Source organism: Quercus robur, chromosome 10 (assembly GCF_932294415.1).
Source record: "Quercus robur chromosome 10, dhQueRobu3.1, whole genome shotgun sequence".
NCBI classification, from domain to species: domain Eukaryota; kingdom Viridiplantae; phylum Streptophyta; class Magnoliopsida; order Fagales; family Fagaceae; genus Quercus; species Quercus robur.
This window is the reverse complement of record NC_065543.1, coordinates 18,843,583-18,987,761: the sequence shown is the minus strand read 5'-3', so window position 1 is coordinate 18,987,761 and position 144,179 is coordinate 18,843,583. Positions and strand designations below refer to the sequence as shown.

Below are 144,179 nucleotides of genomic sequence, written 5' to 3'. Positions count from 1 at the left end.
TATTTCCTTAAAGTTTGAGGAGGTTGCTTTTATTCAGGCTTTTTATGTTTGATTCTGTTTTCATATTGGCCTTTTATGTTATAAAATTTTCATTTTGGCTCTTCAAGTTTGATTTAGTTTTATATTTGACCTTTTATATTTGACTTAGTTTTCTTATTAGTTCTTCATAGAAATGAAAATTTTGAAATGTAAAAGGCCAAGCAAATAATTAATCAAACATAAAGGGCCAAAATGGAAATTTTGAAAAGTAAAGGGCCAATATGAAAATGGATCAAACACAAAGGCCAAAATGAAAATATCCCAAGCTTTAAGGACCAAAGTGTATTTTAGTAAAAAAATAAAATAAAATTGCATCCATATCTATGAGACCGGGAAACTAGTTGCTCTCAAAAGAGACTCGTGAAATCTCTTTAGAGGTTAATTATTTTGTAGAATCGCCACTTATTTTTAATTCATAAAAATAAGAAAAACTAAAATTTCATGAAAGTCCAATGTTTCACATTTAGAAAAAAAGAAAAAGAAAAAAGTGGAATATGGATCTTAAAGAGTCAAATTTCATGAAATCTAACTCTTTAAGATTGTTAAAAATCCAAATTTCTCACACTCCCAATTTGTTCCTTTCAAATCCTTTAACTTTAATTTATTATTTATTTTGTGGATTCTAATTTTTTAACTGATAAAGTTTCATGTAATAAGAGATTTAGGATTTGAGTTTCACTTATGCAAAAAAGTAACGAGTTTCTTGGCACCCCGCCTATATCAAAAATCAATTAAGGTCTGTTTGGTTGGGTGGATTTGAGGGGGGATGAAAAGGGGGGGGGGGGGGGGGGAGGAGAAAATGATTTTTTGGGGTGTTTGGTTGGGTGGATTTTAAGAGGGGAAACTGGTGGGGCTTAGGTGTTTTCATTTTATTTTTATTTTTTATAATTGGACATTATTTTTTAATAAGGGTATATGAGTAAATTTATACAAACTTTATTTTCTATACTCTCATTTTTCTCTCAACCAAATAAATTTTTTTTCATCCCTTTACTTTTCCACTTCTAACCAAACACAAATGAGAGAAACTAAAATCTCTTCTATCCTCCCACTTTTCTATCCATTCTCAATTTTTTATCCTCTCACTTTTCTATCCCCTAACCAAATGAAGACTTGTGTTTTGACCTAATGATAAAGAACAAAATCATAATGGTGGGTTTAGTTAGCTTAACTAATAAAGTTTTTTGTAGTTGAATAAGATATTCAATCTTCATTTACATAAAAAACTAATTGGTATCTGGACTTAATAATAAAAAACAATTATCATGGAGCACCATAGATTTGAAAGACTATTATATATATATATAAGATAATCATAACGGAGCAAAGGTCATAGGTTGAAAATATATTGTATTTATTAAAAAAAAAGAAATTCTCACTTTGGATCACTATCAACTGACAACGAAGATTAGTCCATGTTCCTTTTCGCTTGCAATAATTTGATCCGTACCATCAACTCACAACAAAAATTGGGGAAAAATGCCCACACTCCTAAACTTTGGACTAGTGGCCAAGACAACCCTTTAACTTTTATATTGACAAATTTACTCCCTAAACTTTAAACAGCTGCTAAACAAATACTTCAATTAGTTTACCATAAATCAACTAACAAAATGGTCACATGACTTTGTTTTTTACAAACCTACCCTAAGGTTTGTGATAATACAAATTAGGTCCAAAACATTTTAAAACATACCAATTTGGTCCTCAAAACACATCTTTGTCCCTATCGGACCAAACACTGTTTCTTTTCTGTCTCGTTCCTAAGTTCTCTCTTCTTTAAGTTCAAACTCTTTGCACTAATTACCATATTGGAGATCCTGCATAGATAGAAAGGAAATCCAAACCCTAAGTCCTAATTGATTTACTCTTTTTATCTAATCCCAATACCCAAGCCTTATTTTTTGAATAAATAAATAAATAAAAAAACGAAATCAGCAACTATGGATATGAAGGAGACTAGAGCTGGTTTGTTGATGATGTCAGAAGGGAGAAATTGATGAATTTGAGATCATTTTTAGTGGTTATAATCTAGCCAAATCACGTGGTGTTTTAGAGATGGAGTGGTATCACATTAATTTCTCAGACCCACACCATCGTAGTTCATACCCACATCGCTGCAATTCATACCCACACCGCTACATAAAAGCTAGAAAAAAACCAACAAAATTCCCAGCCAAACAACAAAGAAAATCAACAAAACCCCAACTGTAAACCTCATAAGAGAAACCAAATAACATACCATATCATAAGATTTGCTTCATTGTCTCTTGAAGAAGCACTACTCAGATCTGAAATCCAAAGGCCATACTGCAACCCATGATGTTGTCGCAAAGAGGATGAGAGAGTTCGTTGAAGGCGAGATCTAGATCGAAGCACCACCACTGCGTGGGTTCCAATCTGAGAGAGACAAGAGTCCTTGATGGTGTTGATGGCATCAATCTTGCGGTGGGAATCGGGATGAACCTTGCATGGTGGTGCTGCTGACGTTTTTGACCAAGATCATGGATTTTGTAGTGGCTGATGTTTGGTTAGAGAGAGAGTGTTCTGAGAGAGAACTTAGGCCTCATTTGGGAGGAGGGAATGGAATGGAATGAAAAAGAATTAAAATAATAATTTTAGAATATTCTTCCCTTCCCTTATTTGAGAGTTTTAATGGAGGGAATGGAAAGTCCATTCCCTTATTTGGGAGTTTAAGACCTCGTTTGGGAGGAGAGAATGGAATGGAATAGAATAGAAAGGAATGAAAAGAATCATTTTAGAATATTCTTCCCTTCCCTTGTTTAGGAGTTTTAATGGAGGGAATGGAAAGTTCATTTCCTTGTTTGGGAGTTTAAGTGAGAGGGAATGAAATGAGTAGGAGAGAACACTCATTCATTTCTATTCCCTTAAAACCTTAAATTTTCATTCCTCCCCCCCCACCCCCCCCCCCCCCCCCCCGGAAATTGGGAGGAATGAGAGGGAATGAAATTATATTAAATTTTTTTTTTTTTTTTTTACTAAAACTCTCAAAATACCCTTATATATTCAACCCTTTATTTTAAAATAGAGGTTTAATAGTAATATTATCATAAAATGATTTCATTCCATTCTCTTCACGTTGCTCCCAAACAAGATTACTTACATTTCATTCATTTTCATTCATTTCCATTCCTTTATTTTAAAACATCCAATCAAGGTTATTTAATTTCATTCCATTCCATTCATTTCCCTTATTAATACATTCCATTCCATTTCATTCCCTTATAATCATTCCATTCCATTCCATTTCCTTATAAACTGCCAAATGGAGCCTAAGTGGGAGGGAATGGAATGGGTAGGAGGGAACACTCATTCCTCTCTATTCCCTTAAAATATCAAATTTTCATTCCCCCCGAAATTGGGAGGAATAGGAGGGAATGAAATTAGATTAAATGATTTTTTTACTAAAACTTCCAAAATACCCCTATATATTTAATCCTTTATTTTAAAATAAGGGTCTAATAGTAAATTGTCATAAAATGATTCCATTCTATTCCCTCCATGTTACTCCCAAACAAGATTACTTACATTCCATTTATTTTCATTCATTTCTATTTCTTTATTTTAAAACATCTAATTAAGGTTAGTTAATTCAATTTAATTCCATTCCTTTCCCTTACTTAAATACATTTCATTCCATTCCATTCCCTTATGATAATTCCATTCCATTCTATTATGAACTCCCAAACGAAACCTCAAAGAAGATAGAAAGAAAGAAGAGAAATGGTGTTTGATCTGTTAGGGACAAAATTGTCTTTTGAGGACTAAATTGGTGGGTTTTAAAATATTTTGGACCTAGTTGGTATTATCACAAATCTCAAGGTAGGTTTGTGAAATTTACCCTTAAATTTTGTATTGACCAATTTACTCCCTAAACTTTAAACAGCTACTAAATCAATACTTCAATTAGTTTACCATTAATGAACTAACAGAATGGTCACGTGACTTTGTTTTTTAAAGTCTGCATGAGTCCCACGTGACCATTTCGTTAGTGCATTAACAACAAATTAATTAGAATATTGATTTGGCAGTCATAAAGTTTAGGCAGTAAATTGGACGATATAAAAATTCACGTGTCTTAGTCATTAGTCCAAAGTTTAGGGAGTGTACAAACATTTTCCCCCAAAATTGACTAAAAGTTGAAAATAAGAGAGACCCAAATTAATAGCTACCAAAATATAAGGACTAAAAGAAGAAGACCGAGAATAGTATTTTGGGGATTTTGTATTTTATTGGCATTATGCCATCACAAACGTTTTTTTGGGGAAATTCAGGGTTTTTTTAAAAAATAACTATAAAACACATACTATATTATAAGTTAGCCAACGCTTCAAACTTATTGCATTTCTAACAATTCGAGTGCAGTGGAGTCGATTTGCCCAGAAAGTTGGCGTTAGGAAATCGAGTTTACTGAACTTGATTTCTATACATAGAAATTGAGTTCAGTAAACTCAATTTCTATGTATAGAAACCGAGTTTAACAAACTCGGTTTGTGTACATAGAAATCGAGTTTAATAAACTCGATTTCTATGTGTAAAAACCAATCAATAAAACTAAGAATCTGCTCATCATTTCTGCTCAAAAAATCTCAACTCAATTCACATTACACCCAAAAAAAGCTCAAAAAATCTCAACTCAATTCACATTACACCCAAAAAAAAAAAAAAAAGAACATAAGAAACAGAAAAAAAAAGATTACAACATCGGAGCGGAGGGGCGACGGCATCGGAGCGGAGGGACGGCGACGGCGATGGAGTCTCAGCTTCGGTCATTCTCGCTCTGTCGCCGTCCGTCTCTCTCAGATCCGGTCATTCCCGCTCCGTCGCCGTCCGTCTCTCTCACTCTCATTCCCTCTTCTTTTGTGTAAAACGTCATCGTCTTTGGTGCCCCAGATGTTGAAACGGGAAGCTTTGATAGAAAGAAGAGAATGAGGGAGTTGGAAAGTGAGTGGCGAAGGAAGGAGAGGAGGTTGTGGGTTTGGAGGAAAGGTGGCGTTTGGCAGAGAGGAGAAAGAGAACAGAAAGGGTTTTGGGTTGAAGAAGAGAGGACCCAATGGGTTTTGATGATGAGTCTGTGAGGAGAGAAGTGGAGGTTTGAAAACTGATGATACTTGGTCGAAGAAGCTGGAGCTGATGGAGGTGATGAGCAGAAGGGTTTTTATACATAGAAATCGAGTTTATTAAACTCAATTTCTATGTATAGAAACCGAGTTTAATATAGAAATCGAGTTCAGTAAACTCGATTTCCTAACGCCAACTTTCTGGGCAAATCGACTCCACTGCACTCGAATTGTTAGAAATGCAATAAGTTTGAAACGTTGGTTAACTTATAATATAGTATGTGTTTTATAGTTATTTTTTAAAAAAACCCGGAAATTCATCACAAACGTTTTTAGCGCAACAACTGTTAAAGGGCAATATAATTACATTTAAAAAAAAAAAAAAAGATTTAAAAGGTATTATAGTGTAAGGATATGGTTAAGCGGGCAATACAAAAGAAAGAAACAGAGAGAGAGTGAAGGGAGAGGACCAAATTAATTCAAAGTGGTGAAATGGCCGCAGGCCTCTCCTCTCGCGCGCTCTTCTTATCCATTAACAACAACAACAACAACAACAACTATCATCAACACCATTGCTCCCAAACCTTTCGCTTTAGTTTCGAAGAAAGAAGAAGAAGAAGAGTAAGTCGTAGTAGTAGTAGAAGCTTCTCTTCGCTTCCACTTTCTCTCTCCACCAGCAACGGAGTCTCTTCTCCTTCTTCTCGGCCAGTTCTTTGCCAGTCCTCCTCCACCGACCTTGATGTCGCCGTCCAAGCCGGACAAGATCGTCTTCTCAAGGTAAGGTCAAACTTTTACATTTTTTGTTTTGTTTCAATAGGATTGGGAGTATTTGCTTTGCTTTGCTACTTCATTTTTGTTTTGCTTTTGAAATTGCAGGTTCCAGCGTCTAGAATAAGGAATTTCTGCATCATTGCGCATATTGACCATGGAAAATCAACTTTGGCGGATAAACTGCTTCAAATTACTGGAACTGTGCTGAAGCGAGAGATGAAGGAACAGTTTCTTGATAACATGGATTTGGAAAGAGAGAGAGGCATCACTATCAAACTACAGGTATATTGATTCATTTCTCGGTTTCTTTATTGTATTCTTTGTCAACTTTACTAATTCACTGTTACCTTAGGTTTGTTGATTAGTTCTTGAAGGTTTTGTTAGATGCGATAAATTATTGCCGATTGTCCATAAAGTTTACACTCTAACAAGTCGAGTGTTGACAAGTTTCAAACTTAGGACCACTTGTTTTAATACCATGATAAATTACTGATTGTCTCAAAAGTTCAGGCCGTTAGCAAGTTGTGAATTTAATTATTTAACCATTATTCTAACAAGTTGTAATTTGAGTTTGATCGCTGTTTTGTATAGAAAGTGTGTGAAAGGAGGGGAAAGAAAGAGATAATATATCTTTAGTGTTAGGCATGTGAGACATTGTATCATTAAATGTGGTGAGGCACATCATTCAATGATGCATTTTGAGATCTATTTATAATTGACACCTTTAGTGTTTTGTGATCTATTTTTGGTTTCTTTGATATATCTTTAGCGTTTGAGAAATTGATTTAAGTTGTTTATCTATTTGTGACAGGCAGCTCGAATGCGTTATGTGTTTAAAGGTGAACCATATTGCCTGAATCTAATTGATACTCCAGGGCATGTGGACTTCTCTTATGAGGTATGCCAATGTTGCAAACTAGTTCGTCAATATATGGTGATCTTACTCGCTTTAATATTGCAATGATTTATCTTTAAGTATTTCTTGTATATTATCCTGCTAATTTCTATTACACTTATCATTGGACATTTTACCTTTGTGCTCTGACATTTTTCTCCAATGCTTGACTTAGTAGTATAAGAATGTAATACCCCATGTTTTAGACTAAGGGCATAGACATACTAAATTCAATTCACAGAAGTCTACATTCTTGGTCTTGTAAGTACTGTGTATCAATGCCCATATGTGTCCTTATTTTACTAATCTTTAGTATCGTCCAAAGTTGTAGATCATGCTGCCTCTGGTGTATGGCCATTTTTCTTCTTGTATCTCAATTTCATTGTAGCCAGATTGTGATGTAGTGTGTCATTGTTCAGGAATCCCTTTGCTTTAACATGAAAGGAATTAAATTTTTCCTGTATTCTTTTGCTTTATCAATGATTTTTGTGCACAGTTGTTGCTTCTCTTACATCTCTTCATATTACTAATTGTCTTGCCTTTGCCTATGTTAGAGACTTACAGTTACTCATTATTATATTTATATTGACTTCTTTATCTTATATTAGCTAAAGGGTATTCTTGTAATAATGTCATATCATCCTTAACATAAATATCTGCTATGGTGAGGGACTAATCAATCAAGTGCTAAACCTATTTTCTTCAAATCTTTCTCTGCCCACTCTTCTCTCCCTCTTTCTTTGCACGTAACCTTAGTCTTGCATAATTTACAACTTAACTGCCTACTTGAGTGATGAATCAAATAATTAAGCATAGATTTTCACAGTGGTTTCGACAGTCACTCGTTATCTCCATTCTCTGATGTGTTTCAGTCAGAAATTTAGTAGCATTGCATAGAATTAAATGAATGTTTTGGATTTTTGTTTTATTCATTTATCTACATCTAGGTTTCTCGATCTCTTGCTGCATGTGAGGGAGCTCTCCTTGTTGTAGATGCTTCTCAGGTGAATCTTTATCCACTTACATTAGTTGTTTTAACTTAATCATTCATAACATTAAACATGCCACATATAATGTGGTATGATGAAACTTGAAATTAGTTATTTTTCTTCTAAAACTCTTTTGTTACTAAATCCTCCACTGCTAGCATTATTGATTATGTTTATTATGTTGTAGGGAGTTGAAGCACAAACACTTGCTAATGTTTACTTGGCCTTGGAAAACAACCTAGAGATCATCCCTGTAAGTAGGTAGTTGTTCTCACTTTTATTTTATTATTTAGTTTTTGTTGATCTTGGTGAGATTTTTTATTTTAGCAAATTTTTGTAATTTTTTTCACATTAATGAATTATAGTTGCTTTAATTGTGAGTCAGTCATAAGCAGTTGGAAAGGCTTTTAAGCTCTTTGAATGCAGTGGTGATAATTCTTGAAAGCATATTCATGGGATTGGCTTTAGTGGCACTTTTAGTTTGAGACTACTTAGAAAATATATAGAGATGAGTGAAATGTAGTTGCTTTAATTGTGAGTCATTTATAAAAAGTAGGGAAGGCTTTTAAACTCCTTGAGTGCAGTGATGATACTTCTTAAAAGCATATCATGGGATTGGCTTATGTGGAACTTTTAGTTTGACATTGCTTAGATGATTTATATATTTAATCACCCTATTTGACGTAGAACAAAAGGGTCATGGGGTTGTTTTGGGAATTAAAAAATGATTTGATGAGAGTTTTGATGGCTATTTGGTAGAAGAAAGTGTGTGGGATTTAGGGTTTCAATAGGTAAAAGAAAAGGGTTTGATTTGGGGTTGCAAGGAAGAATGAAAAAAGAAGGTTTTATGGTGTTTTGGTGGCCCATGCATTTGTAGGACCCACATGTTGTGAGAGGGGTGCTCCATGAGATTGTCTCATAAGAATTTTCAGGTGTTTAGAGGCCGTGAATAGTACCACAAGAAGAGAAGAAGAAAAGAGAGAAAAGAAAGGGAGAAAAAAATACATGTAGGCCAATATGCCTCAATGCTCAAAGCACTCAATATTTTCATTAATAAACTCCCTCTATTTATTACACTGTGTACAAATATATGTAAGGACTCTTTCTTTTACTAGTACTATTAGGACTCCTCACTTGACTAGGAAACCAAAAACCTACTAAAAGACTAATTGACTAACTTGAACTCAAAGAAAACAAAACCCAAGATACTTAGGATCTCCAAAAAATTATAGACTCAATTAAACTACTAAAATACCTTTAATTTGCAGGGATTTTTTTCCCTTGAATACAAAATTGACCATAAAATTTTAAAATAAAAACCCAGATTATTTTTTTGGATTTGTAAACAAAACTTTATTGAAAAATAAAAAATAAAGGTACAACAAAAATATTTACCTGGGTACACGTGGAGTGTGTACAAAGGAAAACAAAATTCTATACAAAACTACATAAATCTCAAAATTCCAACAAAGAAGAAAAGGAAAGAGCACTAAAAGCAGTTATCCACTCAAATAGAGATAGAATGAAACTGCACTTCAACTCAATGATAGACCGCTCCTCCCCTTCAAAAGTTCCGTTGTTCCGCTCCCTCCATATAGTCCATATAATACAATGCGGAATAGCACCCCAAATAGAAGCTGCTGAATTCCACCGAAACCCTCCATGCCAACAAGCTAGCAACTCAACCACCCGGTTAGGCATAACCCAAGGAACTCCACCAAGTTGAACACAAACGACCATAAATTATAAGCATAAGAACAATGAAAAAGTAGGTGATCTACCAATTCCCCATCACTCTTACACATACAACATCAGTTGACAATACAAATATTCCTCTTCCTTAAATTATCTAGTGTGAGGATCTTTCCCTTAGCAGTTGTCCAAGTGAAAAAAGAGACCTAAGGAGCTTTCACCTTCCACTTAAAACACAACTTTTATTTCAGTTGGACTTCACATGTGGGCTCCATTAAATAAATCTTGAATAGTGAATTTGCAAAGTAGTAACAAATTAATCTTCCATGGCTGCATCCCTATTCCTAATATTAAACTTTTTTATTTTTGCAAGAAAAAAAAAATTCAAAATATGCTGCTGGAAACATGTATGCCAGCTGCTTGTTTATTGGTTTCCTCGTATGGCCAACTGCCCCTTTACATAGATGCGCTGTTTAGATTACTAAGGTCCAATCCTAAAATACCACTTCTCTTAACTGCCTTTGGGCCTTAAAAGAGGGCATGCTCCAGCCATGTTATGGACCTTATGGCTGCTTTGGCTGCTGCATTTTTTTTTTTTGATAACGAATAGCGTTATATTAAATACCAAAAAAGAGTATACAAGGAGAAAATTTAAACTAAAGCATGAAAAAGAAACATAGAATGGGATGTAGATGTGTTGTAAGAGTGGTTATGTAAAATAAATAAAGTGGTTTTTTGTGATGCAAAATGCATTTTTTTTATGCATAAGCGGATGAATGCTCTAAAGCATAAGGATTCTAGGAACTCCATTAAAGAGTATTGTATAGGAGTAGAACAGTACGATGCCCATCCAAAGAGCGTCTTCAAAAAGAGAAACTTGAGATTTGGAAAAGATAGTTCCTTTCCCTCAAACGTGCATCGATTTTGTTCCATCCAGTTGCACCACATTAGACAAACTGGAACTGCCCTTTAGAGTTTCACACTTCTGCTGCCGCATTATAAGCCTCTGAAGAGGAGTATTGGTTGAGAATATAAATGTAAATCGAATTTATAATGCTTAAATGGGTTATTCATCAATCATCATCAAATACTTAATAGTAAAGCTCTCAATTGGCCTTTAACAGTTTGTGCTGGGCATAAATTTTGATCTAATTGGTAAATCTTCTAAATTGGTTTTGGTGGCCATTAATATCATTGTGTGCCCATACTATCAGAAATAGCCCACTGTTTAGTACTGGGGAGCAAAAGCATGGAACTATATTTGACTGTGGGGGATTGTCAGTTAGAACGTCTAATGAAATAGTACCATGCCAGTTTATCTGGTCATCTAAACTTCATCAGATTTTTTTTGGCTCTTGCATGTCACAACTCACTTGTACTGATGCCATAGATAAATTCTTCTCAGTGGCCAGTGCTAATACTCATATGACATGCCACAGAAGCTCCAAAAAAACATGTCCATGTAACTTTACATGAATTTTTAAAAGTTTGGGATTACTTGCAAACTTCTTGATATTGTTTTTTTTCTTCAGTTGTTGATGTTTGTTTCATTTCATAATCCTTGGTCATGACAATGCATAGACAGGTGAAATTATATTTTTGTGTGATATTATCATTGACAGACCATTCTGTTACAGGTTTTGAACAAAATAGATCTTCCAGGTGCTGAACCAGATCTTGTTGTTCGGGAGATTGAAGAGGTTGGTAAAATGAAAGATTCTATGTCTAACGGGTGTGTCGCATGTATTGATGCTTGTAATTTTATTGGGTGGCTGGGATGCTGGAAAAGAGAATCATATACTATATAGTTAAAGTTAGGTCTTGGAAGCTGTGCTTTTGTCAAGTGGATATCCTCCCCTTTAGCTTGGATAGTCCTCACTGAAATATAAATACGTTAAAATCATCAAGCTAATTCTACTTGAGATGAAATTCTATTATCAAATTTCAATAAGTTGAAATTACAATTTTGACCAAATTCTATTATTAAAAGTTTGAAAAAATTAACCTGTTAGGGTGCAGCCTAGTGGTGGGAAGCTTGGGATGAGCTGAAGGCCCAGACATCCTTGGTTCAAATCCCCACTAAGAGTTCTACTGATTTCCTGATACATAGTTTTGATAGGTGGTCTTATGTATCCAGGGTTGGCTCCAAATGGCCTTTGCCTTGGTGAGGTTCCAATTCATAAAAAAATTGTTTGAAATTTTTTTTATTCATTAATTTAAGTTATTTTATTCATCTACGATAATTTTTATTTCTAATAAAAAAAATAATCTTACATGATAAGCAGTAGTCATATAACTTAAGGTGATTTTTTATTTTATTGTTTATTTTCTCTAATATTTATGATCTTACTTTACATATGAATTTTAATTAATCTATGTATTGCAGGAGCATACTGCAATTTGTATAATTTTTTAGGCCTATTGTCTATAAAATTTGGCTTTACTTGTTAATTGAAGGGGAGCGAACCCTCCTAAATTGCCCATTTCGGTAGGACAAAAGGCCAAATATGAACCAAACTCAATTCCACCTCTGGCTTTTTATTTTTTATTTTTTAAACCAATGCATCTAGCATTTAGTTTTTTTTTTTATCACTAGTATGGCATCTAGATTTTGTTTTGATCAGTCATATAGCATTTAGATATATATGGAAGAGTAGTATAACCAAGACCAACTGTTCATAATGGGCTACCACTTGCAAGAACTTTATTTATTGGGTTGAGATATTTTTTTCTTCAAATATAGTTCAGGTTCTATTTAAAAAAATAAAAAATAAAAAAATTCTATATCCATCCATGAAAATTAGAATATTCTACATTTTTTTCCTTTTGTCCACTCCTGTTAAGTTTTTTGCTGAGATGTCTAATGAAAGAGACAAAAATAGAATTTGGACAATATTTTAGGGACAAAAATAGAACATAAACCATATTCTTTTCATTCGTAAAATATAGGCTAAGTGCTATATTGGTCCCTGAAAGATGCATTCTGTCAGACACACCAACAAAAAACTTAATGAAAGTGGATGAAAGAACAAAATGGGGAACATTTTAAATTTTCAGAGACTGAAATAGAAAATTTTAAAATTTAGGGAAGAAAATAGAACATGGACTTTCAGAGATGAAAAGAATATTTTTGGCTATTTATTTTCATTGGTCATTTTACCACTACACCATTCTCCACTAGAAATTCTGTTTCACTTAGAAAATACTTGCACATCACGCTGAGTAATTAGCAAAACAGGGAATTAGCATGGTTCGCAATCTTGAAAAGGTGAATAGAGTGAAAAATGTAGAGCGTTATGGCTTAAGGAAGGGGATAGGAATACAAATAAGGACCCGAAGGTTATGTAGGGAGAAGACATAGGAGGAAGAGATAGGAAGAAGCATATCTGTTCCACATAGAAAATACTTGCACATCATGGTGAGCAATTAGCACAACAGGGAATCAGCATGGTTTGCAATCTTGAAAATGGTGAATGAAGTGAAAAATCTAGAGCATTATGGCTAAGGAAAGGGATAGGAATACAAATAAGACTGAACGTTATATGGGGTGAAGACATAGGAGGAAGACTGGAAGAGATAGGAAGAGGCATAATCTTGTGGAGAGAGGGAAGCAGAGGTGGGTGAAGATAGAGATGGAGACATGGTGAGAAAAGAAGACAGATAATGCTCTGCCAAATTTTTTAACATTAATTCATATCCATGGTCTTGATTTTGTTTTGTACAAAGGAGGTTAATGCACTGGCATCTCAAAACCCAGGAAATGTTTGAACTCATGTGAAACTAGCATTTTCCTTTGAATGATCTTTGGTGTGGGGGTATCCTTTAAGGATAGTGTTTGCTAATTTTTCCAATAGAGCTAAGAATGAGAATGCAATGGTGACTGAATAATTACCCCTTTTACACTGATGAAAAGAATTGACCCTTTTTTTGTATGCTTGTCTTGTTGATGGAGTGAAATAGTTGAACTTTTGAACAAGTGGAATGTTCCACTTGTGAGCCTAAGGAAGCGTTTCTTTAATAGGTAGTTCTATCTCTTTCAATCTATTTAATATATATTGCTCCTTGGCCCGCTTAAAAAAATCAATACTAATATTCTTTAGTTTTATTGTTATTGTTGTTGTTATCATCATCATCATCATTATTATTATTATTATAAAGAAATGCTACTAGAAGTTATGTTAAAACTTTGGCCCCTCCTTAATAATAACTTGATTTTTTTTTGTTCTTTTTTGTTTCATGAATTTATTTTGTGTTTTTTATATTAAGTTTTTTTTAACATACTTCAATATACTATAGTCTCTTTTACATATCCAAATTCATTCAAAAAACAAAGAAAATCTTTCCTATTTTATAAATGTCGGGAAACACTATTTGGATGTGATCCAACGGCTATTGCCTCGGCCTATTTTAGACCACTATCCAATTCTTTTGGAGGTAGGGGGAATGGCAAGGGGGAAAAGCCCATTCAGGTTTGAGAATATGTGGTTGAAGACAGATGGGTTTGTTGATGGAATTCAATCATGGTGGAATCAGCGTTCATTCTATGGTACTCCTGGTTTTGTGTTAGCCAAGAAGTTGAAGGCGTTGAAAGAAGATACCATACTATGGAATTGTAGGGAGTTTGGGAATGTAGGCATAAATAAGAAAAAAATTGCTGGAGGAATTGAAGAGGATGGATGCTAAAGAAGGGGTGTGGGACTCTTAGACGTGGAGAAGTGCGAAAGAGAAGAATTGAGGTCCCAAGTAGTGCGACTCGTATCCTTGGAAGAGATTTCTTGGAGATAGAAAATTAGAAATCGAGGATGTTATGCATTAAGGAAGACGACTATCATATAAAGTTTTTCCACAAGATGGCAAACCTTCACAGAAGGTACAATCATTTGGGTATTTTGGAGGTGGATGGGGTGTGTATGAGGAGGAATCTGAAGTGGCCTCTCTGATAGTACAGTTTTATCGAAAACTATACCAGGAGACTGAGGTATGGTGACCTATGGTGAAGGGTTTAGATTTTGAGCAAATAGGGGAGTTGGATAGGGGATGGCTTGAAAGGCATCCCTTTGTTCGTTAGTTCTCTGCTTTTTTGTAATTAACTTCATGTTTTTAGTATTTCTTTTCTCTTTTTGTACTTTTTGGCTACTTTGTGCTATCCATGCGTTTTGTAGTATTTTCAATGTACTTTTTCTTTCCTATCAAGAAAGAAAAAAAAAAGATTGGTGAAATAGCCTAGCTATAGGCTAAAAATCATAGTTATCTTTCAAGAGTGATAAAAAAACTAATAAGACCCTAAATTCTTTGTCTCTAGGACAGGATACTAAAAATACTAAAAGTTACTGACTTATTGTTTAAGGTATATTATTTTAAGCACACACACTATCATCTCTTTTATATGCCAAATTTTATTTAAAAAAGAAAGAAAATATTTTGTATTTTATAAATGTCTTTTAAGGTTCAAAACCTATTGAAAGAATATGAAGATTAGAGAAAATAATGAAGCTAGAATTTTAATAATAGAAGGGTAAATATTATAGTTACCTTTCAAAGTGATATAAAAAAAATCTAACATGACCCTAAACTTTTGGACTTTAGGTGTCATGCGCTGACTTATCATTGGCATGATATTGTCCGCATTGTATTGTCCCTCACCAATTAGAGTCCAAGGTAGGACCTCCCCCTACCTTGCTGATGTGGGACTCAACCAAGATTTGGTTTTACCTCACCTCACCTCACCTCACTGAAGAGGTCTTTTGGCCTTTTGGATCACCACAATCCACCCCCCTTAATTGCCACATGTCCCCATGTGGGATCTACCCACCATCCTGTCCGCATAGGGGATAGCTTTGATACCATTCTGTCATGCCCTTACTCATCATTGGCATGATATTGCCTCTTTGTTGAGTGACACAGCCTTATCCCTCAGGGTTTTAAAAGGCCTCAATAGTAATTAGAGTCCAAAGCCAAAAGACCTCTTAAGTGGGGTGAGGTGAGGGAGAACCAAATCTTGGTTGAGTCCCACATCACCTAGGTAGGGGGAGGTCCTACACCTTATATGGAAGCCTTGGACTCTAATTGGTATTGAGACCTTTTAACACCTTGAGGGATGAAGCTATGTGTCACTCAACAAAGAGGAGAATATCATGCCAATGATGAGTTGGGGCATGGCAGAATGTTGAGGCCTTTTAAAACCTTGAGGGATGAGGTTGTGTCATTTCCAAAGAGGACAATGTTATGCCAATGATGAGTTGGGGTGTGACATTAGGACTCTAAAAACACTGATTGTTATCCTTCATAAGTAGAGTTTTGACTTTGAAAAAGAAAAAATAATAAAAAAATGGCTTAGTCATTCAAAAAATCCTTCACAAATTAAGAAAATATAATGAATATGTTATTATTTTGTGGGTTTTCTTACATTAAGTATTAATTAATAACCACATGTTTGTATATAACCTTTGCCCCCGTTTGTGGAATTTATTGACAGTACACTTTTGGTGGGTTTATTTATTTATTTATATTTTTTTAAGTCAGAGGAGCATCTCTCTGTATACTTCTTGTATACTTGGATGAACCCCTTCAGTATCTTTTTTCCATGAATTTACATATCAAGTTAAAAAAATGGCCAATCGTTACTGCTATAGCCTCATTGCAGTATTCCTGCCCAAAGGTTTACAATTAGAAAGACATCATTTCTAGTGGGTCAATTTCTTAAGTGGTTCTAAGTCAACACATTTTCAATGTAGGTTGTTGGGTTGGACTGTAGCAATGCCATACGCTGTTCTGCTAAGGTCAGTTTTGATAATTTTTTATTTTTGTTACACATGGCATGCATCTTTACTCATCCAAATGTATGGTAAAGAGTCTATATATATATATATTTGGTGTTCCTTCTCTTATGTAGGAGGGAATAGGTATAACTGAAATTCTCGATGCGATTGTTGAACGGATTCCCCCACCCAAGGATACTGCTGAAAGGCCATTGAGGGCTTTAATATTTGATAGGTATATATTTGACTTGACCACATAGTTTTGTTGGAAATCAACTTGATGTTTCATTATTCTCTTGTTTTTCGTTTCTTATACCCATGTTCATACTTGTCTGCATTGTTTGTGTGCCTGAATGTTCCCTGTACATTTTTCTTCCTTCACTTGTTATTATTACTTTTACACTATTTTGAATGCTGGCACAGGAATATTTTGCAAACTAATATTATACAAGTTAAAATAAGTTTTCGTTCTTGAAGTCATTGAACTTAATATGCTTGATAAACTATTTTAGTCACAGATTTTAAAACTGTAAGATCTTCCAAAGTAAGGGAAACTGTATAGAGTTACATGACAACCACACCCCCCCCTCCCCCCTCCCCACCCCCACCCAAATAGTAGTACAATACTCAAACAATAATATCAGAAAACTATTCTTGGAGGGAGCCTAATAATTGTACATTTGAGGATTTGCAGAGCTTGGGGGATCAGCTTCTACCTCTTTTGTAGGCTCTGTATTTGATTGGTCTCAAGCTTGGGGATTCACATCTAGTGATTTAAAACAACAAGTCTATCACCTGCCTAGGTATTACCGGTTACCCATAACACTCTAAAGGCTGTAAAAGCAAGAGACCACAACTCTTGAGCTGTAGGACAGTGAAGTAGCAAATGCTCAACTGTTGATGATTGTTTGGCAAAAAAACAAATATATATATATATATATATATATATTTTGTGGAGAAGCAGTTTAAGGTTTCAATTGGGTTGGGTTTCTATTGGCTATTAATTTTTGAGATAGGTGGGACCTTAGGCCTAGGCCTAGAGTTGAGCCTATCTTTGACACAAGTTTTGTCACATGGACTTTGCCAAAATTTACAACCTAACTCAATTGTTATTATTGTGTCAATTAACCACAAAGACAAAGTTGGACCAGCTGGTTTCCGTCAATTTCTATAATTTCTTCTCCATGCATGTAGTTGCCTTAAATGTTCTGAAAAAATCTTCTTCTTTTGGTCAATTAATTGCCTTTGTGGTTATAGTACTTACATATGGCATTGAACTTCATCCTAAGTCATATATTTTGCTTCCTTGAATCTATATGCAGTTACTATGATCCATATAGGGGTGTTATAGTATATTTTCGGGTCATCGATGGGACCATAAAGAAAGGTGACAGAATTTATTTTATGGCCAGTGGGAAGGTGAAATACTTGTTCTAGTCTTCTATCCCCCTATTTTTATATTGATGGGATTATCTTCTGATTTGAGACCTTTTATTCATTGTTTTGTACACTACTTGTTGCTTTAATGCCATACTTGACTCAAAGTTTATTCAAAGTAGTGCTAATTTTTATACCATTTATTCATGAAACGACAGGATTATTCTGCTGATGAAGTTGGAGTTTTGTCTCCTAATCAGTTGCAAGTTGAAGAACTGTTTGCTGGTGAGGTAAATTAATACATCTCAATAATTTGGTTATAGTATGATATGTATCTGCATGGCTTCAAGTAATTTGTTCTTGTTGCTACTGCTCTTTCTCTCTCATATCCTCGCATGAGCATGCATGTGCGTGAGAACACACACACAGAGCGACATGGAGCTGATATGGGTACTAAACTATATGAATAGGCAGTCCTATTTTGGTGTGCAAATGAAATTAGGTCAGTAGTGGAATTATATGGTTGTCCAAAGAAGTCTTCCTCTTTAGATTTTCAATTTCATATTTATAGATTAAACATGATTCTTACCTAATACACCACACCTCCTGTTTATGAAGCAGAACTTGTGATAAACAAACAGGTAAAGAAGTTTAATTTTTCTAGCTAAAAGTGTCAATTTTTATTTCGATCAAAGCCTAAGTTTCTTACTTATATTAAAAAATAAAGTAAAAATCAAATCCTAAGTTTCTTTGCGGAAAAAAACTCTGTGGGGCGGGATTGTGGAGGCATATTAGAAGTGTGCAGTTCAAAATTCCATGGTCTATTAGAATCCCCTCCTTGCCAATATGTGGCCTTTAAATCTTAATCAGAGCTAACATCACTCTCTCTCTCTCCCCCTCCCTTTTACCACTATTCTGTGGTCTTTTTCAAATTGCAGTTAAAAAACATGCTATGGTGAGTGACTCTTTGATATTAGGGATGGAGTAGTGCATTGGACCAGTCTTTGTGAGGCCAGTGCAGGATTGAGATTGGAATCTTTTAACAAGTTGTTTGACCTACATTATACTGAACAGATTCAGTTTGAGACAAAGGATAAAGCATGTTGGATTCTAAATATTGTATGTTGATAGCGCGGGCAAAACTTGGAGTGATGGTGGTTAGGGCTGCTGTGATCTCTTGTGCAACAATGATGGTGACTTAAATAGAAAACATGTTATTTTCTTTCTTTCAAAAACACAATGGAAATTTTTTTTTTTGGGGAGGTTTTGGTTGTTTGGGTACAAGTTTATGGTGGTCGAGTTGTTGTGATTGGTGGATTTTGGGAGTCAATAGGAAAACTATGTCAAATTTTGCTACGATACCAAAATTGATGCAAAATAACGAGTTCTGATACAAAAATTGATGCACATATTCTCAAAGGAACTGAGAATCAACAAAGATATACAAATAAAATAAACCTAGAACCAGCATTTAGGATTGGTTGGAAGTAGCACCAAGCAAGAGAAACAAGACCTAGGAATCAACACTTGGTTGGTTGGAGTAAGCACCAGATCATAGAAAAATTTTCAACTGAAATTTATTTATCATGAGCTTGTCTTCATAGGAGTACAGTAGCAGGTTTATATGGACTACTAGGACTAAACCCTAATCCTAATTGACTTGGGTCAAAGCCCAATTATTGAATTATGAAAATAACCTTGACTCTAGGAAATAAAATAAAATACTAATTAGCTAATAGATGTAGAGTAAAATCCAATGTACCAATAGTAAAGATACAATTGACATCTAAAATTAAATAAACTAAATTAAAATAGAATTTTCTTCGCGCTCCCTGCATCATACACTTTAACCTTGTTGTCTGGAGTTTTATCAAAGCAATAATCCTTGGTTTCACATTTTCTAATGAAAATGTTGTTGCCAATGCTGTGGAAAGACATTGATAAATCTGTATAACTATGTCTCATTCTACCTTTTCAGGTAGGCTATCTTTCAGCTTCTATAAGATCAGTTGCAGATGCTAGGGTGGGTGACACAATTACACACTACAGTAGAAAGGCGGGAAACTCACTTCCTGGATACGAGGAAGCCACTCCTATGGTGTTCTGTGGCCTGTTTCCTGTTGATGCAGACCAGTATTGATCTATTGCTTGTTCTTGTCTGTTTTCTGAATTCTAGAATGGAACTTTTGTGCCCCCTTGGCTCTGGATTCATTCTATTTCTTCCTATGTTGCCAGGTTCCCTGAGTTGCGTGATGCACTTGAGAAACTGCAACTCAACGATGCTGCGTTGAAGGTGCAGTAGTATATGACCATTGTGCTATATAAACTAAGCACCTCTTTTTTAAGTTTCCAGCCATGAAATGCATCTAATAATCATGTAAAAGCTTATGTTGAAGTTTGGTAGGCAAGATTGATGTGAAAAGACTCAAATTTCCAATACTCTTGTCTAATTTATCCTTGTTAAAAATGATTACCTACAAAAAAGAAGAAGGTTTAAGTGTTAGAATTGTGTGGTTAAATGATTAAATTTACCTTATCCCAATAGCTTAAACTTTTGGGATAATTGGTAATTTAACAATAAGCATTTCTAAAGAAATTGATTTTAATTTTGTGATTAAAAAATATACATTTTTCTTTAAGGCATTAAGTCCTTATCTTATACAAAATGAGTCTTATAAGATAAAAGATTGGCCCTAGACGCTCTAAGGGTAACTTTTGGTCCAAACATCCCTATATAAAATCAAATGTTGATACATACATATGTAAATTTGGTTGGAAACACTTGAATAGTCAGGATGATTTAAAGGACTTGACATCTTGCTTGCACACTTACTAATCAAAGTGAAGTACCCATGTTGGATATTCTAGAATGGCATTTCACTTTTACAATTTCAACAAACATTTCAATAAATGTTGGTTTTATAAATTGGGTTACGATAAAAGGGAAATTGACATTTGAGTGGAGTTTTAACATGTTCTAGTGAACAACGTGACTCATGCTTTTTCGAAGGATGTGCTCATTTGAAAAACATGGGTTTAATTGAAAAGATTGAAAATTAAGTTTCATTTTGCACTTTTTTCCCGCTTTTTCTTGCCCTCTATAAAAGAACTTAATAAAATTTTCTTAAATGTCCTCTGTCAATCTTTATGGTTAAGTCTAAGGTGGCTTATTGTTTGAAATTTAATTGATTGCTATGCCAAGGGATAAGCTTTACATGATTGTCAAACTACAAAACATAAATTCTTTATTTGCTATCTGGCTCAAGTTTCTGCAATATGACTACCCCATATATGTTAAGTTGTTATACCTCAAGTGTTTGACGTTGACAGAGAGTGAGCCGACATTGATAAACTGAATTTAAGCTGCTTTCCTTGATTCGATAACATTTATGCAGTTTGAGCCAGAGACCTCAAGTGCCATGGGTTTTGGCTTCAGATGTGGGTTCTTGGGTCTTCTCCACATGGAAATAGTTCAGGTATGCTTTCTTTTCTATGAAGCATCTGCCATTTTCCTCTAGTGATCTTTCACCAGTAATTTAAAATGTGTCTGAACCTTTCAAGTCTTGTATATGCCCTTACAAATTTTTCTGTCTTTACAGGAGAGGCTCGAGAGGGAATACAATCTGAGCCTGATCACTACAGCGCCAAGTGTTGTATATAGAGTGACTTTTGTAAATGGTGATACTGTAATTTCTTCTCGATCCTAAACTCATTGCATTTGTTTTTATTTACATATTTCAAGAATATGAGATGAATGTTTATATTTATCTATTACTAACTGCCATCTATGCGTAGGTTCCAAGCTCTTAGGGACAGGAAAACTTGAAATTTTGATTAGGACAAAGTTTGGCTTCAAATTTGTTTGAAGCCATCTTCCAATTCATTATGTAACAATTTATAAGACTATCCATGTGTATTATTTAAACAAGTGACATGACTCATTAAAAAAGTCATGTGACTAAAACTACACATGGATAGTCTCTTCAATTGCCACATTATGGGTTGAAGCAAATTAAAATTTTTCCTTTTGATTAAGTGGCAACATATTTCTTATTTTCTTATCAAAATTAACTCTGCATCAATGATTTGTAAGAATGATGCATTTTTAAGGTTTTAGTATGGTTGTCATGTTCTCACACATTAGCCTACACTAACCATAACGATATATTCATTTGGCTGGGGAATTCAAGAGCAATAGGTAAGTTTATTGGCAAACTAACTGTACAGCCAACAAATTTTCCTTTCCTTTTTCTCCATGCTAGTATGGAAAAATACCATTAGATAGGTAAGTGAGGACAATTTTAGTGGGATGCCCTTTTGGCGTAATCTTCAATTTAATATCTATATTTGGGATTTGTTACACTGTCACAAATATTTGTCTTGTGTCTTTGTTAATAAGTAATTTTCATAACATTACCGACATAGGAAAAATTGGAGAATTTTCTATGTTTGTTTGTGGTGGGTTGGATAGGAAAAATTGGAAAATTTTTCTATGTTTGCTTGTGGTGGTTTATGGTTTAGGAGGATTTATGGATCTAGGGTTTAGACTTTATAACCTTTTAAAAGAAGGGTGTTGTAGGAGAGGGCAAAGATTAGATTGAGGTATGAAAAGAGGGAAGAGGAAACAATATCAAATTTCTCCACAATATGTTAATAGTGTGGTTGTGGTGGGTTTAGGTTTTAGAAGATTTGGGCATATTGGGTTTAGAACCCCTCGAGAAGAATGGCTAGGGTTCAAAACACAATATTTAATTGATGGTTAAAAAGAGAAGTAAATGAAATAAAAAAGTTACCTATCAAAAAAGAGAAGTAAATGAAATGAAATAGAATGTTTTCTAAAATCTGTGAATGGTAATGTGAATAGTACACGGTGAGTAGTGCCACTGAACACTAATGTTAAAAGTAATTCATTTATAGTACCAATGAACAGTAACCGAAAGAAAGGTTAGAGGAAGAGAAGAAAGAAAGAAGAGAACGGGAGGAGAAAATAACCCTAATGCAACGTGCTTTAATACTCAAAACACTCAATAATTTATCAATCAACTCTCATTTGTTTGAGTACAATAAAGCACTTACATAGACTCTATTCCTAACTTCTAGGAGGACTAGGACTTCTACTTTAACTAGTAAACCAATACTATTTGAATTAAACCACAACCCATACATAAAGACCCATAAACAAAATAAGACTTACTAATAAAAGAAAACTCATGGCCCATACCCAACATTGTTAGATTACTAAAATACCCTTAACTCTAGAATAGCAAATACAATATAAAAACCTAATTAACTACCATAGACACTTATTCTTGGGCTTTTCCTTAACCTTAGGCTTCTAAAGAGGATAATTTTTCTCGAACCATGCTATGGTTGCACCATCAGGGGGCATTTGGCTATTGCTTATTTCATTGAAATTTACAGAAGAAAAAAGGTATTGAGCTTGAGGGAAACATAGGGGCTGAACTGGGACCTGATATAAAGGATTCAGGGTCTTGATCAGCAGTGGTTTCAGCAGATATTTTGCCAAGAATAATAGCTGACAACTTATCCAGTGTTTCTTTAATAGGTGATAATTATTTGAGCATTGCTTCTATGATTTCACCTTCCCACTTAATTGATTCAAAGTCTTCTTTGTTCCTTCATATTCTTGAGAAAAAGCCTTAAACACTCTAATTCCACATTAGTCATCATTATCTTTGATGAGAAAATTTGTTGAGAAGTTGGTGAAAGCAAAATTTCAACAAAGAACTTGTAGTAATATTTCAGCTCTAATACCAAATTAATGTAGGGAAAATTGGAGATGTTGTCTACATGTGCCTGTGGTCAATTATGGTTTAAGATGATTTGTGGATTTAAGGTTTAGTACCTTTTAAAAGTAGGGTTTCATAGTGAAGGGACATTATTTGATTTATGGTTGAAATGATGGAAAGAGAAATGGAAATCGAATTTGTCCACAACCTATGAACAATGTGCATGAACTGTGTGGGTGAGCAATACTCGTGAACACTTTTACAAGAGAGAGAAGAAGAAAAAGAATAAAAGAGAGAAAATAAGAGAGGAAGAAGAATAATAGGGCTAACATGCCTCAATACTCAAAACACTGGATATTTTATTAATCAACTCCTCCTAGTTTGAGTACAACAACATATTGATTTACCCTATATCTTAACTTCTCCTAGACTCCTACTTTACTAGAAAACCAAACCCTAATGGACACAAACCAAAGCTCACACATAAAATCCCAACTAAATAAGACTTAATCATAAAATAAAACCCAAGGCCATCAACTATGGCCATTGGCCTGCGCCCAACAATTGCAGAATTACTAAATACCCTTGATTCTAGAATAACCAAATATATAACATATAAAAACCTAATTAACTATAACGGACACTTACTCTTGAGTTTTGTCTTAACCTTAGGCTTCCAAAGAGGGCATTTTTTCTCTAACCACGCTTTAGTTACACCATCACCATCATCTATTACTTCACAGCAATGCTGTCATACTTTTATTTCTTTTCATTGATCTGATGTCCATATTTTCTGAATGTATATTGATGATGTTATATTCCCTATTTGCAAATAAACCTCTTTTATTTAAACTAGCTGTCATGTTGACCTCATTGCCAATTTCAATCTCAATATTCTTAAAGGTTGAATGCTCAAACCCATCTATACTTCCTGAACCTGGAAAGAGGAGGTTGATTGAGGAGCCATTTGTTAAGGTTATTTCTTGTACCTTAAGATATTTATTGCAACTTGAGATATTTATTTCTTTCGTTAGAACTATGGTTAAATGCTTAAATTCACAATTTCCTAATAGCTTAAACTTTTGGGAGAATCGGTAATTTAACATAGTATCAAAGCAAGAGATCTTAAGTTTGATTTCTGACTCTACTCTACCTCCCATTACCACATATTGGGCCCCACTACCATTTCCTAATAGCTTAAGTTTTTGGGAGAATCTGTAATTTAATAGCTTCATTTAAATGTTAAATTAATCAAAGATAAAAACGTATTCGATTTTTGGCTTGAAAAATTATGTGTTATTTCATTTTGAAGTAATACTTACAGATTGAGATGCTTACGCCAAAAGACTATATTGGTCCACTTATGGAGCTGGCTCAAGACAGAAGGGGAGAGTTTAAAGAAATGAAATATATTACTGAGAATAGAGCATCACTCACCTATGAGTTACCTCTAGCAGAGGTAATGTTTTGCATTATTGTATTCAAGTTGCCTAGATCAACTCCCTTGTAGATCTCTGTTTAGCTAATGTTTTCTTTTCTTATAGCATCTTGATCCATTTTATTCTTGTTTTACCTTATCTGTTTTGTAATCTTTATATTACAGATGGTAGGTGATTTCTTTGACCAGCTGAAGTCCAGAAGTAAGGGTTATGCCAGCATGGAATACACATTTGTTGGGTAAATGGATATAATTTTTGTCTTCTCTATTATATGGAATTGATAGTATAGATTTTTTTTTTTTTTTTTTTTTGGCGAAATGAATAAAAAATTTCATTCTAAAAAATTGAAGGTTCTCAACTTTCCCTTTTCTGACTTAATGGATGACCTATGTATTTTAACATTTTGCAAGGGAGATGCTTTTTTATCTTCTCAATAACTTATCATTTATTCTGACCTTTTGATTTACAGGTACAAGGAAAGTGAATTATTAAAACTTGACATTCAGATTAATGGTGATAGTGTGGAACCATTGGCTACTATTGTGCACAGGGATAAGGTGATTCTAGTTTTGTTTAAATCATGGTAGTTATATATAGATTCTTAGGAAAAGTGTATATATATAGTACGTACATCTTTGTGTGTGTGAGAGAGAGAGAGAGAGAGAGAGAGAGAGAGAGAGAGAGAGAGAGATATGTTACTTATATTGTTGTGTCCAACATGTATGTTCTGAGCTGGACACTCTACTACGTGTTTGTCAAAATTTAACATTGAGAAAGGTGTTATGAAATCAACTCTAGCGGCCTTTTTTCAGGCATATGCTGTGGGAAGAGCTTTGACTCAAAAGCTGAAGGAGCTTATACCTAGACAAATGTTTAAAGTACCCATCCAAGTAAGATATTCTCCTTTTTTAGTTTATGCAACATTAATTCTAAGTAGCGCAAAAGCCTCGGTGTGATAATGTTTACTGCTTTATTATTGAAACAATTGCTTAAATGCCATCCTCAAAGTGCAACATGAACTTCCCACCAAAAATGCCTTCTACATTCTTTTTCCTTTTTTGCAAACATGGATTGGAAATTTTTGATAGCAAATGAGCTCTAGCTAATGGCACTTAATTCTCTCACAACAATGGGAGGGCATTGTAACTTACCAAATTTGAATTTGTGCTTTGGAGTTTGGATTCTACTTCTCCCGTAAACATTCCCAAACCATCTAGTAAACAAAAAAAGTCAATAATAAAACTTGACCCAAATTATTGCTCGTGCAGTAGAAATTTTGCTATAGCTTATTTTGAGAAACATTGAGACTTCCAAATCTACCTCTTAACATTGTGATGGATGTCTTCTCTCACTGGATAGGGATGCATGGAAGGCATCTTGAACTACTAATAGACTTTCTTATTACTTATTTTAAAAAAAAAAAAAAAAAAAAACAAAAAACCCAATAGATCCTGAGGATCTTGAATTAAACTAAACCAGCAGCTTACTCATGAAAGAAAACCTAAAGTTAGAGTTGATATCAGCTAGACTAGGCAATCCAGCGTCTCAAGTTTGCCCCTTATCAAGCTTCTGAGACATCTTATCTTTGCTTTTTCTTGAACTTCTTGTTGGCATCTAGGCTGAGAGTAATTTAAAATTATCTTATTTGATCACTCTATTTTGCCTCCAAATAACAGATACATTTATATGTAACCACTAAATTAAAATTGAGGTATATGAGATTTATGATTTGAAAAGCATGAACTTTACTACTAGACCGATTGCCAGGAATTCACTTATGTACCATTTTTGGCTCCTAGTTTTCTACAAGTTCATGGAGAAGATTGGCTACATCTGCTTTAGCAATGAAGTTGCACCAAAACCATGATTACTTAGGGCATGTTTGGTAAATTGTAATAGACACTGTAATGTAATAATTATTTTTATGGTTTAGTTATTCTTTAGTTTGGTTATGTTTTTATTACAAGAAATAATCATTTCTTATGAATAGCTATTCTTCAAAATAAGGAATAATTATTCCTCTTTAACAGGTTGTATTAGCTATTTCTTAGTAAGTGCAATAATATTAAAACTTAATATATTTCCAAATAAACAAACTTTTTATATACATCTAACAATTATAAAAGTAAAAAATCATAAAAATTAACACATATCTCTCTTAAATTTTAAAAATAACAATTTTTAAGGAAATATAATTGTATAAGTAAGAAATTTCCTAAAATAAATGTTAAGTTTCATTCTAATGTTATAACTCACAACCAAACAAATGAACATGTTTAGTTATTATATCACAACACATTTTATTTCTAGTAATAAAGATTATAATTCCTGTCGTAATCCTCATTCAGTGTACCAAATATTCCCTTAATATATATGTATGTGTGGAGGACATACCACAATCTATAGTTGGTGTCTTTGTATTATGAAGTTTCCTACAATTGACTTGAACTGTTATAGCTCCAAATACATTTGAATTCACTCAGTACCCTGGTTGTCTTAGTGTCTTAAACCACTAAAATATTTTCTTACTTGTGTTCAATTTTTCCCCCTCACTGATATCCTATTCTAGTATCATCTATATACACAGAACACATAATTCTGGGCTTCACTTTGTTAACTCTTATTAGCCAGTAATGCTAACTTGGTTGCAACATTTATGTCCTATATCCATTACAGGCTTGCATAGGTTCAAAAGTGATTGCTAGTGAATCTTTATCAGCAATTAGGAAGGATGTTTTATCTAAATGCTATGGTAAGATGTTCTTCTTTCTTTTAAGAATGTTTGGATATATTTGAAGTCTAGTCTTCTCACTCATGTAGGATCTTCTGTGTATCTACTTTGCTCAAACATCTCTTAAGGAAGTAGATAAATGTTTATCGTAGGATATACAGCTGCCAGATTGTAATTATGAATTGAAACCTCTAGCCAGCATCTTGGGGCCATCCCCAAGGGATTTTTCCCTATAATCCGTCCCACACACACCCGTGGGAATAGTCAAATACTTGAAGAGCTTTGAACACCCTTGGTAGTAGGGGGAAAATAAGGATTGTAATTTTGGAGGAGCACAATTCCTTTCTCTTGCCTTCATCTATCAGCTTTGTATATATTCTGTAATGCAAGGACTTACAAAACCTTTTTTCTCTAATAAATAGAAAATGTTAATTTTTACTTTTTCTGAGTTAACATTTCCTTCCTTTTGTCCCTCATGTGACTGGTGTTGATAACTAAATAACATGAATGTTTTTCATTCTTGTTAATTCTTGTAGGTGGGGATATTTCAAGGAAGAAGAAACTGCTTAAAAAACAGGTGCTGCACTTGCCAAAATTTATTGGATTTGTTAACAAATTATATTTTGTATTGATGTTGCAAGGATGCAAGTACAGCAGAAAAGCATATAATCTTATTAATTGGTGGTCATTTGATGAAGTGCTAACTACGAACCTCTGCTCAGGGCTACACTTGAATAATTAATATTTTAGATTTTGGTTGAAGAGTCCATTACTCAAAGTGGGAAACCTTTTTTTAAAAGATGAAATAATATGTTCAAAGAGCCGGGTATGCTCCATGGATGTGCTTCGAATTATGTCGGCTCCTTGACCTGAAAGTACTGAAATATAAGACATAGGTATATATAAGAAAATTGGTGGCATGTTTCATTAACTATGAATCCCAATCTAGGAGGCATGTTGCATCTCCTATTGTTCCTCTAGCATTTTGCTCCAGTCTTTTCAGAACTGCTTTCTGCATGAAATCTTCATTTGCATTTCTTGTAATGCTGTTCTTTCCACAATTTCCATGGTCAGACTTTGATTGGCAACCATGATTCTGTGAGTTCTAGATCAAATTGATAGGCTTTTAATGAGTTCAGAGCTGCATCAATCTGAGATCTCAAAAGTGTCAAACAAGACAAGTAAATTGTGATTGCTATATACTTGCTGCAACAAAGAAAGAATGTAGAAAAGAAAATTTATTGAAAATTGTAGCAATATAATGGAAAAAAGTCACTTACATCCTAGAATTGCCTTCAGAATTAGCAATACAGATGTAGGGTTGAGATAGTTACCCATTGTGATGATGACGTGTATGTCTTTCATTTCTAGATTCGTCTTGTTATGTCTAGCTGAGAAGCATATATGAGGTGAAATATGCCCTATGTGGAAGGTTGATTATAGTACTAGCTTAAAGATTGGAGGTTACGCTGTTAAAAATGCTTACTTGCTTTACTTTACAGTCTCAACATTAAGTGCCAATAGGAGATGGTTATTCAAGAAATTGATCTGCTTTGTAATTGTTTCCTTATGGACATGTTCACCTTGATATTATTTTATTTATCTTTCTAGGGGTTGGTGGTGTGTAGATATGCGTACTAACACGTACTAAGACTGGTTAAACTGGTCTTGAAGACCATTGTATTTCAGAGGATTCCTATCTAGATAAATTTTGTTTGAAAGGACCATGGAATGTCGTGTTTGAAGAAAATTTAAAGAAAAATAAAAACCTAGGTGCTTTAATATGTGCAAACAAATATGTGCTTTAGGTACAACTCATCTTACATTGTCAGACAACACGGGAAGAGTTACCACTATTGGTAGTTCAATTGGTAGTTCAATATTGGAAATTTGCAATATCACTAGCATCTGTCTATGTTATTGTGGAATGGGAGGAGTATTCGTTATCTAATAGATCAGAGGAAACAAATTCTTTCAAATTTGTTAGTAAATTGTAACTGTACATATTAAATGTTTCCAATACAGTTTTATTGTTTGTATTCAACTGTAGCAAAGCGAAAGGTCTTTTAGTTTGTAGTAGTTTGTACTTGAGCTTTGTATATTTAACTGACTATTCCTATAATGTAAAATCCGTGATTTGCAGTTAGTATTGTGCATAAGTGTTTCCTTTTTTTTTTTACCAGGCTGAGGGAAAGAAAAGAATGAAGGCAATTGGTAAAGTTGATGTACCCCAAGAAGCCTTCATGGCTGTCTTAAAACTTGAAAAGGAGGTATTGTGATCATAATTCTTTGTAGCAAGAAATGATGTGAAATTATTGTGAAATTACAGTTATTGTGGGAAATATGAGAAGCTTTTGCAATATTTTCATCTTTGTTTTCGTGCTGTTAGTTTAGGTACTCATTATGATGTTTTGTTTTAACTTTTTTTTTGGGGGTAAGTATTAAGTTTTTTAATTTTAAATCCAGTTATGATGAAATGCATGTGGGAAAGAAACACTGCCCTTTTAAGAATTTTCTTCACCATTGAGACCAACGATGGCTTATCAATCTAATACTTTATATTTGTCTTGTGTGTATGGATGAGGGGTCCAATCAAGGACGTCACCGGCCATAAAACCTATATTGGTACTCCAAAATGTCCTGGATAAAATACCAGTTTATACTCTGTACTAGAGATTTTTCGGGTGTTTTGATTGGAATTGATATGTAGGCAAGTACAATAAAAAATAGTTAAAAGATATTTAAAATGTAAAAAATATAGTTATTTAAGCTAATATTTTGGCTTATTAAATATGTGGATTTTAAATCTCTCTCTCTCTCACACACTCACACACAACCTTGAAATGATACGCTAGTATTAACTAGTACTGAAATATTTCATTTCCCTATCCAAATCGAAACGATTTTTAGTACAAAATTGACTATCTTTGCGCCAATATAAATTAGGAAACAATTGGTTTAGACCAAAAATACAGGACAAATTAGAGAACATAATTAATTTCAATTTTTTTGGCCAACTCATCAATTTGTAGGCATATAAATTATGACAATTCATAGATTAACTAATGTGACCCCAAGTTAGAATCCAACATGTTAGTTAGGAGTCTCACAACTCGGTACTATTACCTCTTGTCCTTTATAAAGTGAATCAAGGTTCAGATCTCTGCTCTCTTGACTATCAAAATTAAAAAAAAAAAATATTCATATTAAAATTGTTGAAATATAATTCTGATACAACGTTAAAAAAATGTGAAACATAACTTTGATTATGTTTAAAAATGTAAGATATAAATCCTATATGTGAAACATAACTTTGATTACCTTTTTAAAGGTAAGATTTAGCTCTTATACCATGTTGTAATTGATGAAGCGTGAAATATAATGTTATAATTGTTGAACTATAGCTCTAACACTATATTAGAATTTAAGCTAAACTACACTTTACTACCTCCAAATTTGAGGTTATTCAAAACTTTCAATGTACACTATAGACTATTACTATGATATCAATATTCACCTTCTTTTATAATATGTCGTATTTTTGCCATTAACCTGGTTTAAAACAAAAGGACAGGAAAACAAAATTTGTGTCCCAAACAATGTTGTCAGGGTGGGTTGACAGTAAGATTTTAATGGATGATGAAGGGACACATTGTTATTATTGTTGTGGTACTTGAGGGTGTAAATTGTTAATTTTCAATAAGGGTGTAAATAGATTCTAGCCTAGAATCTATGTTGACATTGGAATTAAGATTTGAGAGTGAATAAGAGAGAGAGAGAGAAAGTAGAAGCACAAAGTGATCAATATGGTATAACTTGATAGCCTACGTCAATAGTAGATAACCTTAGTTGCTATCATCTTTAATGTTTTGAATTGTTTGTGATAATGAACCCATTGAAAGGTAAATAATAGACTAAACTATGAACTAAACATAGGATTACTTTATTTGTATTACAAGTAAAGTAATTGCAAGTAGGATTATAATTGACTAATAGATGTCCCGCACATATATCCATATATAAGTAACCATAATTAATTAAACCCTAAAAATGCCATTACATGCATGTGCCTATTTTTTTTTATCAAGTGTATATGTATATTTGGTTTTTATATTTGACGTTTTCAATATAAAAATTCTTATTATTATTATTATTATTTTTTTATAAAGAAAACACATGAACTTTTGAAGGCTGAACATTTAAGTTTTAAGGTTTATAATTTTTAATTTGCAAAACTAAATATACATATCAAGAGATTAAAAATATAACAAAAATTGAATAGAAAAATATAAATTATACTATCTCATATCCTAAGTTTAATTTTAGATACATATGAGTATCCTAGTCACTTACAAAGATGAAGCACTTCCCAAAAATATAAATAAAAACAAATAACATGTATAAATGCTCTATGTCTTCCATAAATATACCTTATTATTATTATTATTATTATTATTTTTTAGGATTAATTTTTTTTTTTATAAAGAAAACACATGAACTTTTGAAGGTTGAATATTTAAGATTTAAGGTTTATAATTTTTAATTTGCAAATCTAAATATACATATCAAGAGATTAAAAATATAACAACAATTGAATAGAAAAATATAAATTATACTATTTCGTATCCTAAGTTTAATTTTAGATACATATAAGTATCCCAGTCACTTACAAAGATTAATCACTTCCCAAAAATATAAATAAAAACAAATAACATGTATAAATGCTTTATGTCTTCCATAAACATACGTTTTAGAAACCCTAAATGTCGCTGAAGTACTGTATCAAGCTTTGATAGTGTTGTTGATAGGTTTAAATTATATGCACCTAAAACGAAAGTCAATGTCATACTCTTCTTGGGATTGATTCTCTCTCTCTCTCTCTCCTACTTTTCTTTTGGCCCTTCAATATTTTGTGAATTTGGAATATATAAAATAGCAGGTGTTATAACATGAAAAACTAACATTGAATGGATTAATGAAATTTAAAGTGGAAGAGTTCAAGAAGTTGGAAAAGGGGGTAGAACCAAATCTCTTAATTTTCTGCATTTGTGGTTTAATCTAGTCATTGATAAGAAGATGGGTTGAAGTGGAAGACTAAATGAAATACTACTCATACAACGAGCCACATGGCAGAACTTCATGCTTTCTCGCATGAGATCTCTGTTTATATATATATATATATATATATATATATATATAGAGAGAGAGAGAGAGAGAGAGAGAGAGAGAGAGAGAGAGAGAGAGAGAGAGAGAGAGAGATTGATTTACTTGTAATAAAAGTAGTAAAAAAGAGTAACTGTATTATTGGTGTGGGGGGACGAGGATCCAAACAACTGATGAAATTCTTGAGGAGGTAAACCTCGGGAAACATTGGAGGGTTGTCCTCGAAAAGTATACACTTAACTCATACTTAAGTTGAAGAACCGTAATTGGCGAGGGTGCCGAAGACATTTGCCTAACCTGAGAAGGTTGAGGGTCAGAGTTGAAGGGAGCACGACGCAATCCAAGGGGGGACAAAGATAATTTGGCATTGAACAAGGAAGAGAAGAAAAAGGAAGGACAAAGTGGCCATCTCCTCCGCATTAAATGCACTGCAACCACTTAGTTGGCCACATTAATCAGAAAATGACCATGAATAGTGTTCCCACAGCTCATACCTTAGTGTAAAAACCTTCTAGCAAGATCTTGATGGGACAAGTATTAGGAAAGTCTAATCATGACCCTCCAAATGTAAGGTCCAGATGCATCTTTGCTAAGCCATATAAAGCCAAGAAGTACCTGGATTAGGAGGAGGGTTGATTTTTTAGGAGAAAAGAGAAAGAAATAATCCAATTGTAACCTCTACCTCGGACCAAACCTGAGGACAAACACTTTGCCATTTCAAGGCTATTTCCAGTTGAACATTAATCACTACACATAGTTTGATCTAACTTTCGTCCTTTGTCTTATAACAAGTACTTAAAGGTTGACCTTGCATTCCACCTCTATAAATTAATTGTGTGAGCGAATAGTAACACGATTAAAACCAACTTGATTTATCTGTTTTACTTTTTTCCTACCACAATTGGGTTTGCAAATCTTTCATTTCGCCAATTTCTTTATTTAACATATCTTTTCTTAATAGGATCTTAATTAATATTCTCAACTTTCTCAAACAATTCCATCACTTCCTCGACTTTAACTTTTTGAAAATATCATCCTCAACCTTTAATTTCATCAACCCGCTATAAAAAGTTGATCTTGTTCGCTATCTCAAATAATTTCTTTAAAATTGGCTTCTGATGGGAACTAAGTTAAAGATGTTCATTCATGATGATCGTTCACAGTCATTGCGTCCACAACTTAACCACGTCCTGGAAACCTTAAGAAGAGGATAACAAGAACATTGTACTTAGGAAACAATACAAGTCCCTTTGGAATAGGACCAGGTAGGTCGTCCACAGCACCATAAGGATGACCAAATAACACTTGGTGAAATCTACAAGAGGACTTCTCATAAACTTCCTTATGATCTGACCATGATGTACTACTCTCAAAACATGGAAGGAGTTCCTCGTAATTCACCCCACATACTCCATTTACCCATTTTCTCCACTAACTACTCACATCACCCACGATGGTGATGGATTCGAACAAGTAGACCCATTTCTAATTCTCTATAAAAAGAACAAGTCCTATTCACCCAAGGTAAGTTCTAACTATTCACTACTTTCCATCCTTGTGTCCTAGAGAGAAAACTAACTTAATCATTGGAGGGTTCTTGGCCGGGTCACACTGGTCACCTTTGATAGTTCTTTCTTTCTTTTTAGGACTCACAGTCATCACCATAGCCCGAAACATTCTAGCCTACTGATTTTCGTGTATCATCAGATTCAATTTTAGAATTTTCAATTTTTGGTGAATTGATGTAGGAGTGGCAATTCGTGTTCACGTGTCAAGTTTGTGTTGTGTCAACTTATGAGTATCATACTATATGGGTCAACACTTACTCGACATATTTATTAAACGGGTAACACAACCCATTTATGAAACGGGTTAGTCGTGTCGACCTGTTTATCAAATTTTATATAAAAAAAAATTATGAAAAAACAAACAAATGAATATTTTTAATATAAAATTCAGAATTAACGAGTAACTACATCACATATAATCATTTAAAACTAAAGCATATCTCAATATTACAAATAATCAATCACAATATGTTAAAGAAAATAAATCACAACAACTAATAAGTTTATATTCCTAGTTTTGAAGGGTATATTGGTAAAATGTCATTTAATTAAACGGGTCAAACGGGTTCCATGGACTGAACACTAACTAACCCATTTATTAAACGGATCAATCGTATCAACCCGAATATGATACAAACTTATTAAGTCTCAACCTATAACCTGATATATATATATATATATATATTTTTTTTTTTTTTCTTTTCTTTTCTTATGACTATAACTTGTATAAAATAATATCTCATCATAATCACAGGGAAAGAAAAAAATGACCATCCTACTCAAAGAAATTCTAGGCTTACCCTTTTGAATGATTAAATATTACACCTTAAGTTTAACCGAAATTCATTTAAGTTCTCTAAGTTTCAAATTTATTCAATTCAGTTATTCATTCCAATTTCGTTAGATACCGAACAAAATAGAAAATGATCTTAGAAGGGATATAATGAAATTCTTTTATTGGTTCTTTCCGGAGGACCTTCTATTTTGATTAGAAGGGATATAATGAAATTCTTTTATTGGTTCTTTCTGGAGGACCTTCTATTTTGATTAATGGAGACAACAAACAAAACAATTTTATTTTATTATAATAATATTATAACAAATATAACTTATTATTACTAATATTAAATTAAATAAATTAATAAATAAATAGAGTTCTCCTATTTGAAATGCCTTGTGATCTTCAACCAAATATGTGCCTTAATTCCAATATTCAGCGGCTTGATCGAACCAAGCCTCCGCAATTTCAAAATTTTCCTATCACATGGCCTGTTCTCCCCGGTCAGAATAGGTAGGGAAATTCCTTTAGAAGTTGTGATTAAAAAAAATATTTTTCTCACATAAAAAAATCTATAAAATTAATAAAAATATTTTATAAATTTTTATGGGAGAATATTTTTCAAACATTTTTTTTTCCATTAGTTAATTGTGTACTAAATGGAAAATTTTAATGGAATTGGATGAAAATGCTTTAATTGAATAAATTTAAAACTTAGATGACTCAATTGAATAAAAGTAAAGTTAGAGAACTAAAATGAATTTCAGTCAAATTTAAAGTGTTCAATTTGCATTTTATCCTATTTTCTAATATATATTAAAAAAAATTATAGTAAATTTACTATTATGTAAAGATTCAATATTGACTAATATACTTTTAAAAACTCTCCAAAGCAAGGAAATAAAACATTAACATAGAAATTTTTAAAAATTACAAAAATTTAAAGACATTGAGGATGGTGGTTGATGAGGGAGAACTAGTGGGGGAGATGATGAGGTAAAGGGGGGAAGAGTAAGAATTGAAACTCGAGGTATGTGCCTAATTGTTTTTTATCTTAAATTGATTTTTAATTAATTTATATCGTGTGTTATAAGATATATACAAAAACTTTATTAAGTTTTTGTAAGGGGCCAACTCCCCCTCTGGCCCGTTGCACATTAAAGCTCATCACCATGATGCTAAGTGTACAAAGCCTTGAGCTTGTTAGGCCTTGGGCCTTGAGACATGGTACAAGAACGTGTGTTTTATGGGGGCCCACAACTTCGGCCTGGACGAGCCTTAGTGCCCAATCTAAGACCAAAGAGCATAATGGAGCCATTGTGACAAGGACGACGATGTTGAAATCCTACCAACCAACTTTGGCCTGGTCTGGATGGCTGCTACCTGGGAATGAGAGACCTTAAATGCCCGGTATTGCCTTGAGGAGTATCGCTACCGAACATCTCTTTTGAGGTGGGAACCAGTTCCAATGCCACTCTTACCACACCCACTCCTAACTAAACACCCACTTAAGGATTATGGCATTGGACCTCCTTTCCCACTAACAACTCAAGTAATCATAATCGCCCATTAATCTTGAGCTATAAATAGGAGAAAAGAATGAGGAAAGGGAGGGGAAAGAGAGGGGAGGCAATTCTAGAGAGAACATTGTGAAAAGAAAGCAGCCACTTTGAGAGAGAAAGGGAGCAACTCTGTGAGGCAAAGAGAAGGGTTGAGTAAACAGGAGTATATTCAGGTTATTAAGCATAGGATCACCCATAGTAGAAAACCTAAAGCCTACATCACAAATAGATTGTGAGCCCAAGTGATGACCGACCCATCAACCTCATTTTTGGCGCCCACATTTTTATAAAAAATTATAGGTATACTTAAAGAAAAGGCATATTTATCATATATTTAGAATATATTCAATATGCACTAACTTAATTATCAAATAATATATTAATATTCAATAAAACAAACTAAATTAGTTAATATAAAACATATATATTTATATTGTCCCCATTTATATCCGTCTAACTCAAAAGTAACCATTCATGATATATAAAGCCAAAATAATAATTCGTCTCATATTATTAATCATTTTGCTCAATTAATTTCATCTCTATAATCCAAGTCAATATTATCATAATTTTTCATCATCTTCTAAAATCATTTTATCATTGACATTTTTTTCATTGACTGTAACATTTATTATCTATTTCAATAACATTTTCTTTATATTTGTTGTTGGTATTTAAGTTACTCGGAATATACATGGGAGGGGGGGAGTAATTGTTTAATACATAATATATGAAATAAATTTGTAAATGTGAAAGTAAAGTGTCAAGTGGGTGATCCAAATTTTGCATGGGTGAGTAGGAAAAAAACTCATAGACATGCTATTTTAATGGCTTCATCCAAGTAATCCAATAATGATTGTCATTTTTGGACTCAAGCCCAAGTACAAATTTTAATAAATGAAAAAAAAAAAAAAAAAAAAACCCAAATTAAACCCATATGTCTATGTATCATCTAATACATACAATACGACATGAGCATGGTTGATATGTGTATATGATATAATGCTTAATAGTCACGTGAATATCCACATATAGTTTTAATTACATATCTTACTTAATAGTCATGTGATTTGCCAATAGGGAGACAACATATGTCTACTTACTAAATGAGTTATGTGTATTGCACATGATATGAACACATATCATCTTTTTATTATTGGTTGTAGCAAGTTTGTAACCAAAATTTTTTCTTTAATAAATAGGTAAAATTTTTATGAACCAATTAACCACACAATGGATTAGTGAAAAATCATCCATTCAACGATATATATATATATATATATATATATTTTTTTTTTTTACACAATCAAATCATCATTGTTGATAAAATTTGAAATTGTGTAGTAAAAAGAAGATCGATTCTGAAAATTCCTATTATCAGTATCCTAAAAAGTTTGGAAAGTATTATAATTTCATCAACCGAATTCAAATTTGGAACTCGCTTGAGTCTAATTGCCACATGTCTACATCTCAAGTCCAATGCTCCTGTGAACACTAAACCCAACCTTTGCTTATTAAATTTACAATTTTCTTCACAAAAGTCTCACCATTCAAAAAGTTTGTAGTCATTAACTCATTATTTTCCATGAAAAAATTGGAACCCATGTACTTCATGAGGTAGTTCGGAAATCTCTTGGTTTATGGAATTGATGGAATATTCCATATAAATAATATTATAAACTCCTTTTTTTTTTTTTAAGAAAAAAAGAACAAACAAACAAAACCGATTAAGTTTTCCGTTTCCTTCATTGAGTAGGAAACCTTGTAAAAAGCCTTTTAGGACTCTATTTTGTTATATATACGTGATTAACCCAAACTCACATACCAATAAACGAAACAGAAAAAAACCCTAAACCTCTCTGAATCTCAGTGTCACTACTTTACAGCATAATGGAAGAAAAGAACAAGTTTGAATTGGAGGGTCCTTCTGAGAAATACGAGCAAGTAAACTCAGGGGAAGAAACTTTGATGGAGAAAGAGAGTATGGAATTCAAGAAAGAAGGGTCTGTGATAGAGAAGAGTTTCAGGAAGGCTGAGACAAACCCATATGGTGGATTGACTAAGCTAGAACGTTTGTTGAGAGAAAAAGCACTCAAGAAGCCTATGTTAAAGTTGGTGGATAAATCCAAGAAAGAAGGTGTAAAGGGAGAAAAGTTGATGGGTTCTGCTATGAAAGGCCAAATATATTTTAGAGGAAAAAGAAGAAACAAACTACATGGAACAAAGAGTGATGAGATCGGAGAATCGAGTGTGAAATTCATAGATTATGAAAGAGAACCCAGAAGAGAAATAGAGGATTTTGGATCAAAGAAAAAGATGAATAACTCTATGGACTGGTACCTAAATAGAACCTACACATATGAAGGTGACAGTGAGTTGCCTGAAATATTCAAGGAGCTCATCGAGTTTGTTGAGGGTAAGAACACTAAATTGGTTATGCAAAAGAGATTGTCCTATGATGATTTATCCATGAGCTGTTACAAAAGCTTCTCGATCCAAGTAGAGGAGTCTTTCTTAACAAAGGAAGAGAAGGAGGCATTGAACTATGGAGAAGAGATAGAGGTGGTGTTTATCGAGCCAATCATGTCGGTGAGTCATGTAACTTTGAGGAAGCATCCAGGGATAACTTTTAGATGGGGCATGAACTGGAAGAAGTTAGCGATTGAGGATGAACTGAGAGCAGAGACAACTTATCTATTGATCTTGCAATGGAACAGGGTTGCGAGTGAGAATGATCTGAGAGTGGGAACACAAGTGCAACTATGGTCGTTCCGGATCCATGAGAAGCTATGTTTCGTGCTTGTTAAGGTCGCGATAGATGTTGAGGTTGAAGATGATGATTGGTTGGACATAGATGCTATTTAATTTTCTAGAAGAGTGGTAACATGCATGGTTTTGAGTTGTTAGTTCATCTTGAAGATTATTGACTTCATTATTTTTTTCCCCTTTCTAGAACGTAGGTACTGTTTAATTTTCTGACTCCATTTCATGCATGGAAATTAATTTCGACGAATTGTATGAATTCTTCTTTTGGTGGTAATCTAGCATTCTTGTTATAGATTCTTATAATTCGATTTTGTATAACTTGAATGAAGTGATTCTAGTTCTGATGATCAATATGCATGTTTCACAGTTTTATTTTTGAGTATGATAGTGTTTTAAACTTAAAATTTAATTAGGATATATGCTATATCTTTTAGGACTGCTCCCAATTAATAGTTACATCTATACTTTCCTACTTTACACCTCTTTAATTAGTTTCTTTTCACCTTCTTCTCAGAAAAATAAAAGTCTAATATTTTCTCGAAAAATATCTATGATTGTAAATGGAGATTAGATTCTATAAGAATTTAGACTCTTTAATAGATAATGTCGTTGGATTGCAACAAACAATATACATTTGTGGGGCCAGAGAATTTGTGACCCCGGCCCACTTTACCTTAGGGCCCAAGGCTCGCGCCGAGGAGAGACGTTGCCGAGGACATGCAGCGAAAGTCCAAATGGCCTAGAAATGCAGCCGAGGACAATCCTGTTCTCGGCATCCTAAAACCTAGAGGGGAAGAATGGCACGCCATCAAAGTCAGCCCCCAAAGCACTCCCAGAAGAAAGGACGAGTACAGTAAGACTCGCACGGGGGTACAGTATGGGTGCGGTTCAAGGAAAAGCTGTCACCTTCGCATTGAATGCACCAACAAATGTCCTGCCCACATTAATGGGAAAAGACCCCTGAACAGTGTGGTTTCGGTTATTGCAACTAATAGAAAGTGGGGGAAGACGGCTGATAAGACAAGCACTCAAGTAGTTACCTGCCTGATCAACAGATGGAAGGTTAGGATCAACTGAGAGGGGTTATATAATGTAAGAATTCGTCCACGGGAAAAAGGGGAGAAAAAAAATAAAGAGCATTATGTATCGTCTCTAAGGCCATTGTAACCTAGCGTAAAAAAGAATAAGAAGAACATTAAGCTCCTTGGACGAGGTCTAAGGACCGGAGCCACTCAGGCCGAGCCGAGGAGAAAGTCTTCTTAGATAAGTTCAGTTCACCCCTGTGCGACCATCATGAACACCATGACTAATGACTGTCCGTTCACTAAGGCCTAGCCTTTTAGCCCACTCTTTACAAATTTATTATTTGAGCCTTTAACGTTCGAACCCAATACCAATTTGGGATCGATACAAATTGAGTCCTTACAACATTCTTTCAATAGATGATGCGACTATATTATTTATTTATTTATGTTGTGAATTACAAACTCATGCTTTTGGATTATAGCAAATGACGTTGAGTTGTGATCGATCAAGTTGCTAGATCGTAGCAGCTATTGTTGTTGGATAATATTAGTGATTTTGGGGATGTTTAGTTTGGGATAGTAGAGTGGGAAAGCGAATGTCCAGGATGGCACTGTTCATGATGATAGTGGCCACTGGCCATGTACCTAGCTAAGGTCATACTTACTCCAACTTAGGCGGACCAATGGTGTGTTGAGCTTAGAGGTCTTGTAAATGATAGTCGAGTGTTCCTTGTCAATGGAGCAAGAACTTAAAGTTAGGGGGGTGACTTTGTCGTTGGTTGTGTGTTGTGGTTCTGGCCTCTAATTCTACTCCTTATCTACTAAGGGGTTTTTTATTTATTTACAAAATTAATTTGTTTGAATTTTTTTAAGGGCCAGGTTGTTTGTTTTTGAGAAAATTGATTGATTAAGCTTAATTGTTTTTAACTTTACTATTGGTAATTTTTGTTGTTGGAGTAATTTTTTGAGCTTGTATATATTGTTTTAGATTTATAAATTTTTTATGGCCTTTAAAATGAGGAAAATGTTTGAGTATATAAACTTTTTTACAAATTGCTAATGAGATGAGTGGTTATTAGTAGGTAAAAAAAGTGATGCAAGTGTCGAGACTCAAATGCAAACTAATAAGAATTTACTACCTTAACAATTTGTAAAAATATTGTATAAAAGTTTGTGACTATAACATTACTCTTAAAAGAATCAATGATATTGTTGGAGGGGAGGGGAGGGGAGGGGAGGGAGGGAGATTAATTTTGATATTAAGTGAGTTTGTGATGTTGTTTGAAACATTGTAATTTGTTTTGTGTTGTTTAGGTGAGAAAGTAGATATTGACATTGTTATTTACTTTGAGTTGTTTATACATTATATCATCTCTCTTCTCTCTTCCCTCACTACAACAAAGATGACTTTTTTCAAGGGTCAAAATTCTTGAAAAATATATTAAAAAATCTCGAGAAAAATTATTTTAAGAGTCTAATCGACCCTTGATAATCTTCGAAACTTATATCATCAAAAATGAAATTTTGAAGGCCTTCGTGGCCCTCAAAACAAGTGCTTTATCTTATTTTGAGGGTCAAGAGACCCTTAAATAACCTTATTTACCAAGGGTTAAAAGATTTACATGTACAACTCTTGATAAATAAGGTTATTTAAGAGTCTCTTGACCCTCAAAATAAGATTTTCTTTTATTAAAAAAAAAAAAAAAACCACAATCATGCACAAAAACCACATACTACAACCAAATACATCAAAAGTCCAATGCATACAACCAAATACATAAAGTCCAATGTATTATAACCAAATACAAATATAGAAGATAAATCCATTTAGTTGAAAAACTGAATTAACAATTTTCTAAGCCACAATTTACTATCCTTATTATAAACACAAGATATTGCCCTAAGTGCTTTGGTTTGACCCAAGTGCTTTGGTTCGAACAGTCACATCAGGGTCTGAAGTAAAATTAGAAAGGAGAGGTTCTAAACCATTTGCTTCCATGACTAGTTGTTGACTATAGGGATTGTTCTAGACAATAGTTGTTACAACTTCTGCAGCCTTTGCCCGAAGATTTGAGTGGGAGTATTAGCCAAGTACACAATCTGTCATTTTGGTTGTTGCTGTTTTTGCTGTCATAACTTCAAGCAATCCAGGCAATTTGAGAAGCTTTCTCAAAGAGTAGAGACACTAGGGTGGACGTATTGAGGGATGGACAGAACCTACATATTTCAATGCACTTGTTGGTATTGTCACTACCTGTTACTCTACTTTGGCTTATTTTATGAAGTGCATGATGGTTGATTATGTGTGGCTAGTCACAATTTGGGTCAGACATAACGATTTGCATTGACAAAACAGGCACCCTTACATTAAATGAGCTTCTCAAAATACTCTTTTGCTAGTATTTTGGACACAATTACCCAAGTACAAAAGAAAGGGATTCACCTCATTAGAATGAATGTATGCTATATTGCTATCTACATCTGCTTCATGTCAATTGGAATTAGGACTGAAAGAGAAGATCCACATCCACTCCAAATGACACGACCGTACTGTACTACATACAATACAGCAACAAATATTACCATTCTGCCCTTCCAATCTTTCTTTGTAACAATAATAGTCACATTCTCCGTCTCTTCAATTCGCTCTATTATCTTTTTGGGGTCGTGGAACAAAACCGATGATAAGTCAAATCATGACTTGCCATTCGAATCCTCAACCTCATCCTCCTTGAAGTCAAAAACGTCATCGTTTACCAACTTGATTTCTTTACTAAACCAAGCAAGGATCTCGAACAATCTCGTCGATGGTGATTTGCGTATAGGGGTTCGTGTCTAGCAATCACAAGATGAATTAGCGGAGATCCATTTCGAGCACCGAAATTCGCCTTTGTAAATTTTCTGATACATGGCCATGAGAGAGATTCGAATCAAACCTGTACACCGCAGGACCAAACATCGACTTTTGCTCCGCTCTAATGCCACGCAAGCAAAGTTATTACTTGACTTGAAAGCCTACTCCACATAACATAACATAATCCAATATATTTTTTCTTATATAATTTTCTTTCTACCACAATGGGCCCCCATTGACAACATATATAATCTCAAAAAAAAAAAAAAAAAAAAATCTTTGATTTCATCAAACCTCACAATTTGGTCTTCAAAAAAAAAAAAAAAAAAAACCCCACAATTCGCCGCCTTTCTAAAATTTATAATAAATAAATTAATTAAAACTAATGCCCACTATCAGTGACCATTGGAACTTTTAGAATAAAAGTAGTCTCATTTTCTTGTACTTCATTCCTTACTTTTTCATCATAATTCCATATTTCTTCTTCTTCTTCTATTCTCTGACCTGAGCCGCCTCACTCACTCCCCATTGCTCTTGCTCTTCCTCTTCCTCTACAATTGAACCCTACCCATTACCCATTTATTCTTTCTTTTTTTCAAAGAATTCGTTTTTACCCATTGCCATGGAGGACAAGGGGATCGTGTATACGAGCATGGGGTTGCCACCGGGTTACATCTTTTTTCCTCATCAAAGGGATTTGATCAAATACTAACTTCTCAAGAAGGTCACTGGTAAACCCATGCCTTCAAATAATCTTGTGAAGGGCGTTGATGTGTACGGTGACCCCAAGATCTGGACCAAACTCTTTCAAACTACTGGAATGCAAACCCTTTATTTTTACACTAAGCTAACTAAGAAGAAGAAGGGTCAAAGGGTTGTGAGAGCAACTGAGTTTGGCATATGGAGGGCTCAAAAAGATGTCAAAGTGTTTGATCATAGTGATGAGGATGATGATGAAGAGGCACGTGATGGCTTCAACCAAAAAGAAAAGAGGCATATTTGGTCTAAGAGAACCTTCACTTTTGTTGCAAAGAAAGGGTTTGGCCCCAATGCTAGATGGACCATGCACGAGTATAGACTTGATGGGATCTATGGAAACATTACTAATAATGTAAATTGTTTTTTTGTTTTATGTTCTTAGACTTCATTCATTACCTTTTTCATCACAATTCCTTTATTTCTTCTTCTTCTAGTCTTAGAGCCAAGTCGTTGACTCACTTTTTTTTTGAATTTTGATCCTCACTCACTCCCCATTACTCTTGCTCTTACTACCACACACAAAAAAAAAAAAAAAAAAAAAAAAAAAAGCCTATAGTAGCTTTTTTTTAGTGGCGTTTTTCAAAAATGCCAGTATAGGTATCCTATATCAGCGTTTTTAGAAAACACTGCAATAGGCAAATCTATAGCAAGGTATCGTTTTAAAACACTGGGCCTATAACAACATTTTAAAAATCCCACTATAGGTTTTGGTCTTACAAGGGCCTATAGTGGCGTTTGTAAAAATACTGCTACAGTTCTTTTTTAAAAAAAAAAAAAAAGACCTATAGTAGCATTTCATAAATGGTACTATGAAACGCTACTATAGGTTCTATTCTTACAACGGCCTATAGTGGTGTTTGTAAAACACTGCTATAGTTCCTTTGAAAAAAAAAAAAAAAAAAAAGCTTACCCAAAAATACAAATTTAAAAAGACCTAAAGTAGCGTTTTATAAACGCCATAACAGGTTCTGGTCTTACAAGAGCTTATAGTGTCGTTTGTAAAACATTGTTATAACCCAACCCAAAAAAAAAAAAAAGGGACCTATAGCAGCGTTTGATAAACGCCACTATAGGCTCGTCTTACATGGGTCTATAGTGACATTTGTAAAACGTTGCTATTGCTTAGCCCTATAAAAAAAATTGAGGGTCTTATAGCAGCAGTTAACAAATGCCACTATAGACATTCTTTATTTATTTATTTTATTTTATTATAAAATTTTAATAAGGACTTATAGGAAAAAATGACCTATAGCAGCGTTTAATAAATGCCACTATAGGCCCATGTAAGACAAGGGCCTACAATGGTGTTTGTAAAACGCTGCTATAGCTTAGCCCTATAAAAAAAAATTAGGGTCCTATAGCAACGTTTTAACAAATGCCACTATAGACACTTTTTACTTCTTTTTTTCTTTTGGGTTGGGTTTTTTTTTTTTTTTTTTAATAAGGAATTATAAAATTAAAAAGACCTATAGCAACATTTAATAAATGCCACTATAAGCCCTTGTCTTACATGGGCCCATAGTGGTGTTTGTAAAATGCTGTTATAGCCCAACCCTATAAAAAAAAAAGTAAAAAAAAAAAAAAAAATTTTTGAGGGACCTATAGCAGCGTTTAATAAACGCCACTATAGGCCCTTGTCTTACATGGGCCTATAGTGGCATTTGTAAAACGCTGCTATAGCCCAATGCCAAAATATATATAGTAGAGGGACCTATAGCAGCATTTGTAAAACGCTGCTATTGTCCAACCCCAAAGAAATTTGAGGGACCTATAGCAACCTTTAACAAACGCCACTATAGACACTTTTTTATTTTGGGTTTTTTTATTTTTTTATTTTTTTTTGGGGTTGGGTTTTGTTTTTGCATCTCCTTCAAAGATAACAACATTCCAATGCTTCTGGATGGCGAGCTGCACTGCCCATTGAAGAGCTGAAGCTTCTTCCTATGATGGGGTATAGAGATGGTGTTGTTTGCGGTGTTTGTTTGTGCCCATTAAAGAGTTGAAGCTTCTGCCTGTGACAGTATTCCAATGCTTCTTGTGTTGAATTTTTGTGTTATGATCACTTTCCTTCTTCCTTGTGTACATGTGTTTGTTTGTGTTTTAAAAGCTTGAGAATTTAATGACAATGGAACCAATAAATATCTCTCTTAGAACTTATTTCTCATTAGTTGCACGAATTACTAATTCTGTTTTATTCTTTATATAATATCTATTATTTTTTTTGTTTTTCTGTCATACACCCTTGTGTCTTGCTGCAAACCAGATATTTACTAAAGTTGATTTTGTTGTAATCTTTCAGGATAAGGTTGCTTAGATTTGTTAGTTTTTAGACTCCTTAAAATCACAATCAGATTAACCTAGGTAATTAGTCAAGTGATTACTTAGTCCAAATTACAGGTCTAGGTTATCACAATCAAACAATCATATCATGCATAGCAGCGGAAAATAAATAAGACAATGATATGATCACCCAGGAAAACCAAACTGGTAAAAAACCTGGGGAGGATTTAACCTAACTATCCTCAAGGTAAAAAGCAAATCTACTAGAAAGAATCGAAGTTCATACAATAAGACTTACAAGCCCCCATGCTCGACTTCTTATTGCTATCAACCAGTAGAACTTACTAACATGACCACGTGTAAGCTCCGAATCCACAGATACCTTCTTTCTTTGGCTTTTGCAAAACACAAACACCCCCGTTTGTGACTTTGAGATCCTACTCAAAGGTTTAGCAACACAAACTCTCCTGTTTGTGAGTCCAATGCCACCCTTAAAGGTTTAGATCATCAACACCTTTGATGACAAGAGAAGGCAACAACTTCTACAATACCGGATCTTGAGATTCTTCAAGGAATAGCACCGGTAGAATACATAAGAGAGTTTTTTAGGAACAAAACCCTAAATACAAAAGAGGCACACTCTTTTCTCTCTGAAAAGCCACATAAAAACGTGCTTAGGGTTTCCTTTATATACTGAGAGAAGTAGATTAGAAACCCTAATCCTAAATGGGCTTGAACTGCTGTTTGGGTTTAATTAAAATTCTGCAGATACGACTTTCGATAGATCGAGCCTGTCTTTCAATCAATCGAACTAGACAGATTATGAAATTTTCTTCCTGCAGCTTGTATGTTCTTGAATCTTGACTTGAATCACATTGAGCATTGTCTAATAATACCTATAGACTTTAAGATTTATATCTAGACAAATTTGTGTTCACGATTTGCCAATTGTTCTAAACATTTAGAACCTAACAAGATTACATCAAACCTAATGTAAAATCTTTCATTTCATTCTGTGCACACAATTTATATCATGCTCTTTTGAGTTTCAGCTGAAATTATGCAGTGAAATATCCTATGTAGCAATTTTTGCTAGTGCTGATAAGAATTGGCCACAAGAAATTAGCTGTAGTTTGCAAATAAGTATGAAGAAGCATAGTTACTAGAAGCTAGTGGAACACAGTTTAATTTAATGCTTATATAGAAACTGTAAAATAAGAAAGAAAATCGAGAAAAAAAATACCAAACATAAAAAAATATACAAAAAGTGAATGAAGATGAAATTCTAATCAATATATATATATATATATATATATATACACACAGATGATATGACTGCAGCTTTAAAAACTAAGCCAAGTTTTCCACATTTCTTTTAGCACTATGATCAAGCTTAGCCGAATTGGTTGGTTTACTTATCATCCTAACAATTTGTACCTAGAGTGACACATTATAATACGGCTTAAAATCAAAGTAAACTCCTATGCAAATAACGAATTACACCAAGTTGCAATAGCAAATAATTCTCTAATTTTAACCTAAGGCTCGATGATAACCTTCTCTGCAACTTCATCGCAGTTTAATTGCTGGAATTCATGTAATATTGACCACCCATTACTGCAATCCCATATTATTCGAGCTGCAAGGCATTTCCAAATGGCATGATCTGAAATTTCTTTTTCCTCATTGTATCGAGCACACACCTCATCTATTGGAATCCCACAACAATGAAGATTCACACGAGTAGGGAGTGTATTTGTTATAGCTCTCCATAGAAAATGATTAACTTTTGCAGGGGCATTTATCTTCCACAGAGTCTTCCAAATTACATTAGATTCACAAAAAATGCTTAACCTTTGCTGTGACATTTATCTTCCATAGAGTTTTCCAAATTACATTAGATTCATTTTAGATGGAGTTATTGGGCTGACTAGCTTCCTCCCTTTCGATGAGTTGCCAATAAGCACTATGAACTATATAATTACCATCCTTAGTGCTTGTCCAGATTGGTTCATCTTGTGGTCTCATTTTGCTCAGTGGGATTTGTTTGATAACAATTGCTTCCTCTTCCCAAAATAATTTTTCTATTAGTTCTTCTTTCCAAGTCATAGTCTCTTCTCAAATCAATTCTTTCACCAAAGAATCCACAAGCAATGCCATGGGGGAAGGGGGGGGGGTGGGTTTGGTTGTTATAAGTAGTTGGGACAAGCATCTACTAATCCCCCCAAATCTTCACCTTTTCTCCACTTACAATTCTCCATCTACAGTACCCTATCTTAATAATATGCTTGGCTCCAAGAATACTTTGCCACGCATAGGAACCTCATGTGCATGTATTTGCACTAAAAATGTTTACATCCTTGAAGAACCTGTGCTTAAAACTTTAAAAACAAGACTCTATTTGTTTTGCATCAACCTCCAAACTTGCATGGCCAATAGAGCCTCATTGAACTTCCTGAGATTTCTAAAACTCATTCCACCACTGTATTTAGGCTTGCACGGTCGAACCCAATCTGCCCAATGGGTCTTTTTTCTATGTTCATCCCTTCCCTTCAAAACCTTCTTAGCATTCTCTCTATCTCTTTGCACAAAGTAATGGGTAGTCAGAAGCAACTCGTCATATAAGTTGGGATTGCTTTAGCAACAGCTTTGATTTGAAATTTTTTTTCTTGCTTGAGCAACAACTTTGATACCAAAAATCCAATGCAATGGCTTTGATACCAATAATACAATAGAGCACATATATATAATCAACATGCAAATCCCTCACTCAATTTTTAGCACATCAAATAAGGCAAGACTGCCAACCAACAATACAATCAAAATTGAAACCCATTATGCAATACAAAATGAGAAAGCCAAAATGGGCATCAAGGACAAGGACAAGCAACATCACAATTAAAAATTGTTAATATATAATATAGCTCTTAACATGATTAAGGATCTCAACAATGTATTCAACTCTTAACATTCACGATTCACGAAATAAAAATATTGCAGTAGTACTAGAGAGAGAGAGAGAGAGAGAGAGAGTCAAAACTAGTTATTACCCTTGTAATTTGATGTTGAAATGAAATCCCAATTGGGACTGATCATCTACTGCAAAAACAAAATCAGCCCATGGAGACTTTCTTTCAGATGACCATTCTCCAAACATAAAGCAGATTTGATCCCACGACCGCAAGAGAACGAGAACCCACACATCTAAAAGGAAACTATAACTTATAAAAATAACCCCTTTTTGTCATTACTTGAAACTTGAAAGGCTACAATACATAACATAATCCAAATCCAATATATTTTTTCTTATTTCTTTCTACCAAAGTGGGCCCCATTGACAACATATAATCTAAAAAAATAAAATAAAATAAAAAAATAAACATCTCTGATTTGATCAAATTCAAACCCCACAATTTGATTTGTACAATCTAGTATCAGTACCCCTACGCCGCCTTTTGAAAATTTATATATAAAAAAAGTAGTCTCACTTTCTTAGACTTCATTCATTACCTTTTTCATCACAATTCCTTCATTTTTCATTAAAAAAAAAAAAAAAAAAGTAGTCTCACTTTCCTTCTTCTCTGACTAAGGCTGAGCTCACTGCATGAGGGGAAACTGCAGGATAGAGGTATAGTTCCTTACCTGGTTTGGATGGACTCAACAAGGGAGTCGTTGTGAGATACGCCTTAAGTTCTTCAAACGCTTGCTGACATTCATCTATCTATTCAAATGCTTTTCTTAACACTTTAAAGAATGGCAAACATTTATTAATAGCCTTTGAGACAAACCTATTAAGAGCTACTACTCGTCCAGTGAGGCTTTAGACTTCTTTGACATTCTTTAGGGGCTCCATGCTCAGTATTGCATAAATTTTATCAGAATTTGCTTCAATTCTCCTTTGTGAAACCAAGAAACCAATGAACTTTCCTAATGAAATTAACTCTAAAGGCACATTTGCTCAAGTTCAGCTTTATGTTGTATTGTTTGAGCGTGTCAAAGGTCTCCTGGAGGTCGTCTACTTGCTGCGTCTCCTTTGTGCTTTTGACCAACATATTGTCCATGTACACTTCAACATTTCGCCCCAATTTGTGGACGAAACATGTGGTTGACTAGTCTTTGATAAGTGGCTCCTACATTTTTCAAACCAGAAGGCATTACTTTGTAACAACATAAACCCTGGCTTGTGATGAAGGATGTTTTCTCCTAGTCTGCCTCGTCCATCTTGATTTGATTGTACCCCGAGAATGCGTCTATGAAACTCAGCAACTGGTGTCCAACTATTGAGTCTACCAGCTAATTAATGCGTGGAAGGGAATAACTATTCTTAGGGCATGCTTTGTTCAAATTTGTAAAGTCCACGCACATTCTCTATTTTCTGTTACCTTTTTTGACCATCATTACATTAGCTAGTCAATCAGGGTAGTAGACTTCGCGGATGAACTCTGCTGTTACCAACTTCTATACTTCTTCTTTGATGGAATTATCTCATTCTGGGGCAAACACTCTTCTATTTTGATGGACGAGCTTATAGGACGGGGACACATTTAGATGGTGAATAATCACACTTGGGTCAATCTTCGGCTTGTCTTCGTGGCTCCAACCAAAAACATCTGTGCTCTTCTTGAGGAATTGGATGAGGTTTTGCTTTGTCTTCTTCTCCAATCTTGTTCCAATTCTAGTGAACTTCTCCGGGTTGGACTTGTCTAAAGGGACATCTTCCAATACTTCAATCGGCTTAGCAACAATTCTTCTTTCTTCAATTTTCATCGTCTGCATCTATTCGTCCATAGCTAACATAGCCAAGTAACATTCTCTAGCCGCCAGCTGGTCTCCTTGTACTTCGTTAATGCCATATTCCGTTGGGAATTTAACGGACAAGTGATAAATAGATGTTGTAACCCTCCAACTGTTTAAAGTTGGTCATCCTATAATGGCATTGTATGAGGATGAACAATCCACAATAAGGAAGTTTACTTACTTATTGATTTGTTGTGGGTAAGAACCAACCATAACTAGCAAGGAGATGGTGCTTATTGGTACAACCTTCATTCTTCTAAACCCCATCAAAGGCACATTCATTGGAGGAAGTAATTCCTTGTTATTCCTTATTTGTTGGAAGATCGGATTGTAGAGGATATCTGCTGAGCTCCCATTATCTACTAACATTCTTCTCGTTGCGTAATTTATAATCGTCAAATTGATAATAATTGCATCATCATGAGGATGATGTAGTTGCCTCGCATCTTCATCCGTGAAAGTAATAGCAAGCTCATTTACTCTGGACGTCCTTGGTGGGCGGCTAGTGAGTTGAACATTTTGAACTACCCGTAAGTAAGTCTTCTTGGCTTTGGACGAACTCCTAGTTTACATTCCTCCCACAATGACCCTTATTTCTCCAAGTGGCTGATGCATTGGTTCTTCCACTTTACCTTTCAATGGTTGCCTTTTGTCCTTGTGGTCTCGTCCAAGGAAATTCTTTAACTTTTCCTGCTTAATGAGAACTTCAATTTGTTGTTTCAAGTCATAACACTTGTTCATGTCATGCCCGTGATCTCGATGGAAACGACAGTACGTACTTGCTTTTATTCCATTTGCTAAGATCTCCTTTCTTCTTCTTTGGCCATTTCAGGGACGGGTCATCCTTGATTTGCATCAACACTTGGTCAAGCAAGGCATTCAAGGGAGTGTAGTTGGTATGTCGTCCTAAGGACAATCTCGCCTTTCTGCTGTCTCAATCTCTTTTTTCTCCCGTTTTGACCTTCTTTAGACGAGGGCCTTGCTCTGTATGGTGTACGTAACCAGCTTTCACTCATTTAGCCTTCTTCTTTTTCTTGGCAATAATTGCATCTTCAGCATTCATAAAACTTTGGGCTGAATGTATCAGCTCAGCCATCATCTGTGGCTCTTGGTCATACAACTTGTGGTTGAACAAATCCGAAGTAACTCCATTGTAAAAGGTTGCTAAGAGGATTTCATCATCCATCTCATCTACTAACTGGGCTTCACTGTTAAAGCGATTGATGAAAGTCCGAAGGCTTTCGTTTTCTCCTTGCTCTATGTTCAATAAGCTGGACGAGGAATGCTTGTGTCTTTGGCCTCCGATGAAGTTGTTGACAAACAACTTACTTAACTCCTAAAACGAAGTTATAGTGTTTGGTGGTAGCTTACCAAACCACACCTTGGCTAGGCCTTTCAATGTGGTAGGAAAGGCTCTGCACATGATTTCATCTAGAAGGCCTTGAAGATGCATGGTCATCTTGAAAGTGGCAATATGATCACAAGGATCTCGCATTCCATCATATGAGTCCAAGGTAGGCATTTTGAACTTAGAGGGCAAAGGATGACTTGTGATGGACATGGTGAAGGGAGAGTTAGTTCTCATCCACATGGTTCACTCTCCTCATAGAGTCCTTCATCTTGTCCATAACTTTCTTCATCTGGTCTATCTCTCTCTCCAAGTGTGGCACCCTTTGAGTGATGGTACCTCTAGAGTGTTCTCCTCCTTCAATGTCATTCTCTGTCCCTTCATTCTTTGAATTTCGCCCGTGCTCCTCGCTGCGTCATTGTCAACGTTGTCTATTAACTTCTTTAGTAATTTCTTGGTTTTGTTGCGTCAAGTCTACCATTACAGTTGCCATGGACTGCAACTATTGCTAGCCGAACCATGGTGGTGGTGGTGGTGCACGATTTGGATGACTGGAGGTATTTCCACTCTCTTGATGTTCTGGACTTGTGGCCATCGACCTAATCCGAACCATGCAGCCTTTTTGTCTTGGAAAGCAAGGCGGTTAACACTTAGAAACTTTGCTTACTCCTCACAGACGGTGCCAAATGATGAAGGATGAGAATCAGTAGGTTGAATGTGCTAAGCTATGGTGATGGCTTGATGACCTGAAGAGAAAAAGAGACTGTCAAGGGTGATTGGTGTGAACCGGCCAAGGACCCTCAAACGATTAAGTTAGTTTTCTCTCTAGAACACAAGGGTGGTGAATTAGTGAATAGTAGAACTTACCTTGGTCGAAGGAGACTTGATCCTTTTATAGAGAGTCAAGAGTGGGTCTACTTGTTCGAATCCACTATCATCATGGGAGATGTGTAGAGTTAATGGAGAAAATGGAGTGGATTTCGAGGAATCCTCCCTATATTATGGAATGACAGATCGCGGTCTGATTGTATAGAGTTTGTAGAAAAATCCTTCAAAATTTACTAAGTGTTATCTAGTCGTCCATGTCTTTAAGTGTCATCACTTTGGACAGTTATGACACCTGTGGACGAATCCTATCCATATCCGTGACGCTTTGTATGAGGTTCCTTTCTTGTACAATAGTGTGGACGTAGTCTGGTCATGGATGACCATCATGGACGAATTAAACTTAATTTAATCCACCATCAAAAATAAAAACAAAAAACAAATTCTTAATTTTAAAAGATAGAATAAAAAATTAAGATCATCCTCAAATTTTCTTGTATTTTCTTGCTAAGCAAACACAAAACTCAAACCTAGATCTGTTCCAAATATGATTTTCCGCTTCTCTCTTTATTTGTTTCTCTCTAAAACAATAAAACACAGATTTGATCCCTCTTCAATATTTGTTTCTCTCTCTTTTATCTCACTATCTCTAAATTCTCGCAGCAAACTCACAATCAAACCAACAACAACAAAGACACGTATTCAAATAAAGAATACCCAAAAGTCAAATTGGAAGGGAGATAATCGAACCAAAGAATAACAATAACAATATATTCTTCAAACTCTGTGCTTTCAACTTTATAGGAGAATCATTTCAGCTTAGTTTAGCTAAGTTTTCCATCCCCCCCCCCCCCCCCCCCCCCCAAAAAAAAACCATTAAAAAATAGAAGACCCATATTTCAATTGCTTTTTTTTATATTTTGTTTTGTTTCTGGACAAGCAAACAGAAAATGGTAACCCAAATATCAAATGTAAAAAGAGAAATATCAAATGTAAAAAGAGAATGGTTCCAAGGAAAGAATTGAAGGAAGGAAGGTGTCTAAGTTTGTGCAATCGTGTGCGTGTGTGTGTTATCTGTTATGGCCAACATCGTGTTTGAAGGAGTTATAGAGTCGATGGCAATGGCGGAGAGCGAAGGTAGTGAGTTTTCAAGTGACAAAGAGAGATAGTCAAATAAAGAGAGAAACAAATAGTGGCCAGGGACAAATCTGGGTTTGAGGGAGGAGAATAGTCAGATATGGTACCAATTTGGGTTTGAGTTTTGTGTTTTTATGTTTGGTTGACAAAAAAGTGAAAGGAAAATTGGGAATGATCTAAATTTTTGTTTTTCTATTTTTAAAATTGAGAAATTTTTATTATTATTTAAATGTTGTTAATTTAAATGCCGACACATTGTATTTTTTTTAATGTTTATTAACAAAATTTATTATTTTTTATTAGTCACGTCAGCTTTAAGTATACTAATAGTACACACCGTTTGTCACATAAGTATTCTGTCAGTGAGTTAATGGTATATGGACCAAATTGAATGTAATATGAAAATAAGAGGGACTAAATTGACTTCTTCTAAAATGTATGAACCAAATTCATTGTGACCTCAAAATATAGAAACCAAAATGGTGTTTTTGCGCAAAAAAAAAATGGGTACCTACCCTACAGGACTTCACAGTTGTTTCCTCGACTGGGGTGCCATGCTTAGATATGGAGTCTCCTATGACTCGTGTGGGTAGCATTCTCTACCGTGTGAAGTTCAAAGTATCAGACAATACATAATTGTTATACCTGACCTGGGGAAAAAAGTTATATATTGTTGACACAATTGTAACCTTTTTCCATATTCTGAAGAGCACAAAAATCGTAGCACATCCCCAAGTTTTCCAACTCATGTTACAAGGAAAGTGAAGGTTAAGAAAAAAGGAGGGTGAGGGGAAACAGAATGAAAAAGAAAATAGGGAGTAAAACAATACAGCAAATAAAAGTCAGAGAAAGTTATTACTTGATTAATACATTTCCAATTAAGTCATTTATGCAAGACAGGTGCATGACTCTAGTACTGGAGGTAGCCACCGCCATCAATTGTTGTTTGGACCAACTAAACTAACTTATCTCAATCACAGCTCGACCGACAATACTTCCCTGGTCAAGATCATGGAATGCTTGGACTGCCTCCTCAAATTTATATTTTCTAGAAACTGCATCAGAGATATTGAGGATACCAGTTTCTGAGTCTAACCAACTTGGGTAGATCTTGCCTTGGCTTTGCTCCGTGGGAGCTAATGACTTTGATCTGTTCCATGAGATGATCGCAAGAAAAATTGCATGTTGGAACATGCAGAACAATCCAAAATCATGCTCAACAAGCACAGGACAAAGTAAATTGTTACAGAAAAATATTCTTAGTACATATATATATATATATATATATAGTGCTATAGGTGAGGTGGTCAAACTCTCACCCATGTTCAATGTCGGCGGTTGGGGAGAGATATCTAAAAATTTACCTATGGAGATTGAAAATTTGAAATCAACTTTTAGATATTTCAAATGCAAAGGAAAATAAAGCCTTTAATAATACTTTATGAAACACAACAAAGATATCATAATAAGACACCACCAAGTATATATAGAATGTAAAAAAAACCGATAAACAACAATTAATATATATATATACACACATATATGTACACACTTACCAAAGGTATACAATAGTTGAAAATAACATCTATGGATTTATCATTTATCTAAAGTCTTATTGTTATCATTGAACTTATTGGTCCTTGCTCATAAATTAGAATGCAGTTTTGAGAAGAATAAAAAGAAAAGAAATGCATACCTATGTAGCTAGAGGAAGAGAAGTCACCTTGGGGATTTTGGGATACAAATACAATTTAGGGTAAGTTCTATTCTACCAAGAAAAAAGGATATATAAAGTTATAAACTTTGAAGATTTCCTCTAGATGTATTTTTTTTCTTTTTTTCAAAAATGCAATGAAGTTAGAATTTCTAATAAAAAAATCATTAGGTAAAAAAGGTTAATTGTTTAAAGTTGATATAAACAAATGAAAGGGGGATAAGTTTGGTTAGAAGAAAGAGATAATTAACATGCCTTTAACGATATGTGTGACAAGTGATTAAGTTGGATCCATTACCCAATGCCTTTTTTATTTATTTATTTAATTATTATTATTGCGAAGTATCTTTTAAACCCTTTTAGCTATAGGACTACCATAATTAATGAATGCTTATATGGAATCCAAACACGTAGGAGAGAGCTATTAGTTTCTCCAGATGAGCTAGTTTGGAATTCTCTTGGTTTTCCTATGAGATGGAATATTCCATATAAACAAAACCGACTTAAGTCTTCCGTTCCCTTCATTAATTGTTAGGAAACCCTAGTTAAAGACCTCTTAGGACTCTATTTATTGTACCTATATATAAGTAACCCAAAATCACATACCAATAGCTGTAACAGCAAAAACCCTAGCCTCTCTATATTTCAGCCTTAGAGGAAGAGAACAAGTTTGATGGAGGGGGTCCCAATGTTGAGCCAAATAGGTCTTTTTCTGACCTTCCAGTAGAGGCTTCACATGTTCCATCCGAGAAATTCGAGCTAGAAAACTCAGAGAAAGAAACTTCGATTGAGAAAGAGACTATGGGTTCCAAGAAAGAAAGGTTTGTGAGAGAGAAGAGTTTCAAGAAGGCTACGGCAAACCCATATGGTGGATTGTTTAAGCTAGGACGTTTGTTGAGAGAAAAAGCACTCAAGAAGCCTATGTTAAAGTCGATGGATGAATCCAAGAAAGCAGATTTCAAGGGAGAAAAGTTGATGGCTTCTGCTATAAAGGCGGAGGGGACAAGCAGAGAAGAATCAAAGCGTCTCAACAAAAAGAAAAAATACAAATATGAAACCAAGAGTGATGAAATTGGAGAATCGAGTAAATCCAGGGAGTTTGAGAATAATTCCATGGAGTTTGAAAGCAAACCCATAAGAGAAAAAAGGGGTTTTCAATCAAGAAGAAGGATGAACCGTCTCTATCGATATAATAGAAGATACATAGAAGAAACTGAAAGCGACAGTGACGAAGAACCAGGTTGGAACTCCATAAACAGGACAAAGAAAGACCAACCTTCCGACTTGCCTGAAATATTCAAGGAGACCATCGAGTTCATTAAGGGTACAAACACTAAACTGGTTATGCAAAAGCGACTGTCCCATAGAGATCATTGTATGCTGAACTATTACAACAGCTTTTTTATCGAATTTGAGGAGTCTTTCTTAACAGAAGAAGAGGAGGAGTTGTTGAACAATAGAGAAGAGATAGAGACGGTGTTTATCGAGCCAATCATATCGGTGAGTCGTCAAACTTTGAGCAAGCATGAAGGAACAGATTATGGATTGAGCATGCACTGGAACAAGGTAGCGATTGAGAATGAACTGAGAGTGGGTACAGTAGTGCAGCTATGGTCCTTCCGGATCCAGGAGATGCTGGGTTTTGTGCTTGTTAAGGTCGCGAGGGAGGTTCAAGATGATGATGGCTTGGACGGGTATGATGAGTATTGGAGAAGGAGATGAAGAGCCAGTCATAGCCACATTGGAAACATGAATGGTTTTAAGTTTAATTAAGTAATGTCTATTTCACACATTCACTTCCACACTTATGGTATACTTTAAAAAAAAAAAAAAAAAAAAAAAATTGTTTACTGTGTGTAAATGAGTGTGGAATGGACATTTAGCTTTAAGTTTTTTTAGTTAATTTATTATTATTATTATTATTTTTTTTTTTTTTGAGAACAAGTTTTTAATTAGTTAAATTCCAAGATGATAGATTTTTTTTTTTTTTTTTTTTTTTACTCTTTTTCCTTCCCACAACGTAGAAGCTGTTTAATTTTGTGAATATGTCATGGAAATTAAGTTCCACAAATTTTTGAACTTCTTCGTTTAGTGGTAATCCAGCATTCATGTTTTAGATTTTTTTTTCTTTTTTTTTTGAGTAATATGTTTTAGATTCTTATAATTAGATTTTGTAAGGAGAGGTTAAATGAAGTAACGCTAGTGTTGATGATTGTTAGAGGACATTTTTTAGACAGCAAAACAACAAGGCCAAAGCCCATAAAGTCAGTCCATTGCCTGTAGCTACAGCCACTTACCTGTGAGAATGAGAACACCTGAAATTGGGTTTGCAAAAATCTCTTGAGGTTTTTTTTTTTTTTTTTTTTTTTTTGTTGAATAAAAGGGGGGGCGGGGACAATCATTGTGACTTACCTTCTTGGGCATGACCATAGGGGCACCCCCCGCTAGAGAACGTTGGATTGAACCATAACTACTGTGGTCTAGAGTGACCACAGACTTTATTCTAACATCTTGAGAGAACTACCCAAATTCCTCCCCAGGTACTCGCCCAGGCTCGAACTAGGGACCACAAATCTAATTTACGGATCTGAACCACCAGGACACCCCTCTCGAGGCAAAAAATCTGTAAGGTTTGACTAGGACAAAAAAGCAAGATTAAATATATTCATTCTTCATTATGTGGACCAAGCCTACACAATTGAGAATGAGTCAGCAAAGGAAAAATAGAAGGAGCAATAGATTGGAGTGCAAAAGGGCCATATTTTGCATCAACTTGAGCCCACCCAAAATCGAACAAATAAGCTTGGAACATTTAAGACCATTGGAACTATGATTGATGCCATGTGTAAGTATAGGAATGTATAAAAAAACTACAGCATACAATACATGCAGTGCAAACACACTCGAAAACACTTAAAACACTCATGCATCATATATGGCACTATCAGCTACATTTAGCAAGTGTAAAAAGCATGTTTACGAGTTCTTTAACTTCACAAATAAGAGTGTCCCTTTCTCCTTCAACTCATTGCTCCCTCTTTCCCTTATTTCTTAAAGCTAACATCTATTTCTCCCAAGTTGTGGGAGTTGTTTTTACCACTTTTTCTTCCATAAGAAGAAGAAGAAGAAGAAAAAAAAAAAAAAAAAAAAAAAAAAAAAAAAAAAAACCTAAATCCTAGAAGTAGACATACGTAGGTAGGAATATGTGGTCTTTTTAGGATAGGTGCAATGTCATGCTTAATAATTTAAGGGATTATTTGGCTGTCACTTGGGCCTTCATTTAAAGTTGAGGATATGGGAAAGGTTCCTTGAATTTTTATTTATGACAAATTTCATTTGATAATTTTTAGGATGTCTTGATATACATTCTTTGTAAGACTCTATTAATTAATTCAAAGTACAAGATACAATTCCTTTAACACTAGAAAACCACAAGATAACAAAATTTTTGTTGAAATTAATATCTAAATGCTCTCTTTGTTTAGTAAAGACATCCAAGAAAAAACAATCTATGATTGAGACCCATTTTTCTTATTGCTTAAGGGTTTTTTTTACTAGCAAAATCTAGTCATGAAACTTGTTTTGCAAACACAAACAATTCAAGAAGGGACCCAATTCAATCACAAATGACACAGGCCACAAAAATAGATGGGCACCCAAAAATAAGAATATAAGACCCACAAAGTGACAAGAAAGCGATCCAATTTATGGCCCAAGCCTATCATGGCCTAACTTTGACAACTTGTTAAGGGAGGATTGGTTTGGCAACATGGGGTATGTCTTCTGTATGGCTAGATGTTTGTCATGCCTTTTGGTTATTTTGTCCTCAGGAGGGTGAATACACCAATGGGCAAAGCTCATTAATTCTACTTAAGTTAATTTATTGTATGTGAAATGTGGGCACCAGATACTACTCACGTACTTGTACTTGGGCTCTCAATTTATTTCTATATGGGCTTTCTCTCGATCCTACTAATGGGGCTCCAACCTTAGTCTAATATGCTCTTGCCAATGTCTGACCTCTTACCCTCTTCCTCACTTCCCTCTGGTTTTCCAACACTTTGCCGTTTATCTTCTTACCCTTTCTCTCTCTTTTTTCCTCCCTCTCTACTATGGTTTCGTCCTCCTTTTATAGCCCTTCGTGAGTGGTGTGACCATCATTTCTTTCCCACTCACTCACATATTCCCACGTCCCCCAAAATCCTAAGGGATCCTCACGAATTCAAAGGATCCCCTCGGAACTTGTTCCAAATGCCGGATAGTGTTCGAGAGTGGATTCCTTTTAGGATAGTTAATTCTTGCTGACCGACCTCTCAGAGGATTACACACAGACTCCCTTTGTGATCGGTTTAGACTACCGACCTCTAGGCGACCCCTCGGATGTGGTCACATTAATCCCTGATACTCAGCCAATGGTCGGGTGCGCTATGACAGATTCCGGGGTCACCTCTCTTAGGCGTACCGGACATACGTCACTCGATGGGCCTTGGGCCTAGCGTCGGACTTTCGTTTAGGTGGGCTGACCTGTTTTCTTGGGCCTAACCCACCCACATGAAAATTCACCCTCATTAAGTTTCTTTTGAAACTCTTGCTAATTAGATTTGAGCCCTGCAAATTCTCATGAAAAATAGATTTGAATTTGTTGATTTGAACATCTCTTTGCATGTTTATGCATACTAAATTTTGCATCTTTTTTACTTAAATATACATACTAGCTCAATATCTAACCTTGCTGATTTAAATATTTAATTTTGTTGAGTTTGACAAGTTGGTTTCCCTAAGTTCTTTATTGGGCAGTCCCTTCGAAATTACTTAAAGCTTCTATCAGGAGGTTTCGTGAACCAGGTTTCTAGTTTAGTTGTGCTAAATGTGCTCTTTTAAACTAAACTTCTATGACTCTAACATCTTAAACACTGATTTACAAAATAAGTTCTCAAGAGCCTATATGCCATCAAATATCTCACAAAGCGCCACTAAATGACTCAAAGTCTCAAAGTACACTGTTGAATTCTTCATTGTGGCACCACAAAATGCATCATATTGTTATTGTTATTTGCTGACTACCTTAAGAGCACTAGCAACAGTGAAGCTAAATAGTTATATAGATATTTTAGCTTCACCAAAACACAAAAAAATGCTCTCACAGTAATGTATGTAAAGCTAAAAATTTTTAGCATCAAGCTTCCGTACGAAGCTACTTTTGGCTTCGTACGGAAGGTGAAGCTAAAAGTTAGAAATATTATTTTAATTCCTACCTCTATTAAAATAATACTTTTTTTATTTATTTTTTTATTCTTTTTCTTTTTGCTCATTCTGCTCATTGTGCTCTCATTCTCACCCTCTCTCCTCAGATCATCAAACTCTCAAACTATCGATTCTATACCAATCTGACTCGGCCATTCCAGAACCTTAAACTGACATAGATGAATCGAAAGACGAAATTTCGGATCCGGGACATGACCGTTTAGTACGGAGGAGCAAGTTCGACAAGGTTGGTGGTGTCGTGGTTTGTCACCGATCTTCATCTTCACGCGGATCTTCATCTTCATCGCCAATCTGTTCTGGGTTTGGTGGTGGTTTGATTTTTTTTTTTCTTGCCGGGGGTTGTGGTTGTCACATAGAGGTTGTTGTTGGTGGAGTGGTGGTGGAGGTGGATGTGACTAGCTGAAAGGTTTTGTGGGTAGTTGTTCTTGGTTGGCAGTGGCTGTGGATTGTGCATTGATCGGTTTGTTGTGTTTTTTTAGTGGGATGTATTATTTTATTGTAGTAGATATATTATTTTGTTGTAATATTTATATTATTTTATTGTGTTGAAAGCTAAAATAGATCTACTCCTGCTGGATGTTTGGTAAAATGAGTAGGTAAAATAGATAAAGTAGCTTTTTGTGATACCAAATAACTAAAAAAATAGCTCCACTGCTGTGGATGCTCTAAGGTGTCACTGCTAAAATACCTTCCAACACAACAAAATATCTTAACATTTCAATGATATCCACCATTATTGGGTATCTCATGCTTGTAATATCATTTATGTTGGGTATGTGGCACACGTGGGTTCCAGCCCACACTTGATGGAATAACTCATTTAATGAGCTTGTCTCTGAAGTGTTTGTGCCAACCATGTCTCTTAATGAGACTTGACATTAAGCATGTGGGACACGTTGAAGGAAGAAGAAAAATTGGCTAAAGAAAACACAAGGACATTCGGCCAAGTGAAGAAAAGAATTGAATTCATCCTATTTTGTCTAATATCATGTACAAAAGTCAAGGCTTGTGTGCTTGCATTTAATGTGACTAGATGTGAAGAGTTTGGAAGGAAGAAAAGAAGAAAAATGTGAAGAAATAAAAGGAAAGGCCATTCAGCCATTTGGTGGAGAAGAAGAGAAGAGTGAAAAGAAGTCCTAGTGAGTGAAACAGAGGACAGTGTAGTCTTGGAGAACTGGGTGAGTGAGAGCAAGCAAAAGAGAAGAGAAAAATATAGAGAGCAAGAGAAAATTGTGAGAGATACACAGTGAGGAAAAGAGCAGTAAGTGGAAAGAAAAGGAGAGTTTTTTGCTCAAGTTGTATCTTTAAGTGTTGTAATCTCTATTTAATATAGTGAAATTATTTGGAGTTTGTCCCATGGGTTTTTCCTTCAAGAAGAAAGGGTTTTCGCGTAAATCTTTGTGTTCTTGTGTGGCTGTGCTTTTACTATGCTTGCTAAAATTTATTCACAGTTATATAGAATTTTTCCCAACAAGTGGTATCAGAGCGTAGGTTCGATTGGGAGCAATGGCTGGAGAAGAAGGAAAGACGTCAGGAATTAAGAAGTTTGACGGCACAGACTTTGGCTATTGGAAGATGCAAATCGAAGATTACCTATATGGGAAGAAATTACACCTTCCTCTTTTGGGGAAAAAACCAAAAAGTATGGAAGAAGAAGAATGGAGTGTTCTTGATAGACAGGTGTTAGGAGTTATACAATTAACTCTAACAAGATCAAATGCACACGACATTGTGAAGGAAAAGACCACAACAGATTTGATGAAGGCTTTGTCTAGCATGTATGAAAAGCTTTCGGCTAACAATAAGGTGCATTTGATGAAAAAGTTGTTTAATCTAAAGATGGTGGAAGGTACTCCTGTGGCTCACCATCTGAATGAGTTTAACACCATCACAAGTCAATTGTCCTCTATGGAGATTGATTTTGATGATGAGATATGTGCATTAATTGTTTTGGCTTCTTTGCCAAACAGTTGGGAGGCCATGCGAATGGCAGTGAGCAATTCTGCAGGGAAGAGCAAACTCAAATAAGATAATATTCAAGATTTGATTCTAAGTGAGGAGGTTCGCAGAAGAGATGCTGGTATAAACAATGTACAAGATCAAGCTCTTGTCATGGAGAATAGGGGCAGAAATAGAAGCAAAGGGAATGATGATCGGGCTAAATTTAATGACATGTCACAATCAAAAGCTAGATCTCAGATTAAAGAGATAAGAGAATGCTTCCATTGTGGAAAAAAAGGGTCACACAAAAAGAAACTGTTGGCATTGGAATAAAGAAAAAATTGAAGAGAAAGATCAAAATAATGATGATGAGAAGAATACTGCAGGAATTGTGTTTCATGAGGATGTTGTGATGCTTTCTCTTGAAGTGCAAAAAAGTGAGCATGTTGCTAAGAATGATGTTGAGTGGGTTGTTGATTTAGCAGCCTCCCACCATGTTATCCCCACAAAAGGGTTGTTCACCACATATAAAGCAGGCAACTTTGGTGTTGTGAAGATGGGTAACTCCAGTTATTCACAAATTGTGGGAATCGGTGATGTGTGCATCAAGATCAATGTTGGTTGCATGTTGATGTTAAAGGATGTGCGACATGTTCCGGATTTAAGGATGAATGTGTTTTCTACACTGGCTATGGATCGAGCAGGTTATAGTAAGCATCTTGGCAATGGAAGATGGAAACTTTCTAAAGGATTATTAGTTGTTGCTAGAGGGCATGCTTGTTGCGGTATGTATAGGACTCATGTGAGGGCTTGTAAGAAGAAGTTTAATGCAGTCGAAAGTTTTTGAGAAAACTATATAGTTGAGAGTTGATATTAATGGTGTTGCAACCAAGAGAGTAAAATGCTCTCTACCTGATAATAATTTAAATGAGGAAGTGATATTTGATGAAAAATATCATGATGCTAGGAAGAATGATCAAGTGAAAGATCACGAAGGTCTTGAGTAGGGGGAGCAATATCCTCCACTAGAGATTGTTGAACCTTTTGAAAGGAGGTGTACTAAAGAACATTGTGAAGTTAACTTCGAGAATATTTGGGCTTCTGATGAGGGGGAGCCAAGAAATTGGATTAAGGATATCCAAAGTGAAATAAATTCTTTAAGAACGAAAAGTATTAATTTTAATGAAATTTTCACAGTGTTAGTGAATATAATGAAGAAAGTTGATTTTGGTGTTGGCTTGGTCGGAATGAATTCTAACTAAAGAGTTGGATCGAAGATCTCCTCCGTAGTGGGATGGAGGGGGAGATTGTTGGGTGTGTAGCACACATGGGTTTTAGCCCACACTTGATGGAATAGCTTATTTAATGAACTTGTCTCTAAAGTGTTCATGCCAACCATGTCTCTTAATGAGACTTGAAATTATGCGTGTGGGATATGTTGAAGGAAGGAGAAAAATTGGCTAAAGAAAACACAAGGACATTCAGCCAAGTGAAGAGAAGAATTGAATTCATCCTTTTTTGTCTAATATCATGTACAAAAGTCAAGGCCTGTGTGCTTGCATTTATTGTGATTTGATGTGAAGAGTTTGGAAGGAAGAAAAGAAGAAAAAGGTGAAGAAATAAAAGGAAAGGCCATTTGGCCATTTGGTGGAGAAGAAGAGAAGAGTGAAGAGAAGTCCTAGTGAGCGAAATAGAGGACAGTGCAGTCTTGGAGAACTGCGTGAGTGAGAGCAAGCAAAAGAGAAGAGAAAAATATAGAGAGCAAGAGAAAATTGTGAGAGATACATAGTGAGAAAGAGAGCAGTGAGTGAAAAGAAAAAAGAGAGTTTTTTTGCTCAAGTTGTATCTCTAAGTGTTGTAATCTCTATTTAATATAGTGAAATTATTCGGAGTTTGTCCTATGGTTTTTCCCTTCAAGGAGAAAGGCTTTCCATGTAAATCTTTATGTTCTTGTGTGGTTGTGCTTTTGTTGTGCTTGCTAAAATTTATTCATAGTTATATAGAATTTTTCCCAACAAGTGTCATCAAAGCATAGGTTCGATTAGGAGTAATGGATGGAGAAGAAGGAAAGACGTCAAGAATTGTGAAGTTTAACGGCACAGACTTTGGCTATTGGAAGATATAGATCAAAGATTACCTGTATGGGAAGAAATTACACCTTTCTCTTTTGGGGAAAAAAACTAGAAAGTATGGAAGAAGAAGAATGGAGTGTTCTTGATAGACAGGTGCAAGGAGTTATATGATTAACTCTAATAAGATCAAATGCACACGACGTTGTGAAGGAAAAGACCATAGCAGATCTGATGAAGGCTTTGTCTAGCATGTATGAAAAGCCTTCGGCTAACAATAAGGTGCATTTGATGAAGAAGTTGTTTAATCTGAAGATGGTGGAAGGTACTCCTATGGCTCAGCATCTAAATGAGTTTAACACCATCACAAGTCAATTGTCCTCTGTGGAGATTGATTTTGATGATGAGATTCGTGCATTAATTGTTTTGGCTTCTTTGGCAAACAGTTGGGAGGCCATGAGAATGACAGTGAGCAATTCTGCAGGGAAGAGCAAACTTAAATATAATGATATTCAAGATTTGATTCTAAGTGAGGAGGTTCGCAGAAAAGATGCTGGTATAAACAATGTACAAGATCAAGCTCTTGTCATGGAGAACAGTGGTAGAAATAGAAGTAAAAGGCCTGATGATCAAGCGAAATTTAATGACAAGTGACGATCATAAGCTAGATCTCAGATTAAAGAGATAAGAGAATGCTTCCATTGTGGGAAAATGAGTCACATAAAAAGAAACTATTGGCATTGGAATAAAGAACAAACTGAAGAGAAATATGAAAATAATGATGATGAGAAGAATACTGTAGCAATTGTGTTTCATGAGGATGTTGTGATGCTCTCTCTTGAAGAGCAAAAATGTGAGCATGTTGCTAAGAATGATGTTGAGTGAGTTATTGATTTAGCAGCCTCCCACCATGTTATCCCCACAAAAGGGTTGTTCACCACATACAGAGCAGACGACTTTGGTGTTGTGAAGACGGGTAACTCCAGTTATTCAAAAATTGTGAGAATTGGTGATGTGTGCATCAAGACCAATGTTGGTTGCATGTTGATGTTAAAGGATGTGCGATATGTTCCGGATTTAAGGATGAATGTATTTTCTACACTGGCTATGGATTGAGCGGGTTATAGTAACCATCTTGGCAGTGGAAGATGGAAACTTTCTTAAGGATTATTAGTTGTTGCTAGAGGGTGTGCTTGTTGTGGTATGTACAAGACTCATGTGAGGGCTTGTAAGAAGTTCAATGCAGTCAAAGTTTTTGAGAAAACTCCACAATTGAGAGTTGATATTAATGGTGTTACAGCCAAGAGAGTAAAATTCTCTCTACCTGATAGTGATTTAAATGAGGAAGTGATATTTGATGAAAAATATCATGATGCTAAGAAAAATAATAAAGTGAAAGATTGCGAAGGTCTTAAGCAGGGGGAACAATATCCTCCACTAGAGATTGTTGAACCTCTTGAAAGGAGGTGTACTGAAGAACATCATGCAGTTAACTTCGAGAATATTTGGGCTTCTGATGAGGGGAAGCCAAGAAATTGGATTAAGGATATCCAAAGTGAAATAAATTCTTTGAGAACAAAAGGTATTAATTTTGATGAAATTTTCTTTGTGTTAGTGAAGATAATGAAGAAGGTTGAGTCTGGTGTTAGCTTGGCCAGAATGAATTCTAACTAAAGAGTTGGATCGAAGATCTCCTCCATAGTGGGTTGGAGGGGGAGATTGTTGAGTATGTGGCACACGTGGGTTCCAACCCACACTTGATGGAATAGCTCATTTAATGAGCTTGTCTCTAAAGTGTTCATGCCAACCATGTCTCTTAATGAGACTTGACATTAAGCGTGTGGGACACGCTGAAGGAAGAAGAAAAATTGACTAAAGAAAACACAAGGACATTGGACCAAGTGAAGAGAAGAATTGAATTCATCCTTTTTTGTCTAATATCATCAAGGCTTGTGTGCTTGCTTTTATTGTGAATTGATGTGAAGAGTGTGGAAGGAAGAAAAGAAGAAAAAGGTGAAGAAATAAAAGGAAAGGTCATTTGGCCATTTGGTGGAGAAGAAGTGAAAAGTGAAGAGAAGTCCTAGTGAGTGAGACTGAGGATAGTGCAGTCTTGGAGAATTGCGTGAGTGAGAGCAAGCAAAAGAGAAGAGAAAAATATACAAAGCAAGAGAAAATTGTGAGAGATACACAGTGAAGAAGAGAGTAGTGAGTGAAAAGAAAAAAAGAGTTTTTTTGCTCAAGTTGTATCTCTAGTTGTTGTAATCTTTATTTAATATAGTGAAATTATTCGGAATTTGTCTCATGGTTTTTTCCTTCGAGGAGAAAGGGTTCCACGTAAATATTTGTGTTCTTGTGTGGTTGTGCTTTCGCAGTACTTGCTAAAATTTATTTACAGTTATATAGAATTTCCCCAACAATTTACACCAAAGATGACACGACTTGTTTCAATATCATGCAACCCAAAAAGACTAAAAGATAAGTCTTGTGCAATATTACTTCTACTTTCTTTTATATTTCGAACATTATTTTTGTTATATAGAACATATAAATTCCGAACTTATTTCCACACCATTTATTAATTATCTCATTTCAGAAGTCATTATGTTATTTCAATTGGCTAATCAAATAACATGACTTGATTATCCCAACAATTCTAAGTCCAACTGATTACATATCAAAATGCGACACGCGTATCTATATAGAAAAAATTGAACAATTATCTCATAGTTTATCACAATAAAGCCACCCCCCAAAAAAAAAAAAAAAAAAATCCTTATTTGACTAAGCTAATTGTGTGATTCTAGTCAGCCCATTTTATCATCATCTTTGTTAACTAGTAAGCAAAGTAGAAAATAAAAATAAAAATAAAAAGTCACTAAGCATCGTCATAACTCATTAAAGTACCAATCAGTTGTAAAAGTTGAGACCTTTTCTATGAATAATTTCTTAAGGAACTTCTCTTATTTCCAATGCAATATATATCTCAATGAATATATCTGCTATACATGAAGCAAGAAGCCAGGTATTCTTTTATCACTAAGTTTACTCCAAAAAAAAAAAAAAAAAAAAAACTTTTAAGATCCTTTATAATTCATTATAGACTAATGAAAATACATGGAAATGGTTGAAGATGTAATTTAGGGCATTATACTACTTTTCTAAACCAACTTTACCAGTACTTTTCTATTCATAGAATTTCATACTTGCAAAGTTCTCTCTCCAAACTTTCTACTCTTTCTTCCTTCTCTCTCTCCGTCAATCCACCTCTTTTTCTTTCCCCCCCTTTTTTCTTTATAAAAGGCCTCTTAATTGGCATTCAACATTGTTATTGTAAAAAGAAACCAATGTAGCTCGAACAATATGCTTATCAAGAGCTAAAGGAAAAGTACTTGACCAACATATGATATAATAATGGTTATTTTTTTATACAAAGTTGATGCAATCCTGTGTCAGACAAGACATTTTCTAGTATGGGATTAATTATTCCATTCGATGAAGGAAAGAAAACAAAACAAAAAGAAAGAAAACAAAACAAAAAGAGAACCACAATAATAAAAGGCGGCCCATAAAATAATAATGGCACTGAGTTTCATGACTTTCATCAGGTTTGTAAGAACGAATTGTATCGGAAGGTACAGTATTTCACATGATCCAGTAACAATAGTGATTAGTGAGAATAGGGATGGATTATTATATGCAATATATTTATTTATATGGTGATTAATTTTCTCAAAGAGATTTCATGACTATACTCACTATAGTCTACAGTAACGATTAACTAGTATTTTTTTGGGGGTCTTTCTTAAGGAATTCTTTCCATAATTGCCATTGAGACAGGGACTACACACTCAAGAATAGTAAAGTACTCTAAGAATTTGGATAGCCACATTAACAATTTTTTTTTTTTTTTAAAAAAACCTCTTTATAATAATTTAATAATTGAGGGAGGATAGATTTGAATCTTAGGTATTTCCGTTAGAAATACTGAAAAATGTCAATTGAGTTATAACTCTTAATAATTATTTTTTAAAAATTACATAAAAAGCAAAACTCTTAAAATAAATCTACTATATACTTTAAAATAAAATTAATTCTAATATAAAATTTAAAGAATTTTATTTACAAGGGGCCTAAGGGCACAAAGTAATATGCATTTAATACTTTATTATATATTTTTTTTTTTGGGTTTTGTTGCACTTTTCCTCTAGACTATGAGTATGAGGTCAGCCTCAATTCTTCTCTTAAACTATGAAATTGAGCAATATCTCCCATAATTAATTGATAATATACAAATTGTCATTTATCCTTAATAAGTTCCATTCACTTAAAATTTTTAACGAAATATCTTTTTTTTTTCTTCGAAATACATGCCACCAAACCTTGCACAATTACATTTCGTAAATCAAATGAGAAAGATCCAATGATCCATATTCAAAAAAAAATAATAATAATTCTTTTGAACTTACATCCTTCAAAGAAAACGGAATTTAAGGTTTAAGTTAACTCAAAATTTGAAATTAATGACAAAAAATATGCATAAAGTTTTGGATTTCATTCGAAATATATTCACAAATTAACTGAAAAAGTGCACAATGTTGTGGAGTGAGATAATGACAATATTGGGGGAGTCCCACATTGCCAACATATCGAAGCACGACCTCTTCAAACCGTAACATACATTTTTATTTGTTGAAATATTTCTATAAAGTATTTTATTGAAAATGTTTAATACTTATTTCATTTTTTTAATATTAAAAAAATATTTTCTAAACTATTTTTATTCTATACAATTGAATTTTTTAATGTACATATATTTTATAATTCTATAGTTACAATAATAAGAGATGGGGTATTCTATTTTTTTTTTTTTTGGTAATGTGAGGTATTCAACATAGTTCTTTCTTGCATTGAACTACAATACTTCTTACAAACATAATTATAACATTCCATTCCATACATGAGGTGACATCAAGCGAAAAAATATTTGATATTATATAATATCATGTCTTATTAAAATATAATAATTGAGAAATATGTGTGCAAAATAATCAGATAAGCATTCTACCACTAGTCTAACACGTGCAAATAAGTAGTTATTTTTACGTTGTGATTTTCGGAAGCCAAAAGTTAGAAAAAATCATAAAAATTAGAAAAAAAGCCCGAAATGCCAACTCAATTGTTGGAAACCCTCCCTATGATTTTAGGAACATAAATTGGGTGAGGGGATGCAGAGTACACGTAGTCATGCTCAAATAACCTCATTTAGGCATATTGGCATGCCTATGGAAGCCCTAAGTACACATTGCCTAGTCTGTGGCACGTCCTCATGCATGCTTAGATAACCTACTTTGGGCATGCCCCATGACAACCCAATATGCATGCCTGTGTGCACACTGACATGCCTAAATAGTCTTCTTTATTCAGGCATGATGCATACTCATGATGATTCCGCATCTTTCATTTATTGAATTTTGAAAGAGGGTAATGTGCCGGTATCATTTCATACCCGATCAGGTGACATAATTTAGATCTTGGACCCATACATCGATGGGGCCCACACCCACACCCACACCCACACCCAAAATCTCGAAGAGGAGCGGGTTCCTAAGATATCTATGGCCATATAGGACCCAACAAGAGTCTTTTTTACCCGAATTATTTGGAAATAACATTTCATCCAATTTCTCAAAATAATTGTCAAAGTGTATGTGGTCAGTAATCAGTATCAAATTATCAATACATAACTGTGAAGTGTAAAACTGTAAAGTGGATTAGTACGGTTGATAAAAACACATAGAAGGAACAGAACAGTAAACTCTAGTACCTAAATTAAAGTATAAAGTGAGTGTATGCTTTTATCAGAATGAATAATAGTATGTGTCACGGACACACTTTACGTATTCTTTTGTGTGTGGTGTGATGTGAGTGACATCCACTGGAAGACTCTAAGACCAAAAGGAGAGAGAGAGAGAGAGAGCGAGCTGGTTGCTTCGGTTTTGGTTTTTATGTTGGTGAACGATCTGAAGGGTATCTTATGCCATTTTATTCTTTCAAGCCAAGTGGGTAGTGAGAGAGGTTTGTTCTCTTTCAATTTGGTTGAGAATTGATTTTTTACTTCATTTCTTTGGTTTCTGGTTCTGGGTTTTGGTATGGGTTTCCTTACAATTGTGATTCCTTACCTATTTTTTAAGATAAAAAATAAAAATTGCTGCTTGCCCATTTGAGTTGAGTAATTGTATTTCCTGAATTTTGAGGCATTTGATTATGTTGATTGATTATGCTGTAATGGTATGCAACACAAACTGCAAGTATTGTTTTCTGAGGCTTTGTAATGAGATTGTTTGTGTGTGTGTGTGTGTGTGTGTGTTTGTTTTTTTCTTGTGATTGTGCCTGTGTTTGGTAAAGTCCGATTGGTAAACAGTAGGAATTCTTGGTCCTTAGACTGGAATGGGGATTTTTTGAAGAGTGTGAATCTGGTTTGAGACTTTAGTGGGTTGTATACTCCAATTTAAGTGTTTAAATTTAGTTGCTAAGATTTGTATATCTTGTCTGAATTTGTTCAATAGTTTAAGTGAAATGATGCTTCCGGAATTTGCAGACAAATTAGACTTTTAGCAAGATATAATTTGGTATTTCTGAGATCTTTTTGAGTTATATTTGATTCAAAAGGTCTTATGGTTTACCAAAGGTTTTCTTACATATATGGATGTTTTATATCTGGGTCCTTTCTTTAGTGCAATTATATATATTATTGGTAAATTACAAACCCACCCAATGAATTTAAACCCACGTTATGCAGGACAGAAATTTTAGTGGGCTCTTGATACCAGTTTTGATGTATGATCTTATAAAAATCAGCACTAAATTGGGTTCTTGATGAATTCTTGAAGGGTACTTGAATGGAGTTTGATATTTAAGAAACTAAGTAGGGTTAGGTACTAAAATGATAGGATTTTGAATGAATCTTGAGGGAATTTGATGGCTGTTAACAAAGAAAGATAGATCTATGAAATCACTCCTAGTTCCCCTAAGCAATTACACTCAAAAAGGTTTAAATAAGTTGTTGGAATTTAATTAATCTCAATCTCTCCATAGTTGTTATTTGACATTGAAGCCTATTTCCAATCCTTTCCTAGAAAGATTAGGACTTCTAGATAACATTTTCCTAGGAAGACTAAAACTGCCACTAATGAAGCCAAATAGAAAAATGACTTGCAAAATAAAATAAGATGTATGGGCCTCTGATAGAGCGCATTTCAGAAAATTTGGAAATCCAATTTGCCTCTAGTTTAGTAAAGCTTTATTAAAATTGAATCAGCAACTAACCTAAAAAAACCTGATACTAAGACTCAATAATAACTAAAGTAGCTTATGAAAGGTGCAAAGAAGGTCCCACATCGAAACTAGACCATAATTCTAGAATATATTGGTATTTTATCTTGTTTTTCTTGAGCTCTTTGTTGGATGTATCACCACAATCTTATCCTCCACCTATTCTTATGGGAGGAGGATGTGCTGTTGAGCTTGTTCACCTCAATGCTTTTAGATATTAATGTGACATTGTCCAGAAATTTACTGTTAAAAACAAAATCTTATAATTGAAATAAGGAAATCAATTGATTTTTAAGCATTTGCTTATTTCAGATTGACTGCCACTGGAGTTTTAACAATGTCAATTTTGAAGATGTACCTTCCTTAGAACCCAGGGGTTGGTTATTATTTGACATGCTTTTCTTCTTGGTTAAAATGCTGTTAATGCATTTTGAGGTTTCACATTGATGCAACTTAAGTTATTCTAGTTCAAAGTAATGATCTAGGGCCAAATAGGATGATGTGAAGTCTCATTGCTAAGGTGGATATTTTTATTAAACTTCTAAATCTAATTTGTAAGGTGGATTTTCTGTTATGTGCCAAATTTTTGCATTAAACTTCTAAGCCAGCAAGCTGTTAACTAGATTGTTGCATAGTTGACTATTTTTTCTTTTTCTTTTTAATTTTTGATAGATAATACTTGCATAATTGATCTTGATTAATATTATTGTCTGAAAGCGTACCTGAGTGACAGCTTTTAACAATTAATTTGATGGGGAGTAAGAGTAACAATCCAATAATTTAACTTAATTTAGTGGAATAAGACATTCAAGACAGTAAGCATGCTCCATTCCAGTTTCAAAAAGCACTTAAATTATTAAACTACTTTATTTGTTAGGAAAAAATGTTCAGTTTTGATAACTAATAAAATATGTGTAGTTTTGATGAATATTATTCTCAAAATAAAATGATTTGCTAATTTTATATATGGTCATTTCTTAATGCTTTCATAATTAATTCCTAATGTTGACTTTGTTTCCTTGTGTTAGTGCATAAACCGGAGTTATAAATAAAGGTGCTATGAAGAGTGATGTGCCTTAAGTCACAGTAAAACGGCTTGTGATGTCATCCTACTTCTAAAACAGGAGTTTGGGGATAGAAAGTTGGTTATATCCTTCTGCTCTGTGTATTTCTTCATGTTTATCACTTACACCACAGCCTTAAGTTATGCTTATAGTCTTGAGTTTCTTTCAAAGTTGGAACAAAAGTTTTATTTACTTGTCAGCTTTATGTTGCAATAGCACTGCTTCTTGTCTTATTGATAGAAACATATGGGGACATTGGCCTCCTGAGCTTGATTAAGTAGAATTTATTAAACCAAATGGTGCAATAATCTGAAGTGCAGCTTTCATGTTTAAATCCAAAGACTTAACTAATTCAATGGGAAAGGAAGATTTCTCGGATACAATTAAGGTTGGAGTTAGCAATGAGGATTGCTTAAATATTGAGAGTGAAGAATCAGGGACTCACTCACGCCATAGTCTAGACAAGGAGGCCGGCCTGCCAAATTGTCGTGTGTGCCAATGTGTTGAATCTGATAAAAGAGGGGATGCTGCATTAGGCTTTTTGGGCATCACTCCTCCGTTACATGAAGCAAGTAAAAGCAACAGGGAGGTGAAGCCTGATAGCGAAAGTAAATTTTCTCTCAAAAGGAATGTTGGAAGAGAATCTGAACCTGTTGAGTTTATTGGCCCTAATGGAGAGGTTTTCATTTGCAATACGGATTTGGAGACGGGTACATACCACCATCAAGACACATTGGTAGAGCTTGGTTGTTCTTGCAAGAATGACCTTGCTCTAGTTCACTATGGTTGTGCTCTCAAGTGGTTTGTTAACCATGGATCCATTGTTTGTGAAATTTGTGGAAGTGTTGCAGAAAATATTAGATCTGCTGACTTCAAAAAAGTGATGGGTTCTTTAAAGGAATATGAAGCATTGAGGGAAAGGACTGCTAGTGGAGAACCCAATCCAGCACAGGTGCATACAAGTACAGGTGTAGATCCTGATGCTGTTGCTGCCATTCGAAGGCAACGACTTAGTGAGATTTCATTGTGGTTTAATCCACATAGCAATAGTAGCAATAATAATACTGCTGCTGCAGCTTCACAGGTTGTTTCTGAACAACCTTTGAATACCGTCTCTGAAGATGCCCCTGCTGAAAATCCTGCAACCAAGTGGGCTGTGGAAGGTACTGGGATTCTGCTTGCTACAGGTCTTCTTACTGTTACTCTTGCATGGCTCATTGCCCCTCGCGTTGGGAAGGTATGTCAGATTAAGTGCTTTTTAAGTTTATTAAGATACAGTGCAGACATAATTCAGTTTATAGGGTTATTAGCTCATCTTATGTGTAGAAGTAATTAACTCTATGCTCAGGATTAAAGTACATGCACAAATGTTAGGCACCTTTTACCATTCAAAATAAACATGGCAGGTGATGGAAATAATAAGAAATGGATGAAATTACCTTTAAAAAAATAAAAATAAAAACTAAAAGAAGAATCATTTGTCTATATTATCATGTCAATTCTTAATTGTGCTGGTTGGTGTTGCCATGTACTCTTGGCTCATAGAAAATCTTCTTAGTTTGTAATAAGCTAAAGGTGCCAAATATTGTTGCTTCTTTCATTACCTTATATTTTTACTTATAAAAAGAAAAAGCTAAAGGTTTCAAAAATTGTTTGCTATGTAATAGCTCATTTGACTGTTAAGTTGTCTCTCTTCTTTCTCATTTGGCAGAATTTCTAGTAACTAGGAGGTGGTCTCATCAGTATTTATCTATTAGAAACAACAATACATTAAATGCTTTTTTGGGTCAACCCTAAAGAAAAGAATGGAAAGAAGTTTTTTCCAATGTTTGGATTGTCAGAGGGACAAAAAAGAAATGAAGGTGAGGAAAATCTGTCAACATTTTTCTCAGGCCCACTAAATTCTTTTCGGACTAGGCGAGATCTGAAGAAAATGTTTGGTGTAAGGAAGAGAGAACTGTGAAATTTCCTTCTTTTTTTTTTCATTTTTTCTTTTTCACTCCAATTTCTTTCCCTGTTTTCACTATATTTTTCTCCTGTAAAATTTTCCATAATTTCTTTGTAACCACTTTTAGAAGGAAATCATGCCTAGATATGTTTCTTATGTACATAAATATATTTATGCATATGTGCAAGCATACAAAATTGTATGTATAGCATACAGACAAGCATACTGATCAACAACTCATATCTAAACTTTTTTTTACATATTAATGTACATAATTCACTATCATACATAAATAGGTATAAATTGCATGCTAGTCTGCATTATAAGCTTCAATAACTTTTTGACTATTGCTGGGTGATGTGATTTATTGAAGAGTCTAGAAGAACTAGAATAATTTCAAAATTATGAGTTGGAGAGTTCCTATTGTGGACATCAAATTGGGAAGCATCTAAAGTGTTTGGATGTATTTTGCTCCTGGCTTGATCATTTGTTACCGGTTTGTTGGTGATGAACTACTCTCTCTTAACTTTATGGGATTCGATGGTTAAAGAGTGGGTTGGGATTTATGTAATGCAGCAGCAGTTTTTTTTTCCTCTTCCATTTGATCAGCTTTTCTTCATCTTTGCAATATGGTTTATTTTCACTTGCTTGAGAAAAGAAGCTTCCTGTATGTGTGACCCATTTGCAAGACATCATGTAAAATGGGGAATGGCAATAAGAATATGACCATATAAGCTACTAATATATATATATATATATATATATATATTGGCTTGTTATTAAGATGAAAATTGCAATTCTGCATAAGTTATCAGAAACTAAACAGAATGCTAAGAAAATTCCTGCATTTAAATATTTTTTATATATTTTAAGGATATTCATTTATTTTGAGTTCATCTGTTCTTTTTGTGTTTATAATGTCTTTATTATATGCTTTATTTGATAAATACCACTCTGATGTGCAGAAAACTGCCAAAAGTGGTCTTCATATTCTCCTTGGAGGCATCTGTGCTCTAACAGTTGTGGTTTTCTTTCGCTTTGTAAGTATCTCCTTAATAGAGATCATCCAGTTACCACTCTCATCTGCATCTGGCTTAATTTTTTATTGATATATGTTTCACTAGATTATAGAAATTTGATTAGGGTTTGCAAACTTTTCTTGACAAGCAAGCGGCCATTAGAGAACATTGTTTATTGTGAATGAAGGAATAGAAGTAAAATATTTATCAAAAAAGGATAATAGAAGTAAAATAGTGGTTTGCAATCTATGTTAGATTTTGTTGATTTGTGCTCTCTTTTCATTTGTAAAGATTGGTAATTGTATTCCTTGGGAATATTTTGTATGAACTCTGTGTGCATAAAGTATCTTCTTCCTTTCAATAAAACTATTGTCACTTATAAAACAAGTATAATAAAATTGAAAAGAAGAAGAAGAATATTTTCTTCTGGTTTGGGAGTTCTAGTTGCTTTATTTTCCTTAATAGCATATATTGATATCTGCTCAAAAGCTCAACCTGTTACACGTTTATCCTATAAAGATGAGCACTTAAGGTAGTAAAAATGTGTTTCTCACTCTTGATACCACAGCAAAATAAGAAAGCTGAAGCCTTCACAAGAGTTGGTGATTTATATTATGGTTTACTGGTGAGGGTCCCATCTTCTACAAGTGTTTGGTTGACCCACAAGATACAGAACAACATTTGTGTTTCAAGTTTATGAAATTAGATATATCTGAGGAGAGAGGTTGTACAATTCCTATAGGAGGGTCAAAAAAATTCATAAATTCCAAGGGGCTGGAATCATTGAAACCCCAAAGCTCCTTTTTTTGTGGATAAGTAAAAATCTCAAGGCTTTCAAGACCCCTTCAGTTTGCCTTGGGTTTCTGCTCAACCTCCATCCCATTTTATCAATCAGTTTCCTATATCTTAGGTGTCTTAACCAGATTGAGGAAACAGTACAAACATGGAACTTCTGAGAATTTTAGCTAAAGGAAGTTTCTGAAGATTAGATGATGGGAGGGATGAGAGAAAGGAGATTAGTTAGAGAAGGGTTAGGAGCACTTTGTCACTTCCAGAAAAACTCATTTCATTCATTCTGTTCCTTCTCTTTATTGGCATTGGCTTTGGAAGAGATGTTTTGTCCAGCCATACTATTGGTGCTTCTTCACAGACGGACATGTGCATATGCTTGCACGCACATATGCAAAGTGAATATGACACCAGGCCTATGAATGTGCAACTCAGTTGGGCAATTTGTTTACTATAGGCGATGGAGAAAAGTCGTAGGAACACATAATTGGATAAACTGTATATTGTTGAAGAGACTAGCAAGAGACTTGTAAAGCTTGCAGCTGTTTAAATTATTGGTATGAAGGAAAAGAAAATAAAATATGTTATACCTTTGCTGAAAACTTGTGTTTTCCTTTGATATGTTGCCTGAAACTGAAATACAGATATATTTGTAATATTATTTCTCATTAAATTTTCTTCTTTCTTCTCCCTATAGATCACTGCCACTTTTGACGGGTTTTCTCATAGGATCAATCTTTTTAAAGTTCTTAATCTAATTTTTAGAAAATTCAAAATTTTTTTTTAACCTGTATTAGATTTCCTGCTTTGTGCGGCCTTAAATCTAATTCCAAAAGCAATTCATAAAAAATATATAACATTAACCATGTGGTGCCAATGAGCTCTAGCTTAAATGACATTTCCTTATCTTGTAAGAGTAAGGTGACGGGTGAGGTTATGAGTTCAAAACTCACTATGTGTGTGCGTGTGTGTACAATACCAATAAATCAAACATTGGCCATATGTTGTCTTTTGTCTTTATTTTTATTTTAATTTTTTTCACTGAAAGGATTCACTAGCAAACCCTTAACTCTATATAAGTTTCTTCTACATGGATTTCTGTGGATTAGTTGGGACATCCTCAGAATGTTCTAACTATTACTTAATATCTCATCGGCACAATAGTAATAATTCTTACTGAATTTCAAATTGTGTGTTCCTACTTTGGGCTTCATTCAGTATTGTGTACTGATCACTAATATAAATTTTCTTTTGAATTTTGCAGTTTGTGCTTACCAGAATCAAGTATGGACCTGCACGCTACTGGGCGATCTTGTTCGTCTTTTGGTTTCTTGTCTTTGGTATATGGGCTTCACGGACTCACAGTGCTCATTCGGCATGATTTTGTTAGCATTATTGTTTATCCTTGTTAATTGAGATTTTTGTTTTTAGAAGCCGTCTATAGAACTTCATGTCAATACCATTCATGAGTCTATTTGATAAGTATAAAATGAGCAGCTACTGGTAGACTATTTAGATTTTGTGTTCAGTGAGTGTTTAAGTCAATTGTTGTATTTTTTTTTATAAACATTGTAAATTAGCCCTTCAAATAGCAATATTATTGTTTATGTGCAAGTTTTCTCAGGTCTATGGCTTTACTCTTGCATGGTAAATTGTGGCTTTTGAGAGTAATGTGAGGGCTTATAGTATGTTAGTAACAAATCCATAAAAACACATTTTGAAGTTAGAAATGTTGGGAGTCAACCAAAAACCTTTGGGTATTGTACCTTTCGGAAATATTAAACCTATCCTGCCAGCAATAGTGATGGTCCTATTCACTGTTATTGATATGTCTTGGATGTTTTGTAAAATGTGAATGGAATTATTTGAAGTACATACAGCAACCAAGGACGCTTAAATTGTGTTGCTATGGTAAATAATTCTGTTTTATTGTTTTTGTGTACTAAACCTAATTAGTTGGCGCCACATGGTTAATGTTAGTGTGAAGGATACTTTGTTTACTTGTGGAATGCGGCAGTTCCTCCAAAGAAGGGAATGGAATGATCATAAAAGCATAAAAGAAGTGAAATGTGGCAATTCCTTCACAGAAGGGAATGGAATAGAATGAAATAATCATAAAATAATAGAAATGAAATGAAATTAATGGAATGAAATGTATTTAAGGAAAAAGAATAGAAAAAAAGAATGGAATGAAATGGAATTAAGTTATCTTGTTTGGATATTTTGAAATAAATGAATGGAAAGAAATAGAATGTAAGTAACTTTGTTTGAGAGTAACATAAAGAAAAAATAATGGAATCATTTTATGATAATATTACTATTTGATCTCTATTTTAAAATAAATTGCTAAATATATAGGGGTATTTTAGGAGTTTTAGTACAAAATTTATTAAATCTAATTTCATTCCCTTTAATTCTTACAAATTTTGAGGAGAATAAAAATTTGAGGTATTAAGGAAATAAAGAAGAATGAGTATTTTTTTATACTTATTTCATTTCCTTCCACTTAAACTTCTAAATAATGAAATGAATTTTTCATTCCTTCTATTAAAACCACCAAACAAGGGCTTAATGTGAAGCAATTGTTATAGTAGAGGTATGTCTCTGAAGTCTGAACCCGGGCACAAAGAATTGCCTCAATTTTTAGTTGGGTTCAAGAATCGGGAACCAAAATGGGCCTTTATATGTGTAACAGAATAATATTGCAATGATAGTATATTGTTCTTGAAGTTGAATTGAAGACATTCTATTCTCCCAGGAAAAAGTCATATTTTAAGAAAATTATACAATATTCTGAATCTCTGATAGTACAATAATATCATACTTTTCTTTTAGCATGAACATTGGGTAACTAATGATTTTCTTGAGAGGTTGGAAAGTCGTGGTTGTGTTATAGCTTCAACTCCAGAGAGTATATTGTACACAACTGTAAGAAAACAAACACTTGTGCAAGCATATCAGATCGGATGCTTTTTGTGACAGCATGAATAATATGCACAAAATTGGTTTTCTGTGAATTTATGAGGGGTTTCACAAGGTTCATCTTATCTAGTGACATTTTTTTTTCTCTGGCAAGACATGCCAAGGTTATACATGACTGTGTCATTTGGGGGGAGGATACTCCACCTATGATTGTAGACCAAGTGCTAAATGATGTAAACTGTATGACTTCCATTTCGGTTTAATGAAATTTTTTATGTTGAGAATCAAAAAAAAAAAAAAACTGAACACTCTTCCAAAGCTGCTGAATCTTTTCAATGGACCACATGGAATGGGGTCTTATCTTGGAAGACACTCTAAAGTGGGAATCTGGAAATGAGCCCTTTGAGTAATCAATCTATTTCAAAAGCAATTTTCAAAAGTATACTTTCGAGGCATTGCCACTGGTGATAATTTCGTAAGGGATCTGAAAACAATACCCTGAATGGCATTTCATTCCCACTCAAAGGTATCTTAAGATACTCTGATTTGGAGAGCATCTTTGTTTGCTCTAAACTAATTCTGCTTTAGTCAACTTCAACAGGTATGACGAATTCATTCCAGTGACTAGTTGTCTAGAATAATTGTATGCCAAGATTGTGAAAAGGCATATATAACAAAAGCAGTGCAAAGATGTTAAGTATGTGGGGTAGGGGGTGGTGAGAATATGATAGAACTGCATGTTCTACTAAGGTAAAAACAACAGCAGAATGTTCTTGGAATGGTTATTGGATTTCAAAGTGATATCTCATGAAACGGTCTAAGACACCACTCTCTCTCAGCATTGGGGGTGCCTGGGAGGGTCTAATGAGACTTGTCTCATAAGATAATTTTCTGTGGATTGCTGTTACTTGTAATCACTGCTTAGTCTCAATTAAGATTGCACCATCATAAATGACTAGATGAAGTGTTAGTTTAACAGCAAAAATGTGAATGATCTGCAAGGAGGCACTTGGTGGGATTACTAATTTTGCAGAAAGAACTGCTCCTAACATTATTGGTATTTCAGTTTAATCTCTCTCAAAGAGAGAGAGACAGAGAAAAGGAGAATACATAAGAAGAGCCTAACAGCCCTTAATCAAATTAAACATTTTTAGAGGAATACCTAAGAAAGATCTCATAGCTGTTTGCAAGCTTCCATTGTACAAATTACTTTTAACAGACATCTCATAATTGTATTGACAATGTGCCTCAAAAAAGTTGTACATCTTACATATTGCAATAGTCAAAAACGAGAGGGAAAAAGATTAGGAAATGACTAAAAAAAAGACATATATACATCATTCAGGTCCATAAGTTAATGTAAAGTACTGAAGCCCATCCGATTGAGAAGCATTAGATAATTAACCCCCGTCATTAACATGAAAGAAATGGGGAAAATACACCCCAAAAAAAAAAAAAAAGTGGGGGAAGAAGAAACACTGTTAGTTACTCTAGTTCAAGCTAGTACGAGGATGAAATTACTCCAAATTTCAGATAGAACCAAATTTTCTTCTCCACTTTGTCTTGTTCACTCTTCTGACATATCAAATTCCCTTGAGAATGAAACCCTGGATTGCAGATGCAGACAAGATCAATCCTTGCTATTTTTAGCAAAAGAAAACAGGGGTCATACGTTAAATAAAAATGTCACCTAAACAATGAATTCCATGAAACTATTCAAGGATTTGTCAATGACAAATACAGGGCAAGCAAAAAAAATAAAAATAAAACCGGTAAGAGTAATGCAGAAGATATCTAATACATAATAAGCATATGAATCAGACCAAGAAAATTTTAATGCAATTTTTTATTTTTATAAGTAAATTGCAGTGCAAAGTCCTTATGAGAATTCCTAAAAAGGCAGCCTTCGCTCAATAATTTCATAGTTTCAGAGCAGGCATTGGCTTATCTTCATTTAGCTGCCCAATTATAGTCCACCTTCTAGAAGTAGACATTTAATTGTAGCCACAACCAACCAAAGTTGGTGGTGGATTGCTTTCATATCAAAATGGCTCCGTCCCTTTCTGAAAGTGAAACAAGCCAGACAATATATCAATTGTAGTGCCTTTATCCTTGAAGATCTCCACTTCCCCATTGTTGGCATTTCCTAAGAATTAATAAAACTCTAGCTTGGACAAAACTTCCTCTCTTTTTTTGGGGATAAGTAATAGCTTGAACAAAACTTCTATCATCAGCAAAGCAGAAAACTCCCATGCATTGGCAAAGCAATAGAAAAGGAGTATAGATGCTGTGAAGAAGAGAAAAAAAGTGAAGGAGCCACAGCATGATGAGTACAGTAAAGATAGTGATAAGGGAAGGCCAACAGAACATACAGATATCACAATGTGAAGAAATGTGGTGAGTTGCATTGCATGGCAATAAGTATATTCCATGCTTTGGCAATTGAGGAAACTTTGTCCGTATATGAGACCAAGGAAATGGTAAAAATAGATCAGCACAGCACAGAAATAGGAGTCTGGAAGCCTACCACTAAAATTAAGGTTCACTGATGAGTGATAACAATGCCCAAATTGCATTTGGGCCTTGTCTTAAGTGACATATTGGTAGCTCAAAGCACTTGATGCACAGCATTTAAAAGCAAGGCTAAAATCAGGACCATGGTTGGCACCTACAGCCTTTTCTTGTCTTAATGGTGTGCAACACTCCTACAATTGGTTTTTGTCAAGAGTACACCTCACATTAAAGTCCTTTAAGAAATCAAACCATGTTGCACTCAATTCTAGTTCCTTTTCCTCAACAACTTCAACAAGCACTGAATCCTACTTTTTCACTTAAACTGATAGAGTAAATACAAAAGGTATTATTGAGCTTGCTTAATAGTTTTGCAGTGTAAGTTGTAGACGTTTGAGGAACTGCCTATCTGATTTAGTCAATTAATGCCTCCTTACCTTCCAAATGCAAAGCAAATCTCAAGGTTTAACTTATAATGTGAATCTTTGCTAACTCATTTCCATCTTCTAAATTCCTATAAATCATTGAAATTTATGATATATGCTTTCTACTTATGGAAGTGATAGTTTTTTTTTTTTTTTTTAAATAATGGAGATGATAAAATTATGCCCCAGACCTTTATTATTTAAACAAAATCCAGGAGTTAAAAAATAAAAAGGAACACCATATAATCTTTAATGTAGAATTCCCTATATATTAAACCAAAAACCACATTGGCAACACAGCTTCATTTGTCCAAATCTACAGCCAATGGTGTAGATTCAACGTATCAATTGCTCAGAGTATAGCAATCACTAGCAAGGGTTGCATGTTGTTCTATAATTTATGTGAGCTTGCCAAAAAAAAAAAAAAAAACCCTAAGGAAACCAAGGTAAAACCAAAGGGGGCAAAAGTTACAAAAAGAACTTGTGCTGAAATAATGCACATGTAATGATCATTGTTGTGATAAAGGAATCTGGCAAAACATATATACACACTTGGGGGATATCTGACAAAATAAATATAGATCAATAACATCAATGAATTACACAATGGTTTTCAATGTCAACAGCTATTGAGACTAATAAAATCAATTGAATCCGCAAAAGGAAATCCAAATCCTACACCAACTATTTCAAACTTCTCTTCTATCTGTCTTTATCACCCTCCACACAAAAAATCCGAACTCAATATCACAATAGCAGACTAAAGGGACAATTTTTTTTTTTTTTTTTGTTGTTGGTTTTATCCTTTGTCAAATGCTATATAAAATTACAAACCAAACAGAAAAATCTTACAAAAGTTTCTAACAGAATGATGAAAGTCATGCTCCGTATGCCAAATGCAAAGTAGAGGGGGAAAGGGATCCTTGAGACCCAAGCACCAACTGAACCCCATAAAAGCCCCTGGGCCAGCACCCGACCATAGAATGTTCAATCCAAAATCCCACCAATGTGGTAACCCCAACTCATCCCTTCATTCAACTGCATGCTTTGGACACTGATCATACCCTAAGCAGGATATTTGGATAAAGGTCCAGCTGAAGACCCTAAGGCAACACTTCCTAACTTCAACCAGTAGCTCCCTGAGCTTGAGAGTCAAGCTCCCCTAATCTTGACAAGCACACATGAGAAAAGTTGAACCCATCATGTCAGCATTTATTATTCAGACCAACCGCCAACCGTTTTGGATTAAATGCAAGGAGGCAGGCCGTCACTGTACATCACTGGGGCAAGCACCCTAGTAGGCAATCTGAGGGGATGGTGTGTCGTCAAAATCCCCCCGCTTTATAGGGAACTGATAACCAACTCCACTCAAGAAAAAACCATGAATACACCCTTCTGAGCCAAAAACAAAGGTATGATCTTTTCCTAAGCTTCACTAATCTACAATTCATTTTCAAAGATCTTTCCTCTAACTTAACCTTATTGTTTAATTTGAAGCCTGCCCGTCACCTTGCTCGGTTGGAATCTTGGTGTGGTTCCTCTTTCAAGAGACTTACCCCCTACACAAAGTACGGAGTCCTAAACGTATCTCTGTAGGGCAGCTTTCACTCAATAACTGTATGAAAATTTCATAAAATTGTTTTGTAAGAAAAGTATTTTCCTTTTCCTTTTGGCAACAGGTGTTCATCATTCCAGAAAACTCCCAAATTAGAATACAACAAAGATCAAACAAAGATCAACCAAAGACAGCCATCGACCTACATTGGCTAAAAAGGATCCACCTAAGACCATATGTTCACAAACTTTCGATCTCCAATTTAAACATTCCAATATCCACAAGCTAGGAAAAAAAAAGAAAAAAAAACCCTAAGATAGCAGAAAATCAAATGAAAAAAAAGCCATCTAAAAACCATAAATTCACCAACTTTACTCAAATTTTGCACACACCAATATACAAAAAAGGAAATCTTAGCAACAGAAAGAAAACCAAAAACCAAAAATAAATAAATACCGGTATATCATGACAGATAGAAGATATCATCAGTCATTAGAAGAATGTACTGCAAAATCCTCAAAGGGGCATTCCTAAAATCCAACGGGGGCAACCTCAACTCCCTTATTCTACATTCATTCACCCGACCCGCCCGAACCCGGTTCGACTCGACCTTCCTGAACAAAAACACCGAATTGCCACCCCAAACTCGCTTTTCCTTTAAATCCTGAGATGGGTTTTGCTTGGTCTTGAAAAGGGTCCAACCCATTCCAGCCAAAGCTCGAGAAAACGCATCCATGGTGTCTACTCGGTCACTGGTGAGCCTGGAAAACAGAGACACAGAGCAACAGTCCCAATTACTAGTGGTGTCAGCAATTGTTGCTTTGGTGGTGAAGTTGGCAAAGGCTAGTTTGAAAAGCCCTTTGGAGAGAGTAGCAAAAGAGCGGAGATGGGTGAGAGAAGCTGTGGTGAGTGAAGGAAACGGGAGAGGAACGGCATCGTTTGGCAAGAAAGATGATGAAAGTGATGAGGATGACCATGACCATGATATGGGGAATGGTGATGAAGGTGATGGTGTTGATGAAGAAGAAGAGGAAGCTGATGTTGATGGTGATGGTGAAGATGGGTACGAGAAGATGATGTGAGAGAGAGATGGGGTTGGGTGTAAGTCCATGCCCATGTCTCTGGCTATGGTGGCAAGTCTGTATGTGTCAGTGATGAGCTCTTTTGTTGGTAAGAACAACAAAAATGGAGTCTTTTTTGTTTTGCTGTTTTTGTCAGTGCTGGTTTTTCTTCTTCTTCTTCCTCTTGTTTGTTTGCGGTGAGGAATGGCATTATTGGCTTCATCATCATCATCATCATCATCGTCATCTTCATCATCATTAGTATCAACATCATTGTGGTCAAGGTGAGTGTGTTGTTGGGTTAAACAGAGAGGGTTGTTAATGGTTTCTCCTAAGACCAGAGAGCGTACCAGCTTCAATGGGAGCATCTTTGCTTTCCCTTTTTCTCTTTCCTATTGGATGGTCATGGAAGGCTTTCTTTTACTTCTTATTTAAGTCATACTTAGACATACTAGAGATCTTGAACAGTCAACCAAATCAACTTTGCTTGTTGGGAGAGAGACAGACGAATCAGTTTTACTTCATTTTTACTACAGATATTTTTATAACATTAATTATACGACCACACATTTTGCAAACATATTAGTTACATGGTCACTTATGGCCACTTTTGAAACTCGAGTATACTCGATTTTTTGCAACTATCTTATGATAGCAAATTGTTTGTTATTTTCAATTGAATTTATTTATATTTTACCACTTACCAACTATATAAGAGTTATAGGTTCTAGTTAACTTAACTGGTAAAGTCTCTAATAGTTGTATAAAATATCTGGGGTTCAATTTTTACCTACGCTAAAGACTGATTAGTGTCTAAGAGATCTGAGGTTCAATAGGAGCAGACGTTATAAATTGAAACCCTCTCAAAAAAAAAAAAAAACATTAGAGCATACAAGGGTTGTCATGATTAAAATAAAAAATATAATAAAAAAAACCTACATTAGAGCATACAAGGGTTGTCGTTATTAATTAAAAAAAACCTCCATTAGAGCATACAAGGGCTGTTGTGATACAAAAGACTGTGGTCCTAGATTTTTTTTCTTTTTTCTTTTTTCTTTTATAACATTAACATGCATTGATACTAAAAATAATAATGGTAATAAAATAAAAATAGAAATACAAACTTAAAAACATGAAATAAAAAAAAATCAATTGAATTATAAGACCCTTGAAATGTTGCAATTAATGTTATTTGAAAGTAATATTGTTAACCAAAAGTTTTATTCCTCATCTAATTAGTAGCTCATAGTGTTCTTAATGAAAATATCCACTATTCTTTTTTTTTTTTTTAATTTTTAAGAATTTAATTGTTTAAGATTCAAATTTTATTTTTTCCCTCATAGTAATTATCAATTATAGAAAAATAAAAGTGCAATATTTTGAGATTCATAAGCAATATAAAAATAAAAACTATTTTGCGAGAAAGATTGTGAAAGTAGTTTTTTTTTTTTTTTTTTGGTTGAGTCATTGTTTATTGCGGGAATAGAACCCCTGTGCTGACGGTTACATGGTGAACCGGGTATTACTTGAGTTACAAGGCCTAATAGTAGATTGTGAAAGTTTTTGTATCATTACTATTTTTTTTTTATTTTTGCCCTTGTATCATTACTATTTTGATAAATAAATAAAAATTAAATTGAATTAACATTAAATTCAACCTTACCACCGAATCGTATGATTTTGATGGTATTTTACTATTTTCCTTGTCAAATTGGGTTTGACTTTGACTGTTTGAGTATCTTTATCCAGCAACATAATAATAAGGGGAAGGAGGGAAAAAACATGAATTCAGGGTCCCATCGGTTTTAATAGCGGTCTCCTATGTGGACACTGCAATGACCAGTTTGCTATCCTCTGTCTCTCTCACTCTCTCTCAAATCAAATCTTAATACCGCTGCTTGATTTATGATTAGTCTCGAAGGGAGCTTTTTTTTCTCCAAAAAATTGAAATGGTGAATTGTGGCAAAGTTGTTTTCTTTCACTTGGCAAAAAACTTTGTTACGTACTCACCTTGTTTTGCACCTTTTTGACATAGTTAGCTGTGGGTGTCCATCTTCAGATAAAAAACTAATCGGTATTTGGTATAGGCTAACAGTGATTTTCTTAGTTAAAGTAATTAAAATCTATATTGCTTTTATTTTTTACTAATTACAATTTATCACTTCAAAAAGTTATAAAATAAGTTGTACTGGGTATTAGCATGTGCAATTTGCAATTTGTCATTTATTACATTTTTCTTGCACAAGCTATCACTTTGATTACACTTATCCTCTTGAACTCTTAAAACACACAATAGACCCCTTAATTACACTTATCACCCTGATTACATTTTTCCTACATAAGCTATCGCCTTGATTAATCTTAAAAATATATGGACAAAACTTATACAATACTTTAAGTACTGTTCTTTAAATTTTTCTCTTAAGATTTTACCATATAGTCACTTAACTAAAAAAAATACACTTCCATCTATGAGAAAAAAAGTCACATGGCAGAATCTTAATAGGAGAACCTAATGAACAATACCTAAGTACTATACCTAAGTCTTGCCCAAAATATATTGTACTTATACCCCTTGTTGTCTATTTTATGATTAACTCTAACAAAATTTAGTATTAAAAAGTAAAAATTTAGTATTAAAAAGTAAAAACTAATTTATCCCTTAGTTCAAGTTAGTTGTATGTTTTGGAAAGACCTAACACCAAAATGGACGGTAAGGGAACATTGAAAATTTGAAACAAAGTTATGACTTTAGGGAGGTCAATTGTGTAATTCAATAGTTTTAGAGATTAACTATAATCGGTATAATAGTTTATGATGAAAAATTTTAATTTCCCACAAATAAAAGTGTAATCAAGCTGGCCATATTTTTAGCCAAAAATATGACTCAAACTCACACATACCATTTTCTCAATAAAAAAAAAAAAAAAAAAAAAATCACACAAACCTTCACCACAACCTAACTTTAGAAGCTTTTTACACTAAAATAATAATAATAATAATAATAATAATCTATATATCTATCTAAAAGTTGAAACATAGTATTTATTGTTACTACGCTTTAGTTAAACCACATCAGCGTCCAAGTTATTATCTTTTTTTATTCCAATTTTCCTATGATTTTTTTTAACATTTATTTTTTTTAAATATTTACACTTCTCCAACCTTTCTCCCTCTCTTACCTTTTCATTTCTCCACTACCCTTTACATTATTATCATTTTTCCTCTTTTTCTTCATCTTCCTTTATTCTTGTCTCTTCTTATTAACACTCTCTTACTATAAATCTGTCACTATCTCTTCCATTCTATGCATAGTTTTCCATCACATAAAAATCTCTCTCTCTCTCTCTCTCTCTCTCTTAGTTAACCAACATCAGCATTCAAGTCATTATCTTTTTTCTTTCCAATTTTCCTATAATTGTTTTTAACATTTATTTTTTTTAATATTTACACTTCTCTAACCTTTCTCCCTCCCTTACCTTTTCATCTATTCACTACCCTCTACATTAATACCATTTTTCCTCTTTCCCTTCATCTTCCTTTATTTTTGTCTCTTCTTATTAACACTCTCTTACTATAAATTTGTCACTATCTCTTCTATTCTATGCATAATTTTCCATCACATAAAAAGCTCTCTCTCTCTCTCTCTCTCTCTCTCTCTCTCTCAATATTTTGGTGAATTTTATATTTTTCTTGCATCTCTGCTTTAGGTTGATTGTTTTTTATATTCTTTAAAACTCAACTTTGGGTTAATGCAATTTAGTTTTGTTTTCAATTATTTATTTATTTTTTTGGTTCTCTTTGATTGTTAAATGTTATTCTATTGCATTTAAAAAAATTAAATGTAGTATATAAAAATATAAAATTATTCTATTTACATAGCATGATTTGGATAATTTGATATTTATTGTAATTTGGTATTTATTTTATTACATAGCATGATTTTTTATAGTGGTCAATTTAGGTGTTAAACTATGAGACTTTATTAATTTTAGTTTATTTTTTAATCCTTTGTGGTGGACAAATTACTCTTAATAGTTGTATTATAAGTACTCTATAATGCCATCTATTTAGAGAAAAGCAAAGGTTAGCCAAACAAAAATAATCGGATGGGTGAAAAATTATAGGTTTTGTATTTTTATTTTTATTATTATTATTATTTTATGACAATGCATATTTAGAAATTTAATTCTTAGATTTTGCTAATAATTTTTTATTTGATAATATGTTTTGGGTGGACGAAATTACAATTTTTGCAAATAAAATATCCTTAATAGATTATCAACAACAAATTGTTTTCCTAATTATTTATCAAAAAAAAAAATTGTTTTCCTAATTGGTCCAATTAATCATTTTTATGTTTTATTAAAGTTTTTTAGTTACATTTTTTGGTGTTTTGGATTGTTGGCAGAAAAAGTCAGGTTTGAGAAAGTTTGTTTAGAACTAAAAGAATAATTTCCATATTTTATCTTCTTTTTAACGGTTCACAAAATGTTATAAATAATTTTTATTAAAAAATGAATATTTTTGTTTTTGCCTTTTGAATTTCTTAAAAAAATTAATTGTTTTCATTTTGGTACAACAAAATTTATATTTATAATTTATGATTGTTCCTATATTACATTTATGATTGTTTCTATAATAAATAAAAATATGATTATGTAATACATTACTCTTTATTAAATCAGTCTAAATTGTAAATAATCTAAAGTGAAAGAATTAAAGAAACATAGCCAACTAAGCAACAAAATAATCAAAATCTTACACCTAATTTTAAGAACCAACAGAATCGGAATGAGAAAAAAAAAAAAAAAAAATCTTGTTTGGGCTACATAATTTATGTCCCTAATTTAAATTTTACAATTTTACTTAATTTAAAATTAAAAATTGCTAGAGCCACTCATCAAGGATTTAAGGATTTTGAACATAATTGAGCTGAGATTTGTAATAATGTTCATAATAGTCTATCGAGTTTGCATAATAAATCATCAAATATAAATTGGATTGATTCAGAAACTATAACATCAAATGGGGGAGAAAAAAGAACTTCATGAGAATGAAGATAAAGTCCTCCTTCAATGTTCTAAGCCTTACAACAATTTATGAACTCAATGTACACATGTTTAACTCTCATTGCACCAATGTTGTTCAACATAGGAAGATAGAAAGACAAATGTTAAAATCAAACACATCAAAAAATTAAAATAAATATATGCAAGTAGATACAAACTATTTTTTCTTCCATATATAAGAGGTAATTTTAATTTCAAAATACAAACAGGTACAGTTTCAGATTCTTAGTGTATATGTGTAACACCGGTAGAATTAATAGACTTCAACATTCCAATGCTCTGCCTTCTTCAAGCTAGTCAATGCCTCAGAGAGAGAGAGAGATTAGCTATTTATGTTGTATTGTATACATATTTCAGGCATTTACATCATATTAAATTTTTTGCTCAGATTACCATCTTTAGCAGACAAAGACACCATTATGTCATCAATTCTTTTTCCATTTGATTAAGCACGCACATATAGACAATGGTGTTATCTTTTTTAGTATCTCCCATAGCTCCCCTGCATATTGTGCCATTCAGGTTTGGATATACATCTTCTCACCCTTGTCATTTTTTTTGTCATCTGCTCACGGCATAATCATCTCGGAAGTTATTTGGCGTTTCTTGTTCATCTTCTCAAACTCCTGTTTTCAAGCACAATCACATAAAGAAAGTCTATTCTATTATAGTCTAGCATGTGAAAGTAAGCCAAAAATTAAATCCGAAAATGAAATTTCAAAGGATATTCACCTCCTTGTACAGCAATGAGCTACCTTTTGGAACACTCAAAAAGAGCCAAGCTAATCCATTAAACTGCATTGCATATCAAATTATTAACACTCAACCACAACTTTCAGGGGACGTTTGAAGAAGTAATGCCAATGCAAAAGGTCCAATAGAGAAGAAACACATCAATTTCAGACTTGGAGTCAAAGAATATATAACCAACTTCCAAAATAGTCTATTATTATCAGTGTGTTGTGTACCCCCAAATAGTAAATTTTACAAATCCAAGTTCAGCTGACATAAGATTGGACAAAACATAACATTAAATCTATTTATTGCAACACAAGAATAGCAACTAATAGTAACTATGCTCGCATTTGTTTCAACCTAACCATGACCATTTTCTAGGAATAGTGACTAATAGCCTGTCAAGGTTGGGCCTTGGTAATGGCTTTTCTTACTTAGTTAAAGGGCCTGAACCAGCTCACAAAAAGCCTCTTGTACATATCTCTCATCAAAATATGGTATTCAATAATGTGTCTGGCAGATTCCAATGACCCAAGTGAAAATTCAAATGCCTCTCCCACTTTTATTGTAACCTTCAAATTTAATTTAAACAAAATCTAAACGAATACAAAAAGAGAGTTTCAGCTTTGAACACCTCCTCAAAAGTTCTGTAATTTGTAATGACAGGTAATTAGCTTGTTTTAGATTTATTATAAACAAATAGCTTGAAGTTCATAATTCAGAAGGGATACTTAAAACCTACAAATTGATGGCAGTGAATTAAATAGCAATGACAAACCTTGGAACTACAAACTTCAACAGCATTATTTTTCCCATGACCTGAACAAATATAGAAAAGTGATTTGTTCATATGAAATTGAGTTCTACAAAATACAAGTTTATAGTTTGCTAACTATTAACTAAACATAGATAATTATTCTCCATAACATCTAATCATCAACTTTAGAGCAGCTGAATAGTTCATATGAAAATGAGTCCTGTACATGGCATTGAGTGGTCCTTGCAGCATTTGCCACAATGTTGTTGAAATTGAGTTTTACATTTTGTGCCATGCTGACACAACAGTAAGGAAGAATGAAATCCTTTAAAATTCTGAAAATTGATATTTTGGGAATACGAAAAAAATTATCCTTAAAATATATAAGAATAAAAGTTAGAAGCAGAGACTTGTTCTTCTACCCTTCTATCTTTCTTTTGTGAAATCATGCAATCCATTCCTTCTATTATATGTCATAGATGAAGAAGTGATGGGGCACCACTTTTCAGTATTGGAAAGTTAAGAGTATCAAGTACAAGAATAAGAACTGAGGGAGTCATCCCCTCCTATTAAAAAGCTGTGAGCTAAGGAAATGAGAGATTTCTGGATTTCTAATAGAGTGAGGTTCTGAAAGCAGTGAAGCAAACAAATAAAGACCAGAAAGGAACCAACAGAAGAAGAAGAGCATTGGTATATGTATACTTAACATGAATTAAAGACAAGAAGCTTATTTGTAATTACCAGAATCGCAAATGAGGCGTTCTCAATGGTTCAAAACATCTATAATAATTGGTTAGCTTCCTTCAGTTTGAATAACCAATGGAAATCTTGCCTGAAAGTTTACAATGAAAATTTCAATGACAACTATGATTCTTGGTTTTTTTGCTTTACCAGTATATGTCATTTATGGAAATGAAGATACTATAGCATACACAAAACTAAAGAGATAAAACTTTGAAAAAGAAAAGAATATACACATCACTAATTTCTAGTAATTATATCTATCTTGCTGATGTTTTGAAAGATGAAACAGATCAAAGAAATGGACACTGACCTTGTTATATACAAGATCAAATATAAATGGTCGATTAGTTGTTTACCCTCTTAGACTGGAGTGCCTGCTTTGCTTGGTCTTTAAGTTCCCTGGGGATTATGCCACAATGCTGAGCAGACCATAAATGGACAGTGAAAAAAAAAACAGTCAGCAAATAAAATATGCCTTAAGCATTCTTCCAGATCTATCATCAGCAATGAAACTTCTAAAAATCATATACTAGTACAGAATGTTGTTTCAGTTGAAACACAGTCAGGTTAATCATCTTGCCCTACTAAAATTAACTTAAATCTAGATCGAACAGGTAGTATAATGATGCCGAAATTTCCCACATCTATCTAAAACTTGTATCTATCCTGATTGGTGTATGTTCTGGAAAATTCTGCATACTTGGCAAGATATAAATTCAGTTCTTGAGTGTTTTTTTTTTTCAATATTATACCTTGTGTTGAAGAATGTATCCTTACTAATAGTCTGGTTCATTTCATTCAATAACTGCAATAAAGGGATGAAGCACGGGTGCGGGTGCGGGTGCGGGTGCGGGTGCAAGACTTAGCAATTTTTGAAAAAGTAGGGTGTGGGTGTAGCGATTAAAAAATTATTTAAAATATTTTTATTTATATTTTCTATATATTTTTACTATTAAAATATTCTTAAAAAACACATTATATGTCCTTGGTTCACAAAACAAAGAAAGAAGAAGGCAAGAAACACAAAACAAAAAAGAGAACACAAAAGAAGCAACAAATATTCAAAATAAAATTGAGGAAGGACAGTTTTAGGATGTTTGGGCCTCATTCAAAGCCGATTTTGGCTGTTCCGGCATGATTCAAGGCCGATTTCGGCCTGTTTCGGTCAGTTTTGGCCACCGGCTAATACGATCCAATTTAGCTGATACGACTTGATTCTGGCCGAATCGGCCTGGTTTAGCGGGAATCGGTCCGAATTGACGTGAATCAAAGCCAAGTCAGCACGAATTGGAGTCGAGTTGGCACGAATCGGAGTCAAGTCGGCGCGAATCCGTAAATAAGTTAAAATTGAAGGCTCAGATGGTATAGTAGGATCTTTGATCTATGCCTAAAATATTCATCAAGTAAAAAATGATTATAAATATAAATAACATGATACTAGTAAATAAAATGAACAGGAAATTGCTTTATATACAGGGCATGTGCAAACAGAGAAGAACATTTATGAATTATGGTACAAAACCAACCTCCTTTCCTTTTGGATCTTCTTTCATAGGACCATTGTGAAATCCCTGAAAATGGATATGAGCTTTCAGATAGAGTGAAAAAAAAAAACACACACACACACTCACAATCAAATTAAACCCTTTATCCCAAAGAGTATAATTCAATCAGTGTATTGCAGTTGATCTTCATAGTTAAAATGATAAGAAACCATGACAAATTTTTTAATTATTTGAATTTACTTAATGTGAGAATATCAGGAAGGATCAAATAAATCGATGTAATTATGGGTAATTAGCTCACTTCACATCCGATGGTCAATCATAAAGCAGCTGAAATTTGAAATGAACTTGAATTATATAAAATACAAATTGAAGGTTAAAATTTCTGTGCTTTCACTGTCATGAAAAATATTGAAAGAAAAAAAAATGATGATGGTATTCTTTTTTTTTTTAATACCTATTATATAATTTTAAAGCTATGATTTCAAGCACAATGCATACTTCTATCCAAATGATTCTTAAAGCCAAGATTAATTGATGACTGAAAATCTGAAAATAATGTTTCAAAGAACAATTTTCAACAAATTGGACAAACTGGTTGCAAATCAACCACATCCCTGACTATTTTTAGTAAACCGGTAGTCTTGATAGGGCTTTTTTATATATGCAAAGCCAAAAAAAAAAAAAAAAAAAAATGCAAAACACCTACCATATGAATAAAAGACGATGCTGCCGAATTGGCAAGCTGAGCAGCATTAGTGAGAATTTGTCTAGGACTTGATGAAACCAGAGCTTAGAAAATCATGAACGCAGCGCGGAAATGTTTCCCATAACAGCTTGTATCTCCCAGCTTGGTGTTTGCCTTCCACAACAAAGAATGCAAACCTTGGAGCTACTGGTAAGTACAAATGCAGCCACCACACCATTCATAAATACATGCTACATAGAATAAGCCTGCACAAATTGTCTGAGAAAGTACAATGGATTTCTTTTGAGATAACATCCTACTGCAATTTGCTTTCCCATTCAATCTTGGCATACAAAGCTTGCATCTCACAAGCAAGTCTTTCTTTTGATATTGACTTCTACTAAGATCAGCACTTTCCACTCTCAAAAATCAACAAATCATGTCCATTTGCAAACAAGAGGTTTACAGCTCCTTTTAGAAAATGATTCCCAGCCATTATTTCTAGACAGATTGTAACCATGCTTGCAGTAGTTAAGAACTTAAGAGGCATTGACAGGCATGCCTTCAAGCATGGCAATATTCCTGCATTTCTAAATAGCTCAAAGACTGGCTGCAATAACAACAATAACAGAATAAGAAAGATCAGCATCCAAACAGCATCTCTCCACCAAAATAGAGAGCTAATTAGTAATGGAATTTGAATTCAATAAATTCAGATCTGACAGTGAGATCTTATCCAATCTAAAGGGCTCTTGCATTCTAATGAAATGGTCAAGATCATTTATTGCATTCTAAAACACAGGATTTTGTTGTATTCAGCTTTCGATATCAACAATGTAATAAGCATAATTTTTGTATAAATTCTTAAAATTAAATATTGTGAAACCAAATAATGTTGTACCTGACTGGAAGGAGTATATATGTACACTTGTGTACTTTTTCCTCTATGTTTTACACAATTATTGCTGCTCCTCCTCCACCTCATAGACAGACCTCCAATCAATCTCAACTTGAGGGATGTGGGCGATCTTGAACCACTCTCGCCCTTTGCCTTTCTTGCAGTGTTGTTTCAGTAGAGGACACTCATAAATACGAAGTTTTAGAAGCGAGGGAGGCAGGTCCTCTGGGAGGTAGGCGAGTTTAGGGCAATAGAATATCCACGGTTCTTCAAGTGCAGTGAGGTTTTGAAAGCCCTTAGAGGATAGGAATCCTATATTTGAAAATTTTGCAATCTCTAGGGTGGTGAGAGAGGTAGGCAATGTCATCATCAGCTTCCCTTCCTCATCCTCCGCAGGAAATGACTGCAACTCCGGAAATCCACCATAAATGGAGAGATCTGTAAGAGACGTGAGTCTATGCAATCCCCACTTAAATACTTGCTTACATATATTGACCCCTGTTAGAGAAAGAACCCTTAAACTGGTGGGGTAACCCTCTTCTGGAAAGGATATGATGCTTGGACATTCCCATATGCTTAATTGTTGAAGCGAGGTGAGCTTGTGCATGCAGTTGGGCAAGGCCTCAAGTTTCTCACAGTCTTCAATCAAAACCTTTCTCAGACTAGTGGGGAGCAGCCCTCCATCCGGGAAGGAAACAAGACTTGAAAAGCCACGTATGTTGATCTCATTGAGGTGGCAGAGTCTGTGTAGGCCCTCCGGTAAGGATTTAAGCTTTTTACAATACACTAATCTAAGTTGTTCAAGAGACACATTATTTTGTAACTTGTCTGCTATTGACTCCAACTTTGGACAAAAGCGTACAGAAAGGTGTTTAAGGGATGCAGGTAACTGGTCTATTGATGATAAGGATGTCAACTCTAAGCATCGCCAAATCTCAAGGTGTTTAAGCATGGTAGGTAGGTTGCCTTTTGATGATAAGCATTTTAGAGATGGACATTCCCTTATCTCTAAAAGCTCAAGATGAGATGCATTATTGTTATTGTTGCAGTTAAAATTCTCCCCATTCATCAATAAAGAAGGTGAAGAAGCCTCTCCCTCATCTACCACAAACTGCAAATTCTCACAATTATAAACATATAACCCTTTCAAAGCTGGAGGTAACTGGGCTCCTGAAATGAATGTCAAAGAATTACATTTCCGAATAGTTGCATATTTCAAACACATACAATTGGACATTGGCAGGGATTTCAAAGCACTACAACCATCAATTTTTAGTGTCCTTAACGTAGATGTCAAGCTGATGTTGTTAAGACTCGGGCACAATCTGATATCTAGTGTTACAAGGGAAATGAGTGTATCTGGACATAGAGATGTCAGCTCCTTACAATCATTTACGGTCAGATTTTTTACTTTTGTTAACCCCAGAATGAACTCTTCTGTCAAGCTTTTCAAATCTGGAATAGAAAAAACAATTGAGTGTAGCGAGCATAACTCAACCATACTTTCGTTCAACACCTCTTTGCATCCCACAATTTCTAATTCATGAAGCATTGGAAGGCTTGGAATTGAAATAACCAACTGCTCACATTTACAAACTGATAAATTTTCTAATGATGGGAGATGAAGGGGCAATTTTCCTTGCAATTTGGGGCATTCAAAGATAAAAAGCTCACGCAAGTGTGGGAATTCTTCATACTCAAGTCCACAAGGAATCCACTCGTGCCATTCTTGCATATTCTCAAAATGAAGTGTCTCTAAGGATTGAAAAGGTTTTGAGCAACCTTCCCCAAAAAACTCAGGACCAACACTCCGTACCCCAGCCATTCCAATTAGGACAAGGTCTTTCAAAGATGGTAATTGTCCGATTGCTGGCAATGATGTGCATTTTCTACAGTTCTCAATCCTTAAGAGCACCATATTCAAAAATGAAGGATGACCAAACCAAGTTGGGAATTTCACACCAACATAGCCATCAATTGAAAGTTCTTTCACCGTTGTCCAAGGTTGTAGCATATCAAGAACATCTATTGCAATTCCTGCTTCCTGTAAATCATCATGTGCAAACTCCCATTTCATTACCAATGCATCTAAATTCTTCTTACCTTTTAAATTGGCCTTTCTTGCATCCTCAACATCAAGCATGTTCTCCAAATGTGAAATGCGAAGTGTTCCATGAAGAGACTTCAAGTTCATCAAGTCTCCTATCTTGGATCCAGTATCTTTCCCCACAACAAAATCAGATAGTGTTTGTAGGTTCTTTAATTCTTTTATTCCCACCGGCATCTCTTTGATTGAATGCGTTTCTGTAATATCAAGATGTCTAAGATTTACTAGATTCCCAATTTTCTCTGGTAACTTTATGAGATGGGAACAACCTTTCAACATCAATGTTTGCAAATTGTATAAAGAACTTATTGATTCTAGTAAACTTCTTATCAAAGTATATGAAATGTTGAGATATCTTAGATGTTTCAAATGACCGATTGAACTTGGTAGCTCAATAATTTCATATCCACATAAAGATAATACCCTTAAGCATCTTAATTGTGGCAACAAACAATTAGGAACGAAATTTGTTAAGTAGCCTGAGTTCTCTATTGGTAGTGGTAGGAAGGTTCGTAAACGCTTATCTTTTGGGAAGTCTTCACATCTTGTGATGCCATCATAATAACAACGAATGTAGGAGAAATGACGTACCTTTGTAGAAATATTGAGTTGCTTATCACCACCCAATTTGTCCTCCAACCTATAACACAAGTCTCCTGCTGCCCATTGTGCTAGATCATTGATGAGGTCATGCATGACAAAGAGTGATTTATTTCGGCTTGATTGTTGAAAAAATGATCTCCTACGTAGATCACGAAAATACTCAGCACCAAGATCTTCCATTGGCTTCTGTCCTATTTCTTGAAGCAAACCTTCAGCCATCCATAACAAGACTAGTTCTTTCTCCTCAAATTCATAATCTTTTGGGAATAGTGAACAATAGGCAAAACACCTCTTTAAATTTGAAGGGAGATATAGATAGCTCAATCTAAGAGTTGGAAGAACATCATTATTCTCTGCTGACATATCCCATATCTTGCTATTTAGCACACATTTCCATTCATTACGATCAGGTATAGTGCGTAAAAGGCCTCCAAGGGCTTTTGCTGCCAAAGGTAAGCCTTTACACCTCTCTAAAACTTTTCGACCGATTTCTTGAAGTTCTGGATGTGCACTAAAACTGGTTGTCCCCAATGCATTTTGGGTAAATACAGTCAAACAAGCATCATTTGACAACTCCTTCAACTTGTAAGCTTGAGTAGTGCCCATAATTGATGATACACGATCGTTCTGAGTTGTGATTAAAATCTTACTTCCTGGAGCCCCAAATTCAAAAGGACAACGTAGTTTAGTCCAATCATTATAGTTGTCATTCCAAACATCATCCAAAATGAGCAAGAACTTCTTGCCATTCAATTTCTCCTTCAATTTGATTTGTAGTAAATTCAAATCATTAACACCACAGGTCTCAGTAGTTACAGACTGTAAAATTACTTTGGTCACCCTTACAATGTCAAAATCTTCAGAAACACAAACCCATGCTTTCAAATCAAAATAACCCATTACCTCATCGTCATTGTAGACTTGTTGGGCAAGAGTTGTTTTACCCAACCCCCCCATACCAACTATGGGAATCACAGAAAGTTGAGCATTATGCAACTCACTGCTCAGCAACAAGTCCACAATAGCCTTTTGATCTTCCTTCCTGCCATAAACAAGGCCTTCCACCAAAGAAGTTGTGGGCAGCTTTGGTCTTGATGGTATAGTCCTTCCCCCAACCCAGTCTCTCAATTGCAAATCATTCTTCTGCGTCACAATTTCTTGCAACCTTGTATTGATATCTTTGATCTTCGACCGCATATTAGCATCAAACATAACTGAACTTGGATTCAAACTCACACAACAAGCAGGGATGAGCTTTCTTACCTTATTACTTGTGCTGGATTCTGCATTCAACTTACATCGCAAAGCTTCAGTAGCAAACTCGTCCAAGATGTCCTCCACATCATAAGCCAAGTCTCTGAGCTCATCCAACCACACCTTCACGAGCTTGCTAGTCATCTGCCTCTCTTCTGCATCATCAAGAACTGCATGGATTTTCAGCAACGTTCTCTTCCACATCTTGATGTCAGCATCAACTTTCTCTTTGTGAAAGATCTTCGACAAGTCTGGAGAGGTTATCTTGTTAAATAACACCTGAAAGAGAGCAGATAGAGCAAGCTCTCCAATAACTGACATGGCTAATTTCTTTCTTTGTAAGAACTAAGAACAAAAGAAATATGGGGGAGATTGTAGGAAACTAGCATTTAAAAACTAACTATTCAGTTAGTTGGCCCCGTTTGCAAACAATTTGTAATTGTAACAACTCGAGCCTTAGAGGGTCGATTTAGGGCCTGTAAATCGAGCCTCTAAGGCTCGGTTTACCTGGTTTCCTATGCGAAAAGTCCACGTGGAGTACACGCAGAAATCGAGTGTCTGAGACTCGATTTCCACGTGTACTCCACGTAGAAATCGAGTGTCTGAGACTCGATTTCTACGTGGAGAACACGTAGAAATCGAGTCTATGAGACTCGATTTACTTAAAGTGAAATCGAGTCTCAGAGACTCGATTTTCACACAGTCAAACCAGCTCACATGTCTCGGTCGTGTCTAGTCTTGGGCGTGCAGGCGTGCAGAGAATATCTGACATGAAGTCTGTTTTTGAACTGACCAGCTACTATAGTATTATTTTTGGTCTCTTGCGTGCCATCAAGTCAGCTACTGTGTTGTATTTTTGGTCTCTTGCGTGCCATCAAGTCAGCTACTGTGTTGTATTTTTGGTCTCTTGCGTGCCATGAAGTCCATGCAGAGAATATCTGACATGAAGTCTGTTTTTGAACCTTACGCTGACCAGCTAACGTGTTGTATTTTTGGTCTCTTTTGGGTGTGCCATCAAGTCCATCAAGTCTGTGTTTTTGTGCAAAGCTGACCAGCTACTGTGTTGTATTTTTGGTCTCCTTTGGGCGTGCCATCAAGTATTTGTTTTTGAGTGGGTTATGTCATTTTGAATGTGCAAAGCTTATAAAGAAAAGTCTGACCAGCACTGTTTTGGCGTTGGTCATATCCGTGTTTTATTTTTGGGTGATTGGTCTGTAATAAAAAACTCTCACACAACCTCTCACACAACTCTCAGAAAATATTTTCACTGCCTCACACAACTCACACCTTCAGCAACTTCTCACAAAACCTCTCTCAACAACTCTCACAAAACATCATACAACTCTCATAAACTCTCATACATCAGCAGCAAAACATTGCTCCTCTCAGTCTCATACAATCTCAGCAGTATATTTGCTCATCCTCATGTCAAGTAAGGGTCTCCTCCTCACTATCTAGTTGGTTGTTTAGTGTATATAGCTGCTTTAAAAAGTGTTGCTTGCATTGAATTTGTCATGCCATTTCTTGATAAAATATTTGTTTGTATTAAATATTTATATTTGTTTCGTAATAAGATATTTGTTTGTATTAAATATGTATATTTGTTTCATAATATTAGTTTTTTTTTTTTTGAGTAACCGGCCTGGAAGCCCAAGCAGGGCTCCTTATGTATATTAGTTGGTTGTTTAAATATGTATATATATTTATATTTATACAACTATATGTTTAAATATTTATATATATATATATATATTTTTTTTTTTTTATATTTATATATTTATAGAAATATATTTATATATTTATACAACTATATATTTATATATTTATACAACTAAATGCAAATATAAATATAAATAAATATATATATATATATATTTATATAAATATATAGATTTATATTTATATATTTATATATTTATAGAAATATATTTATATATTTATACAACTAAATGCAAATATAAATATAAATATAAATATATATATATATATATATATAGTTATATATATATATATAGTTATATAAATATATAGATTTATATTTATATATTTATATATTTATATTTATATTTATATATTTATATTTATATATTTATATAAATATAAATATATGTACATATTTATAGAAATATAAATAAATGTATATATTTATACAACTATATATTTATATTTATATATTTATATTGATATATCTATACAACTATATATTTATATTTATATATTTATACAACTATATATTTATATATTTATATAAATATATAAATAATAGACACATAAGGAAAGAAAAAAGAAACAGGTTCAAAGAATTGTGCAACCTCCAACTTTTATGAAATTCCAACCATGAGAAAGACATTATTGAATACAGTAAAAGCTATGAAAATAATTGGGTCACCGGTCCAGTTGCACCTAATTAAGCAGCTAGCATTTTTCCATTTTCTGGATGACATAAAGCTGATGACATATTAGCAGATTCGAAACAAATTTACTGTCATGACGGATTTTTTATTGTATGATTTTTATGATTCAGAGTCAAAATTTGAGTTTGTATATCACATCTAGTATATTTCACTGTATATTAATGCCTTGATTTTCAAATTAGATGATATGTCTAATTTGATTGATCATGATCATATTCACATTAGTGTTTTTTTTTTTTTTTTCTTTTGTCTGATGAACCCTGCTCTATGTTATTTCATTAATAGTAGTGTAATAGGGTATGCCATTAATTTCCGTAGCACTGGAATGATGATATTTTTATTTATATTTTTGTTAGAGCTGAGTTTAAAATTTGTAATGGGGGTGAGTTTTGTTTTTAGTTTTTTTATTTGTTTGAGTACGAAATTATAATGATTGAGTGTGTTTGTATGTGATGTGGGGTGAGTATATGCAATTGTTACACTTTTAGATCCCTTGTAATTTTTGTACTTTGAGTAGATAGAAAAGGTTTTGTAATTCGAACATAAATGAAAGAGATAAAATATGTCACTAACATAAATTTCCTTGGCTTGGCTCTCTAATAGGTTCACAATCTTTGAAGAATATTGATATAAATGTATACTTCGTTGGACCCCTTCACAATCCTGAAGGGATTGACGGATTCCCATTTAGAGGGGAGGGTATCGAATGCTACTACATGATGTTACGTCGTAAGTTGAAGACGTTGAATGATTTGAAGAGGAAAATAATGGACGAATTGAAATTGAATCCTGCTTGGTATGACATCAAGATTATTTATCGTTACCCACAAGAAGTCCTTCATGAACGGATAAATTATGGGTATATGGCGATCAAAGAAGATAAACATGTAAAGATGATGTTTAATAGGATCCAGAAAATGCCCCAAGTAAATGCTGCTGAGTTGTATGTAAGTTTGGAGGCGCCTGCAGATAACACTACTGAGGTGGTGCAAGAAACAACTACGGCTTTACAATTTACAGCCCTAGATGATGGATGCACTACAATGGGAGGGTATACGATGGGAGGGTATACTGCACAAGAAACAACGATGGGAGGTTATACGCTCCCATCTCAAGATCATGTTGCTAATACTAGTGAAACCCTCTATCGTGAAGAGACACATTTAGAGGAGGAAGACGAAGACGAAGATCATGTTGCGAATGATGGTGAAAATGTTGAGGTTGTGGATGAGTACGAAGAGAGGATTGAGCAAGGCGACTTTGAGAACGATGTGGATGAACATGAAGTCGTTCCCAATTTTGAAGAGGAAAATATGGAGGACCATGATGAAGGTGATGCAAATGATGATATTGGTGTCCAGTATAATAGAAATACGACCACTGGCTACAGACCTCCTGCTGAGTCATTCTACTCAAATACTTGGGAAGATATGGTTGATCCTTCACGTCTTCAGATACCATTTGTCTCTACTTGGGAAGATGGGATGCATTTTTCTAAAGGGTTGACTTTTGCAAATAAAGATGCGGTGAAGCATGCATTGATAATATACGCAGCAAAGGATAATAGAAATTTTATAATCCGGAGGTCGACCAAATCGAAATTGTGCGCCGCATGTGTTGATGACAACTGCATGTGGTATGTTGGGGCATACATGAAGACTAAATTCAATGGTATGTGGATGGTTACGTCTTATGTGGGTCCACACACTTGTATACCCTTTGGCCTAAAAAGAGATGGTAGAATGATGGATTCGCATTTTGTTGCATCAGAAATTGTGGGAAAATTGCAAAAAAATCACACTACACGTATTGATGACCTATGGGAGATCATACGTACTAAGTATAATCATGAGCTTTCTTACTATAAAGTATGGGACGCAAAACAAAAGGCAATTGCTAAGATATTTGGGGATTGGGAGGAGTCTTACCAAAAGTTGCGAAAGTTGTTGTTGGCATACTTGGATGAGGACTCAGGTACCCAGTACAGCTATCACACCATACCTAGGCCAGACGAAGGTACTGCGGTACTACGCTATGTATATTGGGCATTCGCTCCATGCATTGCTGCATTCCAATATTGCAGGCCAGTGATTAGTATTGACGGGACTCATCTGTATGGTAAATACAAAGGGGTATTGATGATTGCAATGGCAACCGATGCTAACCAAAAGGTTTTGCCTCTCGCCTTCGCTGTTGTGAACAAGGAGTCAGGGGCTAGTTGGGGGTGGTTTTTAGAGTGTCTCAGGACTTCCATAGAGCATGTCATACCTAACGATGACATTTGTATTATTTCTGACCGACACAAAGGTATCAAATGTGCCATTCGAGAGTGGCCTAGACGTGAGGACGGAAGAGAACAGGTATATCACCGATATTGCCTTCGACATGTTGCTAGCAACTTCAACAGACACTTTGATAACCCGATTCTAAAGGCATTGGCCTTGAAAGCTGGATATGCGAGTAATGAAGCTAAATTTAAGTCCATAATGCAAACCATTAAGGAGGCCGAGATTAATTTACTGAGGGGTGTAGACCCTACTGATACGCGGATTGAACGTTATATGCCATACACATATCTAGTGAGTGAGGATGTGGAGAAATGGACCCAGTCACATGATGGTGGAAGACGTTATGGGGCAATGACAACCAATATCTCCGAGTGCTTTAATGGGGTACTTAAAGGTGCCCGCGGTTTGCCCATTGCTGCAATGGTTCATTTCACTTGGTGCAAACTTGTTGCATATTTCCACGATCGACATAAACAAATTACTTCTGATCTCTCTCGAGGTAAGGTGTGGAGTGATTATGCAATGGAGATCTATAGCAGAAATGAGCAGAAAATTGCAGGACATACTGTGAGGAATTTTAATCATGCAGAGGGTGTATATCAGGTGGTTACCCCGTACAATGACCATAGAGGTGGAGGGGGAAACCACAGTCATGAAGTGCGCATATTTGCTAGAACATGTGGTTGCAGAAAGTGGCAAAACTTGAAGATCCCTTGTTCACATGCAATTAAAGTTCTTCAAGATCTGCATCTCAATGCGACCAACTATATTGACCCATGTTACAGTTTGAACAACGCCATTCTCACATATTCACATAATTTTGTGGTACCAAAGTCAGAGTCTGAGTGGAGGGACGTTTCCGGACCACGATGGGTGCCTGACCCACTGCTGTTGCGGGGCATAGGTCGTCCTGTGAAGTCAAGAATAAGGAATGAAATGGATGGGGTACAGCGAGAACGGGGAAGCCGGAGGGAAGATCCAGACTTGAGGGAGACTCAACCGAGGCAACGATGCGGAGTGTGTCATCAAGAGGGGCATAACCGTAGAAGTTGTCCCAATTCCCGTGGGGCATCGACAAGTGGTACTGCTATAAACTAGGCAAGTGCCCTCACTGTTTTTATATAATATATTCAGAATTTCATTTTCTTATTGTTCTTTGCATTTGGAAACTAATGACCGTATTTTAATTTTTGGCAGGCAAGCGGAAACTCGATTTTGCTAAGTCACATTGTACGTGGGACTTATGGTTATCTTCTGTATGGACAAGTGCTAGGTGACTATGTAGAGTCTGTTGTATCAGTATGGAGAAGTGCTTGGTAACTATGTAGAGTATGTTGTATCAGTATGGTTTAGTATGGACAAGTGGTAGACAAATATGGAGACTATGTTGTATTTATTAGTTGTTATTTTGGTTATTGTTGAATGTTGTTGTAATTGAACTATTTGCTGTCCATTGTACTTGTTACTATAGTTGCGTTGTGCAGCTTTTGCCTATAATGCCAGCAATTATATTACTTTGCCATTAGGTGCTACTACTTTGGCAAATTCAACCACAGGGCCCTCCTTTGAAGCGATGATAGCTAGTATTGAATGTTTTTTGTCCGTTAATAGGGAACCTATAATGGGTATGAATAGTAATTGTTTGAATTCAGTTGTTTGCATATGATGTACGAGCAATTTACCAGTATCATATGCTTGTATCTACTTGTTTACCGCTGCTCATGTTATGTGTTCTGGCTCTAGTTTACTGCTGCAGTTATGAGAAACCAATTATGGTTTACTGCTGTGCCAAAAAAAAAAAAAAAAAAAAACCCCAGTACAAATCGACTCTTTGATAGTCGATTTCCCATAGAAATCGACTCTCTGAGAGTCGATTTCCTATGGAAATCGACTATAAGATGGTCGACTTCCACTGGGGGATTTTTTTTTTTTTTAATCCCAAGTTCGGAACTAATTTCAACAGGCAAGTGAATAGGATTGAAGTGGACTAAAATAGACTGAATGAACCTAATAGACCGAATTGGACTGCAGTGAACTGAATGAACCTAAATGGACGGAATGGACCTAAGCGGACCAAATTGGACCAAAATAGACCAAAAGGACCAAATAGACTGAATTGGACCGAATTAACCAAAGTGGACCTAAGTGAACCAAATTAGACCGAAATGGACCTAACACTTCATTTCGACTATAAGATGGTCGACTTCCACTGGGGGATTTTTTTTTTTTTAATCCCAAGTTGGGAACTAATTTCAACAGGCAAGTGAATAGGATTGAAGTGGACTAAAATAGACTGAATGAACCTAATAGACCGAATTGGACTGCAGTGAACCGAATGAACCTAAATGGACGGAATGGACCTAAGTGGACCGAATTGCACCGAAATTGACCAAAAGGACCAAATAGACTGAATTGGACCGAATTAACCAAAGTGGACCTAAGTGAACCAAATTAGACCGAAATGGACCAAATGGGACTTAACATAAAGTCATAACCCTTGTAGGTCTTGCATGAAATACATATGCCAGATCAAACGAGCGCTAAAGTTGATGCCAAAGTTGGCACTTGTAAATAAAGTCATAACCCATGTGTTTATAGTTTTGATGTTCATGGCGGTCAACATGAGACCTATTATTGCCCAACTATAAAATGCTCACTGCTTGTTCCGAGAAACTAAAACTGGTTTTTCAAATGGAGAAACCATCTTATAAACATAAACATCAGTCACGAATTGCTGAAAACAAAAACTGTCCCTTTTGAAACACTATTTGAAAGAATCTTAACACAAGTTGATTGGACAAGTTCACAAAATATAAGCCAAACAATCTATAGCGGAAGTTCATACATCAAAAGGCACCATGCTATTCTCTCATAACTTGACCAATCAAAGACTTAAAAATAAAACGTATTATGCAAGTCTTATATTAGTTGCTGGGAAGCATAAGCAGGTCTCCTTCCATTAACTTTACGCAGAATATGGTATCCTCAAGGCCATTCTTTGGGCAAGCCAAGGTCTTTCTGAATCTGGGTCAATGAAACGAGGCATGAGGAACTGTTCTGCTTCTTCGTCTATCAATTCTCTAGCCCATGCGACCCTCTTTGATGGGCAACTACCTGGCCCATAGCACCTGCATTTGAAAATGCGATGTTCATAATAAAGACTTATGGTCATTAAGCACAGGAATTAGCAAGCAAAGAATTTGAGAAGCATGGTGATGTGTGCTGGCAGCAGCCACACCAAATTGACTATGCTGGGATTGGACGCTTACCAAGTTAATTGAGTCATACTTTTCATCAGCATCTGTAAAACAAGAAAGGTATGTTGTAAGCACTTCACACACTAATGTAGAATGACAACAATTGAATTTAGCGGAAATTCATACAATCAATCTAGTATCAAGTAATTACATAATTTTTTAAGGTAAAATACAAGAAGCCTGGCCTGCACTGTGCTTTCTGCTGCTTTTGATGCCAGGTACAAGCAGGTTGGAGCCACAAGACGCGGATCATATTCTGTCATACTCTTTCTGAAAGCACAAAAAGAAGTTAAGCTTAGCAAGCAAAAGAGGTGATGCTATTTTTGTTTTTTGTTTTTGTTTTCTTGTTTTCACTTTCATCAGTCACTTCATCAAATTCAGAATCCTCAGTGGCATGTTCACTTTCAGAGTCACTGAACACATACCTTGTTTTCTAACTTGGTTCACATGCAGTGCAGACCTCATCTGTAACTATTGATGGTGGCTGGAACAAAACAAGAAGAAACCATTTTGGCCAACATTGATAGCAAAGGTACAAATTGGACACGAATTCGAAGTCCATCTTACCCTCTACTCTTTTAGAACTGAGTAGATGGATGAAAAGACATTAAGGTAGGCTGCTGTTCCAACATTTCCTTTGTCAGGAGGGAAACTGAAGACTGTGATTGCTAGCTTCTTCTCTGCCTGCATCAGTGCATGTATTTATCAAAACAAGCTCAGGAAAACAAAAATCTAATTGCCTTTAAGTACATTCTCTACAGAATAGAAAAGACAGAACATCAGTTAAGGAATGAAGTTTCAAATTACAAATCAAATACAGATCATGAAGTACAGTTTCTAAGCAAAACATCTAACGGTCAAGGATTTTCTACAATGTGAAACAGATGAGGTATGTTCACCCTCAGTGGCATACCTTGTTTTCACTTTCATCAGTCACTTCATCAAATTCAGAATCCTCAGTGGCATGTTCACTTTCAGAGTCACTCAACACATACCTTGTTTTCTAACTTGGTTCACCCTTTGAGGTGTTGCTCTTGCTGGTGCAACTTCAATAGTTTCTTCACTACTGGCAGAAGTAGAAGCAGAACCCGAATTTTCTTCATTTTCAGTCACTTCATTTACCTTACCAACCCTTCCCAACACAGAACCACTTTTCTTGTTGAATGGAGATGCCCTCATCTTTCTCACTTTCTTCTCCGGTGAAATCCTGGAATTTTCAGCAGGCTTTAACATGTCAGTTCAAAGCTTCTGGGCCAATGTCTGAGGCCGCTGCTTATTCGCTGCACCTCTCTTCTTTGCCGCTGCAGCAGCCCTTTTGCTAGGTTCTTTCTTCTTGGCTGGTACTTTGGGCACTTCAGTCTCCATGGCTGTCAGGCATAAAAACAAAGAGAAATTTACTGTGGGAATACTTACAGAAAAAACAGTCCAACACATTCCCAATGATCACGGTAAAAGATCATGGAAAAATTCACAAGAAACTAATTATTACTGATGCTGAATCTCAAGTGGAAATTTTAGTTGGTGCTTGTAACATGGCCTGATCGTGTGATTTGTTATGATTCTAATTTAAGTGCTAAACGTGTGAGATTAAAATCCTTAACTTTTAGGCGAGACTATAGAGCCCCATAAATTGTGGGAATTAGTCAACTAGACACACCCATATTGCGCTGAATCATATGGAAAAACATTTTTAAGATAAAATTAATATACTCTTTATGGTAGGGCTGTTATTGGGGGGTTCAATCACAAAATCAGTGATACAAAAATTTAATATGCAATGAATTCAGATCTATTTAACAGATGTTCATATTGATCATGAATTTCAGAGTATCTAGTTGGATCTGAACTCATATCATGCCATATTCACATTGAATTGACAGTCATGTAACATACTTCATTATCACATATCACATAGCTAACTGTCTAATCCTATATAAATGGTTCAACCAAAAGTGGTGGAACATACCTGCGATGATCTCAGCTGCTGCATAGCAATCTCAACAGCTTTGCTCCCGCCTAAGAAATTTGGATTTGAAGAATTTATATAATCCATCTGAATGAAATAAGTTCATATATCAGCAGAAAACAATACTGGCATTTGTGTGTCAAATTTGAGGTTATTGAAAACAAGATGTGATCAGTAGAAAGACTGCCATCACATATGAAATTCTGCTGGTACCAAAGCACAATCACTTATCATGTAAGAATCAAGAAAGCAAATGAATCAATCCCTTTCATTCCAGCAAGTGACCAAAACAACAGATTATCAAGGACATCAAAGGTGTAATGAAATTATTTGATAAAAATCATTCAAGATAGCAAACAGCATACTGTAAAATTTGTGTATTAATCAAGCACAATTGCTTCGTTTTAGTGAAAATAATTCCAACAGTATTAAGTGATCAAAGCAGGATATTTTCAAGGTGACTGAAAGCTGCAAAAGTATTGTAATTCGGTAATTCGTGATGCTTGATTTCGGGATACAAGCTTTCATATTCTGTTCTTTATGTTATTGTATAGCCAACACCATGGTTTTGTTTCTATTGATAGCAGGATATAAGTTTTTGATTTCTTATATACGACTAGTAGTAAGCAATCAAACACTTAGATAAAACCTAATTTTCAAGCCTTCATTTTCTAGTTAAAATTCCAGTCCACATTTTGAAAGATATTAGTATATGTAATATCAGATTTCAAATGAATTTTGAAACTTGGTGATTCCACTTTACCATCAATTAGCACAGATGCAATATGAAGTTCTAACTATAAATACTTTTGTGCCTACTTTGCCACCCATATATCTAATTACGTGCCATCCTAGATTTTAAGTATAATATCATTGCCCACAGCTTTTTTTTTTTTGTTATATGTAATTTTAATTTACTAAAATTGGAAAAGCACATACAAGAAGTCTACAGAAATTTAAAAAATAGAAAGAAACAAAAGAAAGCTAAAAGATTAGCGATACGAGTGCAAAGAGTCTAAAAACTCATCAGAGAAAAGAGCAAAATTTAATTGAACGGAGATATTAGATAACCTCCATCTCAATAAGATTCACTATCATTCTCTCAGCAGGCTTTACGCCATCACGCAAAAACTTTCCCATGACTTCATCCATACGCCTTCTTAAGAAGGGAAACCTTTGCAACTCAGTTGCCTCATAAGCACGGCTCATCTGCAGGGAAACAAAATATTCTACATCTTGAAATTCATCACACAATAACACAAAAGCAGAACTCATAAGAGCACAGCAAAGTAGACTTGTATATGTCACCTTCACCAGTTCATCATAAACAAATCTGAGACACTGAAGACTAGGATCTAACAACCGAGCAATTTGTCTTCTAATCAAAACTTCAAACGGAACCTGAAACACCAATGCCAGAATTCACCATCCAATCACCCATGGGAAACACAAAACAAATACATCATATGCAATCATCATGATACTCACTTCTGGCACAATCATTTGTATTTCTAAGACCAGTGGCATTTTGAATAGCCGTTCGGATATCATCATCAGATAGATCGTCACAAGGGTCCACTTCCTACAAATACTCCAGGTAGTTAGCAGGCAGCTAGTGTGATGGTTAACAGTCATTGTCACCAATAAACTTTTCAGCAGATAAATAATAGACAAAGTTTAACATCATTTACAGATAGAATCAATAGATAAAACTATCTAGTTTAAGCTTAACTCCATGGAGCATGCACATCAACTCAAATAACAGGATGAAGCAGGAGGAAGGAATATAGGTTTGAACTATAGCAATATGGCTTTAGGTTAGAACATATTAAAGAATTAAAATTAAGTATAAAAAAGAAGCAGCACTAAAGAAGATAGAATATGCTTCTGAAAATAGATTGTGCACCTCCAAGCTCTTTACAAAAATTGACTGGAAAATGTAGTGAATCCTGGCTCCACCTGACAACTCTTTAGTTGACATCTCCTGACTCCTTCCATCCACCAAGGAAGAAAATGCTGTCAATGATTAACAAGGTGCCGGAAGGGAAAATCAGTATGGCAACAAACCCATGAAAAGTAAAAAAGCAGTACTTGAACTAGTCCTACTTTTACAGATTGGTATAAAAAAAAATTTAAAGATTAGAGTCCAGAGAAGACAGACAGAAATAAACCCATATGTGAACAAGGGAAAGATAGCATCAATTCCTAAATACAAGGATGCTGCAGTTGCCCTTTATTCTAAGAAATATTACTAATTGGATTTATGGGAACTGAAGGCATATTGAACTATCACACATAGAAGTAAAAGTAGATGAATCTAAAATACTACAGTTTGACTTATATCTTGAGTTTTGGCATAGCAAAAGCAAAAAAAAGCACTTAGAAATCAATCCAAAGAAGGGGGAAAAAAATCAATATTGATAACATCCAAGAAGTACTACTAAGACTCACTCTAGATAACGAAGACGAAGAGATGTTCATTTTGTTTATATACTAAGCATCGGAATCAATTTATTGCCCAAACCAGGAAATTGGCAAGCAGTAAGTTCGGCTGACAACGTTAGGCATCAAAACATCACAGGAGTTTGTAGAAGAGAGAAGAAGAAACAAATTTAAAATATATAAAAGTTGTGGCTGGGGAAAATCAAAGATAAACTCTTGCATAAGACTAGACTAACATCAAGTTGGATTATAAGCTATTACAACCAAATACATAACTAATTAGCAAAGATAGTCAAGTTATGCTGAAGATCTACAAAATGAAGGATAATGAACCAAAAGGATTTGCACATGGGCACAATTTTGTGATAAGTAATTTCATTAAAAAGTGCAAAAAGGGAGTGCTAAGGAATATGCATTTCAGTTGCACTGTCAGTAGCTGCTTTCCTACAAAGGTGTGTCTATTCCTTTCTCCAAATGGTCCATGTTAGGCACAAAGGGATTGACTTCCAAAACACTTTACCAGTGTTGGTAAAAGCGTACTTAAGAGCAAAGCACGTAGCACCAAGTAGCGCTTATCTAAATATTATAGGAATTATATAAAAGGTTTTATTTCAATTTATATGATAATTTAATCATTTGATTGTTGTGTTTCTCATTAATAATTATTTTGAAATTTATTAGTATTATTTTTTTAATGTGTGCTTCACTTCAATTAAGTGCATGCTTGCACTTAGCACCTAGGCTCCAAGAGGCTTTACCAACACTGCTGCTTACTGAAATCCCCTTCCAACATGCTAAAAGCCTAAGAAGCACAGACACAAACACGGGTACGACACGTTGACACGAGCAATTTCTAAAAAATTATAATATAAAACAGTCAGTACGACACCAGTATGACACGGGTTCAACACCCTAAATGAAGTGTCTGTCCTTCCAAGCTAAAACCTCAATTACTAAGCCCAGCATCACCCAACTAACCCTGAAGAGGCTTAGCACCATTAAACAATCAAGAAAACAGATGGCTCACAGACTCCCCACTAGACTTACGCATGCATGGGCACACGCCCGTTTCAAAGAATACAAATAAAAGCAGTCCACACAAACTCCATAGCCCAAATATTCCCAGCCCACAACAATAGGATCAAGTTCAAAGTTGTTTTCCCATCAACAAAAAAAAAGTTTAAAGATGTTTTATACATATAAGTACAAAATTTATTAGGAACAGAAAAGGGAAAGAGAACAATAATTGTCCAAGTCCCTTTCAAAGAATACAAATATAAAATACAGAGAATCAATAAACTCAAACAAAAGACAAAAAGGTGGTTGTCTCCTAGAGCACGTATCCTGTCAAACAAAGACCAGAAAATATGCTTTTTGATTGCAAAAGTAGGACGTTCAACTCCATCAAAGACTCATCTGTAGCTTTCATACAACAGAATCCACATGACACACAAGGGCAAGGCTCACCACATGTTCGCTCCTCTGTGGCACTGAAACTCACCTTCCCAACATTCTAACAAATCAAGCACTGATTTAAGCATCACCCAAGCCAACCGAAACCAGGTGAAGGCAAATAATTTGTTGGTATATGTTGGTATATAGAGTGTCATATCCAAGTTAGCCATACAGCCTACATTATAGTCTCTGGATTTCTAAAACTAATTCCTCAGGTTCTACTGAACATTGAGATCTAATTACTCAGGAATCAAATAGCCAAGAGTTTAGAAACTCATGAGAATCGTAAATGCTCAAGAATTTTTTTTTTTATATAAAAAATCTACCAAAAAACCATGCCCTTAAGGTTGTTCATCATAGAGCACAAATAAACAGTTTCCAGCAGAATATAAATCTAAATACGGATGATCAGATTCCATGATGAAAAAATCACGGCATCATTCATGGATACAATACTTAAGATTATCTGATCTTACCAGTACTTTAATGCAATTATGGCATCATATGCCCTTATAGTTGTTCATCATAGAGCACAAATAAACAGTTTCCAGCAGAATATAAATCTAAATATACACTTATAAAAAATATATATAAATCTAAATATGGATTATCAGATTCCATGAAGAAATCATGGCATCATACATGGATACAATACTTAAGATTATCCAATCTTACTAGTACTCTAGTACAATTATGGCATCATATATGCAAATACACCAGTTCCCCCAAACTTTGCAAACTACATTTAAGCACCAAAGAAGGCTAAAAATATTCTAGCAACTCACATATTTTATACTGCGTAACTTACTTTAGATTCAATAGCTTCTCCATACATTCGCAGCTCTTTAACAATACTCATCATATGGAAATTTAACTCAGCGTTCAAACCTGGGAGAACCATTCTGATATGCTGCTCCAGAATCTGAATAGGAAACAAATAACATCAACAATGAAAAATCAAAAGAAAAAAAGAAATGAAAAATAATCAAGAGTAAGAGATCTGAATAGAAAACAAACAAAATCAACAATGACCAGTCAAAAAACAGAACAAAAAATTAATAAAGACAACAAATTGTCTAAATAAGAAAGGGAAACAGAATCACAACCATTCCATTTTCCACAGCAATCTCAATATCTAAAAAGTTTAATTAGTAAAAAGGATGAGGACTCATGCACGCTATGCATTTAGTAATTTATATGAAAAGAAAAGCACTCAGCTGTTTCCTGTCTGCATCACCAATGGGACCATTTACAATTTTCAAAAGCTAAATGAAATTAAGCTTAACATTAACCCCTAATTAATAATAATTGGCCTCTTTTTTATAAGTTTTGGCCCCAAGAGAGGGAGAAGGGAAGATTTGAACTAGTGAATACTGCCTAATGTGACATGGTCCCTAGCCGATTGTGCTACCCTTGGGGTTAATTTAATAACAAAATGCAACAATGATACCAGACAAATATAAGCTTATCTAAAAAACTTGGTACAATCATTTGTACACAGCAAATGCATTCACAAAGCGATAATTTTCAGAGTGAAGAAATGGGAGCTCTCAAAGACTCAAAAAACCCATTTTTTTCCTTTGTTTGTAGCTGTGAAATTGAAGAGATTCAAGGAAGACCCATTTGCCAAAAAACACCAATTTATGTACTTATACTCAATATTGAAAAAAACAAAACAAAAAAAAATTTAATGATAGGCTAACAAGAAAAGGCTAATGACCAAAAAGCAGAGCATAAGCCCAACTTCTGCATGAAGTACAAATTCAAGCAATAAAGATTAATTACCTGAGCCGCAGAAGTTGCACCATGCCGTTTTGAGAGCTTACTCCGATCAGGTGCAATAATTGGGTTCTCAAAGTTACTCACCAGTGCATCTTTCGGAGGATCATATGGAGGCACGTTTTCAAGTTCTGCTTTACAAGCAGCAAGAAAAAGTTAGCTTTAATGATTCTTTGTTACCGAGATTCTTCTTGCAACCTCACGTGTTCCACTTCTTTATATTTCTTTCTAATACCCCTTAGGAAAAAATATACAGAAATGGAAGACCTGAGGAAGCAAGAAGAATCTCGGGAACATAGAATAATTAAAGCTAACTTTTTCTTGCTGCTGCAGAAGCAGAACTTGAAAACATGCCTCCATATGAACCTCCAAAAGATGTACTTGTGAGTAACTTTGAGAACCCCATTATTGATTTATGCCTCAGGTCGTGGGTTATGACGTGAACCCACGACCTGAAGCTTTAAGCCCATTTTGACGAAAATACTTTTCAGTAAAAAAAGATTAGAAACCTATTAGAAATAAGTCATGCCATGGAAAACAACACACCCACGAACCATTTACAAATTTAATTATATGAAGTAACCAACCTCAGTATTAATCCTTGCTTTGGATATGGCATCATCCTTGAGCAACTTCTTCAATACCTGCACAAAGTTCACTAACCATTAGCATCACAAGTTGAAAATCTCTATACACTGCCAATAACCAAAAAACCTCAAAACATAGTCACTTGCCTTACGAAATGGAGAAACTATAAATAAACATAAGAGCTGAGGAAACAAGAAGAATATTGTCAACAAAGAAGCATTGATGCAACAAGTTTGTAGCTACTGCTGAAACAGAACATAAAGCAAGATAGTTAGTTCTTTTTAATGCATGCACAAGGAAGCGGGAATTAAACTTGTTTTCATTAATAACAAGAGAACCATAGATAACCACAAACACATGAATATGTACCTCGAAGATAACAGCAACAAGAATTGTATTATTCACAAACACATGAATATCTACCTCCAGCTAATGTCCCAACTGTACCTTTCACCTAGTTCAAATAATGTACATTAAAACCATTTTGGCCACAAATATAATTTCATGAACTTTTCAACACCAGCTTGAAATGTCCAGTTAAAGGAATAAGGTATCATTTGAGTTACCTTTTTTGAACCTTACGCTTTCTCGTATAATAAGGAGGAGGTCTTGCATGTCCTTCGTCAGATGCGTCGGGCCCAGCGTTGTGTCCATGTTTGTGCCCCCCTGTCCCACAAGGAGGTGCCTTAGATATGCGTTTTGGTCGACCTTCTGCCGCTGCAGCTAACCCAACAGGCTGAACATGTGGTGGGTCAACGGCTGAAGAAGGGCCAGTGGACGTACTGTGGGAAGGTGGGAGGGGTTGCAAGTCAGGAGGGGTTTGATCAAGACCCAGGTCAAATGATGGAATAGGTGATAGCTCAGGAAATGACCGTGGGGTGGGTGGACGAATGTCAGACCCAGGACAGGCATGTGGGGTGGGTGGAGGGATGGTGGGACCAGGGGACTCATGTGGGGTGGGTGGAGGGATGGTGGGACCAGGGGACTCATGTGGAGTGGCTAAAGGGATGGTGGGGGTAGGGGATGGATGTGAGGTGGGTGAAGGGATGGTGGGGCTAACGGATGGATGTGGGGTGGGTGAAGGGATGGTGGGGCTAAGGGATGGATGTGCGGTGGATGGAGAGGGATCGAGGGTAGGGACAACCTGAGGGGTAGCAACAGGCGAACGAGAGCAACGTCCGGCAGGAGCTGTGCTCGTGCTTGGGCTCTCAGTAGTGCTTGGCCTCTGAGTAGGCGCTGCCGCAGGAGTAGCTGCCTCCTCGTTCGGGGCCTCAGGTTCCTGAGGTCGTACACGGCCAATCTCATGCACTGCCTCCAGCACATTAATCATGTCATTGTGGGCCTCCGTGCCCACTGGGTGACGGCGCATCATACGGACATATCCTTCAATCTGCACATAGAAAAACGGAGATATTAATAATGCAATATCAAAATGAAGAAAGCCAATCAATAGTATAATAAAGGTTGGTTCCAAATTGATACGACAACTAATAATTGGAAATTATAGGGACACCAACTGTTACATTGGACTAAATTGAAATTAACTTTTGTATTAAAGATATAGTTAGCGGATATTGTGTTCTCAAAAATGCAAATTAAAAATTCAAATGAGGAAAAAAATTAAAAATAATAAAAATGGAAAGAAGAATGTATACCATAACTCTAAAGGCTGAAATAGAAGATATGACCTTAGAGCATCCCAAATTACATTTGTATATGAAAAAAGTTCTCTATAAGGTAAATCAACAAGATTGTCTATAAGCAATCTTAAGCAAATGAAATTAAAAGGGAGGTTTGATGCTAAGCAAACATTGGACCACATAAGGTGTGTTCTCTAAACAGTGGTAAACTAAGTAACAAGTACGGTAAAATGTAGAACACGTGGAGAAGTTACCAATACAATGAATCTAGCACCGGGGATATCGATAAACCTTCGAGTTATCCTTGTGAACCAATCGAAGTACTCGTGCTGTAGAGGCATATCACCAAGCACTGCTTCACAACGATGTTGAAGGCGATGACCCCACTCCGTGAGATGCATAGCATGTCTCCGCACCCAATCAACACCCATCTTCCCCCTCAAATCAATGGCATGAAGCACCGGGTCCGTGTTAACATGGCGGGGAATTTCTTGGATCATCCCAAATTGCCTCACAACACGATCCGGTGTATGTTTCTCTACTAGATGGAAACATACAAGCGGCACCATTGCCGTCCACACTGCCCTCCCTGCAACGCACCACGGCGGAAGGTTCTCGTATTCATCTTCATACGGCTGCCACACCACCTACAACAGCCCAAAAACAAATATGCAACACATTAGGCAACTATCTTTCTATTTCAAAGTTCAGCAAATATATATCTTCTTCTTGAACATGTTGAACAAAGCATAAACATAATACCTGGTTTGGCAACATTAAAGCTATTTGCTCCCGATACCTGTCCCTAAAGACCTGGGCGGGTCTATTTTTCTTGTTTGGGACCCACACCCACCTACAATCAAGAACAGGGGATCAATATCTACAACTTCCCAAGTAAGATAATATTATGATTAAAACTATAATGTAATCAGATGTAACTACTAATAGAATCTTATAGAAATTTACTGAATTAATAATATCACTAGAATAAAAAAAGTCCTTAAGCCAAACAAAGCACATATTGACAAAGCAGATAAATATCTATATATCTATCTATCTAAACATTCAGAACCCAACAAAGATTAATTAAAAGCAGACCATCCCAAAAAGACCCTCATATTTGCTATATAAGTAATATCAAATATACTGAGGATTTGTCATTACAACTCCACGCATTAGCTTGTGAACTGTTCGGACCAGTGATAGGCAAGGCTTAGCTGTAAAACTTGATTGCTCTAAAAGCACATTTCCATAACTACTCACACATAAAATAAAACTAGCTACCAACTTGATTGCTTAGCAGAATAAAATGATGGTTCCGGAAAAACTTGACTGCAATGTTTAAGCCATTTTACCCACCAACCATCACCATCACCATCACCAGGACCCCAATCCCTCACTAGATAATGGTACTAGAAACGGTAGTAGACATAAAATATCACAAAGCCAAGTTGATCCTTTAGTTTACTTACAAATAACAAAAGGGAAAGAATAACAAATAACAAATAATTGGAAAGAGTAAAAATTAGATTAAAGATAAAGATTCTACTTTTACATTATACCCAAAATTTTCCTACATTATGACATCTAAACATTAGCATTCTAAAACTGAAAGTCATTCACAATCTGGAACCAATGTCAATGACAATATTTATATTAGATACTCATATCACATTTACTCAAATAAATTGAACCCATCAATCCCTACTATACCCAATCCAACCATTTCACTAGATTAATAGGGAGTTAGGTTTCAGTCACAATAACATTTTAGTTGCTCAAAATCTAAGACAAAAAACTCATGCATTAAAATATACAACTCACACAAACATTTCATCAAACAATTTCTTAGCAAATCTAAATCGCACTCAGTTTACCAGACCTCACATATAACTCAAAAAATTGAAAACTAAATAACATTGCACTCCCAGCCTTAGTAGAAGTTATAGACCCACATAGATAAATCCAAAAAAAAAAAAAAAAAAAAACATTAAAATTTTACCATAATTTCAAACCCAGTTCCATGAATGAATGAAAAAACAACTATCAAAACCAAGACAAGCCAAAGACGTTACTTTTTTGCAATTCCAAAAGCCATCCACATAATCTGCACATGATTTCTCAGAAACCCAATCCACAAGACATTGTGTGAAAAGTTCTAGGTTGACAAGTTTCCTTCCATAGTCCTTTAGCCCTTTGAACACTCTTCTTGAAGTAGGAACAAACTTACTTGACATAAATGATTCGTACAATGATTCGTACAATGATTCGTAATCATATATATTGAAACTCTGTTTAACATTTTTAAATGTTGACATAAATGATTCGTACAACCCTTTTAAATAAAAATAAAAATTTAAATTTTAAGTTACATGATTGTAAGCTTAGGTAATGATCACATATTGTAAATGAAGTTACTAAGGTACAGACTTACTTAAGGGACAGTGGACCACGCACTGGAGGACCATAAGCACCCACTGGTGGGCCACGCTCAACTGCCGGGCACAAAAAGGGGAATCTGGCCCACGCCCAATACTGGACCAACAATAAACACCCACCAATCTGACTGGCTTTCTTATCACTTGCCTTGCATAACTGTCGGTACAGCCATGCAAGGCAAGCACTTCCCCAACTATACCTTCGTGGGTTGCGAAGGTCTTCCAACTGCTGCACCCACATTAGATGCACCCTATCACCGGATTTGTCCATGAAGATTGTGTCCCCCAATAGTGCTAGGATGTAGCATCGTGCGTACCTATGCACTTCATCGTCTTCAGCATTAGGCGGCAGTGGATGGGCAACTTGCTCCAAAAGCCGTTTGATGAGAATCCTCTGGCCACTACATTCCAGATGGTCTTCATTGGCAGGTCGAAAGCCAAGGTACTCATCGCACACAGTCTCCCATATTTTTTGTGTGCTCCCTGTTATAGCGTCACCATCAACAGGAAGTCCAAGCAGAACCTCCACATCCTGCAATGTGATGGTGACCTCACCATGCGGCATGTGGAATGTGTGAGTCTCGGGCCGCCATCGCTCCACTAAGGCCGTTATCAGGCCATGATCAATCTCTCTACCCGGAGTCCTGAGAAGTCCCTCCAAACCAAGTGCCTTAATGATGTCAATCACTCGATCATCCACCATTGGCTCTCGATTCGAGAACTCTTCACTACGGGCACGACATTTAAGGGACCCTGGATCCTGCACAAAACATAACCATGGATTAACATATGACAGCAAGTTGAGTGCAATAGAAGTTGTTTATAGTATTTATAACACCCACCATGGATTAACGGGGCAATGGATTAACATACAACTTATAAACATACAACTTATTTTTAATTTCTAAAAGCTAGTTAATGACTTGATACTAACTAAGAAAATTATACTTTAAAAATATTTAGGTCATAAAATCTCTTATTGGCATCAATGTTAACATTCGTTTTTTCTAAATAAACATGTAATATTCATAGAAAGAAAAGACTTAGAAACAAATCACAGGGGGAGGGAATTAATCCCTTCTCTATCTTGTGATTTAAAACGAAAATTTAGTGAGGAAGAGATAGTGTTAAATCTCTCATTTGGCTCCATTTGATGGGCCAAAACACTAGCCTTCCTAAAAATATGATTTATAAACCCAAAAAAGAAAAAAAAAAAAAAAGACTTACTTATTAGAAGGATCCCCCTAATTAAAATACAAATATTTTCATTTTCAACTATCTAGCTCCAACTCACGACATTTCTTTATCTACCAAACTTATCTTGCTAACTTGCTAAGAAAACCACTTCAATTTATTGCCAAGCATGTTCACAATGGCACTGTTGAAGCAAAGATAATGCTATCAAATTCTGATTTTGTATGGCAGGTCCTGTTTGAACTCCAATTCCCTAAAGCAATTGGATCATGAAAGCAGTGAATGTTCTCTTTTATAGATTTTTGAACTTCTTTAACTCACATTATGCATGGTTGTCCGACATATAGTTTCCAAATCTCTATTTTGTAGTAATACTTTGGGTTAAGTAATGTGTTTGAGCTTGGTGAGAGAGTGTAATTAAAGTGTGTGCGTGTGTGTTTAGGAATTAGTTTGTGTCTCAGCTGGAAAAAAAAAAAAAAAAAAGCCCTATGAAGGAAAAAAAAAAAAATTACTGACCTTGGTACAAAACATTGGCGTAAATATTAATTGACAACAATAAGTCTTGATGATTGACACTTATAATAAAATGAACTAACAGATTTTGCAGTTCTTTTTCTTTTTTACTTCAGATCTTCAATTACATGTTCAATAAATTTTCAATGTTAACAGTTATTTCCTATAATCAGTGTTTTTTATTATTGAAAATATGTAATTAAGCTTAACAATTACATTAATAAAAAAAGTCCCACCTACAAAAGCAGTAGAAACTTCATAAAGGCATCCAGAATGGCATCAAGCTAAGAGCCTTAACTTGTTTTGATAGTTAAACTTTCCAGGGATAGACAGTCCAACATTCAGGGGCAGTGAGCAATTTGCCACAAGTTTAAAGGGAAAACATGAATTTTTTCAGAAAAGTCATTAAGAGTAAAGGTTAAGTAGAATAATAAAACTAACTTAAATCGTGCATTCACAGTCAATAGAATAAAATAAGCATTTGGAATCAAAACGGTGGTCAACTCTAATAACCAAGGAAGTCATCTATCTAGTTATTAAATCATGTCTTGCTGGCACACTCTAGTCAGGAAATCATCTGTCACTTCACCATAGAAAATTTTGGAAAACGTAAAACCAAAGTCTGAATATCAAGAAATTCAATACAAAACAAACACCATAAGTTCTATATGTGAGCTACTAACCAGCTACAGCAACCATGTCCAACAATTTAGAGATATCATAAATTAGACAAAGAGGGCCATAAGCTCTAGCCTAAATGGCAGCTCCTGCAGTTTGCAGTTAAACCAATGAGAGCAACCTTCCCCCTAACCCTTTCCAGCAACCAATACTGTTATTTATAGATCTTTGCAATCTGCAATTAAACCAATGAGAGCAAACACCAAAGCCACAATAGACTATAATTCTAAGCTGCCAAAAACTGAAAAAGTATATGAGTAACCAACTCCCCTTTAACAGCATCAGCTAACAACCCATGTCTTGATCAAATCATATGTAGTTAAAATCTAGAGCTTAAGTTCCTTGAAAACTAGCAATTACTCAAGTTCAATCCCTTCATTATCTAATTAATTCCAAACAGAAAACAAATGAAATTGGGAATCGAAAACCAGTTAATCTCCCCAAAATCATAACTGATGCTTAGAACAGCTTCTAAAGCTACAAAAATTGCTGTTACAGAGGCTAAAGTCTAAGTAATACAACAAAGCCTAATTAGTTGAAGGATTTCGTAGAGCACTAAGCTTGGGTTCAACTCATTCAGTTTTTCAATCCAACAACAATCAATTAAAATACACATCTCATTGATCCATGCTTCTCTATGTATATATAAAATACACTCTTAACTGCAAAAGCAGTAGAAATTCAAGACACTCTTAACCTGCAAAAGCAAGTCAAAACAACAACCTGAAATTTTCCATCAACCCCATATATCTGGATTTATTTATTTATTTTTTATTTTTAACTTCACAACCAGTAAAGAAATAGCAGCAGCAACCACAACTGAAATATTCTTCAAACCCATATACTATTCAACAAGAAAAAACTAATCCCGTCCAATCCAAATGGTTTTGATCAACCTCATCTGTCTGAAATTGTTTTAAAAACTTCACAACTAGTAAGAAACAACAGCAACTACAAATCCCTAAGTTCTAATATTTGTGTTTTAGAGATAAAACAGTTTCTGATTTGGGTTTTAACTCTATTAGTTATGGTTAATTTTGTAATTAGGAGGAAGATTTGTAATTTCAGCAATCCCTGTGAATTAAGGGTATTTGGTAATTAAGTTCACCACACACAAAATTCACCACACAAAAAAAAAAAATGAAATCTTTAGTGGTGTGTTTTACCTGCCCATTCCAAATGGCTTCTGATCGATGGTTGGGCTGCAACGTCAACACTGACGTGTCAATGGGGCCAGGCTGCGCATGGTTAATCTGTCCAGCATTTGCAGCAGCCATACTGCACAAAAATGTCAAACCATTCACATTTCTCATTTCAGCAATACTTCCAAGTACCCAAGGACTACAAATATGGCATTTACATTACCCACACGGATCATTTCAAAGTTATTAAATTCAAAAGACGCTCATCAACAGGCATAGAATCTAAAACCACAAAATGAAAGCAAACTAAACTAAAAATGCGACACAATTGACCTACAAATACCACAATCTACCCAACCAGAGAGAATGTATCCATTCAGCTCAATCATTTCAAAATCGTCAAAACCCATTAAAAACTCCTTGATTAGAATTATTTTATCACAATTCTCAATTGAGCCTTTCAATGTCATTAAATTCTCAAATAATTCAGTCATTAGATTCTCAAATAATTCATCGACAGGCACAGAAACCAAAAAACCAGAAATGAAACTAAATCAAATTCTTTGTTGCTGCTTTAGCAAACTAAACTAAAAGCTATGTTATCAAAACCAAATTATAGAATGTATCCATTTAGCTCAATTATGCATCTCAATATCATCGAAAGCCCCATTCAAAACTACTTGATAATAATCATTTTATAACACACTAAGATTTCATTTTGACCCTATCTATATTTCTTATTTCAGGAATACTTCCCAATATACCCACATTGATATTTCATCATGTTGCAGTTCAATTTCTAAGCCAAATGCATCTCTCTCTCTCTCTCTCACACGCACACACACGAACACACCAGCATCTTATATATTGGTCTGTCAAAGACAAATTTGGATTTTTAAGTGCTTTGCTTATTAATTTGTCTTATTTCATTTCTAAGTGTTTATCTGCACAGCAGTACATTCTACATTTCTTATGGTCTTTCTAAAACCTACATTTCTTATGGTCTTTCTAAAACCTACATTTCTCAAACAAAAAAAAATAAAAAATACTGATGTTATCTAAAATGGGTCTTCGAAATTTGTCTTAATTCGAACATAAAATTCGAATCTAAAAAACTAAGTGAGAAATGGCATACTTGAAAAATGGGAAGGAATTGAAGCAACAATCTGGGAATGAAGAAGACACCAACATGGAATGCTCCTTATACAAAAAAAAAAAAAAAAAAAAAAAAAAAAAACAAACAAACAAAACGAACTGATTACATTGCAAAATACATAAAGACTCACCTTTTTTTCTTCTATTTCTTTCAGCTACCGCGTAGGTGAGCGAGAGAGTGAGAGGGTGACTGAGACTGGGTCGGTGAGGCTGAGAGGGTGAGTGGGTGAGTGGGTTGGGGCCGGCGTCGGCGACGGTGACGCTGAGAGAGTGAGAGAAGGAGAGGGTAAGTGAGAGTGTCGCGTTTGGCTGATGAGGGAGAGTGAGTGGGTGGGTGACTGAAGGGCCATCGTCGGCGACGGTGACGCTGAGAGAGTGAGAGAAGGAGAGGGTGAGTGAGAGGGTGCTGAGACAGAGAGGCGTATGAGGGAGAGTGAGAGTGTGCTGAGACAGAGAGGCGTATGAGGGAGAGTGAGTGGGTGGGTGACTGAAGAAAGAGAGAGCGTTAAATTCAAAAATATCCTATTAGAAATCGACTATAAGAGACTCGGTTTCCAGGTGGCTTCCACGTGGGTCCACGTCAGTCCACGTCAACGGCACGTGACACCACCATGGAAATCGAGTCTCTGATAGTCGATTTTCAGATGGCTGCCACATGGCAATAACGCCACATCAGATGTCACGGATTATCAAAACCGACTCTTTGAGAGTCGATTTACACATCCCAAAATCGACTGTCATAAAGTCGAGATGTTACTAACCCAATTGCTTTCAAAACCGGACCTATTAACTAGATTGTTGGGAAATTATGGCTATTTTCCCATTTCGTTCAAATATGGGAGAAGAAGTAATCAAAGAAACTCAGTCAGATATCTACTGCTTTGTTTATTCAGGACTCAAATTGTGGAAACTGCGAAGTAATGAACGGACCTTTACTTTTGAAAGGTAATTTTGAACCGAACCAGACGCTTCATTTGTCACTGTGCAAGGTATTAGATTAAGCCAAAAGACTTGATATCGTGTCTTTTGACGCAGGATTCAAGTTGTTTTGAGATATTTTAGCAAAAAAAAAGTTGTCTTGAGATATATAGAGGGCGTGTTTGGCAATATTAAAAATTCACTTTATTTTTTACTTTTTAATATTATTCATGGGTCTTACTATACTATTTCAGTTAACTTTTATCTACAATCTTTTCAACAAAAAGTTTTCAAATTCAGCAAAATAAGTGGATCCTAAACAGACTCATAATATATAATTTATTTCTTCCTAAAAAAAATATTTTTCATTTATCAATATCCTTATATATATCATTTTATTATTTTAGATATATTTGATCAGCGATGGAGTTAGGATTTGGAATTAAGGGGATTATTTATTTATTTTATTTTTTTTTTGCAAAATAACACAAATTTTCAAACAATTTTGTTAGTTAGAATATTTTCTAAACTATTTAGGAAATTAATATCTCGAGTCTCTTAGACTCGATTTTACTGTAGCAACTCGAGCATAAGAGACTCGAGTTCTATGATCTGGCCACACTGATGTGGAATTTTAATCCACATGGAACTTGAGTTCCTCACAGAGTTCCTTTCGTCCCCTTAACTTTAGTTCTTACCTTCAACCAACTCTAGCAAAATCTTCCTCCTCACAAGTCCAATTTGATCTAATTAACTCCAACAAAACCTTCCTCACAATTTCGATTCGATCTGAGCAACTCTAGCAAAAACCAGGTCCAATCCATTCCGATCAAAACCTTCCTCACAAACCCAAACCCAACACCTCATACCGATCAAAGCTGGTCGGAACCCTACAAACTTAAACCCAAACCCAACAAACACACCACTACCTCATACAGATCGAAACTCACAATCCCAAAACCAACAACTGTGTTGCCACCTCATCCCAATTAGAACTGCAAACCAAAACCCAACAAACACTATTCATACCCACGGAGAAGAAGAGGAGGCCCATACCCATGGCAAAACAAAACCCACCTCGCGAAATCACCTACAAAAACCAAACCCACCCACTTGTTCTCATCTCGACGATGGCTTTCCCAAATGGGAAGGTGGTTGTTCTTCTTGTTGCAGGTCTATCTCTGTTTTCTCACTTTTTCTCTGATTCTCCCTTTATTTATTTTTAATTCTAAGAGCCGCTTTAGTGCCGGTTCTGAGATTGTGATTTTTGGGTTGGAGAAGAAGGAAGAAGGAAGTAGAGAGTGGGTTTTGTTCTTGGCTTTTTCAGAGTAGGAACTTAAGTCTTACAAACTCGATTTCTACGTGGATTTTAAAATCCACATTAGCTTTGCTAGCACATGGAACTCGAGTTTCTAAAACTTGAGTTACTATGATAAACTCAAGTCTAAGAAACTTGAGATGTCAGTTTCCTAAATAATTTGGAAACGTTGCTAACTTACAAAATTGTTAGCAAAATGGTGTTATTTTGCACAAAAAAAAAAAAAAAAAATCATTAAGGGGTAGCTTTGCTATCGATTTTTTTTTTCAAATAACATTAAATATCAAAAAATTTAGTTAGTTGTCATGTTTCAAAACAATGCTGTAAACTAGCATCTCGAGTGTCTAAAACTTGAGTTCCAAGATAAAACTTGAGTTTTTAAGTCTTGATTTGTAAGTGGTGGGAGCTGATGTGGAAGAAAACTGACGTGGAACTCCACATGGAACTCGAGTTTGTAAGACTCGAGTTTCACTTTTAAGAATCAAGTTTTAAAAACTTGAGTTTTGCTTCTTCTTCCTCGCATTCATTCTGACCCAGTGTTCTTCTTCCTGCAGATCAGACTCAGATCGTCTAATCGTTCTTCCTTTGTTCTTCATCTCTCTTCTTCGTCGTCATGCAGATCAAACTCAGATCATCCAATCGCCCACTCAAATCTGTTCTTCGCCTCCGTTCTTCGTTGTCGTGCAAATTAGACTCAAATCGTTCCTTTCTTCGTGCAAGTCGTCATCGTGCAAATCATTTGCGTCCTCAATCTTTTTCAAATCCAGTTTTCTCCAGGTCGTTGTCTTCTTCTTTTGATCCAGATCTTCTTTTCCTTCTCTTCTCCTCCTTTTCTCCTTCTCCATCTTTAAATTTGCTTCTATGGAACTCGAGTCTCTCAAACTCGAGTTCCACGTGGCCATATTCTCCACGGCAACAGTAGAACTCGAGTTTGAGAGCCTCGATTTTTATCATTGATCTCGAGTTTTAAAAACTCGAGATGCTAGTTTCCAAAATCCTTACAAACTTGCGTTAACTTATTATATTCTTTCTCCCTACTGTGCTAGCCTGCAAATTCCCCCCTCTGCTATCATTTCGGACTCAAGGCTTTACTGTTAGGTGTGTGTGTGTGTTTTTATTTTATTTTATTATTTTTTAAGTGTCTTTGATGCGTACTTCTAGGTAAGTACTAAGTACAAAATTTTTTTGTTTAAATTTTTTTATAAATGTCAGGTTGTTTGTTTTAAGTAAAATTGGTTGATTAGGCTTAATTTTTTTTTTTTTTTTGTATTTTTGCTATTAATTTTTCTGGGCTTATATATTTTGTTTTAAATTTTATATTTATAGCCTTTAAAAGGAGGAAAATGTTAGAGTTACAAACTTTTTTATAAATTAATGATGTAGTTAGTGGTTATTATTATGTAAAAAAAGTAATGTAAGTGGTGAACACAGATGCAAATCAATAACAATTTGTTACCTCAACAATTTGTAAAAATATTATAAAAAGTTTTTTTGATTGTAGCATTACTCTCAAAAGAATTTAAAGATATTGTTAAAGGGGACAAAATGTAATTTTATAGAACAAAATAGCGGTTAAACAAACAATTTTCAGGTGGTGTGTATTCTTTCTAATGTGACTTTCAATTAATACAAAATTAGAAGCGCAGGACTGTTTGTAAAAATGGACCCAAACGCTAAACGCTAAACCTAGGGCTTCTTTTACAATTTAACCTTAAAAGGACAAAGGATTCAGTAAAAATAAAATAAAATGTGATACGAAAATTTTAGAATGTCTTTTTTACTAGAGAAAAAGAAAACAAATTGATCACGGAAGTGTAGTGCGTGAAGCACTTAAATCCTTAATGAGTAGGATGTTTCCAGCAAGACCAGTTGCCGTCATTGACAAGAGCAGTGCAACTGGTCACCTTATTATTAAAAATTAAAAAATTATAAAAATTAGATTTTTTTTTTAAAGCAATTATAATAATTAGATTAAAACAACATAATTTGGTTTGTTTTGAAATGTGCTTGATCTCATTAGCATTAGCCCAAACTTCAAGAAATATTAATAAAAGAGTTTTACTAACGTGTGTCCTAAGGGTACACATTAGTAAACTATTTTAAGAAATTTTTTATAGGAATAAAAATGGTTAACTATTTTGACAGCTTATAAATATATATATATATATATATATATATATATATATATATATTGTGGGGTGCTATTTTTAAACAAAGTGAATGCAACTAATTAAAATTAGGCACATGTAATATCAAAGAGTTATGCATGGTGATATATATTCTGTACATTGAGTCTACACATTTTCTTGAACACCTACAACCACAGGGTTCTCTATAAAAGAGGGAGAGGTCATTTGGAAAAGAGAACTCTCTCTCTCTCTTTTTAATTCTCTTAGAGCTCTAACCCTTTGAGAGATTATCTCCCTTTGTCCGAGGAGACTTTCTGGAGCACTCTTTCAAACACTCCTAGGTACTCCCTTTGACTTGGCTAAGGTGTATTAGACCGAGGACTCCCTTTGGCCAAGGAAACTTTTTGGAGCACTCTTTCAAACACTCCTAGGTACTCCCTCTAACTTGGCCAAGGTGCATTAGGTCGAGGACTTCTTTTGGTTGAAGAGACTTTCTAGAGCACTCTCTTAGACATTCCTAGGTGGTCCCTTTAACTTGGCCGAGATGCATTAGACCAAGGACTCCCTTTAGTCGAGGAGACTTTTCGGAGCACTCTCTCAGACACTCTTAGGAACTCCCTCTGACTTGGCCGAGATGCATTAGGCCGAGGACTCCCTTTGACACTTCCAAGTACATACTCTTTGATCCTATTAGGAACACGTTCTAACCCTTTCAGACACCTTCTATCGATGACACCTTCTCGATGACTCATGATATACTTAGTTTTAGCAAAGCCTTCTTCAAATAACAAATTTATTGTAGGAAAGTTAACAGAATCATATTTTTACCCACTATAATTGGCACCATCTATGGGAAGCCAGACTGAAGCTATGGTACAACTTGAGATTAAAGTCTAGTCCTTGCATAAAAGCAACTACTAGCCACACATCAAATGGGGGATGTGTTAGGGTAGTCTATTATAGAAGACTCTTGTAAGTTTCTCTCAAAAGGCATCTAGATAATCAAAATCCTAGCCAACCCAGGTATGGTTGAGTCTAGCGCCACCATTATATCAAAATCTTGGCTAGCTCAAGTATAGCTGAGCCTAGCGCCGCCATCATCTCTAAATTCTGGCTAACCCAGGTATGGCCGAGCCTAGTGCCGCCATTATCTCAAAACCCTAGCTAGTGCAAGTATGGTCGAGCCTAGTGTTGTCATCATCTCTAAATCCTGGCCAGTCTAGGTATGGCCCAACCCAGCGCAGCCATTATATCAAAACCGTGGCCAAGCCCAGCGCTTATATCAAAACCGTGGCCAGCCCAAGTATGGCCTAGCCCAATCCTAGCTAGCCCAAGTATGGCTAAGCTTAAAGCCACCATTAGGTCAAAATCCTAGCTAGTCTAGGTACAGTTGAGCCCAGCACTATCATTATTCTTTAAAGGCCGATCTACCCAAGTATGGCCAAACCACTAGTTAGCCAAGGTCCCAAGAGTGCATCTAGTGTCCACTTCCTTTCCTCAAATTAGGCAAATAGAAATTGGGGGGCTATTGTTGGGGGTCCCATTTTTAAGCAAAGTGAATGCAACGAATTAAAATTAGGCACATTTAGTACTGAAGAACTATGCATGGTGACACATGTTCTATACATTAAGCCTACACATTTCCTTGAACATCTACAACCACATGGTTCTCTATAAAAGGGGGAGAGACCATTTGGAAAAGAAGACGCTCCCTCTCTCACTTTCTCATTCTTTTTTATTCTCTTAGAGCTCTGATCCTTTAAGGGATTATCTCCTTTGGCCGAGGAGACTTTCCGAAGCACTCTCTCAGACACTCCCAGGTACCCTTTGACTTGGTCGAGGAGACTTTTCGGAGCACTCTCTCAGACACTCCTAAGTGCGCCATTTGACTTGGCTAAGGTGCATTAGGCTGAGGACTCCCTTTGGCCGAGGAGACTTTTCAAAGCACTCTCTCAAACACTTCCAGAAACTCTCTCTAACTTGGCCAAGGTGCATTAGGCCGAGAACTCCATTTGTCACTTCCGAGTACATACTCTTTGATCCTATTAGGTACACATTCTAACCCTTTCAAATACCTTCTACCAAGGACACCTTCCTGATGACTTATGATGCACTTAGTTTCAGCAGAACCTCCTTCAAATAACAAATTTATTGTAAGAAAGTAAGTAGAATTATATTTTTACCAACCACACACACACACACACACACACACACACATACTAGACTCATCCCACATGCTTTGTGTATGCAATAACACTTTTTTTTTTTTTTTGTTGGTTTAGTGTTATAATATTTAAAAGTGATATATAAATAATTGTTTGTATTTTTTTAAAGAAAGAGGTAAGATAATGTGGAATAATGTTTAAAAAAAAATAGAGATAATGTCCTAAATTTTAGACTGAATGGAGAAGATAAAGGAAAATGCCTAAAACTTAGGAACAATAAATTACACTTTTAACCAGTTTATGCTTTTTAATTTAAAATTATTTAACTAAAAGATAAGGGCATTTTAGAGAGTTTAAGAATTTGTGTGAGGGTATTTTAATATGCAAAATGTTAAAACCCAAGCAAAAAATCTTGTTATTAATAGTAATAGATATTAGAATTTGGGTACGGGGATATGAATTTAGGTAATTAAAATCTAAATACTTTGTTTGAATAGTTTAAAAAGATTAAAGATTTGGATTTAGCTAAATACACCAAGAATTTAAAACCTTTAAATCTTTTGATAAAAAAATATTAGTCTATGGAATGGGATTCAGTTAGTTCGCTAGTAAAGTCTCTTACGGTCGAATAAGAGATATGAAGTTTAATCTCTATATACACCAAAAACTAATTGATGTCTTGGTTTGAAGATATAAAGCAATTGTCAAAAACGGGCGCAATAGGATGAAACTATCTTCCACGAAAAAACAACATATGAGTCCATGAAATTATAGAATCCTATTGCCATTCTTCAATTGATTTAAATTTTATAATTTCAAATCTTTCTAGGTAGACCCTCAAAAAAAAAAAAAAAAAAAAAAAAAAAAAAAAAAAAAACTTTCTAGGTAAAAAATAAATTCAAACAATAAAATTTATAGATTTGGAAACAAGACATTTTAAATCCAAATCCAAGTCCATATTCAAGTACCCAAATTCAAATCCATAACATTTTCATAATAATTTCAGTACCAAACTATCCAAAATATCCTCCACATCATAAGCTAAGTCTCTAAGCTCATACAACCACACCTTCACGGGCTTGTTTGTCATCTGCCTCTCTTCTGCATCATCCAGAACTGCATGGATTGTCAGCAACGTTCCCATCCTGACTTAGTTCAATTTTCCCTTGGTGAAAAATCTTCGCCAAGTCAGGTGAAGTTAACCTTTGAAATAACACCTGAAAGAGAGAGGATAGAGCAAGCTCTCTAATAGCTGACATGGTGTCCTTGTAAGAACAGCAGGAAATATGGGAAGAAGTAGTAATCAAAGAGATTCCTCAGGAGCACACAGATATCTACTGCGTTGTTTTAGGACTCCAATGGTGGGAACTAGAACTGAAATGACTTTGACGGGAACTGGTCTTGTAGAACTCACTGGCTCATACCAATGGATACAAAAATTTCTCCATGATCAGTTTTTTTTTTTTTCCTAATAAAACTTTTCTAAAAATTTTCGCATTCCATATTATGGTTTTTTGTTTTGTTTTTATTTTGTTGTTGTCTACTGAATTTGTCAAAGTTTGAAATAGTATGGAACAAAAAGAAAACATAAGAATGAAAGAACCCAAGCAATTAATTTGGTTTGGTCACTAATACTTACGGCCATACCACCAAAGGTTAGATGGTTACATTTAGATGATTTATTTATTTATTTATTTTTTTTTATGGGATACATTCAGTTGATTGATAACACATTACAAGAAAAGAGAACTTATATTTATAATGGGAATTATAAAATTTAAAATATGTCAACTATTTATTTGTTACATGGATATTTCGATTTTAAATTTCATATCAATATAATTGGTTGCTTCAACTCCTTAATTTACTCTAAATAATCGTTTTTTTTTTTTTTTGTCTTCAATTTGTGAAAAGTAAATCATTTGTTCTTTTTTTGGGAGGGGGTGGGGGGTGGGGGGGGAAGGGAATCCTTTGTTCCTTTAAATTCAGGTAATGGCCTTATTTTGCTTTAATGATGTATATAAATTCCTTTAAATTATGCTCTTTATATTTCCTTGCCTTTAAATTATGCACTTTACGTTAAAGCTCTTTTTATTTTTCCTTGTCACCTTCTCATGGATGCAAAGGTTCAAGAATGCTAGCTCTCTAGCTAGCACCATGAACCATCCTTGAATTTTAAGGATCCGCTTGGTTGGAAGGATGAAAAAGTGGGAGGATAGAAAATAAGGAATGGATAGAAATTAAAGTGTGATGATAGAAGAGATTTAATTTTCTCTCATTTGTGTTTGGTTGAGATAATTAAAAAGTGGAGAGATGAAAAACTCATTTGTTTGGTGGGAAATGAAGTTGGTATAAATTTACAATTATACCCTTATTATTTAAAAAAACTAATAGATTTATTTATTAAAAAATTGTGTACGGACACTTTTTTTTTTTTTTTTTTTTTTTTTAAGAGCACAAGCCAAAGGAAGATGAAAAAAAAAAAGGAATAGAGAAAAAAAAACTAACACAAATAGTATAACAGAGAGACAACAACAAAAAGATGAAAAAAACCGAATGAGAAGTATAAGAAAAGACAAAAACCAAAGAAGATGGAAAAAAAAAAGAATTAAAAAAAATAAATAAATAAGACAAATAGTATGACAGACATACAAAAATCAAAGGAAAAAAAAAACAAAAAAAAGATGCAAATTGGCAAAGAACGAAACTTGTGTGCACTTTGCACATGGGAGTTTCGTTTGCTCAAACAATGAGCATTTTTCACCAATTTTTCTCCCCATTTTGGTGGGCCCGGGTAGAAAATACCCAAGCCCCACTAATTTTTTTTCCTTCTCTCTCTCCAACCAAACATCCACCAAAAATATTTTATCTCCCATTTTCTCTCCTTTTTTTTTCCACCCTCCCTAAAAGACATAATATAGAAGAAATCTTCCCTGAATAAACCCTAAAATCAAATATGGTGATATACGAGGCTATTCCTTCACTTACCATATAGATTTGGGGTTTAGGATTTAAACTAGGAAGACCCTCCGCTCCTTTGTTAAATCTTCATATTCCTACTAGGATGGTCGTGCACAAGGCTAGTCCTCCATTCACCATTTAGTCTGGAATGTGAAGATTTACCAAGGTGTTAGATTGGTTTCTTCCTTTATATCAATGGGTTTTAGTATGTCTATATGTAAATCCACATAGATTATATCCATATCAAGTATAATGGAAGAACATAACTGTAGGGGTAAGAGCCCGAAATAGTATATTGGGCCTTGGGCCTTGTCCAAGGACATTGATAGGTCTGAGTAGAAGCGGGTAGTTGTTAAACGTTTTCAATTAAAGTCTCAAAGATGGGGAACAAGTGAAAGGTTATCCGAGGAGGAACTACTCCTCGGATATGATGAATACAGTTCACAATATGTACTCCATCCGTTAGTGTAATCCTCCAAGAAGCACCAATGATAGAGACACGCTTCAGGAACATACGAGAAGGAAGGAAACCTGAAAATATCTAAGGGAAAGCTGCCACCACCGCATTAAATGCATTGCAGCTACTTTTCTGGTCGTATTTATGTGGAGAAGACCTCTAAATAGTACTATCTCGGCTACCACAACTTACAGAAAACCAGAAAAGGTGTCTGATAGGACAAGTACTCAAGTAAGAGTTCGAATGATCAACAAGTGGCGGGTGAAGATAATCCAAAGGAGGATGTATAAGGTGAAAGACTCTTCATGAAGAGGGGGAAAGAAAAAAAAGAAAAGAGAGAGAATACTATAGTAATCCAAATTGTTTCTGTATTCAACTGTGATCAATATATATAGTTATGGTCTCCTCGGACTGAACTTCTATTGATATCAATACATATTGTCCGTACCTGATTATCATTTAATCCTATATTAACCGTTGTTCAGATCATTAAGGCTTAGTTCTTTGACCCACTCTCTAAAAACTTATTGTATTGGGCTCATTGGACCCAGATCCCCTATATTTTGGGCTTGGGCCATAAATTGAGACCCTACAATTGGCGCCGTCTGTGAGCAATAACTTGTCTGGTAGTGAAAACAATGGTCAAATATGGCAAATTCAGGCTCACATCAAGCAGAATCCATGGCATCTCAAAGTGAAAATCCTTTGGCCAATCTTGAATGTAGGAAAGATAGGGAGGGCAGCATGCATGTTACGCACACAAGCAAAAGCCACTCTCGAGTTGGGAGTCACATCTCTCAAGAACAACACAATAAAGACATGTAAAGGGAAATCGACCAGCTTAAGAAGAAGTTACGCCATGCACAATGAAAACGGACTCCCACCCTGTCTGATTCCTCCTCCGACGATGAGAAGGATAGCGGTTATCGACATAGATCAAGGACTCCCCCCCAGTGAATCCTTCTCATATGAAGAAGAGCATCATCGTGAACATCGATGCAAAAGCCCCGTTCACAGGGGATTAGGAAATGATGCGATGAGCAAAGCTTTGAACTAAATTGCCAAGTCGCCGTTCACGCGTAGAATCGAAAGATTAGCTCCTTCTCAACGTTTCCATCAGCCAACATTCACCATCTATAATGGGCGAATAGACCCGGTGGAGCATGTGAGTCATTTCAATCAGAGAATGACTGTCTATTCTAAGGACGAAGCCTTGATGTGCAAGGTGTTCCTATCCAGTTTGGGACCCATGGCGATGAGATGGTTTGACGACTTGAAGACAAGTTCTATAAATTCCTTCAAAGAGCTCACTCAGGCGTTTGGCTCCCGCTTTATCACATGTACGAGGGTCCCTTAGCCTTTAGACTCCCTACTGTCTTTGTCCATGCGAGAAGGGGAAACCTTGAAAACGTACTCGGACAGGTACTAGGAGATGTATAATGAGATAGAGGGTGACTTTGAAGATGTCGCCATCAGTACTTTCAAGAGTGGCCTCCCAGTCGAGCATGGTTTAAGGAAGTCCTTAACAGGAAAACCAGTCACCAGCCTGCGCCAACTTATGGACCGTATTGACAAGTATAAAAAGGTTAAAGAAGATCAACGACTGGGTAAAGGAAAAGCTAAGGTTATCCCTCAGGAGAGGATGGATTTCAGGTCAAACCGATTCAATAATAACCGGCCCCGAAGAGATTTTGCTAGACAATCAGGGTCTACCAACACCCAGACTGTTAATGTAGTATTCCGAGAACCGGTGCATCAGGTTCTAGAAAAGATTAAGAACGAGCCATTCTTCAAATGACCAAATAAGATGGCTGGAAACCCCTTGAGACGCAACCAAAGCCTTTATTGCCAATATCATCAAGATCAGGGACACACCACGGAAGATTGCAGGAATCTTTAGGATCATTTGGACCAGCTTGTCCGAGAAGGGAAGTTAAAGCAGCTACTGCACCACTCTAGTGGCCAGGTGGGGCAGATAGTTTCGGATCCACAGAGAGATTCTTTCTCAAGACCTCCTTTGGGAATGATTAATGTCATCTTCACTGCCCCCGGTAGGACCGGCTCTTGTCCCTCCAGAGTAATGTCGGTGGCTCGGCTATTAACCGAAGACAGTAATTCAGAACCAAAAAAAGCCAGAATAGAGGCCCGGTTAGTCTTGGGCTCTCGGCCAATGATAAGATCGGAACTATCCAACCCCATGATGATGCTTTGGTGGTCACACTCAGGATAGGGGGTACGATGTGAGAAGAGTGTTGGTAGATTAGGGAAGCGCTGTTGAGATAATGTACCCCGACCTGTACAAGGGGCTGAATTTGAAACCCGAGGATCTAACAGCGTACAATGCCCTACTGGTAAGTTTCAAGGGGAGGACAGTTACTCCAAGAGGTCAAATTAGACTGCCAATACAAGCCGGTTCGGATGTGGTGGAAGTGGGCTTTATTGTGGTGGATGCTTATTCACCTTATACGACTATTGTGGCCAGGCCTTGGCTTCATGCTTTAGAAGCCATTTCTTCTACCCTCCACCAGAAGGTAAAATATTTGTCCAATGGCCAAAGTTAAAGAGATTGTAGGGAATCAATCCATGGCTAGATAGTACATGGTGGCTGCCATCTTGCATAGGCCCAATACGGAGTCCTCGGCTTTTGCTATTAAGAACCCCGGTAATGTCCAACAATGAATCAACTGAGGAAGCGAAGTGTGAAGATCTAGAAAAGGTTACTATTGGTGATGATTTGGAGAAGTTCTTTCAGGTCGGCTCCTAGCTGCCTCCCCAAGAGAGACAAAAGCTAATAGAATTCTTGAGAAAAAACGTGGATGTATTCGCGTGGAATGCTTATGAAGCCCCGAGGGTGGACCCAAGTTTCATTTGTCACCACTTAAATGTTAACCCATCTGTTACTCCCAAAAAACAACATCCTCGGTGCTCATCCAGAGAACATTCTGATGCTGTCAAAGATGAGGTGACAAAGCTTAAGTAGGTGGGGGCTATCAAAGAGGTTTTCTATCCTGAATGGCTAGCCAATACTGTAGTAGTAAGGAAAAAGAATGGAAAATGGCAAGTGTGCGTGGATTTCACAGATTTAAATAGGGCTTGTCCAAAAGATCCCTTTCTTATGCCTCAGATAGACCAGCTGGTAGATGCTACTATAGGCCATCCTCAGATGAGCTTTTTAGATGCCTATCAAGGATACCATCAAATATCGCTAGCACTAAAGAGCCAGGAAAAGACAGTTTTTGTTACTCCCACTGAAAACTACCACTATAAGGTAATACCTTTCGGCTTGAAAAATACAGGGTCCACCTATCAAAGGATGATGACTAAGATGTTTGAACCTCAGTTGGGCAAGAATATTGAAGTCTATATAGACGACATGGTAGTGAAGAGCAAAGTGGTGTTCGAGCATGTGGGAGACCTTGGAAACATTTTCGAAATACTGAGAGAATACAAGTTGCGCCTTAATGCCTCCAAATGTTCTTTTGGTGTGGGATCAGGAAAGTTCCTAGGTTACATGGTAACCCATCGGGGAATTGAAGTTAATGCTGACCAGGTTAAGGCGATAAACGACCTACAACCACCTCGGAATCCCAAAGAAGTTTAGAAACAAACCAGAATGACTGCTGCTTTAAACCGGTTTATTTCTCAATCCGTAGATAGATGCAGACCTTTCTTCCTATTGATGAATAAATGGAAAGGATTTGAATGGACTGAAGAATGTACTTTGGCATTTCAACAACTTAAAGAATACGTATCTTAGCCATCTATTATGTCCAGCCCTGAGACGGATGAAGTCTTGTTTTCTTATATTGCGTTGGCCCCCCACGCTGTGAGTTTGGTATTGATACTGGTTGATAACAGAGTACAACGGCCGATTTATTATGTGAGCAAATCATTGCATGAGGCCGAAATTCACTATCTACCGCTAGAGAAGGCTATCCTGGTAGTAGTGCATGGTACAAGAAAGCTTCCCCATTATTTCCAAGTGCATACAGTCGTCATCCTAACTCAACTTCCACTCAAGGCCATACTTCAAAGTGTTGATTACATAGGGAGGATTGCAAAATGGGGTACAGTTATAGGGGTTTTTGATATCAAATACATGCCCCGTACTTCTGTCAAGGGTTAGGTACTGGCAGACCTCGTGGCCAAATTCACTGAACCCCCATTAGAAGAAGTATCAACAACACATAATATGAATGGAAAATCAGTTGACACAATATCCCTGCAAGAGCTTTCATGTTGGAAGATATACGTTGACGGTGTGGCAAACCAAAGGGGCTCTAAAGTGGGGTTAGTTCTAATCTCACCCGAGAAGCTCACCATAGAAAAGTCACTAAGATTGGGCTTCTCGGCCACAAATAATAAAGCTGAATATGAAGTCTTGCTGGAAGGAATGTCCATGGTTCAAAGAATGGGAGGAAAGGCGGTAAAGATGTTCTTAGACTCGAGGTTGATCGTCGGCCAAGTGAAGGGCGAGCTAAAAGCAAGGGATGAGAGAATGCAAAGGTATTCAAATCAAGTTAGACATCTGCAATTAGGATTTGAATCCTTCATTCTTTTGCACGTCCCCAGAAGTGGAAACACACACGTCGATTCTCCAGCCACCCTGGCAACCTCCTCGACGTAGAACCTACCTCAGGTTATCCTTATAGAAGACTTATGTAAACCCACAGAGGTCAAGGGACCAGCAGTTCATGTTCACCAAATCAAGGTAGGGCCAAGTTGGATGGATTCTATAGTGTTATATATGAGAGAAGACATCTTGCCAGAAGACAAATCAGAGGCTAAAAAGATAAGGAGAAAAACACCTCGTTTCTAGCTATCCAAGAACCAAAAATTGTACAAGTGCTCTTTTTTTGGGGCCATATCTACTCTGTGTTCACCCCAAAGCAACAGAGCTACTCCTTGAGGAGCTGCATGAAGGAATTTGTGAAAGCCATACAGGAGGCAAATCTTTATCTCATAAAGCCATCACTCAGGGCTATTGGTGGCCAAATATGCAGAAAGAAGCACAGGAGTATGTGAAGAAGTGTGATCAGTGTCAGAGATTTGCACCAAACATACATCAGCTAGGAGGAGTTCTGAACCCCCTGTCTAGCCCCTAGCCTTTTGCTCAATGGGGCTTAGATATAGTCGCCCCTTTCCCCAAAGTAGCAGGGAACAAGAGGTATTTGTTGGTCGGCACTGACTATTTTACTAAATGGGTTGAAGCTAAACCTCTAGCAAACATCAGAGATGTGGATGCTAGAAAGTTTATTTGGAAAAAACATTGTTACCTAATTTGGGATCCCTTATTCCTTCATCTCGGATAATGATCTTTAGTTTGACAGTAAGTCCTTCAGGAAATACTGCTGTGAATTAGGAATTACGAACATATATTCTACTCCAGCTTATCCTCAGGGAAATAGGCAAGCCGAGGCTATTAATAAGGTCATAGTTAGTGGACTCAAGAAAATGTTAGATGATGTGAACAGAAAATGGGTGGAAGAATTGCCACATGTCTTATGGACATATCGAACCACACCCCGCAGATCAACAGGGGAAACCCCTTTTTCAATGACTTATAGAGCCGAGTCTGTTATTCCCTTAGAGACAGGCTTCCGAACACTAAAAACCAGCTCATTCAGTCCAAGTAGTAACAATAACTTACTAGAACTTGGATCTTATCGAAAAAAAAAGAGAAAGTGCGATGGTCCAATTGGCGTACTACCAACACAAACTCAAGCAAGGTTATGATGCAAGGTAAAGTTAAGGCCACTAGTACCTGATGATTTGGTATTGAGGAAAGTTCTGGGCACAACAAAGAATCCAGCATGGGGAAAACTAGGACCTAATTGGGAAGGACCGTACCGCATCACCTCTGTAGCTAGTATAGGTGCCTATCTCCTTGAGGACTTAGATGAACATGTAATACCGCGCCCTTGGAATGTAAACAACCTGAAAAGGTATTATTATTAATGAAATTCTCTTTTATCAAATAAATTCTCTTGTTGTGTAAAAGCATTGTGTTCCATATTACTCTATTCAAGTATTAAACAGAACCTAAGTTTTGCATGGCTCCTTGGACCACAGGTTTAGGAGAAATTAATTACTTTTGACATCTATTCAAGTGTTAAACAGAACCTAAGTTCTGCATGGCTCCTCGAACCATAGGCTTAGAGGAAATTAATTACTCTCGACATCTATTCAAGTATTAAACAGAATCTAAGTCCTGCATGGCTTCTCGGACCACAGGCTTAGGGGAAATTAACTACTTCTAACAACTGTTCAAATATTAAACAAATCTTAAGATATGTTAGGTCTCTCGGATCACATATTGGGATGAAATTACTCAAAGGCATGTACATAAGTGTTTAAACAGAACCTAAAGCCAAAACGGATCCAAGGCAAATTTAAACTTATATTTATGGGCAATATACAGATTGTCTGCCTCTTTTATTTTCTTTCACATGATATAAGTCCATGAATATCAATCTTCATTACCTAAGATTCAATCCACAACTTTACTTTTGATACTTAATCAGATTATTAAGCAAAGTATTATTGTTGGCTTCAATTAAAGGCACAGTAATATCAATTCAATGCTATGGATAAAAATAATAAAAATCAAATTACATGAGGCAAAAGAGCAAAGGATGAAAGGAAGAACATTCTCATTAAGTGATAAAGAAATACATTGAACAGATTGACATAATGTCATTTAAAAATATATATATATATATATATATATATATTTATATCTTTTAAACTACTATAAAAAGGAATCCTATGGGCTAAGCTTTAGTAGGAGGATCTTCCTTCTGGCTTGGCTAGGTAGTAGAAGCATCCTTGGCCTTGGGTTCAGCTTCTTGAGTCTCGACCTCTGCTTCCTTTGCCTTAGCTGCATCTTTGGCCTTGGCAAAGGGCTTTTTCCCCTTGTTTTTGCCCTTGCCTTTCTCCTCTTCAACCTTCTGGCCTTGGTCACCAACCTGGCTGGATCTCTTTGAAATTTCAAGAAGAGGGAGGGCATTTGGGATGGCCAATGGCTGCTCAGAAGATTCTGGGGCAGGGGCAGGAAGAGAGGAGTCAGTCGGGACCTCACGGATCTTTGGATAATAGTAGATATTTTCAGGCAGCCTCCAAACAGAGTTGCCAGGGACTCCTACAATAGTCCCTGCACACCTCTGAAAGCTCATTGGCAAGCCTTACTTGAGTCTCCTCCACACCAAGCTGATATGCGGCCTTCTTCTCAACCTCGGCTGCTTCCCTGGCTAGTTGAGCTTCTTCCTTAACCTTTTGCAACTCATCCTTAAGATCTATATCCGATTGCTTTTGTGTGGCCAGATCTATTTCGGTCAAGTGCAGCTTTTGGTGTTGATTCTCAGCCTGCCTCTCAGCTGTTTTCAAGCCAGCCTCAGCACTCGAATGAGCTTGGTCCACCACTTTGAGTTTCTCGAACAGCTCTATCTGCTCCTGCTTAGCAGCCCCCAATTATTTCCCAACATCAGCACAAGTGAGGGCCTCAGCATCGGCCTGTTTACAAGCGTCACAGTACCACTCCTCGGTCACAAAAATTTGTTAAGTAATCTGCCCAAAGACCACAAAAATAATATGGGTTAAAAACTAAAATACAATTTAACATCTAAATTCATAATTGGATAAGTTGTTTACCATAGCAAGGTCCCTCTTCAGGGACATAAAGAGGCCAGTTTGTGAAAAGCGCCTATAAGCCTCCATATCCTCAAGTAGGAGTAGAGGTTGCTCCAGGGGTTCAGCTATGTATCCAACTCGACCCCTTTGAAACTCCCGAACCGAGGCATTCCAAGGAATGGGAGCCCCATCCACGTCTAGCCAAGGACTCCATGTGCATGGTGTTATATGCACATCAGCCCTATTTTGTTCTTCTCGGCTTTCCACATACTGGGATCTCCTGTCCTGGGCATCGGGGTTCACCCTCTGCTGCTTCATCCCCTTCCAAGGACCCACCTTGCCTTCTTCAAGCGTCTTGAGGGGCCTTTTCTTCTTTAGATCAGGATTAGGCTTTAGGCCGAGATCAATGGAATTCTGTGGAAGAGGAGGGGGAAGATTGGAGGGCACCTGGGACTTAGGGGCTGCCTTCAACGTTGACTTCTTGCCCCTAGAAGCCAAGAGCTCCCTTAAACTCTTATTACCTTTATTCAACGCCATGCTATCTTTCTCTTTGTAGGAGGAGTTATCTGGGCGGGCAATCACTAGAATAGGAGTGTGAACACTAGAATTCTTGTTGGATTCACCCTCAGAGTCTGAGATGGTTATTAAAGGAGCCTCTAGATTGTTTTCCTCCTCAAAATGGAATTTGTCAATCTCCTCCTCTAATGATAATCGAGACGAGGCAACCCCCTCTTCAGGAATCACTGCTGCTACAGGAAGAAGTTGTGGAAGCGGTAATGCGACTAGTGGAAGGTTCTGTGGAATTGGCAAGACAACTGGGGGAAGGTCCCTCTGAGCCAAAAATCTGGGCTTGGAAACGTCAATCCGAGCCAATCTTGAACTTCCGGCCCTTATTGCTTGGCCTAAGTCCTGAAAGATGCGGGACAGAGGCTCGTAGTCCAAGATTAGATGAGCGGCCTGCAGCTATCCGTCCTCGCTCACAAAAATCTCTGACCTCAAAAGGTAGTTAAGAGCCTGGACGTTAGTAAGACAGATCCTCGGAGCAACGTGGTTCTTATCTGCAGAAATATCCGAGAAGGAGACCATGGTCAGATCGACAAAAATTACCACCAAGAGAAGATGAACAAAAAAAAAAAAAAAAAGAAGAACAAAGCTAAAAGTGTCAAATCCCCTTCCAAAGGGACTGATCCTAAAGGTACCCCACCTGGATCTCCTGTCCGAGTTGGACAATGATGATCGTCGCTCCACTCCCATGAGACAATCAGGTAGTCATCCTTTATGCCCTTATTAG

General features: G+C 35.4%; 7 protein-coding genes and 1 long non-coding RNA gene across 18 annotated transcripts; 2 read left to right on the top strand and 6 right to left on the bottom strand.

Moving 5' to 3' along the window:
- Nucleotides 1-5,545: 5,545 nt before the first annotated feature.
- LOC126704406 (translation factor GUF1 homolog, chloroplastic) lies at nt 5,546-29,884 on the top strand. Its single transcript, XM_050403411.1, has 22 exons — nt 5,546-5,897; nt 5,997-6,173; nt 6,703-6,789; nt 7,734-7,790; nt 7,963-8,028; nt 11,105-11,167; nt 16,202-16,246; nt 16,360-16,460; nt 17,548-17,644; nt 17,821-17,892; nt 19,581-19,735; nt 19,838-19,895; nt 20,998-21,078; nt 21,202-21,288; nt 24,256-24,327; nt 24,677-24,811; nt 24,956-25,029; nt 25,261-25,348; nt 25,604-25,681; nt 27,468-27,543; nt 28,059-28,099; nt 29,706-29,884. Exons 1-22 carry the CDS (start codon nt 5,613-5,615, stop codon nt 29,799-29,801), a joined length of 2,091 nt encoding a protein of 696 aa, XP_050259368.1. The 5' UTR covers nt 5,546-5,612; the 3' UTR covers nt 29,802-29,884.
- A 41,354-nt stretch (nt 29,885-71,238) lies between these two features.
- LOC126701459 (uncharacterized) lies at nt 71,239-79,148 on the top strand. The gene is made up of 4 exons (XM_050399573.1): nt 71,239-71,448; nt 73,734-75,006; nt 76,683-76,757; nt 78,790-79,148. Exons 2-4 carry the CDS (start codon nt 74,095-74,097, stop codon nt 78,904-78,906), a joined length of 1,104 nt encoding a protein of 367 aa, XP_050255530.1. The 5' UTR covers nt 71,239-71,448; nt 73,734-74,094; the 3' UTR covers nt 78,907-79,148.
- Nucleotides 79,149-81,653: 2,505 nt separating this feature from the next.
- On the bottom strand, nt 81,654-86,460 carry LOC126702584 (uncharacterized). The gene is made up of 2 exons (XM_050401328.1): nt 85,395-86,460; nt 81,654-82,054 (listed from the first exon to the last, which is right to left on the bottom strand). Exon 1 carries the CDS (start codon nt 86,365-86,367, stop codon nt 85,402-85,404), a length of 966 nt encoding a protein of 321 aa, XP_050257285.1. The 5' UTR covers nt 86,368-86,460; the 3' UTR covers nt 81,654-82,054; nt 85,395-85,401.
- Nucleotides 86,461-91,175: 4,715 nt separating this feature from the next.
- LOC126702129 (putative disease resistance RPP13-like protein 1) lies at nt 91,176-100,726 on the bottom strand. Of its 10 annotated transcripts, none has more exons than XM_050400767.1 (8): nt 96,402-100,726; nt 95,522-96,110; nt 94,834-94,878; nt 93,618-93,726; nt 93,305-93,395; nt 92,585-92,625; nt 91,804-91,866; nt 91,176-91,728 (listed from the first exon to the last, which is right to left on the bottom strand). In XM_050400767.1, the coding sequence occupies exon 1, from the start codon at nt 100,681-100,683 to the stop codon at nt 96,460-96,462; it is 4,224 nt and encodes a 1,407-aa protein (XP_050256724.1). In that variant the 5' UTR covers nt 100,684-100,726; the 3' UTR covers nt 91,176-91,728; nt 91,804-91,866; nt 92,585-92,625; nt 93,305-93,395; nt 93,618-93,726; nt 94,834-94,878; nt 95,522-96,110; nt 96,402-96,459. The 10 variants fall into 10 exon arrangements, with proteins under 10 accessions (XP_050256724.1, XP_050256723.1, XP_050256725.1 ...); XM_050400766.1 differs by having other exon boundaries at nt 91,176-91,697; XM_050400768.1 differs by having other exon boundaries at nt 91,176-91,697; nt 93,664-93,726.
- Nucleotides 100,727-109,560: 8,834 nt separating this feature from the next.
- On the bottom strand, nt 109,561-111,790 carry LOC126703923 (dynamin-related protein 3B-like). The gene is made up of 6 exons (XM_050402974.1): nt 111,776-111,790; nt 111,596-111,688; nt 111,359-111,496; nt 110,288-110,374; nt 109,979-109,988; nt 109,561-109,688 (listed from the first exon to the last, which is right to left on the bottom strand). Exons 1-6 carry the CDS (start codon nt 111,788-111,790, stop codon nt 109,561-109,563), a joined length of 471 nt encoding a protein of 156 aa, XP_050258931.1.
- Nucleotides 111,791-111,792: 2 nt separating this feature from the next.
- LOC126703096 (uncharacterized) lies at nt 111,793-116,609 on the bottom strand. 2 transcript variants are annotated; one of them, XR_007647934.1, is made up of 5 exons: nt 116,551-116,609; nt 115,970-116,446; nt 114,993-115,106; nt 112,194-112,303; nt 111,793-111,869 (listed from the first exon to the last, which is right to left on the bottom strand). It is a non-coding gene; the product is annotated as an uncharacterized LOC126703096 (long non-coding RNA). The 2 variants fall into 2 exon arrangements; XR_007647935.1 differs by lacking the exon at nt 115,970-116,446 and having other exon boundaries at nt 116,551-116,603.
- A 504-nt stretch (nt 116,610-117,113) lies between these two features.
- On the bottom strand, nt 117,114-119,309 carry LOC126703922 (serine/threonine-protein phosphatase 7 long form homolog). Its single transcript, XM_050402973.1, has 4 exons — nt 119,290-119,309; nt 118,954-119,044; nt 118,446-118,838; nt 117,114-117,941 (listed from the first exon to the last, which is right to left on the bottom strand). Exons 1-4 carry the CDS (start codon nt 119,307-119,309, stop codon nt 117,114-117,116), a joined length of 1,332 nt encoding a protein of 443 aa, XP_050258930.1.
- A 1,177-nt stretch (nt 119,310-120,486) lies between these two features.
- LOC126703921 (protein MAIN-LIKE 2-like) lies at nt 120,487-124,327 on the bottom strand. The gene is made up of 2 exons (XM_050402972.1): nt 124,181-124,327; nt 120,487-121,389 (listed from the first exon to the last, which is right to left on the bottom strand). The coding sequence occupies exons 1-2, from the start codon at nt 124,325-124,327 to the stop codon at nt 120,622-120,624; spliced, it is 915 nt and encodes a 304-aa protein (XP_050258929.1). The 3' UTR covers nt 120,487-120,621.
- Nucleotides 124,328-144,179: the final 19,852 nt, after the last annotated feature.

Bases quoted from the DNA above. Each gene is read 5' to 3' on its own strand.
- LOC126704406 (XM_050403411.1), top strand. From the start codon at position 5,613: ATGGCCGCAGGCCTCTCCTCTCGCGCGCTCTTCTTATCCATTAACAAC. The intron at 17,645-17,820 runs GTGAAATACTTG...ATGAAACGACAG, and splicing joins ATTTTATGGCCAGTGGGAAG to GATTATTCTGCTGATGAAGT. The intron at 19,896-20,997 runs GTGCAGTAGTAT...ACATTTATGCAG, and splicing joins TCAACGATGCTGCGTTGAAG to TTTGAGCCAGAGACCTCAAG.
- LOC126701459 (XM_050399573.1), top strand. From the start codon at position 74,095: ATGTTTAAATCCAAAGACTTAACTAATTCAATGGGAAAGGAAGATTTC. The intron at 75,007-76,682 runs GTATGTCAGATT...TCTGATGTGCAG, and splicing joins TTGCCCCTCGCGTTGGGAAG to AAAACTGCCAAAAGTGGTCT. The intron at 76,758-78,789 runs GTAAGTATCTCC...TGAATTTTGCAG, and splicing joins TTGTGGTTTTCTTTCGCTTT to TTTGTGCTTACCAGAATCAA.
- LOC126702584 (XM_050401328.1), bottom strand. From the start codon at position 86,367: ATGCTCCCATTGAAGCTGGTACGCTCTCTGGTCTTAGGAGAAACCATT.
- LOC126702129 (XM_050400767.1), bottom strand. From the start codon at position 100,683: ATGTCAGTTATTGGAGAGCTTGCTCTATCTGCTCTCTTTCAGGTGTTA.
- LOC126703923 (XM_050402974.1), bottom strand. The intron at 111,497-111,595 runs GTGACATATACA...GTTTCCCTGCAG, and splicing joins TTTATGATGAACTGGTGAAG to ATGAGCCGTGCTTATGAGGC. The intron at 110,375-111,358 runs GTTATCTAATAT...TATTTCATTCAG, and splicing joins TGAATCTTATTGAGATGGAG to ATGGATTATATAAATTCTTC.
- LOC126703922 (XM_050402973.1), bottom strand. From the start codon at position 119,309: ATGAGGGTCTTTTTGGGATG. The intron at 119,045-119,289 runs GTCTGCTTTTAA...TCTTGATTGTAG, and splicing joins ATGAGGGTCTTTTTGGGATG to GTGGGTGTGGGTCCCAAACA. The intron at 118,839-118,953 runs GTATTATGTTTA...GGGCTGTTGTAG, and splicing joins CTTTAATGTTGCCAAACCAG to GTGGTGTGGCAGCCGTATGA.
- LOC126703921 (XM_050402972.1), bottom strand. From the start codon at position 124,327: ATGAGAAATGTGAATGGTTTGACATTTTTGTGCAGTATGGCTGCTGCA. The intron at 121,390-124,180 runs GTAAAACACACC...TGTTTTGTGCAG, and splicing joins AAGCCATTTGGAATGGGCAG to GATCCAGGGTCCCTTAAATG.